The sequence below is a fragment of the Nyctibius grandis genome, chromosome 4 (genome assembly GCF_013368605.1).
Source record: "Nyctibius grandis isolate bNycGra1 chromosome 4, bNycGra1.pri, whole genome shotgun sequence".
In the NCBI taxonomy this organism is placed as follows: domain Eukaryota; kingdom Metazoa; phylum Chordata; class Aves; order Nyctibiiformes; family Nyctibiidae; genus Nyctibius; species Nyctibius grandis.
In genome coordinates this window covers 87,785,982-87,915,526 of record NC_090661.1, presented here as the reverse complement: position 1 = coordinate 87,915,526, position 129,545 = coordinate 87,785,982, and the positions used below count along the sequence as shown (strand labels likewise).

General features: G+C 38.6%; 2 protein-coding genes across 2 annotated transcripts; one reads left to right on the top strand and one right to left on the bottom strand.

The window, feature by feature from the left end:
* The first annotated feature begins 8,969 nt into the window (after positions 1–8,969).
* Positions 8,970–113,960, top strand: BLNK (B cell linker). The gene is made up of 25 exons (XM_068399392.1): positions 8,970–9,071; positions 13,804–13,866; positions 39,914–39,960; positions 80,636–80,701; positions 86,431–86,487; positions 88,502–88,551; positions 89,518–89,558; positions 90,458–90,614; positions 92,715–92,884; positions 93,398–93,479; positions 94,242–94,322; positions 95,767–95,792; positions 96,345–96,373; positions 96,694–96,780; positions 97,561–97,603; positions 100,561–100,588; positions 100,885–100,957; positions 101,569–101,599; positions 102,645–102,687; positions 103,474–103,552; positions 104,004–104,035; positions 107,250–107,329; positions 110,918–111,001; positions 112,000–112,155; positions 113,500–113,960. Exons 1-25 carry the CDS (start codon positions 8,997–8,999, stop codon positions 113,617–113,619), a joined length of 1,800 nt encoding a protein of 599 aa, XP_068255493.1. The 5' UTR covers positions 8,970–8,996; the 3' UTR covers positions 113,620–113,960.
* Positions 113,961–119,444: 5,484 nt separating this feature from the next.
* ZNF518A (zinc finger protein 518A) lies at positions 119,445–128,781 on the bottom strand. Its single transcript, XM_068399934.1, is given in 5 exon segments — positions 119,445–121,285; positions 121,288–121,810; positions 121,813–125,112; positions 127,578–127,699; positions 128,702–128,781. Coding segments are annotated over 3 exon segments (4,653 nt in total). The 5' UTR covers positions 124,999–125,112; positions 127,578–127,699; positions 128,702–128,781; the 3' UTR covers positions 119,445–120,341.
* Positions 128,782–129,545: the final 764 nt, after the last annotated feature.

Below are 129,545 nucleotides of genomic sequence, written 5' to 3'. Positions count from 1 at the left end.
CACTATATCATAATACTACACTACAGTGCTATAATACTATGCTGTAGTACTATACTATAGTACTATACTATATAGTTTATATGCACTATATATACTATATATTATGTATACACTATACATGTTGATACTGTAACAATAGTACACTAATACTTCACTATTGTTTTGATACTTCTCTCTAAGTTCCCCAGCTCAGGAAGAGCACGGGAGGAATGCAATCCTTCTCTGAACCTGTATGTTAAGCAGGAAGAAATTCCTCTTCAAAACAGAAGCAACTCTTGTTTTCTATGACGTACCTTACATTTCTTGTTAACAATGCATCCTAACAACAAATACTTCAGTTAGAACTACAAAATCTGTTGTGACTGAAGTTTTTCTGGTGCAAGCCTCTATCAATTCAGTGAACTCAAGTAATACTAGTTCACTGTGGAAATCGACATAACTGCTGCTTGGTAGCTGAATGTAATGAAATATCAAAGGCTGTTCCAAAGGTTACAAGAGCTGTAAGGAGTAAAGTGGAAGCGCAGGGCACATGGGGAATGGAGAAGTATCTCTGTGCCTAAACCTCGAAGAAATGAATGGTATTCATAACACTTGAAATAAATGCACATCTTTGTGTATTTTTATTTAAATCTAGCCCTCTTTTGGAAGTCATACTGAGGCAGATTTCTTAGAAACATCATTTGCAGTTTTCTCTAAATACAATTAGCTGGAATTGGCTGTTCGTTGCTATGACAGAGAACTCTGGACCTGGGAAGCAGATGCAGCAGAAAACCCCGACCACTCCAGTTCTTATACTAACTTCATGGCAATCTTCAGCACTTACAGGGCCAACCTTTTGTTGAGATCTTCCACTGTAAAATACCATGCTGTCATGCATTAGTATGCCCACTGAGTTGAAGTACTAATTTAACATTTTTCCATTTATCTCATATCAAGAGTCATGTTCATGGTGAAAGACCCTCTACACATGTCAATGTACAAGCCTCGAAGAAATCAACAGTGTTTAACTAAAAATTCATTGTACTAACAAAATCTATCAGAAGAACATAAACAAAATAATTTAAAATAAGAAGAAGTTGCAGCTTTTCAAATTAAAGCTGCCTAGGAATGTTATTTAAATTATAAGGCAAGACACTAAAATAATATTGTTTTTCTGTATTGAAATTTACTCACTAGATTTTAATGCATAAGTGTTGCCAGACAGAAATCTGTACATGTTTTCCTGTATTTTATCAGAATAGTCAGCACAGATGAATTTCAAAGAAAGAGAGGTTCTATAAAGAAACGATATAAAGTGTAAGTGCAAACTATACAACCCATCATATGAATCTACAGCAACAGACAGCAAGTTCTGCCAAGGTGTTCAAAAGAATAAAAATCAAAAAAGTGGCTCAGTTAAACTGCAAAGAATACTGAGTACTTGCGAAGGACGTCACAACCAAGCATTACAGCATCAATTCCAACCTTCAAAAAAAATCAAAGAGAATTTCTAATGAACAACATCACTTTTGTAGCAGGTTGGGTTTTTATTACTGTTATATTTTATTGTACTAGTTAAAAACACGAGTTTTTTAAAATATAAAGTAAACTAGTTGCAAAATTCAGGTTACAAACAAACATGTGTAAGTACATTTTTAATACATGGTTAGATGTGGGAAAAATTCTCTAGCATAATGACTGAATCTGTTGCTAGATTCAAATAGAAGGTCAAACTAACAATCAAAAGCCATATAGAAAGATTTTCGAAGGCTGAGTGATAACACAAAGAGCAACTGTCCTCCAAACAATGGTTTTTATGCCAGGTATCCAGCCTCTATAACAAAACAAGCAAACAAAACAACCTACCATTTGGCAATAATTAAAATTCAGCTGAAATGACATGCCCCAGAAATGGGTTGAAGAACAAGTGAAATAAAGAGGATGTATTTATGCAGCAAACTGGATATAGTGGAAGTGATTTAAAGGTGACAGGTTTCAAATCAGTGTACAACCACAGTCTCCTTGGTATAGCAATGGTGCTAACCATTCTTAGCAAGGTTTTTTGGGTCTGGGGTTTGTTTTTTTGCGGTTTTTGTTCTCGTCCATTTAAGGCTTCTTTGGGTCTGGGTCTTTTGTGTTCACAAGAAGGAAATGCATTTTAAGAATTACTGTTTAGGGCTACACAGAGAGACACTTCAATTAAGTAATGCGAATAGATGTTTTTCATTCCTTACCATGAACAGTTAAATATTTTTCATTAACATAGTCTAGATGCCAGAATCCTCCAATAAATTTTATGTGGACTTGTGAGATAACTGCTCAAAGAAGTTCTACAGATCATTGCTCTCTATTACAACTTAAAACAAACAGTGCACAAAAATAATGAATATAACATGCAGTTAGTAGAACTGGAAAGATACTGTTTAGTGAAAAAAAAACAAACAAACAAACAAAAAAAACCCCACGAAAAAACAGAAGAACCGACATCTACAAAACTCACATGCTCATTTTATAACATGAAAGCTTTCATAACATTTGGGAAATCATTGATATATTAAGGCTTCCTATGAAGGAAAACATCATGACAGAAAATAAGGAGATTTGCAAAGATCCATGAAGTATTTAGGCAGACAGAGTTCCATTTGGCCTCTGAAAAACTCCCTGACTTATCTAAATCATAAAAAATAATCTCCATCAGTCACAAAGGGAACCCAAGACTCTTGAACTACATTTTCATGCCTCATATAATTGGCTGGCATAGTAGGAAAAAAAAAATGCAACTACATCTCAAAAAACAATAGTGCATGTTGTCACTGTTGGTGTATATGTTGTCATATGGAAGTAGTTATAGCTCCTAATCTCCATTTCTCCTGCAAAACCAGGAAAATTTTGTTGAGTCTGCCACATTCGGAGTTACAATCAAGCTCTGAGATAGGTCACAGCATTACAAAAGTTCTTATGAATTTGGCATTACAGTTTTATTATTGTAAGAAGACACATCAGTTTTAAGCAATACAGCATTACTGCATAAAAATAAGTGATTTTGAATACATTATTGTTGCATGATTTTTAGAATTTCAACAAGAACTTCCAAAAAACAAATGTTGAAAACCAAAAAGCAATTTAATGAGAAAGGCACATGCCAGAATTCAAATAAGCTAAACTGTCTTAAATACACAATTGCTTTCTGCAGAAACATTTTTGTAAGAAAGTCCTTCTCTTAGTACTTACCTGTGGCACCGTCGGAAAAGCCTGTCACACTTCCCTCCCTCACAGGTTCATCCAAAGCCCACTCAAGTCACTGTGGCTCCTGAAATATTAGTAAGAGAAAAACAGGGGAAATTACAGATCCACATCTTAGTGGGAAAAAGAGAAAAAAGAACAAATATGAGAGAAAACTGAAGTATTTAATTAGCCTTCACAGAAAAGATTGTGACCATATGCTTAATTTTGATAGCAGCCACAGCAGGATCGGATTAATTATTACCGAATTAAGGTGGATTAGAAACGTAAATAAGAATGCCATAATGAAATTCTCAATACAGATTATGTAAAGAACTAGCCAAAGCATTATCCTTGAACTCTGGAGTGCTATGAATTCAGCACATAATGTAGGTCAGTAAAATGACAGTAGCTAAAGAAGGGCAAACATCCACCCTTTAAGATGAGAGGGGAAGTAGGACAGGGAACGACAGAACAGTTAGCCCAACTTTAATTCTCACAAATATACTAAAGCAAATGTTGGGCCTCAACATACTTAAAACTGTTTATTTAATACTGCAGTAAAAACCAACTTGTCAGGAACAAACTGTGTCAAATCAGTCTTGTTTGCTTCCTTGATATGATAGTTACCCAGTAGATAAGGGGCGCAAAGTACATATTATCACTAAGGCTTTTGATGTGGTCCCATATAAAAGTCATCACACGCAAGCTAGAGAAAAGTAATGAAAGTACCGTATTGTAGTAAAGTACTACAGTATTTTAAGTGCTCATCGGACTTACGTCTGCGAATCCCTTTCAAACTCAGTGGGTATTTCAAGTAGGGTCCCATAGGAATTTGTTCTGGCCTAAATTGTATTCAGTATTTTGTTAATGACATGGATGTTCAACAACCAGCACAGTTCTAAAGCCCATCTGGATACCACTGAGACAGAAGCAGTTACCACAGTATAAAGAACAGTATACTCTGACAAGTTTGGCCACCTGTTTTTCAATTAAGATGGAGCCAAATCGAAGAGAGTGCTGAGAACAAAAGGACTAAACAAGCCAATTATTACTTATGAAGAAATGCTAAGGAAACTGCATTTGCTTCCTCAGGAAAGAGAGGAGGTCCAGGTTCAGCCCATCTGGTGCTTAGACAGCAATTATTCTTACCAGTGGGCACTTTATCTTGCACTCTCCAGCAGTATAGCACAGACTTATTAGAGTTCTTCCTCCTGCTGTGCCACCCAAGGACGTGGTGAATCTGATGCTATCCCAAGAACTCACAGTTAGAAAAAGGAGTTAACAAATTGATTTTCAAGACTGAGTCAATTTGCTTTAGTTGTATTTGATCCTGCCTCTCTGCTAAAGCCCTGCCTAGATCTCCCGAGGTCCCCTCCAGACCCTATGACTTCTGTTGATTCTGTTATTTTTATTTCCTGTTAAATAAAAAAAGACAAAACCAATTAGCAAAATTGAATCAAACTTCCAGAGAGACAGCTGCAAGTAAGCCTTCATTTTCCAATGTTCTCTGTGAACTTATTCAGACTATGACACTATTCCAGCTTTTTACTTTAAGAAAGTTTTTCTCCCACCCACCATGAATGCCAAGCCTGTCAATCACACTAACAACAACAAAATACATATGGGACAGTTTAAGGAGGAAGAGCAGACATGAGAAACTGCTTCTTTAACTTATTTGGAATCAACTCCAACATGTGTGCCTGGGAGAAGAAAAATGAATATATGGTAAGTCGTGTTCCTTTCATTATTTTTGTATAAAATGGGAAAAAAAAAAATCAGTGACAATGGCCATATTTTACATACAGTAATACTTCATTGAGCTATTTTGATCAAGTATATTTTCCCAAGAGCAGTATGCCAGTGTTATATCTAGTAAAATAAGTTGCATGCAGCTGCTACTGGTTTTGGCAAAGCAGAACTTGACTTAAAGTTTTGAAATAATTTAACACATTTAGTGTTTATGTTCATGAAAACATATAGTTGTGTTTAGTAAGAAATGCCAGTGGTATGATCTAGGAATCAGTTTTTATACTGTTTATTAACAATTTCTATGAAATTGCAAATTGAGAACTTACTTTATGAAACTCCAAGGAGCTGTGCTGTAAAAACATGCCTCTTACGTGGCTTGCACATTCCAGATTGTAGGAAAAAAATTCATTCAAATATATACTGTAGCGATGTGTTAACTCTGCTTTATGTACATGTTATGTATGACAATGACTTTCTGTTTAAAGGTCAGATTATCTGGTGTATAAGATGTACACATTAACTAAGGTTCCTCTGAAATTTAGTAGTTCTCAAGTACTAGATGTCAATTTTGCTAAGGGGTCCAGAAAAATGAAATTTCTTAGTATACAGAATCAGATTTCCACCTTTTTTTGAGGAGTTAAATTATAAACAGTACAAATGAAAAGTGTTCATGTCTCCAGTTAGATACAAGTTTAAAATAACAGATTACATTCTGCACATGTACCCAAGCACCTTTTTAAGTCTGACAGTGTTCATGCCAGATCAAGAGGCTCCAGTGAATATCCAGTAGCAAGTGAGTATGAGCTGCCCAGGGCTAGCGCTCGTTTTCATTCAAGTCTCTACAATCTGCTTGAAAGTTACGTGTAGGCACCTGGCCGTTTTGAAAGAAACAGCATCTGTGCCCATCTTTACCTGGAAGCCTCAATATTCCGCTCAAAGATCCCCCCACTGCAGCCCACACAGCCAATCTGTGTTCAAGTGCATATATTTACTTGGATTGCCATGAAAGGTGGTATACTGCCTAGGGTAACTAGGAGTATGAGGGTGTTCAGTAGAATTGGTAACCAAATCTGGGGTCCTCCTAGCCAACAATTCTTGAAATAATCCCCTTGAGGGTAGTGGAAAGCAAGTGGAAGTGCATGATAATATTCTCCATTTTTGCTGCACACACTGGAGGAAAAAAAACTACAGCATTGATCAAGCCAACATCAATATCAGCATCAAGAGGTTAGCTGCAGGATCCCAGACGAGCCTCCTCATGTCCCTGTTTTTTATTTTTTTGTTGTTGTTGTCATAATTTTTAATCTAAAACAGAAATGGCAAAATATTTCTTGCAAACTACAGTCCCTGTGGTTCAACCACCTCTTCTACAGCCCCTTTGGGAACACAAAGGTGAACATGACCTTCCCAAATAGATCTCTGTCTCATTCAGTGGAGAGGGGTGAACTGCGTAAACATTGGCCTCTTGAGAGTACTCTCCTGAAAACCCAGAATCCAAATTAAGGCAATGTCAACACAAGCAACGACAGGAGAATTAGCCAAAAGTTAGTGTTGGGGGAGAGCAATCAGAGAGAAGCCAGGTGGGAGAAGAGGGAGAACTGGGCACAGCAAGGTGGGCGAGCTGGCAGGGCAGAGCTTCAGCTCACACAGCAGACTACCACACATGTAGGAACATAACAGCGGAGGGCAGCAGGCAACAAGGAGCTGCTCCTTGCATGCCAGTATTTCTGAAAATGCTGGTGACCTGCTGGGCCACGGTGAGAAGAGGAGCAGGTACTGCTGGCAGAATTGCAGAATCCTTAAAACACTATTTTTAATCTGCCTTTGAGATGTTCTGAAGTAGAACTTCTTACACCTACTCAGTAACCAAACAGCCTGTACTGCAGAAATAACACCATTGTTGTGCTTCACTTTATTCACATTTCACACCTGATGCCATCTGTTACTTTGTTTCCCCTAAGCAACCATTAAACCTGTAACTCACAGATACCTCCCACCAAGCTGCGTCACACCTCCACCATACATGAAGACCCTACTACTGACACAATTAGTCCTGCACTCAAACTGGGCAAGGAAAATTTCTTAGGGAATACACACACCTCTCTTCTGTTCCTGCACACACTGGGAGAGAGCATCAGTCCCTCTTGCCACCCAGGGAGATGTTGCCCCCCTTGGAACAACTCACAGCCAAAACACAATGAAATTCAACACAACTTTTCTTATAGTGTACACAGGCAGGCACTTGGAGATTATTTGGAGGAGGCAAAGTTTAAGTTGCAAAGGCTTCTATCTCAATTCTGCATTTCTGAAATTCCAGGAGCTGAGTCTTGCCAGATTCAACATTCTGCAAAGTCATAAGATAGTAAAGAGCTAAGAGTATTCACTGGCAACAACCGACCTGTCAGTCAATCTAACAGCAAAAATACACACAGGAAAATTTGAAGGAGGATAGCAGATGAGACATTTCAACTTAGCTGAAATCCGTTTTAATCTTTGAACGTGTGCCCCAAATCCATTTTGCACTGGGAAATAAAACAGGAAGAGTAATTGGAAAGCAGAATATAACATTCCTTGGTCTCTGGGCTTTTATGGAAACTTTCATATTTCTCCTGTTGTGGTGACTCAGAACTGCTGAGTAAAATAATTTGGGTTTGTTTCAGCAGCTGCAGCTGCATCTTTGCAATTTTATTGCCTATTCTACAAAGCAATGGCTCTGAAACTTTTCCCCTTGCTCCATTTTAGACTCTGCACCCTGCCCCCTTCTCCAGTTTAAGAATTGCATGTGCCACTCCTTTCAAACTGGAAGTGTATTCTGTGTTAGAGGTGAAGAGGCAGAGAAGGACTGTGAGAAGGGCAGGGATGCAGCTCAGACAGCTGGACAGGGACAGGGGTGGGAAGGGGCAGAATTGCCCATCTTGAGCCTCCTCGGCTCTGCTCCCTCTCGACTCCATCTGAGCCCCTGACTCCACTAAACATCTGTGTGCCTCCTCCTGCAGCCCAGAAGTGATTCCTGGCTGTGCCTGCCCAGTCCATTGCACATCTCCCTCCTTAAAGGATAACAGTCATGGCTCCAAATTTGGGAATCATTGGTGTAGCATACCTGCTACATATGCATGCAGCATATGTAGAAACCATACCCAGACCAGTAAGTCCCCGAGTTCAAAATGGTTGGAGACTGGGTGAACACTATTGAAGTCTTACATGCTTGCCCTGTTTCTGTGCGGTTTCCTAGGTAGCTCACTTCTGACCACAGTCAGAAAAGAAGATGCTGGGCTGGATGAGCTTATGGCCTGGCTCAGTACAAGCATTTTATGTTAGTCCTACCTTTTGAAAAAATAATGTAGCACTGGAATGAATTTGTTGACAATTTGTTCTTCAGCAGTAATGATAGGGAAAAAAAAACCACAAACAAAACCAAAACACACCCCAAAACTTTAGATCATACATTGCCTTAGAGTAACTGAGTAATTTGTTTAAGCCCAAAAGTATGATGCTCAGACTTGGCATAATGAATGAGATTATATGATGTGACAATACGGAACTAAAAGTTCTGCAGCTGAGCTCTATTTTTTCTGTCAGCACAACATGTCAAAAACCACAAGCAACTAAAATGCAATCTGAAGGCAGATCCAAGCAATTGGATCAAGGAGTTCAAGGTAAGCAAGAGGCAACTATCACTAAATGTTTTTGTAATAGATACAAAAAATAGTTTCCATATTTAAACCTCTAAGATGTTGATAACTCAGAAATATTTTCTACACTGATTTTCAGCAGAATTTGTTTAACTGATTTCAGTAATGACAGATATTTGCATATGTTGATATAATAACTTACAGTTTCCTCATACTGGAAAGAGTCACTCGTAGAAGAATACTGGTACTTCCTAAAACAGCCTGGACAGGCGTTCACTTTAAGTGAGCAAACAGGAAAAAAGTTGCAAAAAGGACTTCCTCCTAGGATTTCTACAGTAGCTCAGTAAAAACTAGTGAAGAAACTGTTCAGTGTTACTCATATAGATCAAGCCTTTCTCACTGGATAGCAACATGGCCACAAAACTACCATCTCAAGAGGAATTTGAGAAATGGACAGCTTTTCAAGTTGCAGATCTCCTAAGACAGGTATTGAATGTATATATAACATTTTAGACAGTCCAGTCTCTATTCAGCTAGCAGAAACTTACTGGATGTATCTTTGAAAAGCAGATATCTTATCCTAAATCTAGCACAGATATGCAGATACTGAAAATAGATTAGTCAGCAGTTCTCACCCCCAAGAACTTATTAATATTACGTGAGTTTCTTGGTGCTCTCCTTTTTTTTAATAGAAATTTAGTTCATGGTAGAAGCTGCTAGCTAAGATCTCCTATGTGGCAAATCATATAAAAATGTTTGCTCACAGGGATATTTCTTATAATAGAAAAGGTATTTCATGCCCCAGTTTATTTCCTGATGGGAAGAAATAACCATTTCACTGAAAGTGGGTCTAGATTTTATATTTGAATACTGCTTTAAAATTTACAGTTTGTCAATAAGAATCTACTGTTCATAATTTCTTCTCAATGCATATATACCCACAGTAGTTGCTAGATGTTGCTTAAGTTTAAGGTAATTGAGTTTGGGGTTTTTTTTTAATCATTTCTTTGTCTGCTTGTACCTTTCCTAGTTCTGCAATGTCCTTTCTAGTATATGTAAAATAACCTGAGTTGCACAAAATATTCTAAGCTTGTCTTCAGTCATCCTTTCACTTACTTGAATAATCTCCTCCAAGTTATACAAAATATATCCTCCATGATAGGTCCTTTTTTTGATATCAGATTTTTCCGTCTAACTTACTGAATACCAAGACTCAGGTTTTAGATTTCTATCTTTAACTTACACAATAAGTCCATTCACTGCATTCTGATATATAAACTCATTTTACATTTCCTTATGGTTTTTTAATGCAAGTTGCTCTATATAATTTTATATATAGGATTTTTCTGTCTTGTGTTCATCCTACTTCTAACTGTAGAAGCACCAATCTTTTCCAGTACCTGCTTTACACCAACAGTGAGAATTTATTGTCTTTAAGGTTTCTTAACCTTTTCAACTGAAGGAGCATACAATCTCTTTCAAGGAAAATAATACAGTGTTTTGAAGTGTTTCTACAAGAGTTCCATTTTCAGCCATGTAAAAAGTAGGCCAAAGTTTAAAATGTTCATTTTTTTATTATTATTTTTCCATTTTGCCTTGTGTATAAATACATACGCTCATACATGTACAATTAAAAAAAAAAACAACAGTTTTACAATGCAGATGTATCGCAGGCAGACAACGCATTGTCCCCACGTTGAGAAAGCTAACCTGTTCCATGGAATTAATTCATACCATAATGATAATGTATCATCTAAACTGTGAACTTATTACTGTGAAGAGCTACTCAGAGGATTAATTAGCTCAAAGCCTTTCAGCTTAAAGGAAAACAGGCTAATTAATAGAAGATATAATGATTTTAAAGTACCCTGCAATTCTACTGCAGAATACAAGACAGAAAATTAATAACAATTGCTCAACAACTCGGGGACTTCCAGGAAAATTTCTGCAGGCACACCAGAACTACTGGCTTCATACTTGTTAAGAGAGATTCTCTCAACCTTATAAAAAGCTGGTAATGCCAATGCTTACACTCACATCACTGATTAAAGCAGCTAAGTGATCTAATTGCTATGGTATAACCAACATTAAGCGCTTGGCCATTCTGCATATCAAAGACTACACTGGGGAGCAGCAGCCTGTGCCCGCCTTGTACAGAGCTGTTCAGCTCCCACTACCAGCGCTCCAGAGACCCTGACCACCACATACTACCATCCTTTCCACAGTCAGCCAACACGCCGGAGGCTGTGCTAGAACCCTGCCAGAGACTGGGCATACACATACATAAACCCTAAAATAATGCTGTTAAGGTTGCAGAAACAAGCACTCAATGTTAAAAGTGCCAGAAGTGGGATTACCTCTATAACCTGAATTTGCCCCTTTTTACATGCACATTATGAGAGTTTGTAATTGCTTCTTCGTGTGCTACTTTTTCCATTCGCAAAAACCTGCCTCTTTCAATGCAGAGAAACCTGTATGTTTTGTGCGCTCCTCTGGGCCGTTACAGAAATTGTATGGTGCACAAGGCCAGGGTTTGCTCAAAAAGAGAGAATGAATTCATGGTAATGTTGATTCAATTCTGCCTTGAAATATCCGATTTTGTCACTGCCCCAGCTCAGCATTTTTACCTGAAGCCATGCAAGTCACCCAGAAAATACATGACATTTCCTGAGTGCTTCCAGACTCTGATTTGCAGAAATGGTGAGAGGTGAAAGTTACAACCATGATAGCAGCTCTGCTCAGAAGGCAAAAATCCCAAAATATTGAATATTCAAATATACAGGTATATCTCGCAGATCCTAAACAGTTGTAGCTAGGCATCCAAAACCACTGATATTGCATGAGTTTTATTTCTTGTGCACCTCAACTCCTCTTACTAATAGAGTTTTCATCTCACAGGGTGGTCTTAGAAAAAGCAGTTAAGTAATGAATCACTTGGATAATTTTAAAGAGAGTACTGTAGAACAGCTCAGAACAAAAAAAAAAAAAAAAAATCATTCTGGGTTCAGAGAAGGTTTGGTTAATGTTCAGGACAGGTGCACAAGATAGCAGATGAGCAGTGAGCACCAAACAGAACATAATATATCAAACAGCAGTTCAGGAAAGTCACATCAGCTTTTATGTGCTGTGACTGAGACTGGGTCTTCTAGAAGAGGTATACTGAGGTTGGTGCCATTATATATATGTACAAGGCGCATGTATACATGTAAAGTGCAATTTTAGCATTTCCTTAACTTTAACAGTCTTAATGATGTTTCCAAAACAGATTTTTGCATGTCATAAGTACAGAAATTATTAACTAGCCATTCTGCAAAGCATTTCCAGGCTCATGAAAGGCATTTTGTATAAAATCAATAACCTCACTACTAAAAAATAATTAACCCTATTGATTTTGTTTTTTTCCTAATAAATAAGTGAAGATAATAATGGAAACCTGTTAGCCATGTGCATGTACTTCCCTGTTATCTTGCATCTATGCTATGATTGCAACAACACAGAGATATTCCATGTTGCGTTCACAGTTTATCTACTTGGTCTCCATTTGCCATGTAGCCTAGTAGTCCATGTAGTCCCTCTCCTCAGTGCTGATCTTAATGCTATGGAGTTAATGTATTTGTAAGAAAACAAAAGGTTCAGTGGTCATCAGTAAACACCAGTAGTGAGATATCTGCTTGTCTGACAAGCTAACCATGTAAAAAGATCAGATTTTCCCTTACATAAGAGTTACATGCTTGATTAATAGCATAAGACAAAGCACAAAAGCAACCCATCAGAGCCAACAACTGGAGATAGAGCCAATGACTAGAGATAGACAGGCAAAAGCCAAGAGCAGAAAGTGCACATTACCTTGATTCTTTGCCTTTCCACCAACATCAGTGCAACTGATGGCAAATTAACACATCCCACAGCCAACCATTGGTCCAACACCCACAGCAACCCTCTCCTTTGAATTGTGATCTATTCTGTATTGCAAACAAGCAGCACTCTCCCAATCATAGTATAAAAGAACAATTTATAGACTCAAGCATATTGGCTTATAGGGAAAAAAAAATGTCTGAATATGAAATTTTCATATCAAAAAAGTAGATAAAATACACATTGAATGTTTTTAAGCGTGTTCAGTTTTAAGTATTTCAAAAATAAGAATTACATTAGAAAAGCCACATAAATATTTCTACAAGAATAATGTATTTTCACTAATACTTCTCTGTTAGTGTCTGAGTTGGTTATTACTGCTACAGAAATTTATAGCTAAGCATTACAAATACTAAAACTCATTTCAGGAGTGGTACATCCTTAAAGAAAAGATTTCCAATTTTTTTCCCCACTTTCCATGCATAACAGTGTCATTTCTTCAAAAAGACAGGCTAAACCATCTAACACATAGTGAGATTTTTAGTACATCTTCATCCCTGCTCCATTCCTTACTACTTTTTAATAAAGAAAATCCAACATGTCCACTTTTTTTCCAAACTACTATTTAGTTTCTGTCAAAGAGATACTACCTCTGGACATTCCTGTTCCATTTTAATTTATAAACACCAACTTTCTTAAAAAACACCACCACCACAACCACATTACAGAAAAGAAATCCTGTGTCTGAACCTGCATTCTTTCCAGCAATGCCTCTCTACCATGGGAACTGCAAGACACACACCAAACATCTGCTGCTGAAGCCAAGCAGCAGCCAGTGTGTACAGAGGGGAGATAAACAAGCATGTAACAACAGAGCTTTCTCTTATATAGCCTTCATTTTCCAGCAGTCAGTGATATAACCATTTCCTGAGGTGATTGCATGGCTACTGATGGACTTTTGTCACAAGCTACCTTTAACCTGTTTTTAATGCTGGCCTCCTCTTACCCCATAGCAATTAAAGTTCCACAGTGTATTTCTGTTGGGCTCCTTGCTCCATTTATGCTACATTTGCTGCTTCATAATTTCATCTTGTCTACTCCATTCACGATTTGATCAGCCCTTATTCCCTGTAACCTTTCTTCCTAAGAAAGAGGTAATACTGTGTCTTCTCTCTTATGTGGAAGTCACTACCTGTTTCTAAGCATTACTGTTATTCTATCCAATATTCTTTTTCTAATTATCCATGTCAAATAGCACAAAGATTTCCACAACCCCAAGTATTTGAGCATGAAAATATTAATTAGTTGTTTACAAATGTCAAGTTTCATACTATTGTAATAATTCTATTTTTTCTCACCTCAGTTTGGAATGCCTGAATCTGCTGTGGTTGTAGAAAATCTGGGTATGAATGGATCTCATTTCTTGGTAAGCAAATATTTCATAAGAGCTATCATTCAAGCGTATTTCAGCGTGGGGCTTGTATTCCTTACAGTGCTAGGAAATAATCTGACATTGTCCTTCTTCATACACACTTCATCAGTTGCTCTGATTTCCGATTTTAGTTGGTTGATTTACATCTCTGACTCGAGGAATCCCACTGCACAACATCCCAGCCAGCCCTTTTCCCCCTCCAGAGAAAGTGCAGACATGTAGAATCAGCCACTAGCACATGCCTATGGCCGGGAATATCTCATGAAATATGACTTAGAGGGGTTTGGGGCTTTTTTAATTATAAAGCCATTGTTTATGAAAAAGCTTTTTCATAAAACTTGCATGATTAAGAACATTGACTAGTACAGAATTCTACATGAATTTTACAATAAAAGTTTACAGATACCAGGAACAATGTCTGAAAAAATCTGATAACTACCTTTGTTGACCTTTGTAGAATTTTTTACATAAGTGTGTGGTTAATTCACTGCAATTAATTTGAAGAGGGGAACAGAATAACTCCTTGAACTGGGATGATTCCTCTACCGCTAATTCCATTTGTATAGCTATTGAACTAAAAGACCTTTAAGATCTATTTTAAAGGTAAAATAATTGTTATAATGTATTTACGCACTGTAGAGAAATTATGTTTGCTTGGCACTTCATTGCTCAACAAAACTGTTTCCTGGATGCATCAGGAGTTATATCTGCTCTTTATGTTAACAAGGGCTTCAATCCTGCAAAGTGATCCATTAGACCACAGCTGCTCAGGTGCATGCAGGTTCACTTTGTTTAAAACTGCATGGCCACAAAGTAAAATTAGGGTTTACTAACAATTCATGCTAGTATAGTAGGGCTAACGAAACGGTCAAATACAGGCTGATTCCTGTCCCATTCATGCATTATAAATTCAATCACTAAAGGTGCTGTAATCTCCATTGCTGGATGACAGGGCGTGAAGTTAAAGCTAAGGGTGAATGTGTTGGCTTCTTGTGCCTGCTGCAAGTAAAGCTGTACAGCAGCAGTGGAAAAGGATATGAGAAATATTTTCAGACATCAGTGGTAAACTAATCAAAACACAAGTGAAAAAAGCAAGGGGAACAATGGATAGTATTTGGTGATGGTCTGCAATACAAAAGCAGTATGATTAAAAACGAAAGCATTTGCTAGTATGTTCTCCAAATTATGTATTCTCTTTAGCACATCTTTAAAGATTATTTTGCACTGCAGAAAACATGGCAGTATATGTGTGATACAATGAGCAACATCCATTTTTGATGGCATTGTAGAGAAAATGAGACAAGTCTCACACACTGGTAGTAACCTTTCTACAGCTTTCATGTGTTCTTTAACTGAATTGTTCAGTAGCATTGTCAACATGATAAATCTGTAATAAGGCATGCTTGAAACAGAATTAATTATGACAATACTAAAAAAATAATGAATCAAGAACCTACATTTTGCTATCATTAATAGCAATATTTGAGTAACTACAATATGTTGTTCTCCTATGTACAAGCCAATATGCGTATTAACTTGTAAGAAATTAAATCAATAGTCCACTTCTTTTATTCCAAGCTCCGAGCCAAGCATACAAGAAATCTATACTATTCTAGGAATGAAAAGTTCCTTCTCTATTACAAGGTGCCTGATTTAGAAAGCACATCCTTATTAGATCCCACATTAACAATGTATGATGGAGTAACCAGATGGCTAAGGTACCACACTTCCACTCGGAAAATCTGAGTCTCTGTCTACACCACTTAAAGCATGATTCCCTAACTGGATTTATTGGTTTGTGTAGAGGTGTCTGGAAATCCAGAATTCCAAAATCCTGAATCTCTTATTGGGTCTGTTTATTACCTTTGGCAAGAACCTTAGGTTTTGCACCTCAGTTTATCATTCAGTTACAAAGAGCATATAATTTACTTCACCACAATCTGCAAAGTCTTAACAGAAGTTCAGTATCACCTTTGGACACTGAGTTAAAAGTCACTAGAGAAAAGCTGGCCATCTATCACTAGACAGCAGTGAACAAAAAAACAACAACAAAACCCATCAAACAGAAAACACTTGAACAAGCCTGATGCCATCTACTAAACAGGAGTGGCAGGTTCACCATCACATATTAATAATTTTTAAAAAGCAAATACAAGTTTGCCACTATATGCATGTGCATATAGACACTATGCACATGTGTAGATCTCATGATGTATGTGCAGCATTTCTGTGTGTCTATCTGATGTTAGATGAATATTTAGATACAGATCAGGTTTTGCTATGAGATCTGTTCAGTATCACTGGAGAGAAAATTCCTTCTAGTCTGGCAGATAAAGAAGAAAGCAACTCTCTGGGGTGTCTTCCATGAGAATTTAGTGAACTTTCCCCCACCACACATTCAGAGAGGCACAATTTTCTCGTTTACTTTTGCACGGTCTGAAAAACTGTCTTCCATCCATGAGTGCTGCTGCAGAAAGCACGTAAGAGTGCCTGTGAGGGCTGAGAGGACAGCCTGAGCAGAGCCAACTCAATGCCTACCAGCAGCCCTTCACAATTGTCAAACAAGCCCTTCTCACTGTAAAACTCTTCCAACCTGCCCCAAAACCTCTGCCATGGCACTGACACCCTAAGCATATGCAGCACATGCTTTTTGTATTAGTGAGATATGCCAAAATTCAGAGAGGCAATGCCACTCTGGGGCAGGCAGCGTGTTGGCCTGCTGGTGAGAACCGCTGGAAGGTAGCTTTCCTGGAAAGCAACACCTGCAGCCAGCATGCTGCACATTTATCACAGGATGTAACCACCAACACACCAGATGTGCCTGTTTCCTGTGTGGTTTCAGCGAGGACACTCATTTTTTTCATTTTTCCAAAGAAAAATGTTGTCAGAAGTTGGGGAAATGCTGCAGAAAGTAATTATCCTAAAGCTCACCACTTCACACAAAACCTCTTAGGGGGCCTTTCTGCATAACATGTCCTTCATGTCAAATGCAAATTACATTTTATTTGAAAGTGAATCAGATGGATTTATCAATACTAAGGTCTTTTGAAGTTTAAAATGTTCAAAGTCAAGTCATGCAGGCACTGTAGCCACATAATCTGTGATAAGTTGGCCACAACACCTTAAATCAATTTTGGCTGGTTTCAGAACAGAAAGAGAGCAATCAACATTTATATGGTCCTTTCTTTGACTATTTCTTGTCTTTGAGTGGCTAAAAGACAACCACTTTTATAGCAATATTATATTTTGTCTTATAAACATACTGAGTATCAAACTGATCTTTTATAGGAAACAAAATTACATGCATTTCATAAAAATTTAGAAGTAATAGCTCTTCCTTTACACTTCTGCAGAGTCTAAAAATGCAAAAGGGTGGTATATTAGATCTGAGTTGTACTGTGCAGTTTCATTTTTTATCAATAGTACTATACTTGTGATAGTTATTCAATATGCAGTTCACATCTGAATGATGCTAATTTAGTCCTAATGTGCAAATCAGCATTTAGCCACAGCTGCGCTGCACAGAGCATATTATATTCTCTCTTGCTTTTTGATGTTTGAACTTGCTACACTATGCTCTGCTTTTCAGTTCTCTCTAAGAGTAGGTTGCTTGTTTGATGTTTTTTTAAAATTCTCTTTTGAATTCCCAGTGACAGATTGAAAAAGATATTTAAAAAACAGTGAATTTTGAATTGAACTTCAGAACTGAAAAAAGGCAGACTTTCTTATTGGATTTGTATATAGAAAATTTACTAAAAGAAACCTCAAACACAGCAAAATGGTCAGACATTGATTCTAAACAACTGTTGTGTATTTCTCCTCTTTCTTGCTCTTTCAAAATGTGGTTTGAATCACATGGCTGCAATATGAGTGCCTTGGAGAAGACCAGACCCATTTTCTTCATCAATACACTATTGGGTATTTTTGAGTAATATTTAAAGAATGGAATCTCTGTCTTCCTGTGGGAGATTCGTGCCTCCCTGCCAGTGCACAACACTGCCAGAGCTTGCCAGGTTCATCTCACCGAGGCTGTCCTTTGACATCCTTTATGTCGGCACTGCTACTGAGAAAAAGCAGCTATCATCTCACTTGGATGCTCCTCCCCATCCCCGCAACGCAGAAGCAGCAGATAGGGAAGGACAAGAACCACATCTGCTTCCTCTAGTGAACACAACGATCGAACACACCACACCTAGAGCTTCTCTGTTGCTATGTGAATGCTGTAGAGTCCCACAAGACCTAAATCACTTCCCCACTTTGCAGCTAAGAGTGTTTCCCATTGCTGTGAGTGGTATTTTAGCAGCATGGGTGAGGGGAATAGGTGGAAGGATAGATGAAAAAAAACTGAAAATTGGTTTTGGCTGCTTGGATATCTGGTAGGAAAGAGCTAACCAGCATCAGGTTCTGTCCAATAGGATCTGACATCCATCCCTGTATACCTAGTTTTACAAATAAAATTTGGACCATGAATGCCTTGAGTTTCCAGAGAAACAAAAAAAAAAAAAAAAAATGTTTTCTAGGTCCTAAATAAACAACAGAAGTTAGAAACTTAAACAGGAATAAGCAGCTTACTATTCTTCATAACCTAATTCCTCTGGAAAAGGGCCAAAATACTCTTGCAGTATTTTCCCCAGGTATCAAGCAAGCATGGAAATCTTGCATATGGGTGAGGTTCAGAGAAACATGGTGCAAGCTGCAGGTACTGTTGAGTCACACTCTCGGGCTGGCTATTGACAGCTAAATGCCACAATTCCATAGCCAGGGTTTAATAGCGTACCACTTATCTCAGAAAGCCATGAAAAAAAGCTTTTTCACAATCACACAAAACCTCCATACTAACATTTTGGGGTATCCAAGTGTTTTGTGTGAGTAGAAGTGATGCATTGTTTGCCCTGCCTTTGGCAAGCACACAAGATCCTTATGACAAAAAACAATTGTTCACCGCAGAAATGTGATGTTACAAAAATACCTATTTTCAGCTGCAAAACATGATTAGGCCATGTAACTGCATTAATTTAATTGCCTTTTTGCACAATTTCTATTCCTCTGACATTCCTTTCTCCTATTCACATTTATCTACCGTCCAACACACAACACCTCTCATTTCCTCAATACACTTTGCAGGGGCTGAGCCCCTCTTTGCCGCCTCCTCTTTACACTTCCTTGCCTTAGGTGCCCTCCAACACCTAGTGCTTTGCTTCTGCTTGGCTTTTAGCCAGGGTCCCCTTTCCCTTTTCTCCTCAATTAGGTCCTATTGTTCATGAAAGGAAATTTCTCCTTCTGACATTTCTCATTGATTTGCAGTCCTACAGGCTTTCCTCATTTCCATCCTTCCAAGCTGTAGAGGTTCCCCATCAGAGGCAGCTGAGCTGGCTCAGATACAAAAGGTATTTTTTCAGAAACACCTTCATTTCCAGGTATTTCTACAGGCTCTGGGCTCACTTTCTCAATGAAGACTCTAGATAGTGGTAGGAGCCAGGCACCTTAAGAGCTTGAACTCTTTTGTGCAAAGACAAGTGACCTTAGCATCTATGCCGATAGAAGGTGCTTTACAGACATTGAAAACACTGTTAAAATAAAGCTGTTTAAAATGGAAGTTTCACAGGGCAGGTGGAAACTGAAAATAGTTTCTCCTCAGGGGAGACAAATGCAAAGTATTAAAACAGAGGGCAGAAAATGTAACAAAGAGCAGAGAAGTGCAATCTTTGCCCTCTACCAGTTCTTGCAAAGCAATGCAGGGGGGCTGCCAGCTAAGGGACAGTCAGTAACAGCTTCCTAGGTCACCCTGAACATCATCAGCCATCAAGTATGGAATGGTTTGGCTCTGTTTCTTACCAAGTAGGAAACTGTTTCTAAAAGCAGTCACAGGTACTTACAGTCATTTCAAAAACAAGAAAATGATAAGAACACACCATAGAAAGGAGGAAAATGTTGCTAAACATATAAAGTAACTAGAATCAAAGAGTGACCTTAAAGAGACCACAGCTAAAAGGGAAATATTTTACAGCCTAGCTCATCTGCTGCTTATCAATCATCTTCAATTAAGTAGTAAGGTACAAGGGCATTACATATTCATGCATCTTCAACAAAGCATAAGGCATCTGTAAATTAAAAGCAAAATTTGCATATTTATCCTTATTCTTCAAAAAAACCCAAAAGATAAATATGAAGATAGGTTACTGAATGTAGATAGTTTCTGAAATCTAGGGAACCATGAAGTTATGCATCATTATCTGACACATAAGAACACAAGTGATTTTATATATCAATATATTAATTTCAAAATACATTAATATCAGTAAAGAAAACACTCAAAAGAAAATATTAGACTAAGATACAAAGTCCAACATCATTATCACCAGATTCCCATGAATGTTAGCTTAGAAACAGGATTTGTATACAATCATTTTGAATTATTTCCCTGCTAAGTATTTTCAAATATCTCAAAAGAAATTTAATAAAACTGTCTAATGCTATGATCTAGAAATGTAATCCTGCAGTAAGAAATCCCAAGCCAGCACAAAAGTATTCATTGCAGGAGTGGCCCCTTAATTTTTTCTGTGACAGAACAGCATTTCTATTCATATTCCAAATCCTGCTGCCAGAAATGATTTGAACATAAATGTGTTTGGTTTATGCAGTACCTGCAAATGATGCGAAGTGCTTGTCTGCTTTCCAGTCTTTAAGCTCAGGCACACAACAATCCAACTAAATTACAAATGTCAAATTAGTCATAACTACATTAAATATGGATTAAAGGAATATATTTCGATGCAGAATTCTTTGTTCTTAAAGTTTACTGATAATTTTAAATGTTATTAAAAATTTCCTTCAAGATTTGTGGACCTTTCAAACTCAAGGAACATGAAAAAATGTGAGAGGTTGTGGAAATTTTATGCCATTGTGTCACAGTTTCCAACATGGACTTTGTAAGCCTTGAGCTGAAAAATAGGAAAACTCCACACAGTCTCAGGCTTTCCAATTTTGTACTTCCTCCTGTTTCTGCTTTGTTCAAACATCCCAGTTATATAAATGCACTCCCTCTGAGGTCATTTTAGGAAATTGTCTTTAGATACGATCTGTGATTTGAAGAATCTTCATTTTGGGTGCTTTTGTACTCTTTCCTTCCTGAAAAATCAGGAGCTTTTACAATGTGTGCAAGTTGGAACTTCACAACACGAATGTCTAAAATCATTAGTCATTTTTAAAAATCTAGCCAGAAATGATAACCACTCTCCCATTGTTAAATACCAGCTGCTAACCATTTCAGAAATCTTCTAAAGTCCCTAAAACGCCACAATTTAGTCCTTCTGCTTTCATATTAGCTGTTTCCAATGCAGGGCTATAAATTCCTAATTCTCCACTCTTTATTTTATCCTTGAAGAGGCAGGTGAATATGGGAAACTGATACTAAAATGCCAAGTTCGTTTCATCATTGTTTATCTTCTGTACAGCACTGATCTTACAAGAAAAAAACAAAAAGGACACAAAAATCAGCAGCAGGAAAAGACATATTGTAAGTTATATAAAGATTATTTAATGAAGTAATTGTAAGTTTTGGTGAGCCAGTCCCACAGGAATTCAGCAAAATATCTCAAGCAGGAAAGATAGCAGGTTTTCTCTTCTCCCAATGCATACTTTTCTTATTAAAATAACATATACATATATATGCATACGTAAGAGTGGACCAAATTTGTCATTACATGCTGATAGCTGCAGCTCCGGCAATGCAAAGCTACCATACTAGACAATTACAGACAGTTTTGCCTATGTTTGTCAGAATGTCACTCAAGACACACAGCAGTTGGAAAGCATTAGCCAACTGTGGCTGGTAGAAGCATTTGAGGAAGTTATACTTCATGCTTTTTACTAACAAAGAATGAAACTGGAACAATCAGTGAGAATTTCCCAGAGATACAGATTTAGACAAAGCCACCTGCATAAGATCGGTACTCTACCTTTCTGGCAGAGTGGAAGAAAATAAAGCTCAGGAATGCAAGCTTTGCAGGAGCACTTGGCTTTTAAAAATTAAAACCCTGTTTTCACAGAAGGATGAGAAAGACTTGAACTAACTGGTGGGAACACTAATCAATTTGCAAGTAGCATTTCCTTCTGTAAATATCATTTCCTATGAACCAAAATGACCGAAAGAGGTTAGAGAACTAAAAACTTAAACTCTTTCACTCCCACTGTACATCCACAGCAGTTATGTGTACAAGCCATTTTACCAACAACAGAGCCTACGCTGGTTCTGTGAAAGGGTGTGTTACACTAAAAATTGCAGGTAAAAGAGATACGAAAGCAAAGCTGAAAATTAATCAGGAGGTAACAGTGTGTCCACAGGAAGGGAAAGCCAAAGCCCATTTGATTTTGCTGCTCTCACATCTATATGACATCTCATATACGTCTTTAATACAATGAGGGAAACAGTAAAGAATTTATGTTCATTTTTGGGTCCAATTTCTTTCTCGGGAATCTTTTTTATTATCAGAAATTTTAATTTATAAGAAAATTTACTCTTACAACATCAATTTATAATAGCCATAGAGTTACCCTAGGTAGTATCTTTTTTTAAGAGTAAAAAGAAATACTGGAAAACTAGTAATCATGTAACAGAAATACAGCAGTGAGGACAATAGGTTATAGATGTCTGGACCTCACTGACCAAGCTGAACTCTTAACTCTATCATTCCTTAACATTACAATGAAAAGAAATTGACAATAAATTCGAAGTAGACGCAATCTCAGTCTAATGAAACCAAGAGTTCCCAAGGATAAAGCACTCACACTAATTTAACTGTCTTGTTAATGAGGGGGACCATAGTGCTCTTAGCCTGGAAGATATTTCTGAAGGTTTCTGGGAAAATACCTTTTTCTGCAGCAAAGACTAAAACCAGCTGAATAGTATTGATTCTCATGAGAAAGCATGAACATGGTTAAAAATCAATTTTGTAAAGGAGTTTTTCTAAGAAAGGGACAACTCTTAGGGCTCTGTTGATTTGGAAAGGTGAATACATACAATTCCACTGAAAACAAGGAAATCCTGCGAGACCCAGACAATATAGTAGGGAAAAAGTGCTCCTTGGGAACAGGGCAGGGAGAGTCTGAAGATTTAAGTTGTTTATTTCCACTGGGTTCAGGAAGGGAGGACTTAATTTTCTGTGTAAATACAGGATTGCACTAAATAATACAGCTGGCTTTAGCATAAGTTTCTATTCCAAACAGAGGGAACCTGGAAAGGCCCCAAATATTGACATGCTACTTGGGCCAGTGGGTGATGCTAGTGCCAAAATGAGATAAATTTCCAAGGAGATACATTTTGAGCTGCTATTCCTGATGAATCAAAGCAGAACTGATCGGAGTCCTGATTACAGAAATGAAAGATGACTAGAAATAATTATTTAAAAATAAATAAAAGTAACTTTAATTTCCCAAAAGAGCAGAGAAAGAAGTACACTTTTTTTGAAACAACTTCTAAACCTGTCTGGACACTGCTACTATAAGGCTGCTAAATGTAAAGTGACATGAACTAAAGCAAAAAAGAACATTGTTAGTCCCAACAAGACATCCACAGGGGTGTTACATGAGGATGATTACACCAGGACAGTTCTGACAGTAAATTTTTTATGTAGACACGCTTGTAGCCTAAGAGCTAGATATAACCCACAATAACCTGAGCATATTTTGCTAATGCTGACTGAGCTGTTATGGCTGTATTAAAAGGCTTCACACAGCTAAAAATGAAAATCCATGAAGTCTGCAATGCAGATTTATATAAACAAGAAACACAGAGACAGATAAAGACCAAGTAACCAAGTGTCAGGGCGTTTCCGTTAGTAAAATGAAGCCATCCTGTTCTCTTTTACATGATGCCATCTGCTCTGAATAAGCATGATGCTGAGGGCAGGGGGAGAGCAAACAAAACAGGAACAGCAAACCTGTAGATTGCTACAAATGTACTGACTGCTAAATTTCAATGTAGTATTGTCTTTAATTTAAAATGATCAGCAGATGGCTCGCACAACCTGTCAGTAATCAACATACTGTTAAGAGCAACAAAAGCTCGCAGCCATTCCTAGAATGGCTCAGAGGACACTATTAAATATTTATCAGTTTTTCCATATCTAAAAATTCATGGAATTTGCCCACGTTAAAAAAAAACAACAAACAAACAAACATGCAAATGCAATTGCAGAGATATTTCATTAGTGAGTTCCCCCAGTGCCAATTCTGTGCATAAGCACAGACTTTACCATTAGGGAATCTGGCTTGAAGTTTGGGTTGCATTGCTGGAAAACCACACCACACACTGGCACTCAGAAAGAGGCGTGCTGGAAAGAAATTAGAATTCCCAGTGGTCCCACAAAACCAGTGCTTAGAAGAATAAGAATTTCAATCATTTAATGTATTTTAGGCCTCTGGAATACTGAAGGGTAAAATCTGTCCAAAATTCACATTAGTGTGGCAAATGCAGAAGCACAGCTTCTACTGGTAGGGTACTTGGTGTCCTCTAGGTACTGTTACCTACAGTATTAGTAAACAAATAAGCACAAAATTCCTATGAAAGCTATTTTGTTAATTAATATTTTTAAGACCTCCTATAGAATGCTTTTATTCAGTTTCTGTGCTTTTCTTTTTATTTTCTCCACTGTTCATGTGTAGATGGGGTTTTTTTTTTGCTTAACAGTTTAACTGTTTTGCCCCTTGCTACTTGAATGCAATCTACATTTTTAAAAGCTGTTATTGTCTGCATCTATTGCAACATGGTCCTTGAAAAGTGTAAGACTGAGAACTAATGAAATCTTACAAATGCCCTGGATTGATTTGTCACAGTATGACCCTGACAGAATAAAAACTTGATTTTCCATTAAACATCCCAGTATCCTAAAACAACATCTGATCAGCATAATATGAGTAGGCAGAGTGCTTAACCATCTGAATGTAGGATAAGATAGAAACAAATAACTATACAGGTTGTACAATTTTTTTGTTATAAAAAATACAGACACTAGATTACAAATGTGTATTTGATATTTATGGCTGACAACCTATTTCACTCACTCAGAACTGCCAAAGGAAAATGCTGACATTTGCCCTGAATCCCTAGTTTCCTGTGAAGGGGGAAACACAACACTTCATTTGTGCATTAGATTGTCTGGGTCCTGTAGTATATAAAAAGTAGATTAGATAAATGTCTATATGTGCCAGCATCATGTTGTAAGTGAAGGAGACTCTTCACTGGAACAAACAGAAAAACCTCAAAAACTCATCTTCTTACCCAAATGCTTTTGATTCAGGTGGTTCACAGAGTATCTGAAATGCAACTGTACAAACACAGCACTGAATTTTAAAGAGCCAATAGGAAGAAAAGCAAATAAAATCTGTAAGAATGAGGGTATCATCCCCAAAGCCTGGGGTTATATTTGGTCATAGCACATACACTTTCCCAACAGAAAGTCCTCTACCAACAAAATTTCAGTCTTTTTTAGAACTGTACCATGCATTATTTATGGTGTTATCATTTCTTTCTTTTCCCTGTCCAATTAAGTATTCTTGAACTTTACACTGTAGCACTACATTTTCTGTTGGGTCTTGAAGGATTTTTGTGACTCTGCTCATGAATAAATTCAGGAACATAAGAAACTGAGAAACTCAACAATTAGGTTATAGGAGATTTTTTTTAATGTTTTCCTATGTTTTTCATCATAACACAAGCCACCACATTGGTTCCAAACAAGGGAAATATCCATTTGGGCAGCACAGATGAAATGGGTACAATCTGACATTTGCAGACAATAGCTGGATTTCCACAATGTAACATGAGATATGGTTCCAAGGCCAAGAATTTCTTGAATATGATTTTGCTTTTGTTGAGCTTCAGTTTGAAGTAACTCATATTCATGAAATCTTGGATATGAATTTTAAACAGCTAAAGCCAAATAGAGCCACTTTTGTCATGCTAAATGGTACCCAGATCCACAGACACTCCCCATAAGCATGGCCATCAGTCAGAAGGTCAACAACTATCCCAACATCCATCATTTGAACATGTGCGTGCTCACGTACACATTTGAACGAGCTGCAGATTCACTCTCTCACATAAAGATAATAGTGGGAAGCAGTATTCATTTTACAAATGCGTTTAGAACACGAAATGCCAGGGTCTTTTACTTGGCAGGTGATGCAATACAAGAAAATGAGGAAAAACAAGTAATACTTTTAAGTACTTTAGAAGGCATCTGATCATACTATGCAGGTATATTACATGGCTGAGTAACTACAGTCACATGAAAAACCTGTAGTTAGAAAGTACTAAAGGAAAAGAAAATTAACTTTTATTACTTAATGCTTTATTTTTCTGAAGTAGAAATACAATACTTTTGTTTAGGTTTATGGGGGAGGTGCCCACCATTATAGGTTATTTCATTAGTTTATAAGGAGAAATTTCTAAATGGACTTTGCTTTTTAAGTCTGCATGTCTGAAATTTAAAACCTGTTCTTACCTCCCCTCCCATACTGAGAAAAATAAGTGAAGACAAAATATAGATTTAGCAACAACACCCATTCTGTGGCCATCTTAATTTATTAAGGAGATAGTTTTTTACATTTTTAAATTTTAATTGCACCAGAAATAGCTACAAGTAGTTGTATGATATAATTGAAGTGATATGCTCATTGCTAGTAGCTTTAGTCACTGAAGTGAACATGGAAAGCCCTGCTGAAAGATAGTACTTACAATATTTATTGAAATATGAAGGAAACTTATGTAATCAAAATTGACTGGTTTTATCCAATTAAGTTATTTTATTTTGCCTGTGGTCGCTTACAAAAGGACTGGATTCGCATAGATATGGAACTCATTACAAACCTTTTAACACAGTGGTGGATTAACTTCTAATATACATGCAAAGTTTGTCAACATTTAATATTTAATTAATTGACCCATATCAAAATTCAAATGTTTGGGTTTTTTTTCCTGTTCTTTTCCTGTTTTACAAGTGTATGTGCCCAGGCATAAGGATGGCTGTTATGTAAGAGATGATAATTGTCCATTGTTGCCTCTTGACTTTCACAAATCTATCAAATCATTTAGGGAGCAGCATATGATTTTTATATTAGTGCTCGATGTACATTCAATTTCTAGTTTGCTTCTGTAGACAATAGTACAGTCACTCTGCAGTATAAATTGGTTTAACACCTTGATTAAAAGACTAAATTGCACATAAGTAAAAATGGAAATATTCACTGCAAGTTAAATTTCTGTATTAGTCAACGATTGGAGGGGGAGAAAGGGAGAGAAAAAGTCAACCAACAGTGACATTTTCCTAAAAGGAAACTGCTCCCACACACAAGACAACTGGGCTCAGGAGACTAATTTTAAATTAACGTTTTAGTCTCTTTTGTGCTAGCATAAATATCACTGGCTTTCAGATACCATTATAATGACAGAATAATATTAGAACTGGTTGCAAATATGTGTATTGTATCCCTGGAATGAGCTTATTTTTGAAGCCATGTGAATCTGCAGAAATTACTAGGATGTGAAAGGATATTTGCATGCACAGTTTTGACCTCTTCTCTTGCTCTTTGTCCATTAATGTATCTATCTCAGCTGGTTTGTCTTTTAGCATTCCAAAACTTTCAGTAGCTTTCAAAGCTCAACTTTTCTCAGAGAAAACATGCTGCTTTTCCTTTCTTCTCCGACTCTAAACTCTGCACAAGCTTGCTAATAGATTTAAAGATATACTGCTCCAAAATGGTCAGATGGTACCGGACTGAAATTCAAATGTTATTGTTTCATGAACTGCCAGGAAAGGAAACAGTGTCTGTATCTCAGTGGAAATTTGGGATTTCTTGTAAGCATTTAATCTTGGTTGTCAACATGTTCGGTCATTGACTTGTAAAGCCTTGAAACAGAGATATATTTATTTTTAGACATTTTAAATTTATATCCTACTAATTCTTTCTCTGCAAGAACCACACTTACTAACTACTGCAATTTAAATTTTAAAAATTGGTGGAAACAGGGGTTTTTCTAAAAGAGATTCATGTATGCTTATGTATAGTAGAACAGTAATTCCGATGACATTTGCCGTCATTTTTATAACCCACTTTTTAATTGCCTTGTTCACAAATAAGTCAGTTCACTTCAAGAAAGAGCCAAAAGGAAGTCTGTTTCATATCTATTCCTGAACAGTGTCTAATGCTATAAAAATCAATGCAGAACATACCAAGAGCAGGATTGTACAGTCTGAATAATTAGAACCTTTGAGAGCTTCAGATGTAGATAGGGACTTCACTGGCTAACATCAAGTGTCAAAGAGAAAAGAATGATATTTACGTTTTTGAAGATTCATAGCGCTGAGAGGGAAGTGAATGAGATACACACTCTGTGCCCCAGAACCTTGAATAAGTACTCAGATCCAGCATGAAATCCAAATAAATAAATGTTTGTGTATAAAGACCAAGCAGCAATACAGAAGTAGAAAACACAGAAATACTATATCGTTTATGTACCGATATTCTGCAGAGAAATATATATGCACACGAACACTGGCAACTTTGTTTAACCTAATATTGTCTATCCAAAACTAGATCTCCTTTTTCCTAGTGAAATGCAACTAATAGTTTAACATGTACTAGACAGACATACATCACTTGACAAATGGGTCATTATACTGTTAAGCTTCCATATAAGAACAAAGGAGATTAGCAATTTTCAAAGCACCTTTTCCTTTGCTACTTTCTAACTGGCATTATCTGTTCAGCTCATGATAGCCATACTAAAGGGAAATCAAACCTCTCCAATTAAATTACTCTTTACCTTTGTAGCTGTCCCCACAACAATCTATCATCCAGAAGCATCATTAGCATCAGACACGCTGCACTGACAGAAGACATGGTTTATTGCATTGGACCAGAAAATATTTTAATTAAACCATTTAAGCATACTAACAAATCTAATGGCATCCCAGAAAGGCAGGGGATGTTGAGGTATGGGAGAGAGTATTATATTTACAGGCTGTCTTTCAAATTTCCAAATTGGAGAAAATAAAGCAGATGTTTAAATCAAATATCAATATCTTTGATGTTTAAATCAAATATCAAATAGCTTTGTAGCCAAGTACTTACCAAGAAAATTTCTAAACTATTTGTGTCACTGGTAAGCATTGATTAATACTGTACTAGTCTTTGGTTTTGCCCCTTAAAAAGGTGGATCTCATGACTTGGGGCTGTGCCCTGGCCATAAATCACTAAGCAGCACTCTGCACAGTGTCACAGAGCAGGAAAGAGGTCACCACTCTATGCTATACATGTCTTCTATCCCGTCTTAGAAGTCCTCATCCACACTCACCATACTGAGACCCAACCCAGATGAGGTTCGTGCTTTGAATAAAGACACCTACCGACATAAACAAATACAAGTGCCTTTCTCCAGTGGCAGAAATAGCTTCTGTTTGAGCCAGTGCCACATGCTGCATACAGTATTGGCAGTTGGTCTCTTCAACACATAACAGTCATGAAGGCCAAGTTCTTACAACAACTTAAATCTAGCATGTATGCTTTACAGTAAGGGATCTTCATCGTATTGAATACTGTGATTATTAAAATGAAGCTAAACTGTAGAACTAAAGCACTACCTCAAGAATATAAACCAGTATCAAAGAAGGTACAGCAAACCTACCCCACTATCCAGGGGGTATTTTCAAAGTTACGTAGCTCAGCAGATTTCTGGGTGAGCGTATAAAATTGTTACTTCAATGTAAAAGTGTAAGGAGCTTATTGTGGTTTGTTTCCAAACAGAAGGTGGCCAGCCATAGAAACGTTTGGAGCCGCCAGGCATGTACAGAGTCACATCTGGTTTCTGATTCAGCAAGGGCATTTATTCTTATCATTAAGATTAGCTACTTCTAGTTCCCCTGATGAAATTTAATGTGCTTACAATTATGCGTATGATCTTTCTTAATCTCTCAAAAATACTCTCACATATAGGTTTTGCTTTTAAGACTGCTGTTGCAATTTTAAGATTGCTGACCACTTCTGCCATAGTATTTGCTCTAAGAAGCAAGAGGATTCTCACACCCCTTCTGTACAGCCTTTTCAGGCTCAGCTATTTCCCAGCACTTCTTGTTATAATTACTGTTTTTGTCCAGATGTAGGAAAGTGGAAGGCAGCTGCTTCTGCAGGCAGTGTCAGCAGGGAGCCCTTCTGCACAGTTCCCAGGCCCTTGGCCAGCAGGGGAGAGCTGAAGGCCCAAAGTCTCCCACTTTGTGGGATTCTCCAAGATTGATCCCCTTGCTCCCAACAGCCTGAGACACCTGCGGAGTCTCCCGATGCAATTTTTTGTCCTGTATAGCAGCATTTAAGTAGGATTATGGCTTAACTTTCCCCAAGTAGCAAGAGTCCTTGCCAGTCTCACCTATTAGTGACCTGAGAATTGATTTCTCCTGTGTTATTTCCTGTTGTCATTTTCAGCCTCCCTCACAAGAGCAGGATGGGAACTCTTAATACCCAGAAAACAGACAGAACTTTTGTTTTTCAATGGAGTGCACAAAGCGCCTTCCACTGAGACAGCCTCTGCCATCATTCCAACGCTAGCTGCGTTTTAACAAACACCCCCCCAGAAATAGGATACGAGGCAATTAATATAAAACTTGCTCAGGTTATCTAGGGGCAAGAGACTCTGTCAGAGGTAGGGAGGATCCTGGAAGAGCCCCCCTACTCCCACCTCAGCAAGAGCCTGGTACACAGACCATGGTGGAGAGGTCTGCTCACTTAAGGATATACTAGGTAGAAAAAAGAGATTGTTTAGGTAGGAAAAGATGAAATAGAAAGCAATTGCATGTAACCGCATGGCCAATGGAGAATCTTGTTTTCACAACAGTGTTGTTTTAATAAGCTAGATGCAGAGGGGCACACTTGACTCAAATCACCTGCACGCAGTGATAGGAAGGGGACTCATGTAGCTGGAAGCAGCAGCTGGCCTCACACATGGTTCAGCCCTGTCAAAGGGCAAGATTATTAAAAGAAGCTGACAGTGTATATCCTGTTAGATGTCACTATTAAACTGTGTCCCAAACTGGTCAACAGGCTAGTGCATTCCCACCTTGGTCTGAGACCTGGGGAAAGGTCAATTCCTAAAGCACCAGTTCTGCTTCCAGCAGAGCCCCATGCTGAGGACATTTCTGCAGCATGTCCTGTTTCTTGGAGATGTCAGGTCACTGGTATCTTGACTACAGACTAGAAATATTTTCCAGGCCATTAATTCTTAGATGTGGCCAAAAATGGAACTTCCAACACTTCAATATTTCCTTTTATTCTGAATCAGAATGAATAGTTGCAAGTTTCCCCATAAAAGCAAAATTAAAATGTTTTGGAACCACTAAAGCAGTATTATTGACATGCCTCATTTGGGCCTTTCACCTTATATTAAAAACATCAAAATAAATGGATTCAACTTTGCCTAAGTTTTTCTACGTTCTTAATCATCAATGAGGTGAAAGGAATCCTGCAAAACAATGTTTTAATTGATGAAGCATTTTTAGAGATAAATGGCTCTGCTAGAAGACTTGCAGCTGGCTCTTCTGAATTCTCTTTTCTCAAAAAAAAAAAAAAAAAAAAACAGACCTCCTAATCTTGCAGCCCACATCAGCCTGCATCAGCAGCAGGCTCTACTGGCTTTTGCTAAGGCTAAATTTCTAGTGGTCGCAGTTGTTATTTCTGTATGTGGTGACTTACTTCCTTTTTCAAACACTAAAACCCATTTTAATTTGCTTAAGCATATAGCAGTGCATTACTATAAAGATATGGGAAGTGGTTTTATTTTCTGTGTTCCAGTAAGTGTCCTTTCAATAAGGACATGCAAATATAGAGCTCAGCCCACAGAGCATTACACTGTCAGTGAGGAAGACAGCATAATTTTTGAAAGAACATTGGAATCCTCTAATCTCTCCATCAGGTCAGCCTAAGACCAATGGGGACACCCATGTTCTAGGAAAAATAACATGAACTTTCCCATTGCATGCACCAAAAAGACAGATTTATGTTGCAGATCAAGTTTTACTGTCTTAGACTAAGGCTATTTCTGCAGCCAGCTTTCAGGGAGAGGACCATTCATTCAGCATGTGAGATTGAATAAGATAGGTTCAAAAAAAGTCTTGGATAGCCAAGTGTGAGCAAGCAGCTCCTGGGGTACAGAATGGGCTGGAAACCCTAAATCATAAACAAATAAATCACAGGCAAACCCACTCATAGCATAAATGAAAACAAAGGATCAACTAGTTTAATCTTTCACTGGAGCCCTTTCAAAGCAAAAATGGTTAACCTTAAGTGTACGTACTTCAGGTACTATAGCAAAAGACAGTTTCCTCAAAATAATGTAAACCACAGGGATTCACTGAGCTACTGTCACAGGAAAATATCTTTCTGTCAAAGAAAAAACAAGTTCCTAACATCTCAACAGTTAAATAAATGTGGCAGGGTATACAGTACAGACTTCTCAGCCTTGGAGTTCTGGCAAAACCATACAGTAGCTCAATACATACTAAACCTAATCAAATCATTAATAAAAAAAACTCTTGGTTTTGACCTGAAGTGATAGAGCAGCAACACTACAAACATCTCCATCAACGGTGCTAAAGTAATCCTGATTGTCCTAAAAAATGTAAAATACTCTACTGTTCCTTCCAGCATGATAGACTTCTAAACCTCAAACTCCCAAAACATGTTGAACACGGCTCTTAGTAACAAAACATTAGATGAGCAGTCTTGTTTAACTAAAACCGTGCCTGAGGACAAAATAGCAGCAGCACTTCCTGATGGCTGACAAATCCACAGTGGACCAAGAAACCCATCCCCAACAGTCCTATTTACACCAAGCATTTCCTGAATATATTCCCTTGCTACTGACACTGTTACCAACACAACTTCATTTGTACTACGTGAGGTCTTATATAAGCCAAATGCAGATATGGCTGCTGTAAAATCTTAGAGCTATCATGTGTATCAACAATTCTGGTGCCACTAGCATGACTTACCCTAATGCTTTCACTACTTTGGAAAAGCATCAGTGTCCAAACAGCAGGGAGAAGCCCCAGTGAGTGCAGGCAAAGCCAGAGTGACTCTGCACATAGCAACTGGCCTCATGTCATTGCATCCACTCCCATGCTCAGACCTGAAAGGTCAAAAGTATATTAGAACTGTTAAGCACCTGCACTGGATTACCAGCTCAGTATAGATAAGACTGCATCACCCAGCTCTGGCTGGCATGACTGTTAACAAATAATCTTGTCCTTACAGAGCAGCTCTGCAACAAACAGGATTGCTGCTCATCTCTGCTTTCACATTAAAGCAGTAGGCTCGCCTGTCTGAAATGACAGCAGCTGTTTCTTATACCACTTCTATACTGTGACTTTAGTTTCATTGCAGAATATCAACATTTCTGTTCAACAAATACGATTCACCATGTTTTGAAAGTAACAGAGATGGGATGATAGAGGCAGCATAGCATGATTCACCTCAGCCTTGAAACTGCGTGGAGCTCTGTTTCACTAGAATTATGCTACCAGCATTCTTTACCTCTGAGATATTTGCAACAGCTACAATGAACTGAGAAGATTGTAAAATAAACATTTACAGCCAAAAATTAACCAATATAGTTTGACAATTCTTGCCACAAACTGCCTACCCCGAAAAAATAATTTTTTTATTATTGTTGCCCACTTCTAATTACACTTTCACTAAAGCACATTTACTTTCCTTCTTCCTTCAGATTTCTCTCTGTCTTTACCCAGTCTTCTGTTGTTGATCTCTTTCATTTTATTTTCTGGAAGATAGGAAAATTTAAAAGCAGCGTTCAAATCTATGTTCATTAAACTACATCCTTTGACTATAGATATGGCACTCCTAAGCCATATTTTTAAAGAGTTTTTAAAATAATTAGTATTTCATTTTTGCATAACTTTGCTCTTTTTTTCCTCTTTATTAGTAATTTATCCATTATGTATGTAATAGCACTGGAGGCAAAGGTAAATCAAAGCCTCATTGGGGTGGGTATCACACAGAGTTTTAACAAGGTTTTTTTCTTCAAAGACACTATAATCTGAATAAGCTAGACAAAATGTAGAAGAAAGCAGAAAAATATATTTTAAATGCTATTTGAATAAAATTATGAATGAGAAATGAAGATATCAACTATGACTCAGCAAAACACTTAAGCACAGATCCCAGCAAATACACCCTCTTGTCTTCGATAAAAATGATTTAAGCACATGCTTATATGTTCTATGGATTCAGACCCCACACATCTTGCCTGAATTCATATGAGATCTGAGCCTTGGCCACAAAGCCCCGCTTCCCGTCCCAGAGAAGCTTACACTTGTGAGTAATGCCACACCTGACACATGCATTAAAGCTCTAAAGCCTGACTTTTCCTATTTATCATAACAGGTCTAAAATCTCACTATTTCCTCAGTGACCCTGCTGAGATTCTTTAACCCTTATCCCTCAGCTTTTTGGATGTTGTCTTTCTTTAGTCCGCACCCAGGGCTAAATAACCAGTTGTTCTATCACCCAGTGTCCCCTCCCCAGCTGAGAAAGGGAATTGGGAAAAGGATGGAGACTCATGGGTTGAAACTTAAACAAATTTAATAAAATAAGAAAGACAATATCAATACTCATACAAAAGTCAAAGAGTTATACTCAGCTCATAGAGTGGTAGCAAGTTCCTCCAGGGATCACAAACATTGAGAAGAAAGGGAAAATAGAGCAAAGAGACCCAGATCCCTACCAAGCTTTCCCATTTATAGCTAACATGACATTAGTGTTACAGAATATACCTGTGGGCCAGCCTGGATCAGCTGCCCTGGATTTAACTGCTAATGGCCTTGATCACCACACCACAGCTGGCCACAAACTGAAACAAAATGTAACAGAAAAGTGATTCTATAAATTTTATCACTGCAAAACCAGGACAGATGGGAATATTTTAATCCTAATGCCCCTTCCAACTTTTTCTTCTCTAATGAAACTGTTCTTCAGGATGACACTTCTGTAGTAGGAGTCCACGCATTCATAAAGATGAAGAGACATCACCACCTTGCTTCACATAAGTGAGATATTACTCAAAGGAGCAAGATTTAATTTGAACGGCTCTGTAACATGAACAGGATTTGAATTAGGCTGAAGTACAGGGAACTGCAATTTCACTATGTAATATAGTTACAACCTGTTCATCCGCTATGCAAACTGGTCTCACTATAAAGCCTCTGCACACAAAGTGCTCTTGCTACCACTAGGTGTCAGTTTTACACACTTTAAAATTGATAAATACCTTAAAAATAGTAATTCTGCATTCACAAGAGAATCATATTTCTTTATTCTGCCATTCTTTCTGAATTGACCTTTAATTTTAAGGATTCCACATTTTATTTACTTTCCTCTCTTCTGCTTTTCTCCCCCTGTGGCACACAGTTCTCCTTTATCTAAGAAGACCTAAAAGATTTCCACTATGCATTTATTCCATGATTTACTTAGTCTGAGACACTCTTGACAGTTTTTGCCAGATATCCCTGGCAAAAGTCTATAGCTCAGATTGTATTTCTAGAGGATAATACTGAGATCTTATTCTTCTTCCATAAGGATATTTTTATATTCCATAAGGACATTTTTACTAAGAAATGCCATATCTTCTCTGACTAATTACAGACAGTCTACTATGCCAGTTAATAGAGGATAACATTAACATGTATTATTACAATTCTATGATTTTTCAGATTTTTGCTCATATTGACTGCCTAAATGTAGATCATTTTTATTTACACTCTAACAGTTCTGTCTGTCAGAAATGAAAATTGTAGCTGTAGATTCCTCCTACTCCTGGCTTCTTGCAGGTCTTTTTGTCAATACCAAACAGATTCCATAAACATAAACAGGTCCTAACATAAAGAAGTTTATCATAGTGAATACAGATCTTTTGTAATATATTATGCATTTACTTTGCAATAACATGAAATTGCTTTACATCAAATAAATCTGAGTCTTTACTTCCCCCTAAAAAAACTGAAGAAAATCAGGAGGAAGTCAAATTCATTATACCATATCATATTCAAATATGTATATATAAAGTTATATTTTTATATATATACACACACACACAAAAAAAAAGCAACAAACTCATTTCACAATAAACCTCTCCAAACTGGTCCATGCTCAGAACTGGCAGCGTTACAGAATGTAACTCAGCATTACTGTAAGGTAATGACAAGACTGTCACCTTACACACAGCTTTACTCCTCAGACATTGACAGCTTACCAAGCAACACAATATGGTTGTTTATCATAAAGTCAAGGGAATCCCCTCATCCTCATTCACATCAAAATTTGACCTTTTCAGACTCCTACTGATCCTTCAGAGCTCTCCTGGATTGTTCAGATATTATTTGCACCTGCAGCCATAACCATCTTATACAGGTCCTTACCTACAAGGAGGGGTTGAAAAGTAAGGAAGGGGAAAGAGATGTGCTTATATGAACTTCAAAATACAGTTGAAAAGACTGTATCATACAATCAACTATATCAACAACCTTCTTCAAAGACATCTAAAAAATGTTTTTGAGGCAATAACTCTATTAAAATATCCCTTAGCACAGCCTCAGCTAGGAACTATGAAAGCATGACAAAAAATCTCCAAAGCAAGCCTGAAGACCAAAACATACCAGGTCCCATGACTTCTGACAGCCATGTTTGTGACTTGGAAGCCTTCCTTAGAGACATGCTAAACCTGGGGCAGGTGAAGGTGCCATATATGCTACAGACTGTGTTACAATGGTTTATCCCATGCAAGAGCCCCATTTCCTTTACCTTCCTACCACACTTACTCAGTTTCCTCAATCCAGGACTCTATTTGCATGCTAACTACCCCTTACCCATCTACCAGTCATCCTCTACATGTCCCCAAGCCTGTAAAATGCTGTAAGTCGCACCCAGCCAAAGCATATAAGCCACACACACATGTGCTGACCATTTGCAAAGCACATGCACAGAACCAGAGCACCTCAGACATGCCAGTTCACTGTGCATGCACTGCACAGTCCATGTGCATGAGTCTGTCTAAACTTTTCCAGACAAAAACGCATAAACCTACTTACAGATCTGCAGCTCCAGATTGTACAGAAATTTAGCTTCTCTTTGCTTTTGACGTAAGGCTTCCTCTTCCTCAGCACCCACGCTGACAAGCAGCTATAGCAGGATAGGCTCCGATCCAAGATACACCTCTGCAAGTAAAGGAGCGAGAGATACACCTCAAACATTTGCACCCTTGCAGTGTTTCTCCCCTTCCATGATCCTATCTGCAGAACAAAGCTGGCTTGATTTGCAAGCTATGAGTTTTGGTTAGTCTTAGCTACTGAGAAAGTTGATGTCAGGTGAATGAAGGAGCCAGTAGAAAAGAGGAAATCAATAGCGGGTTTGAAGAAAACATAATTTTTACATGCTTTCTAAATTGCACTCTAACATGAAACTGTAAATACAAAAGACCCAAACACTCCAATGTGTCCCTTTAGTTCCTCATTGTATATCTGGCAAACTCATGTCCCTCCAGGAAAGAAGCGACTTTATCACACATGTTCATTTGCAATATATTCCATTCACGCCAGTATGAATCACTAACAATGCATATCATCAGCAACAACAGGAGCAATGGATGATTAAAACCTGGAAGAATTAGTCATCTTCTTACAGAAGCTACCATGTAATTTCAAAAATGTTGAGTTTGCAAGATATTTTTGTACTCTTTCCTAAGACCAGAAGTTTGTTGCTAAAATGCAGCAGCAGTTCTGAGTGGCAATCAATGGTGCAATTTACTGGGGCTGGGGGGGAGGACCACCAACACAAACATAAAAAATAAGAAAAGATAGGTTTCAGATGGACCCATAGACACCAGTCTCCTCAAACTTCAGGGAGGCTCATAGCTTAATCCCCTTATTGAAGACTGTCACAGGAAAAAAAAAAGACTCAAGTTAAACCCCTCTATATAAAACATTCACCAGTATAGGAAGTGCTTAGATCCATGGCTTGCTCCTCTGTCAAGCTCAATTGCTAGTTTAAAAAGTGCTTGATCTGACCATACATGCAGCACTTGTCTGTGCAGAAAGACCTGCCTACAGCAGAGTGCTGCTTAAGCAGCAGATTACAGCAAACATCAGCTTGAAGGGCAGTGAGAATTACACAAGTTATTTGGCTGCAATCACCAAGCCATTATACCTCAGCAATCTTAATACACTCAGGAAAAGGTTTAAATAGTCTCTTTTGCAAAGAAGGAGTGAATAAAAATCAAATCCTTACAAGAAAAAGCATAGCTGCTTCCTCCTCTTATTTAGAAGGTGCAACAACAGAGGAGGAACTGGCCCTAATATTGCTGGTCATTGATCTGCAGAGGCAATTTGGTGAGTCATTACAGCTGACGAAGGCTCAATGAGCCCACATGGGCCTGTCTGCCAATCAGACAGCTCAATATAGTTTTAAATTTCCTCAGGAATTTGGTGATTTCTAGATCTGCTAGATCATCTGCTAATTACCATACGCACTACATGTAGATATACAGCTGCTCTTTGTTACAGTTATAATTACAGGCTAAGTATTAAATGTTGGGGGTTCTCTAGTGTCTGAAATGGCGTATTTTCACAACAAATATATCAAAGAACTTAAAGAAATGCAGAGATTCACTTGAATTTAAATAGAGACTGAGGAAATATGTTTTCTCTGAGATCTTACATGTTCTCCACTTGATCTCCTTGTCTCATACACTGGTTATTAGTGTCTCATTTTGTATGCCTGATAAAAACTCCTCTATCACGCTGATAGGACAGTGAGAGAAAAGGCAAAACAGTTTGGAATGGGACTGATGGCTGGGGAAGTTATTCAGAAAAACAGATAGAGCTGGGCAAACATAAATCATATTACAATAAACTCAGCATCACTGAAGTCACTGAAAAGTATGCATTTCAGAAATTTCGCTTCCATTATAGGTGTGCCTAGGAAGTCTCAGGAAACAAGCAAATTCATTTCCTCTTCCTGACACAGAAATAGGAGGAGAGTTAGAATTGCATCTATTAAATGGACGTCTTTTCAGCCTGACCTATCCCCTGTTGAATCTATGCTGAGAAAGAGGGCGTTTTGGCATTAGCAGGTTTCTCGACTGAAACCGTACAATCACACACTTGGTCTGGGTACAAACCAGAGATTTGACTGGAAATTTTGCACTAAAGGAAAATCCATAGACAAAAAAAGGTTTAATTTAGACTAGCTTAAAACTCTGACTTAAGAAGTTCGCCTGCAAGCTGCGCACTGGCTTGAATATCAGAAGTACTTCTGCTGCTTTAGTGCGGTGCACGGACTTGTTGGCACGTGGAGGTGAAAGGTATAGGAAGCTACACAAACTATTTAAATTATTCGGCTAAACTGTTTCCAGTACCCGAATTAGCTTGCGCAGCACTAGAATGGGCACTGTACGTGCCAAGGTGGCACACTAAAAATTCTATTTCTTTTCATCCCCAGTTTTTCATGGGTTAAGGAGTCATGCAGAAGTCTAGCACAAGAACAGACCAAACTGGGAGCTAATAGTCTCCCAACCATTGTTGAAGTAATCTTCCACTCAGCTACTATTACACTAATCTGCGGATTTCAGTAAAAAACCCCAAAGATATTCTGTGGTGGAGCTGGAAAGAGATCATATAAAATGGCTTGCTTATCGCTTTTTGAATGATTCATTAACCAGCATAATTTCATCTGCCACATGCTCGGTTAAATTCCAGTTTAACAATGTAGTGTGCACTACCAGCTTTCCAGAAATGTTACAACAGGCCAGTAATAGAAAGTTAAGCATTAACCAAGATGAGACAGCCATGTAGCTACAAAACTAAAAACTATTTTTTAGGTCTTTGCTTAGTTCACTATTAAAAACGTCATGCAATACACTTAATTGATTGCTCTTGATTAAACTGATCTTTATTTAAAATACAAAACCTGTTTTCTTTCTTTTCAGAATGTATCAGATTATGAGCTGAGCCGATTCAAAATAATGCACCAGCCGTAAGTTTCTCATTATTTTCTGCTTCCCCATTAAATGACTAATACTGTGTTGTACTCTGACAGTTTCTCTGTTAATAAATAAAGAAAAATGAGAATTGAAACCTCCTGTTCATGTGAAGGGCATCAACTGATGGGAGTGGAACTTCCTCAGGATTAAAACCCTGGAAGGTTTACAAGATCTGTGGTTCAGATCAGTTGACAAGAAAGTCTCTTCTGCACCAGCTGCTGGGTGATATTCTTCCTCAGAACAGAGAGGGACAACCTTAACATTAGGAAAAGTACAAGTTCAACTTTTTCCAGAATACAAAAGCTCTTTACTTGTGTAGTGTATGAGGCCAAATTCTCGGAATTGGTTCATCTGCTGCTTAGGGATCAATTTAAGTGATTAGATTAACAAAGTGCTATGTTGAAAATAATTTAAATAGAGTACAGAATAAGCAAATACAGGTATAACAGTTAGGAAATGCCTTCATGTAATTTGTGACAAATCAAGTTCATTTCGAAGGATATCCTTAATGTTCAAGTATATCATTTCTCTTGTATTACTGCACAAAAATAATATTAGGGAGTTTTCTCTATGAGCCAATGAAACCAAGAAGAGTTCATTTTAATATGGAGTGAGTTGCTGTCCTTCACCTAATGGTTGTTATGATTCCATGTACGGTTTTTTTTTCCCTGGCTGGGAAAACATTATATCTGTTTACAAAACCAGAATTGTTTTTCAAACCCCACTCTGTTGGTAAGAAACTGGAGGAACTTGCAGGCATTTTTACCCACTAAAATCCTATTGCTATTGATAAGAATTTGATGAGAGCATCAGTTAATTTTCTGCTGGGTTTGTTTTAATAATTAACCAGATGAGTAAGGAAAATATCAAAGGACTTTCTTGCAAAGCAATTAAGTCTAATGGGACATCATTTCGAGAGAAAACATAGAGAACATGAATATAAAGTTAACCAAGAGTATGATCTCTGTTTCTGTGATATACATGAATCTGATCTACTACAATATCGGGTCAAATAGAAATCTACTGAACTGAGACCAAGAGTTGCACTTCTACTGATGTGGGCATTAAAGCTTTGGATTCTCAAATTGTAAATTGGAATAACAAAGGTGTTTTGTAATACAAATTCAAGCATAAAACAAAAGGCCAGAGCAGATCAAGTCCAAAGTAATAAAACTCCTGAAATGCACAGTGTGGATGTCAGGACCCTAGCATCAACTTTCACTCTAAAATCTATTGCTCTTACATCTTACTACTTGCTATTGCAAAAATTGCCTGAGTTTCTGGCACTCAAATAGTTTGCATGTTTCAACTGAGAAAGGTCTACATTGATCCACCTAAGCCAGGTGAACAGGTCTGTTCAAGCCTGTTCATACAGCAGGGGATCCCCAATGGAACAAAACACTAACAATAGCTAAACAGAAAGATAGTCATTGCCAGACAAGGTGAGAACAAAATCCTGTGTTTCTCATGGCAGCAGCCAGTGCTTCAGGTCTCTGCCTGTTATGAAAGTTTCTTCGTGGGGCTTCACTAGACAGAAGCTAGGTCCCCTGACGTGCCACCTTCAAAAGCTCTGTGCCTTTCACATTCTAGTTCTCACTAGTGTAACACTTGGTGTTCTTCTTTTCCATAAGAAAGATTTTGAGTCTAGAAGGCTATAAATGCTCTGTGAACTAAAACACACAGTTATTCTACATCCTGCTGGGAAATCCCATCACAGGTGTACCAGGAGTAATCTGCAGCCATGCATGGGTATGCTTCCCTAACTTCTGAACCAAACACCTCCACTAACTCAATGGAAGGCTCTTTCCCCTCTAGCCAATACTACAGCTGTTCCCTAAGGGAGAAAAGATAACAGGGGAAAAAAAGAAAAAATGTTTTCTCTGGGAAGAGTTTACCATAGTAATTACGGTTTGATACCCTGAAATAAACTTTTTTTTCCACTACACTTTTCATGAAGACTCTTATTATATTCTGTTAATTCAATTAGCATTGGCTTTGACAGCCTAACAACAGCCTGATGTAAACTAGTTCTCATCAACACTTAAAACCCACAGGTCTACACAGATTGCATCTGAGCAGCTACTTAATATAGTAGTGAAATTATCAAGGTGCAATCTCTACTAGTGTCCTATCCTATCCATGAAATGCAATAATGAAAGATTCCTTCCACGCTTGCCAAAACAATAACAAAAGAGAGGTGCTGCTTTCAAACACGGGACAGCAGAGTACTGAGGCACTAGTCTAAACCTGCTCTGGAGCTTGCTGCCAGGGTTGGGCAACACACTGCTCTCACAGGTTTCTATGTTTTCAAAAGTCCTGACATCATGTTGAAATCTTGAGCTTTGCTTAAAACCCTTCCTCCTGCAGAAGCACTGCTGTATTTTTCACTCCACACAGCAGACTCAGATGATACACTCTCACACTGAAAGCCTGGGTCACCCAAAACACTGAACAAGCTTGCTCTCAAGAACAGCAGTACAACAGACTTTCCAGATACTTGCCACCAGAGAAGTCTCAAACATCCCACTGGCTACGGTCATGGGCTCATTTATTCGGTGTTAAAATTTATGCCAGGAAGAACACTATCTAGAATATCATACTACACTCAGGAGCACTCTTTAAGAGACAGCAGATATAAAAATCCACTTCATACCACAGATATTTCAGAATACTGGAACTTAAGTGCTTTCCAGACATGCTGTCTTGCTATCTTTACTTCACATTTTAATAAGCAGTGAAAATAAGATTGGTATTTATAACTGTATTCAGCAAAACTGGCATACAAGCTATAACTCAATGATACACATCCATAATTTGAAAGCTTATCTTGAGAAAGAAATGTAATTATAACTCAATCACCTCTGTAGGTAGTCCAAGACTTACAGTATCAGATGTTTATGCAGAAGTTGTTTCACAATGCTTTCAGCTTACTCAAGTTTCACTTTCCCAGGGACTGTGAAATTAAAAGGCCTTCTTTATAGCTAATGTGATTAGAAATTCATCCCAAACCAAACTCAAAATAAATTTTGCTCTCAACTTGTGAGCTCTGGGGACTGTTTTCCAAAATTGGGACTGAAATCTTTCATCATAAAATCAGTGCTCTCTATTACATGTGCAAATTCAGAAGCTTCTTGTGGCTGTGTCAATTGCTAGGTAAATGAGAAATCTTCACCTGCAAATCAGGTATGAGATGTCAAGTCTTGAGTTTACCATTTGTATATAGCAACAAGCAGTTATGGAAGATCCTGGATTATAAGTGAGCTGTGATAAGGAACACATAATTACAAGCTTTGTTTAATTATGGTGCAGGCAGCATTTGAATTCCTTTTCTTGAAATAAACATCTACCAATTTTTCACTGATGTGAAAAACGTTACTAGTTTATTTTACCAGGAATTTATAGTATATGCAGAAAAATTTGCTATTCATAAATCAAGGAAGTGTTTTGTAGTCAAGGCTGATTTCTAGATTACTTTCTAACATCTATTTTTCATTTGTTCATAATTTTTAATAACTCTACACTTCATCCTTGCTGTCCAAGCAAAGAAGATATCTTTTCCTGAGACATATAAATAAATTCTCAATTGTAAGAGATGTTACGTATCAGGAAAGTACCTTTGTAATGCTGAGATCTTCCACTTGAAATGCCTGCACTTGCATAATTCAAACTGCAAGAACCAGAAACATTACACATTAACTCCTTTTTTGTCCTCCCTGTTCCACCTACCTTTTTTCTTTTATTTCTTCATTAAGGAAGGCAAACAACCTCATGTGGAAAATTCACTTTTCAGCTTTTTCACAGCTACCAGCATTTAAATCCATGGACAAGTTCTCCATACACCAGGTGCAAAGGCCTGGATCCCCTCTTAGCCCCTTCATAGCCGGGTCAGGAGAGAGTTCATAAGCCAAAATCTTTTGGTCTGATGGTGTCCAATAATCACTAAACCTGGATTTGATAAGTGTGGATTTGAGACCTCGCTTTGCCACAGACTCCCTAAATAAATTCAGCCAAATTATTTTAGCATTCCCTGCTTCCTTTCCCACCTGCAGAGTGGAAATAATAGCATTTCCCTGTCTCACAGGGGTGCAATAATGGAAAAGCATCAGGAATTGTGATGTCCTTACTTAAAACAGTAAGGAAATCCGCACAACTGCACTGCAGGTGAAAGCTGTGAGGTGCCTCCCAAGGTCCCATTCACCAGCTGTGATGCCACAGGGCCACGGGAGTTACATGCACTGGGGACCTCTGAACGTTGTGGGGATTTCTAACCAAGCAGTGGCCTACACCGCTGCCGCTGCAGCAGCCAGGCAGACCTCTGTGCTCTCAGCGGCCACCCAGGCTTGTGGGCAACCAAAGAGGACAACGGTTCAAAGGGCAAACAAGCCTCCTCTGGCAAAATTAATTCTAGTCTACCCTTGACAGAGATTTACACAGATCTTTTCTCAACGATTTAGTCAGGTGCTTCAGTGCATTTTTAACTCATTGTCCATGCTTCTAGCCAGAATCATTGTCTCAAACACTTGCATGCATAATGCATTTTCTTATGTTACATTTTTACTTCTCTTTAAAAAGACAAGAAAATTGAAGGCATAAACATTAAGACAATAGTTAAAATTAAGAATAAAGCAAAAGAGAACTCAAGAAATAAAATAGTAGACTTCTAACAGACTAAAATGACATTAAAATTTCACATGTAGAGGATTTGCTAATCCTGTTTGGAGGGGGGGGATTACATAGGCATTATTATTAAATTTATTCTTAGTTAATAAATGTAGGGTGTGCAACATGATACTTTCAGTTTCACTTTGAAATATTTTGATTTCTTGCTCCTATATTTTTATTTCTGTGGATTACTTTGCATAACCAAAGACAAATCCTAATAAAAATACCAATAAAATCAATGAGATTTCTATGAGAATTAGACTGATTCCTTAAGAAAGAATAAAGGCTAAGAGTTTTTGCTGTCTCTTTAAGCAAGATGCAGCAGTACAGAAATCTTGTGACATTCTGCATTTGGACTTTTCCCATTCCAGAGAAAGCTCCGAGCTAAAAAAGCAAAGGTGGTAGATGACTTCTATCCCAATACTTAGTAAGCAGGAAAGGTTTTCCCCTCTCCTTGGGATACACCCTAATGGATTTTTAATTATCCTATGTCCTTTAAATACCAGTGCTGACTCAGGTTGAATGTTTTATGTCTAAATATATAGATTTAGTTCCTTGCTTTCCTTAGTTTTTGATGTAACTTAAATGCCACTTTAAAAATCTCCACTTATTCCCCAAACTGCAAAAGGCCAGGGCTGCAAATTCAGAAGATATCTCTTCATATAGTGACCTCCCAATAAAAATGATACCTAAAAGAGACCGAAAGAGGTTTCCAGTATGTAACCACTCTAATGTTACAGAAGTATACTACAGGGCACTTCCTTGGTAGCATATAAACTCCAAAGGAAAAAAAAATGTATCTGAATTTGACTTTCTATCACATTTTTATATATTATTTACTCATTTTTAGCATAGAAAGGCTATGACAAGAGTCTACTCAAGCATCAAATATTTACAGAGGCAGCCATTGCCTGCTGATGAGAATTAATTCTGGATATTCTGCTGTTCACAGGAGGATCTAGGAAATATTTGCTCAGCAAAGCAACACCATCTTGCCTCCTTTTACAGCAGCAGAGAATATTACACTCCTGAAGCAGAAAGGGGGCAACAGACACTTGCATTACAGCAGTTTCTCTTCCATCCTGCCATGAGCAACCGAGACTTTTGCAATGACACTAGTTACTTGAGAAGGAAGAAAGACGCCTTCACAGCTCAGGAGCATGTTGTGTTTCATGCTTTTCTAAGAAGGTCACTTCTGCTCTTGTGACTAGACTGTTCACCGTGCTATCTTGAATCTAAAGCCAGGCAAAACTGGTGCTCTGAAATAATTAAGTGTTTTGCCAAAACTTAACAACGAAAGAATGGAAAGATCACAGCGTTAAAAGCCTTGTAGCACCACCATAGACCTCATGGATTTGAACCTGAGATCACAGTTTAATCATAGCACCTTCCCCATCTCAGCTCCCCAGTTCATGTAAAGAGAAGTACCTAGTCAGGGGAACACAGACAGACCGACACATTCCAATCCTGTGAATCTATAACTGCGCATTTTTCTTAGTACTAAGGAAATCCAATCCAATCTTCCAACCATGCTTTACCACATTTTTGAGACTTGCCAAAAAATTTGTGATAGTCTGTCTTGCCAAAACACACTGTCCAATATTTAAGTCCAATAACATTTGATACTTCTCCACAGATCACCAGTGAGTTTGTATTTTATGTATTGTTTTATATTGAAAATAATGTATAAAGAAAATTATACAAGGGAGAAACTATTTCTGTACTTCACATTCTCCTACTGCAACCACACAGAAGATATTTTCAAACAAACTATCTTCTTTCCAAGCTGGACACAGAGATGCAAGCTGGAATTACGTTAATGGCATTCTAGGTGGGATGAAAACCAAACCCAACGTAGAAGCCATTCTAGCTAGCAAAGTGTTCAGCTGAAGAGCAATGTATATCACCTTATGTTCAGTCCTCTGCTGTATGGCTTTTAGATCACGCATGACTCGTTGTCAGCCCCCCATCTGCTCATAGATCATGTTTAAGACACACTCAGTGATGCAGTACTTAGGTAACAGCGTTACCTGTCTTGCAGCACCCCTTAAAATTTTAAATGAAGGATATTTTAAGGAAACACAATGTCTAAAAAGCCCCTACTTCGGTGGCCTTTCTCACTAAACAATTTCTTCAACTGCAGTTGTATAAAGATACTAAATAAAGTTGACAGGAAACAACCATGATTATAAGCCTTTGTTACCAAAAATACAGATGTAGCTAGAAACTACATTTCGCAGAGCTTATAGAGAGAAACAGACACCTGTATACAAGAATCATTGGAAGTCACAAAAGACTGTAAATAAAACAGCAATTCAATCTTTGCAAAGTATACTATAAATAGTAGCAATACAGTTCCCTCAAAAGTTGTAAATATACAAAAATATACAAAATATACAAGTTTGTATTTTCTGATCAAGTTCCAGTATTGAGATATTTGCTGGGATCTTATTACTCTCCAAATAGCAATGGCAGTTGTTGAGATGTTACCATGCTGCAGTATCGCAGCTGTGGTTAAAGGGGAAACTAACTTGGCAATGTTTTAGTTCTTATGGTTCAGTGGACTATATCCCTGCTCCTGGGCTGAGTAGAAAGAATATACAACAAAAGGCTTTCTTCATGTACATACTACTGTTAGACTTGTTAGACTGAATTATCACTATTGCAATGATGAGGAATGCCTCAGGGTTACAGATATATTGTCAGAGTTGGAGGGTTTTTTCCATTTTAATGAAAATTACATCCAGAAACTCCAATGAAATAAATTAATTTTGTCCTTTTTTTCCCGTCCATTCCTATTGAAAATAATCCCATTCTCAAACAGTTGAAATACCAGTTGGTATTATCTGGAGGTCACCAAAGAACTGATAGGATATGAAGATGTCAGAGAAAATCCCACTTTTTCTTCCCAACACACTTGATGCCTGTGATGCAAACCAGTTTCAAGTTGTCTGAGTATCCTCCATGACACGTTTATCCTCCCTATCCCAGTTAGAAAAATACAAAGGTGCAGAGGTTGCAGTCTTAGCTGGCTTATGTCTGTATAGATAACATGCAAGTCAGTGCAAGCCTAGAACTGTCCCCAGAGGCTCCTCCCCTTCTTCAGCCCCATGATTTTCCATTACTCCCTGTTCTGGAGCCTGTTTAGGACAACTCCTAAATTAGAAAATTTTAGAATTAGTCAGTTTTGCCCAGTCTCCTTTTATGGTACCCTACCATGCTCAGCCATCTACGAAATGCCATTTTGGGGGAGTTAACAGTATAATTATAGAAGTGTTTCCTTGATACTGGAAACACTATGCTCATTTTTAGGGACGTTAAGCAAGCTAAACCACAGACTCTTTTTGATACCAGTGTGACATACTAGCACTAAATAATACTAGATGTCTATTAACAGTCTTTGAAGAGCAAGAGTGGATCAGCCTCTGAGAAAAAAGCATATGCTGGTCCAGCTGTAGGGAGAGCCAGGTCTGTAACAGTCAGCTTAATCTCACTAAGTTTTAGTGAAAGTAGAAACATTTATCTTTGTCAGTACTCTAGACCAGCCTAAATAGCAATAGAATATCAGTCGTGGAGTAACTCAAGTTGGGTACCAAAAATCAAAGAAACAAGTGAGAGGTCACCTTCTTAAGATACAGACCCAAACGACCTGCTTATGTTTGTACACAAAGCCAGAAGCAGAATTAGAAATGGAAGCTGTTGCCCAAATACCAAACTGGTTCTTCACCATCATCATATGTCTGGACAGGATCTTCTTCCCCCACCCTGTCAGTTGATGTGCTTGCCTTTTCTCTATTACATGCCCATACTCAGACCACAGAGAAGAGGTTGTTGTAGTTTCAATTCCCTGGTTTTTCTTCCCTTTTAGAAAATCATATTTGGTAGTCAGAAAGTGCTGCACCTGGGATTCAAAACTCAGAAGAAAATAACTTCTGGCTCATTCAAGCAATGAAGTGTGAAGGACTATTAATTTATAACCTCATTTTAGCAGAATTCCACATGTGCCCCAGCTCAAGTACACACTGGGCAGAAAACAGAGCAGATGTCTTGGCTCATTTTGCTCCAAGTCTCCAAACTCGAGTCCACTCAGTTTTTGAAAGAAATACCATATTTAATTTACAGCATGTTATCAACACATATTTATGCTTTCTGCAGGACAGACATTTCATTCTTCTCACTTCAGACTAGCCTCTGTGAAAAAGAGTGAAAATATAACCTCTTTTTGCTTTCGTATAAGCATGCAGAGCTTCATTCATTAGTTCATATGTTTGTGCTGTGATGGCAGGTGGTCTATGGAGTATTTCTAAGATAATGAAGTGAAGTATTAAACCCTTTCATTCAGACTTTCTTGAATTCAGAAATGAGAAGAACAGGTAAATGGTTGAGATGAGATACTAAGCCATGAAAACTGCAGTGCTTAAAAATGGGGTCAGCTAGACAAGCAAGGTAGAGAAGTTACAAGATGAGATGCAAGGAGAAGTTAAGGGACTGCGGCAGGAGGGCCTGTTGCAGCTGCAAGCCAGACAGTTGGTGCTGCTGCAACCAGTCACTTGAAACAGCTTCAGGCGAGGCCGTTCAGCGCAGCTGGCCTGGCAAAAGATGAAGTGCAGTTGGTAGGAATGCCACAGCAGCCTTTTGTGCAGCAGAATTCAAGACGTGAAACCTAACAGCCTGCACAGCTACAGGTGGCAACCCATAAATTAATAAATTTGCCAAAAATATATATTTCAAAAATTTGCTCCAAACAAACACAGAAATTGCATTCAGCATGCAAATAAATGCCTCTTTACTAGCACCTTCCTCATAAACTCCCTTTCCAAGAGCAACACCAATGTGAGGAACAGAACTACCTTAGTAACACCACAGACACTGACATGATGGTGCTTGTGCATATCTACATGACAGGGGGTATTAACACTCATCAGCACATGATTTAGAGCATCAGAGAGCCTCTCTGGATAGATCACCTGTAACCACCTAAATACAGACAGTATCTTAATGCACATATTTACGAAATTACGATTCAGAGGCAACCTCCATGCTAGCTTTCTCTAATTTTCAGTGCTTCAGAGCACCCGTATCCTTGCAATAGGTGCAGCATAGGGACTGAAGAACTAGCACCAAGCACAGGAGCTGCTCAGCTGCCAGGAGCAAGAAAGCTGCACTACTGGATGCTGCATGTGATCTGAAATGCCTTGTGTCAAGGTGCAGCTCCTCTACATCTTGTTCGAGAGACTGCTCAGTTGTCACCAGCTCTGGCACCATGCTCCACCACACAGCATAAACACACTTTGACTTTATAATCTGATGTTTGTTTACAATTCTTAGAAGTAAAATTCAGATACGCTCTGAATTCTTGAAGAGGTGAGGTGTTTTCAGGCCAGACTATGGCCAATCTCTTGCCATGCTAACAGCAATATATGCAGCTTCCCTGCAGCACGTTACAGTTTAGGACTACTCGGACCACCTCTCGCAGGTTATTTTATCAACCTTCTGGAGGACAGAGGGATGAAAGGACATTTTCCAGAGTGGAGACACAGTTCAGTCTCCCTGACCAAAGCTGTCTTGGTCTGGGCTGAGACTGCTCTTGAAAATTATAAGGAACAGTATTGCCTGCATCTGCATTAAAAAATACTTTATTTTATTCTTCCACAAGCCATGCCTGATTTTTCAGTTTGACAATCTCCTTCTGTTCCTAATAGTCAAGAGTTCTGAGGGGGGAAAAAAAGAGATCTTACATACTTTACAGTTCTTATACTAGTTTTCTTGCTTTCCATTCTCTTTTACCCACTGCCATTGCATATTTTAGGTACTCTCCAATGATATCCTTGACAGAGCATTGAGTCTCAGTTTCTTCTTCGCAATTCTGGCACTTCAGTTTCTCCAGACACCTGCTACCACAGCTCTGTCATTTCTCCTATTTAGTTCCTCACTGCCCAGTTTCATGGCTTTTTATTATTTTACGAAGTTCTCAGAATACAGACAATAACCTAAAAATATCTTACCATTTCAGTTAATTTGCCTTACCATACATTTCATAAAAGTAATCAGATCCTTTTCTAAATCCCTGATGCGGGTGATATAATTAGTTACCTTTATCAGTATGTATCTTCCTTATCTCATTCCTCTGACTTCAAGCAATTATATTCTGAAGAAATACAAGGGAATATAAGGCATAACCATGCTTTTGCTTTAATAAGTAGATAATACAATTCAAGCTCACAGAAGTAAAAGGATTGTTTGTGTTGCTTGAAATGTCAGCACGAACTATCAGCTATATTCCTTTTAGATCACTGATACAAATAATATTTAAGAAATCATTCACAACTAGATGGGTTTTGTCCACACGTAGCCCACAAATAGATAGATCTAAATATACTCTGAAAAAAAGTTCCAAAGTCAAATATTTCCTGTCATTATTTTGTCTTTTTAAAGAAACAGAACGATGATTCCCATGTACAGGTCTTACGGGTATTCTCTGCTCACTGATCTCTTTCCATGGATTTACTGAAAATTACAGATAAAAACAAAATTTCAACAATTTCCGTTTTTAACCAAAAGCAGTACTAAACATGAATGATATACCTCCATCACATTGGTACTTTATTGGTTTTTAGCTTTTAAAAAAAGGGGTTCTAAAAAAACACTGAAAAATAACAAATTTAGCTAATTTCAGATCATAGACCAGAGCCCTTACAGATGTCTTTCCAGCAACACTTCTCTGATATGTTGGCGAATACAGTAGCAGATCCTCTGTTAACCACAATGAATAATGGGAATAAATTCTTCAGGATTAAAGATTGAAACAGTTCAGAACCAGCCTAAATCAAAACCAATATATCAGTATATGTCTATACCTACCATGTACCTTGCGAAGTCCACAGGATGGACATCAGTTTCTGAGAAATACCCACTTTTTCTACAGATTTGAAGTGTTGTTCATTCACAACCAATGCATCAAGAACGTTTTGAAACACAGCCCCATGGCTTATCTCCAGCAGATACCTGGGCAGGCTTAGAATTTATTCTATACCAAGCTCAAAATTTTGCTCTTTTATTATGGCATTTCTTTCTACTTTAATATTCTTGCGTATCAGCTTACTTAAAGTAAAGCAATCCTGGGTCAGATCAAAGGTCTTATTCATATGACATTCGTGACATTAGCCTGCATCAGGTGCCTAAGGGAGAAGACAAGAATGAGCAAATGAGTGTGGGTAGGTGCCTCCATATGCACGCGTATGAACCATACGTCACTCACTGAGCTGGTATAACACCCCAGTGCACCGCGCTGAAACAAATAAATTTACGCTGTGAACTTTAAGGAGGAAGGCTTAAGCTTGAATAAAATCACAACCCTTAAGGAAGAGACACTTTAAAAACCAATAATTTCTCCCTGGAAGACTCTGTTGTATCACTATTGTCTTCCTATTTGCTAACTAAGATTAACATTTTATAGCAAAATCAATACAAATAATATATACCTTGTCAACAGTTTCAAATTACAAATAGTACATAGTAATCTAGTCTTCACTCATCAGTCTGTTTATAAATATATTCCTGACTCAACATTATTGTGGCAATAAGAAACAGGACAATTTCAAATGTATAACATAACCCCAGGCAGATCTCGACAACACAGAGGTTTAAGTACCCAAGACCATGCTGCAGATGTTGGTAAAATCCACTAGTGTCCAGAAATTAAAAATCTCATAAGACTATCATCTATGTATATTATTTGTGAACTACCAGTCAGAAACTTTCTTTAATCCCAAAATATTTTAGACTGTAATTTCCTCAATGCAGTGACCTCCTTCTTGTTCTCTATAATGAAAAGGGATATTTTTTTATGAATGAGACTACTATGTGCTACTGCAATACAATGAATATTCAAATTTATATATGTGCATTTCTTTACATGTAGACTTCTATCAAATTTTCTTTCTTCTTTCACTTCTCCCGAGTTCCCTTTATATTTTAAATTTGAAGGGATGACAGAAAAAGTAGAAACAGTTATTCTGAAACCCGGTGTTTGATACTAAAATGTAGAATTTTTTTCTCCCAATATACTCTGAGAGTAGAAAGATGAAGGCTCTTATGACCACAGACTTATGAAATAACTCTTTTAAATGCTGTACTACAGCAATAAATGCTTCATAATAGGATACATAAAAGATAATAAACCACTCTGATATAGCACGGCACTCCTATTCACCTGCTACAATTTTCTAGTCTTAATGCAATTAGTTACCAACTGTGAAAACATATCTTTGCAACAATTAACAAAATTTGCAGTCGTCTTAGACAACAGAAAAATTTCATGGCTATAGTTAGAAGTCTGAGCAATTTTTCTCCACAGAAGAGAGTATTCCATTAAACTCTATCTCATATCACAGCCATATAGCACCTTTGGTCATAAAATGTTATCTTGTTATTATTTCATATCATAGTTTGTTACTTTTTTGATTAATAAGATAAGAATTCCTTTCTTTAGAAAGTCCCTCATCTCCTTGATCACTTCACTGTCTTTCTTTGAAAGCGGTATTTCAAATTCACTATACTTTTAGGTGAGAAGGACTTTCGGAACTTTTTCTGTTAGGTGACACTTCTGCTTGCAGTATTAGGCAATTCCAGTTATCCAAGAAACAGAAGAGAGCAGTCTTAAGAGATGGAAACACATGAAAACAGAAAAGACTACAGACAAAAGTATTTTTCCTGTTCCTGAGCAGGAACAGGAAAATGCTCAGACAGCAATTATTATGGTCAGTGAAGCAGTGCAAATTACCAAATTGTGCCAGAGAAAAGATGCACCAACCAGTTTCCTTGGCTGTGTGTATTACAGGTCAGTGCACGAAAGAAGTGGTTTAAAAACCATTGGTTTTTCAGCATTTTCCAGGTACTGAAGGCATCATGATATGTATAAACAGTATCAGTGCTATATAAAAATAATCTCTTTTGAAGAGATCCCTTTCATTTTGAAATTTGAAAACTTTGTGCAACCTTTTGTCTGTGTGAGCATACACAGTGATTTTTGTCAGCCAGGACACAAACATATTGAGACCATTCACTACCTATGTCTGAATTCTGACTGATGTTCCATAGGCACACGCAGAAAGGAAGGACACAAAATGCTTCTCCTCCACCATCCTCCTCTGCCCCATGCAAGTCTTGTTCTCAGTGCCAGGGCCAAATAACCCTCTCTGCTAAGCGCTTCCCACCAAGGCCTCTTGGGTACCCTCCAGGGTAAATCCACACCCCAAACAGGAGGGCAGACAGGGAAGCAAACTTGTCCAAGATTTAATCCAGTTGCAGCAAGAGATGTGGAGGAAGGAGAGCAGGATATACAAGCCCTGGAGAAAAGTCAGAAACAAGAGTGGCTTGCTAGCCTGCAAAGAAGCCCATGCCCTTACGCCCTCCCTTCCATTGTCAGGATCGGAGCTAAATTAAAGCTGGCCAGTTACGAGTATCTCCGTTGCAGTCACTCTTAACTGCTGGAAGGGGATAAGATTTGCAGACCAGGCAGCAGTACTGTTCTTCAGAGTCACTATAGCTGTCAGTTGGCTCCAACACAGGTCACTGCCTCCAAGGCAATCTGACCTCAAACACTTTCAGTTTAACATCAAATAACTAGCCTGTCTGAAGAGGTAAATTTTGTGTTTCTGTGCGCATATGGAACAGATGACAGTAAAACTGAAAAGCAGAAGTGCAGCTTTTTACACAATGTGTTTGTCCCCAGAGAAATAAAACACATTTTCTCCGCAGGTGCTAAAACGAGTTTGCTCAGAAGCCCCTTCATGAGAAAATCTTACTAAATTTACTGTTTTCACATCTTTGCCTACCCCGCAGTACATGCCTGTTTCCTCCAGTGAGCCTAAAGACAAATCCAAATCCCGTTCAATTAAATTTAGAATTGAATTTTCAAATGCATCTCCTACTACTATTACTATAAGAATGACTTCTGAATATGCCATTTAGTACCCAAAGTGATATCAGATTAAAGCTTTAAGATTTCTACAGCAGTTGCTAGGAGTCTTCCAAAATTAACACTGTGGCATTGAGCCATTTGACCCACAGTGAGGAGATGAACAGTTCTGAAAATTTAAAAATACTTGGGACAGAAGAGTACCTTCCTCTCATCTGCTCAGACACAACTAAATGCCCACATGTAACTTTTCCTGTACAAGAAGCAGTGTTTTCTAGTTTAAAACAGCTTATATGCATCCTGGAAATGGAAAAAATCCATTCAAATAGACTAGTTCATGAGAGCCTGAGAACGGTGCTTGGAAAAAAGAGACATGTATTATTTTAAACATGAAGCAACAGTGTTTCACCTGTTTATAGCAATCAGTAAGTAGTAAATACAGAGAATGTCATGAGAAATCATGTTCCATAAAGTCATGGTTTCCAAATACCAGCTATGGGACTCTGAACAGTAAGTTAAGTAGGCAGTCTATCAACCAAAATAGAAATCGAGGGGAAACAAAACTATGTCTAAAGTGGCATAGTTTTAAACAATAGAGTTTGAGTGCTCTTTTGGCCTCGTACCAAGTCCCACAAATTTGCATTCAAACCCATACGATCAAGCACAAAACCCTCCTAGGCAGCATGTGACAGTCTACTGCTAACCCTCCGTTTCCCCTCCGCTCTTCATTCCCACAGTGTATTGCTGGCACGTCTTCCTACGGATATTCTGAAAGCAGAAGAGATCAAATATATACAAAACACTTTAAAATAGCAGGCCTTTAAGAAAAACTCAAGCCTGCAACATGGCTACAGATTCCAGTTCAGATTCAGGTGGTAAGAATTCGGGCTGTTTTTCAATTCAGATGAAGGTGGTACCAATTTGGACTATTTCCACTGAACTTCCACAGCCTTGAAAAACAGAACTGTAGCAATCATTTACTGACTTTCATGTGAACACAGATGATCAAGCCAATTTCCTGCTACTGACCAGCTACATTTACATTCACTTTACACTGCTTCCATGGTTGGAGCTCTCGCCTTTAGTGCTATCCCAGTGGCAGCACAAAGTTAGAGCTCAAGCAGTAGACTCAAATCTTAGAGACACCTTTACCTATTAAAAAATACTCTCTTTGAAGCAACTATCGGAGCCTGAGAGAGATTTAAGACAGCACATACATATAGGCAGGGAGAGGTACCTCTGAGCTACGTGAAATACTATGACCTCAAGACAGTAAAATCAAACAGTATTTTGAAGTGAATTTTCAATTATTTTACACATTGCTCAGGAGAGCTTACATTGCTTCTCTTTTGTCAGGACTTCCTAAAGGAAAAGCCACACAAAAGCTCACAAAGCTGTCTTTTAAACAGTAAAATGTGCAACATCTTGTGGTTCCCCCCATTGCCTGGAAACAGGGAGGTCAAAATGGCAAATACACTAGCTACTCGGCAAGACAGGTTGTACATGAAATCCATTTGAAGAATCCTTTCCTATAAAGAACAGTTGTATCCTTGACTCCTCAGTACTTCTAAGAAAAAAATTTGGCACAATCTCTATTAATGTTGGAGACAAAATTTTACTAATTGAGAAGGGGTTAAGAAATGGATTTTCTAGCATGACTGAGAGAAAAAATAAGTCTTATATGGTCATGTTATGAATAAAATTGAAACCTGGTTATCAAACCAATTGCTTACTTCAAATCAGGTTTCTCAGCTGTTTTAGACACATTGAAGGCACTAGACTGTAACTGTGAGCACTAATGTATTCTGTAAAACATAGCTTCCTGTCCTGGTTTCGGCTGGGATAGAATTAATTTTCTTCCTAGTAGCTGGCATTATACTGTGTTTTGGATTTAGGATGAGAATAATGTTGATAACACATCGATGCTTTAGATGTTGCCGAGCAGTGCTTAGACTAAGTCAAGGGCTTTTCAGCTTCTCATACTGCCCTGCCAGCGAGGAGGCTGGGGGTGTGCAAGAAGCTGGGAGGGGACACAGCCAGGACAGATGACCCAAACTGGCCAAAGGGATATTCCATACCATATGACATCATGCTGAACATGCTGAACAATAAAACTGGGGGGAGTTAGCTGGGTAGCAGCAGTGGTTGCTCAGGGCCTGGCTGGTCATCAGTCAGCGGGTGGTGAGCAATTGCATCGTGCATCACTTGTTTTGTATATTCTTTTATCATTATTATTATTTTTCCTTCCTTTTCTGTCCTATTAAACTGTCTTTATCTCAACCCCCAAGTTTTACCTTTTTTTACGATTCTTTCCCCCATCCCACTGGAGCGGCAGTGAGGGAACGGCGGTGTGGTGTTTAGCTGCCTGCCAGGTTAAACCACAACACTTCCTCTTGAAATAGTTATGCATAGTTCATTGAGATCCTTTGATGCAGCACTGTCTCCTCAAAGCATTGAAAATAAAAACAAACATTAAAAAGATTTACTGTAAATTGATGTTTTAAACTAATCTATTTGCAGTTCTTTTTATTCACCTTCTCATTGCTAATCTTTCATGCTACATCATACAGTTTACAATTCTCTGCTTTTTATTTCAACTACGTGAAACCCTAAAAGTTCAGAAATGGCACCTTAGAGCCAAGGCTGTACCTATACACTGGCTTGGACTTTTCACGCTCTCTCCTGCAGCTTGATTGCCTATTTGTCCTGTGTGCCACAGCTCCTGCCTGGGTCACATTCACAGGGTTTCTTTTCACGCAGAGGAGGCTATGGGCAGATGCTGTTGCATCACTGAGCCTCACCCCGATATGCAGTCAGGATGTGGCTTTGGCTGCCAACCCAGATCAGGAACTCAAACAGGCCCCTGGGTTCTCTGGACTAAACAGAGTAATAATCTGTAATCCACATTAAGACAATGGCATGAATGGTCTCCATAAAAAGGTGTTAGCGTCAAAGCTTATGAATTTAAATGGAAGATATGTATAGCTGATATTTTATATAATATTTAACATTGTAATATTAATATTAGTGATATTAGTAGCTTCAGTAGGAATACCTGACAAAGCCAAAATCATCATACAAACCATGTGCTGGAAGGTGTTAAACTAGAGCATTAATTTCAGTGGAAATCAGAAAAAGCAGTCAAAGGAGTCAGAGAGAAACTGTCAGCCACGAAAAACCATCAGTCTTGTCAGTGATAACAGCCAAACTCTGGATTTTGCCTACTCTTTTCTCTATAATGATTGGCTCTGTATGAAGATGCTTGTTCTGATCTAGGAACACCACTTATGAAGAACTAAAATGCTTCACACAAGTCTTCCAATTCCTTGTTTCTGTGCTACAGGAGTTTTCTATCTACTCAGGGAAGCAAAGTCAAACCATAAATGATCTTCACAAGGTAGGATACTCACAGTCTCGGACAGAGTTTGTTCCACCAACTCTGTTTTTAACCATGCCTCAATGACCTCACAGCTCTTAAACAGAAACCAGAACATGCCGCCAGAGTGAGGCAGCATGAACAAGGAATGAGCCGCAGGAAATAAACAGCAGAAAATAGCAGAGGGGGCAAAAAAATTAATTTTCGTTTACGAACACACAAGATAAAGAAGTTGCTTTTAAAAATCTTTTTATTTATGAGCATAAATGGAGAATTACACAGTCATATTGGGAGAGGATCAGAGGGACAAACCCAGACTAAGCCACAACACTTGCAGTGATGAGGCAATGATGTTGCAACAGTGAGTGACACTTAGAAAATCTGTCTAAGCATTTAGAAGGTCTTTTCCAAAATTTCAATGGCATTTTGAGCAACAAAAATAAAAACAAAAAAAAGCATGCATATTCTGTGAACCATCCTGCCGAAGGAATTTACTTGCAAATCCTGCATTACCTGTGTTAAGTAATAGTGCCAGGAATTTATCCTGTATATTTTGTAGCCATACACAGGAAAATAAAGTTACTGGCTATCTACATCATCACAAAAATGGCAGAGTCCATGTGAATACAAGTTCTTAAAACATTAGATAAGAAAATATTATTTAGGTAAAGGGCTCGAATGATGATGCTCCAGAAAAACAGTACTGTGGGAACACCTCTGCAAAAAGCCTCATCCAAGACATGCATATATTCTCCTGGGACACTGTTATGCCCCACACCCCTGGGGCCTGTCTCTCAGCTGGGCAGTGCAGGCTGGTCCAGGCTGCCAGGATATGTCTCAACAGGCAGCAACTCTTGCAGGCTGATGGCCATGCCTCTCCCACTGTCCCCGTTGGCCCTAGATGTGCCAGTGAGCAGGGAGGTGGCACAGGCATCCCTCAAAACAAAGCCCTCTCTGCCAAGAATGGCACTCACAGCTGAGGAGGAGGGTTTCACGTTAACCATCACTATGGTCAAGATGCCACCCACATGGTAAAACAAATCCCAGTTCCTCTTTGGCATTCTCCAAATGAGCATATTAGGTCAAAGAGGGACAGTTGCTGGGGTTACAAGTACAAAAATAGCATGACATTATGTTCGCTGCATGGCTCAAAGCTGCCACCACCTCCAGGCCCTCCCGGGGCTCCTGAAGAGGAAGGCAGGGTGTTTCCTGGAATGGGGGTTACTGAGGCCCTGGCCCCTCCTCCAGCCAGCGTTACTGGAGACACCGTTTTCGGGTGATGAGTAGCGCTGGAGGGATGGAAGAACTGCTGCTGCTCCCCTGCCCCGTCCCTGGTGCCGGTCTGCAGGGCCCTCCTTGCCAGCTGCAAACTGTGGTTTGCTCCTCTCTATATGGACTATACAAGAACCCTCTTGACCACAGACAGGATCAGTCCCAATATGAGGCAGAAGTTTGGACTCTGGAACCACCTGCTGAGCAAAAGAAGAGGCCTAGGGCTGTCTGGAGATGCTTGGGCATGGAGAGGCTCTTTAAGGTTTTTCTCTAGTGGTTGTCTTACCTTGCAGCACCCAACCAAGCTTTCTCAACACCAGGGTAGATTGCCAGATAGACTGATTTGGAGGCAGACCAGAAAGAGCTAAGCAGGCTGTAGTCATTTTCTGGTGAGGCTACACTGTTTAGATCCAGATGTTTTTGATACACGTACACATTTAAAATGGGGACAAGGAGGAATTTCACTGTAAGTAGAAAGGCTTCATTTGACATTTGGGGTAGGGTGGCTTCGTTCTCTTAATTTGAGGACTTAGCCCACACTTGACTCTCCATTGGTTTCCCAGGAACAGCATATTCCAAGATGGTCAGTAGAAACAAGTCTCTCAGATGCCTCAGGTTTAAGATAACTGTGGGATACTGCGTCCTGTATGTGCTTTTTCGGGGAGGAAGGGGCTAATTTATTCTTTGCCCCTGTTCTGCATGAGCAAAGAAAGCCAGCCTAGCCCATATCCTCTGGTGCTAGTGGTCTCTGCTAATTCTACACTGGGACTCTCTTCTTCCCACAAAAAAATCCCAGTGTCAGTATGTCTTCTTGGTAGAAGTGGATATAAAGGGAAGTAAGATATGCCCTGCGTAAGCATTCAGAGGCCCAGGGCTGTGAGGACAAGCATTTACCTCCTTTCCTTGTACTGCTTTCCAGACAGGTGAAAACAAGCCCTGATGGAGCAGCAGGAAAGGCTTTGGGGTTTTTTGGCTACAAACTGCTTGTAGATATTAAAGTGAAGCAGGGCTGTGTATTGCGCCATGTGTATGCATGGAAGAAGCAAGCAGGCTGAGGTATGACCAGTGGACAGGGCCCACGCAGATGCCACAAAATCTCATGCACAAGTCTTGTGAAATGGAGACTTTCTTAGGAGTAACTTCTTGACAGCAGTACCAGTCTAAGCAGTCACACACCGTGCTGCACCCTCACAAATATCTGTGCACTGAAAAAAATCAAGGAACCGATGCAGTTAAAACCTTCTTTTTTGTGACTTTTTGCTGGATCGTTTGTAGCAGACTCCTTCCCCAGTCCGTTTCACTGCACAGCTACATGAACATGTGGGCCAGCAGATCACAGGGATGAGAGATCCTGCATGAGCCGCACTGTCACTGATCCCTGAGCATATGGGACTCGGGGACTGCCTGAGCACAAGGCATCAGCAGCAGCCCCTTCCTGGGAGCAGCGAGGTGACAGCACTGCGAGGACAGGCATGAAAGCCCTCTGCACCAGGCACTGCAGAGCATTGAAACTAAACCTGTGAACTGTCAAGTCAGGAAGAAACAGGCAAAACCAGTACAGCAGCGCAAATGACAGGCTGCCACCAAGGATCTCAAAGGGAAATGGCCTGGGATTTCTGCGACAGTCACACAAGAGGCAGTTGTTGTCTAAGAGAAATCACTGCATGAGCCTACTGAGCAAATCCCATATTCTGACATATGTTTATATACAGCAGGAAGATTATATAAGCAAAAAGTAAAGTGGCACTGCAATGTATTTATACTTACTTCTTCATATTGCCAGAGTGTTAATTTTAACTAATTCAAAATCAATTTAATTTTCAAAATAACTTTCAGGGAATAAACTTGCAAAGGTGTTCAGTTCACAACCAGATACAATGTAGGGTGGAATTCCAGAGATTTGTGTAGCAAACAACATTCAACATTATTATGTTATTCCTTAAATTCCATAAACTTTATAAGATACCCCAAAAAGGGCAATTTGTTCACTATGGGCCCTCCCTAGAGAAATACTGTATGCAAATATCCAGTGATTTCCATGTTGAAAGCTCAGAGACCAAAAACATCAGTCATGCCAAGATCAGAGCAATACTGTTATCAAAGAGGCAAATCTCATGGCAGGCTGTTGCCCCACAGTCATCTGCACTAACCAGGAAAGTCTGTCTTGCCGCTACATTTTTACAAGAAAAACTATACTCAGTACAATCTGGGGAGGAGACACATTCCTGTGAAAATCCAGCCTAAGTGGCATGAGAATCTCCCCAAGAAATAACTTGGAGTGTCCTCAAAACATACAGAATCATAGAATCGTTTTGGCTGGAAAGGACCTTTAAGATCATCAAGTCCAACCGTTAACCTAGATATTGCACTTACCAAAACATATTAACATGATACAGACGTACATTTTTTTAAAAAATAAAGAGTAGGTTTCCTGCCTAGAACAGTCTTAGCTTATAGACTAAGCTGCAGACAGGCCAAAGATACAGAAAGAGAGCGACAAGAGTCATCCTCCAAAGGTGCAGAATTCAAATGAATCAGCACTTCAGGATAAAGGCTGAACCTGATTACATTGCCCCTCAGAAACAACCAGCTGCCTATAAAGTTCATCTTTAAAGAACAAAAAATGGTTGAGCCCAAGACTAAGCAAAAAAATCCCAGGCTCAGAGATACCAGAGCCGTAAAAGAGGGATCAGCTGCCTACATCTTGGGTGGAAACTGCCTCACCCTGTGTCCCTGGAAGGATCAGGGTTTGCTCCTGCCTTAGTTTAAGAAACAGTGTCAGGAAACGTGGGGTTTTTCCCCTGACATTTACAATCAAAAGGCTGGGGATAACAAGGTTATTTTCTCTAGTTTTGCTGGAGAATCTCTGGGAAGCGAAAAGTCCCCACAGCAGCGTGTTGCTACCTGGCACATCTTCACTGGGAAGTGGAGAAGAGTGGGGAGGAGAAGGGAGCCAAGCACCTGCATCAGTCCCCAAAGGCTGCAAAGTCACCTGGGGCTGAACGCTCAGCTGAGGGCAGGTTACCTGGCCCTGGCCCTGGCCCTGGCCCTGCCACAGCCCGCTGAAGCTCACCTAAATCTAACCTGCTGTAAAGCCGGGGGATCTGAACTGCTGGCTCACCTGCCTCCGAGCCCGAGCCAGCGCTTCCCTAAGGCACTCCGAAGGGTCTAAAGGGAGGAGCAGATCAGCGAGGCCTCACGTTTCCATTTCCAAAGGCTCCACCTCAGCTCCGGGTTCCGCAGCCACCTGTGCGCGCCGCCGTACGGGGCGGGGGCGGGCGGCGGGGCCGGGAGGGGCCGGGCCGGCCCGGGCGCCCCGAGCACCGGGTCTCTCCTCTGGTAGCGCCCGCGGGTAGGACGGAGAGAAGCTTCAACAGCCCAGCACGGCAGCGATTTAGCCCAGCGGAGGCTTCACCGGCAGACAAGTTTCCGCCGCGCTCCGAGTCACGGTACCAGGAGGGAGCCGAGCCGAGCCGCGCCCGGCAGGAGGAAGCGGCCGCGCCGGCAGGTGCCGTGTCGGGACGGGCGCAGCGTGTCCCGGCGCAGCGCGGAGCATGGACAAGCTGAACAAGCTGACCGTGCCGGCCGGGGAGAAGCTCAGGTAGGGTCTGGTCCACGCTGGGTCTCGCCTGCGAGTGGGGAGCGGGGCCTGGGGCGGTCACGGAGCTCGGCGGGGTCCGACGGGGAGGGCTGCCAGGGAGCTGCTTTCCGCGCTGGAGTTAGGGGCGATTGGGAGACTCTGAGGCACAAGGAAGCTGGCAGAAGTTTTAGAGTAAAACGAAGTTATTCCTGGTCGGCAGGGCGGTACTGGGAAGTGCGGAAGGTAAATACAGGTCTGGAGTGATCAATCAGACACAGAGATTTCAAAGGAAGATGTGTGTCTGCTTCATCTGGAGTGAAAAGAAGCATATTTTTAAAGTGTCTGTTTTCAAAGCTGTAAGAAAATAGTCTTTGACTCACTAAGGTGTATAAGCCTTATGCAAATTAGAAAAATTTAATTAATTGCTTAATGGTTTAACTAGAGTGTCCTATGAAGATGGCTTTTGCAGTTAAGTTTTGTAATATATCCTAATCTTCGAAAGAACTGGTGGACTAGAGGGAACTGGAAAATGGGAAGTGTTCCTAAGTGAAGGAGAACAATGTTAAATACAGGGTTTGAGAGGAAAAAAGCAGAAGCTGACCATTACTGAAGTATTTTTAGTGTTACTCGACTGGCGTGCTGGTGGAGTTGGCAACTCAAGGCTCTTTCATTGTGACTTTTTTTTCCCTGAATAGTTAAAAGAAGTCCTGTTTCAGATTAAACTAGCATAGAAACGTTTTCTTCCCCTGAAAAATCAGAATGAAATATTGAAAAATATTTTTTCCTAAAATAACTTAAGCACTCAACGTTAATTTATAAAACATTCTCAAGTCTCCCTCTCCCCAGAAGCCTTCATGCAAATTAGAATTATGCCTCATAAAGCTAATTTTGATGGAATGGCATTTCTTGATATCTTCTGTACTGTTGAATTATTGGCGGGGGGTTGTGTGTACTTGAAGAGCTGCAATGACCCTTCCATTCCTTGGCCAGGCACACCTAATAAAAGCTTAGCAGACTGCATCCTACAGCCCAGGCAAGAACTCTGTGAAAGGCCCAATGGACAGGGGAAAGAAGACAGTGAATTTCCCTATTGTCTGCAGTTTGTCACCTTAAAATAGTCTAAAATGATCTAAATGGTGTCAGGTCTTAATATTGGTCTGAACTGGCTATCTCAAGATAATAAGCTGAGTGATACGATGGAAAGCTTGATGCCATTGAGACAGTTACTGGTACATAAAGAAATAAAACATACTCTTCTGTGATAAAATTGTAGCCAGGATGCATCTTCTGCACCTTTGCAAATAATTAAAGCAGGATTACTTTCAAATATAAGGAGGGGATCTTCGGGTGAAGGTTATAATGGTCCACAACTTATTTGTGAACTGATTCAAAAGCCCTAAACCAGAAAGGCAGCCACACACCCCTGCTGCATCTTTCCGCTGGCTGACACTCTTCATCTTGTCTGAAGTTTTAATATTGTTGTAAAATAAGGAAGAGGAGAAGGTAGCTTTGTTTTCCTGTATTATCTTGAAGTATTGAAAACTACTTTTTCTCTCCTCCTCGTGGCCAGTTCACCCTAGTTGTGCAAGGAACGTGGGAACACACTTTCTCAAATGTGTGACTGTTTTCACTACACGCAGTGGAAGTGCATGCATGCTTCGATTTGAGCATGTCGAAATAAATACCTCCTGAGACAGAAACCTGGGTATTTGGCTACATGGTCTTACTACGGTACCAGGATTTTAAAAACTTAAGGCAGAACTTTCCCTGAGTACATATTCATAGTATGAATTTAGGAGAGATGCGTAAATATAGGAAGAGATCAGCATAACATGGCGGCAGCCTTTTCTTCCTTCTTTGAAACAGCCAAATACCCCCTCACGCTATGTGACTTGTTGACTTCCTGATACAGCCTCCTATCTGTATGGAAGACAGAGATGGTTCAGAGTTTGTACTGAATGTTACATGAACTAAATGGTAAGGTTAAAAACCTACATTCCTCCATATGGCAAGATGCAATGCCAAGATATATTCCTACCAAACATAGTTTCAATTGGTGTAATTATAGTTCACATTTTTCTAAAGACAGTTTTCTTAAAATTTCTGCTTTGTAGCAGGAAAAATTAAAGTAGCGCTGCTGTTGAGTCAGTGTCTGAGAGTCGAACTTGTGATTTTTTAAGTGTAGACCTGAAAAACTAGATATTATGTGGTTTTGTTAAGCTCATCTGTTCTCCAGGAGTATATTTGAGCCTACTAGACCTAGCTTTTTGTTGCATTAGCAAGTCTTACATCAGATCTGAATTCTTAACATATTCTATTTGATGTTTACTGCAACAATAAGAACTGTAAGTGTTCTTACGTGCCTCTTTAACTACGATGTTGTGGTATGGACATTGTTTGCAGTTAAGTCACTCAATTAATATCAGTTGGATAGGAATGCTGGAACTTCATGGAATTCCAGTATTATTTTTATATAGTGTTTGTTATAAGGTATGCACAGTATTATACAAGTGTTCCCTCAGACTACATTGTGTGTTCTAATTGTGTCCATGTAGTCAGGAAAAATTAATTCCAAGGCTTGGTTATTTATCATGAGATAAATTAATTTATGTGGTGCATACAAATAATTTGGCACTTTGAATGGTTTTCTAAAGTGTGGAGTGAATACATGAGCAATAACCATGCTGCCATGGCAGGCTCTAGTGTGCCTTGATTTCAGCCTGAACTTCAGAAAAAAAATTGATGCTGCAGACAAATGTATGCATAAATAGATGCACTCATAATCAGGGATGGTGGGTGGCAAAGGTAACAGGAAGTTAGCAACTCAAAAGATACAGCACCAAACTTGCAGACTCTTCTCTTTTGTGGTTCAGCTTCCTTAGACTATGAGCCTATGATTCCTGGTCTTTAAATAATTTCTAGCTGCTATATGTGACTCTGTTATAGCATCTCCTTAGACTTGCTGCATTTTTTTATAATGACCACAAACGTTAATAATGACCCTCTGCTCATAGCTGTCTTTAGCTGTGTATCACAAAGTCCTTTTCAAAGGCATCATTACCATGGCGACTGCAGTGATGGGCAAACCATGGCATAAACCAGAAGTGTACCACATGCTTTCATTTGCCTAAGGTCATGCAGCCAACAACTTCCAGATTGCAAACAGACTTTTCCAAGAGCAGTTTCATGTTCATTTCAGATGACTTCATTAATTAGCAGCAGTTCTTTCCCCCCCCAAAAAACCCCTCAAAATTACTGTCTCCAACCATAACTCCCAAACAAAAAGCAAGTGAAAAAAAGTAACTGACTTTTTTTCTCGGGTTGGACAAGTGTGTCAATATATTTGCAATATTTTGTTTTAACATCCTTTGCTAAATGGGAGGATTTAAGTCCTCATTGTATTAAAATGAAGAGGAGTTTCCTTAAGGCCTGAATGTCTGTTAGTTGTCTATCAAATTTGAAGGTATTTATGGTCTTCACTAATTTTCTACTGATAGAGATAGCTTGACTGTAACTACTAGGTCTTTTCTTTACCAGAGGATTTTCTGGTACCGTTTCCTCTTGGAAGTGTATAAGCAGAAAATTAATTCATTTGGGAGTGAAATGATATTTAATTGTAAACTGATACCTTCTATGTATAGGATGTTGTATCATAGGGAATATTTACTTTTTGAGAAAATGAACAGGAAATATCTGAACATTACTTTTGCACTGTAAGAAAGGATTTACTACAGTAGTTCTAGTAATTCCTATTAATAGTGAATTGTAGCAAACAGACTTAGAAACTTAATCTGTTTTTTCGAGTCAAATTTTAACAGTTTGTCGCATCAATGGACTTGAACAAGACAAAAGAACAAAAATAAACTCAAGCAGGAAAGAAACTCAAGCAGGAGTTTCAAAGTAAGCTAGAGAATGCTCTCCATGACAGAACTGGGCATCAAAGTCCACATCCAACTTTACCTTCTGTTCCCCCTTTTAGTTATATAGACTTTGGAGGAAAGCCTCTGCAAATGCCCAGTTACTTGTACACTGCCCAGTGGTCTAGAGGCCCAAATCACTGTTCCATGTAAGAGATTTTTCCAGACCAACCCCTTCTAGTTGCTCATCGCGCTCTCTTCTTCACAAGTCATGCCCCCCTCGCTGCTTCTCTTCTACCTGCTCCATTGTTCTCCTCTTTCCAGTAGAAGTCTCATGTGCCTCCACCCTCGGGGCCTAAGGGCATAACAGCTGTGAAGGTCTTCTGGGACACCACCCATTGCCACTTCCAGCAGCCTTCTGTCTCAGCTTCCAGTTTCTTCTGACAACTTTCCACTGGGCAGTAACACTTTGTCATGACAGCAGCTTTTGTGGCACACCCACATTCTAGCCCAACAAAATGTAGGCTGAATGTGAAGTCTCATGAAATCAAAGTGCTGACTGTGTGCGGTCTTTAAAGTTGAATTTCACAGGCACGGGGAAAAAGGAGGGCACCAGCTATGTTTGCTGTGCTGGGGAATACAAACAAAAGTTCTTTCTGTAGGATTGTTGGGTCCCGTTTTCCATACAAAGCATGGGACTGTGATTAAATTATGAAGGTGTAAAATCTCTGTGTCCTCTAGCTTTATGTCAGCTTCAACAGTTCACGAATCTCTCTCACCTCTGGACTTTGGAATGGAATGAGATACGAAATGCAAACTTCCCCAAATACCACTGTAAAAATCCCTTCTTTCACCCTCAGTGTGACTTCCCCAGCCAGATCCTCCTGTTGCTTCTCCCATCTATACTTGGCCTGCTTTCTTCCCTTCTCTCCACACAAACATTTAATGATAACAATCCCTGTCAAGTTTATTTTTTTTTCTCACTTATCATCCTTCTTTCCAGCCATGTCATCTTGCCTGGACCAATTGCCAAGCTGCCTTCTTCGTAAAAAAACAAAACAAAACAAAACAAAAACCAAAACATCACCAAAACAAAATAAAAAAAACCCTACTTTTTTTATTAACCTACATCGCCACATAGTAAATTATTCTCATACTGAATATCCTGCCTATGATGCTGTCTATAGGAAAGTGTGTTTAAGTGTGACTGTGATCTACCCATATTTTAAATTAAAATATGGCAATGTGGACAAAATTGTGCGGTGCAATATTGAAACTATGGTGAAGAGCCCTGGTTTAATCTCTGTATGTAGGTAGCAGTGTAAGAGTACAGTCTGTTCACAAGATCAGCTATCACAGAATAGTTTGGGTTGGAAGAGACCTTTAAAGATCATCTAGTCCAGCCCCCCTGCAATGAGCAGCTGTGCTTATATAGTACATATAGTTTCTTTCTACTTATGCTGGCAAAATTGTTCAGTCACTGGCATAGCTTATTCCACCACTGCCTCATATGCACAGTCTTCCAAATAAAATTAGGTCTTCTAGTGACATTGTAGTTTTGCCAAAATAACTGCCCACAGTAGAGGCATTTGACAGCTATAGCAAACACAAATGACTGTCTTAGGCCTGTGACTGTCAGCTATTCAGCGAAAGCTATTAATGTAGATTGGGTCTAAAGATTTGCTTTTTATTTTTTTAAGTCAAATAATAAATGACCAATAGCCAACCAAACAACACAATGAGTTAATTTTCTTGGCCATGGAAAAAAAAATTCCAAAAAACTTGGCATAACCGTTTTTCAGCATTTGTTTAAACTATACCCCACACAGCTGGGCAGAGTGCTAGATATTAAATCATAATATGACATTGCCGATACCCAGTGATATGTTGATCCTAGAACAAAACAGTTTTGTTTTTTACAGAATCATTCAAAACCTACATACTGCATACTACATTATAATGTGATAGATGCTTTCCTTTTGGAAGGCACATATGCCAATCATAAAATGTTGAAAAAAAGCCCTCCACACTGTTATGGCTTGTGTCAGCATATGGAAAACAACACTAGATTATCAGGAGGGGGAATAAAGAGTTTCCACAATGGGAGAAATTGCTATAAATACCTATTTATTTGAAAATAAAGATTGTTTTTACTGGTTCCCTTTCTCACCTTGGAAAACGCCTCTGTTCTACTCTGCTATTTGATTATCTCTCTGTGCTGCCTGATAGTCTTAGGAAGCAAACTTGTAAGTCAACAGTCGAAAAAGTTAGTCAAGAGCAATGGAATCAAGTTTTAGTTCTGCTTGGTGAATTTAGTTTTGGAAAACCATTTAACCTGATCAAAAATCCTGTCTAAGCATATTCAGGGTTGTAACAGGCCAGACAAGGTATAACTGAAACATTTTTAAATATCCTAAGAATTCCATTGGCTTTGCTTTCTGTTTAAAGGATTAGTGAAATCTGGAGTTTGAACATTGTAGGTAGTTCCAGCATTGTGACCAAACCTAGAGGGGGAAAATAAGATTTCAATTATCCGCAGAACAGAAACTGAAAAAATGACAACTTGTAGCGTTGAGATCATTTTACTTAACGTTAACAATGTTACATTAACGGAAATTTTTTATATTTAAAAAATTCCAATATTTCCTTTTAGTTTGTTGGGCCAGTACAATTCAGGATTAAACAGTGCTTCTCCACTATAGCACATTACTGTATGCACAACTGCAACAAGGGAAATTCGTGACCCACTCTATTTGATGTATTTAATGGAAATGCCACAAAACTACTTCTTTCCTAGGTAAGCATATGACTGCAGGAATCAGTTAAAAGTCAGTTTTAGCTATTTTCACTTGTGCAGATGATTTATAACTCCCTGATCATTAGAAAAGAAAGAACGTATCTGCTCACGACATATTTTTTTTCCTCATGTTTTTTAAAATGATTGCTGTGTTAGAGGAGTGATTTTAGTTTTATATAACATCTTTTATAGTCTAAGTACCCTAAAGCATGTTACAATGTGACAGATAAGCAAATATTTCTTTTAGAAAGCAAATATCACTGGGTTTATGTGCTCATCAGACAAGAGAATTGGAAAACTGATGGAAAACAATGGCTGAAAGTGACAGTATTTTCTCATTTGGCTGTAGGGAACCGTCTTAGACTTTTGGTAGACTGTGAAAAGACTTTACACACTGTGTAAATAAGTTTGTTTTGTGGCAGCCATAGTAAAAGACTGAGAGGTAAAAGAAGTTTGGAAATTCTGTTAGCATCTTTATCCTAATCTGTTAGTAAATACATTTTGGACAAGTTCATTTTCCAGACGTAAGTAAAGCCAGACGTACAATGCTATAGGTTTATGACCTCGACATAAATGATAAACTACACAGTAGATACAGTAGAAAGAATTAAAATAATGCATCCTGAGGCAATAATATGAAAAACATGAGCATATATTTTTCAAGCTTAATGCAAGGGCAACTGGGTGAAGTAGCCTATTAATACAAGTGGCTATGCTATAAGGCTAAATGATTCCTTCATGTCTTAAAATATGGATGCTATAGGCATCTGTGCAAGAAGAACAGAGGCAGCTAAGTGCTACAGAAGCTGTAGTTACGTGGCCAATTTAATTTAGCGTAAGTCTGAGCTGCTGCCAAAAGAGCAGGTCCCTTTCTTCCACCCTCCCAATGCCCCTGCTCGCCCTGCCACTCGTCTCCACCCTCACATTGTCACTAGGGTTCCCATGGCCATGTGATGAAGCTGGATCTGATCCTGCTGATACTTGAACTGGCAAAAGAAAAAAGAAGTTAGTCTCTCAGCTGGAAGTTCCATGATTCGTCATAACTGGGTAAGCACCAAGGGCAGAGAAGAGCAGAATTCCCACTTTCAGTGGCAGCCTATGTGGGCTCCATTAGAGCGGCCGTATAACCCTAGGGACTAAATACTTCTCCAAAGTTCTAACAAAATTTGATAGACTTCAATACAAAAAAAACCCAAAACAGATCCATGAGTAGCCTCTGTTGGATGCCTGCCTGTGCCACCCCACATGTATTGTGGATATAATGCTTCCGTAGATGGAGCAAAAACGCTTTCAGCCCAAGTACAGCAGTGTTTGTTAGTCTTCATCACATGTGTCAAAAATGCGTCCATTATTCTGTACCCCTATCGCTTTGATTCTAAACAGGTGGTAAAATCACTTCAGCTAAAGGGAATTTAATGATAAAGGCATTCAGTTTAATAATATAATAATTTAATGCTAAAAACATAAAATACAGCGTATGCAATTTTTGCTATAAGCTTTACATTACTTGAGCAAAAATATGCAGAGGAAATTAGTTGCTACACTTCAGTTGCTAATGGGTAAGAAAAAATTGAAAGTCAAAAAGAAGTTATGCTTTAAAGAGGAAGAAGAGAGAGTTCCCCTCTCCTTCTAACTTGGCCATTCCTGTAGAGAAACTGCCAGAAAGAGGGGAAAAATCTTGTCAGAGAATAGAAAAGGAAGTACTGGGCCATAAAGGTCAGTTTAAAAAAAAACACGCAGAAAGTCCAGCTCTGGGGGTTTTTCCTTTACTCTTATTCATGCTGAGCAAGTATGAACAGAACCAATAAAGCAATAATTTTTTAAGAAAAATTTTAGCTCTACAAAAGGCAATGCAAATTTATAAAAATCCTGAAATTAGTGATTCTCTTAACTTCACATCTACTCAGTGTATCTAGAACCTATAGACATAAAAGCTACTGTCTTGAAACCAATCTTAGTGGCTTGTGAATATTGGGCAGCTTTAAGATATCTGGGGTTATTTTGTCTCTAGGAGTAGGCTAATGGGAGTGTTTAGTTTAATACCATATCTAGAAGCTCTGCTGTTTTATTTGGCTGTCAGAGCACTATTTGGTAGAGCAAATGCAGACCATCACACATATAAATGCACTTTTGGTTTAAGGAAAAGTGTTAAGAGGCTGTTTAGAAAAGACTCTCTTTTCTCTAGTACACACAGCACCTTGCCTTCAAACTATTGAGCCCACAAAGTTTTCCAGCCCATTGAAAAATCACCATTTTCTTGTCCTTCACAGTCTGTGAACTTACTGGATTAAAATCACTACATTAGAAATGTATTTCAGTAGCAATCTTAACTGACACAAAGACACTGATGAAGACTGCATCCAGATCATGAAGTAAATTCATTCATCTTGTGTCAGTGCTTATGTGCCCATGTTAGCAAGACCTTAACACAAACTTAAGTACTCGCCAAACTTTAAGTTAGTTGGAAGTTAGATGTGTGCTTAAACATCTGGCTAAATCTATGTCCTTCAGTAGGTGATCAGAACTAAAATGGCAGATTTTAAATATGTGGAAGAGGTAAAAGAGGAGGAAAACCAGAACTCACTCTGTTGGAGCACCAAATCAAAATTAAGCCTTCATCTTTCTGTGTTCAACTCACTCAGTTTTCTTACTTTTTCATCACTTTCATGTCCTGCATGTGCCTGTAGTAGTCTCTCAGTCTACAGGCCTGCAGGAGTGACAGAAATGTTATCTCACCTTTCAAAAAATGCTTGTAGAATTGTGACTGGAAGTAATGTTACCACTGACAGGTGGTAATTTTCTGGGTCCATACAAAGTCCTGTCTTTATTCACTTCCCTGCAATGACTTTGTTCTTCCTCTTTTTGGTGAAATATAAAACTCACTCTCTTAAATTTCTGTCCTTGCTGTCCTTCACCTACCAGGCTGTAGGGTACTAGTCCTTCAGGGAGGTACAGTGCTCAGTTAGTTTTAACTGGAACTGTGTTTTAGAGTAACCTAATGCATTTAGTTTCCTTCTGCTGCTTGCAAACCTTTCAGAAAAATGGAGTAAGCCTTGTGAACGTAGCTTCTGTGTGGGTTTTTTGGTTTTTAATGCATCAGCTCATATCCAGACAGCTGGTGCATAAAAGGGATCAGTTAACCAAAAAGACTCAGAACAGAGCAGGTCAGTTACAGAACAGAAAAGATCTTTTAACTTTTTGTGTCAAGAAGTGACGTGCAATACTCACTTAGCATATAATAATAGCTAATTATTTTCTGTACTACTTCCAGTATCACTATTACTCAGTTGTGATAAAGAGGAGACCAAGCTGGATAAGAGGGAAGATGTGTCCAAATATGAAATGCCTTCAGCTTTTATTAAGTATTTATATTTAAAAAGATATACTAAAAAGTGTCTGGCCATCACTGCTTTCTGATATTCAAAAACAGCTATGAAACCCCCACAATCAGTAAAGAAACATAACAGAAACCAGGTCTACTACTCTTCTCTGCTAAATAAAAAAGTAATTGCAAAAAATACTGTACAATGTAAACACATGAAATCTTTGGTATGAATATACTATCCATACATACTCAGAACAAGCCTCAGCCTTGATCTAAAATGAGGAAGCAGTTGCACCCAGCAGCTGGTGTCATTGACAGGGCTTTAGTTGTCTCAGCCCCACCGATAAATCTGCATACGTTCTTTCAATGTTCAGAACTGCCAGTCATCTCAAAGTAATTATCCTATTTAATTTCATGTTAGGACTGATTTGTGTCAAAGATGTATTATGCCTTTACATGCTACATATTCATATACTCAGTCTGTGTTAGTACTTGCTAGTAAAAGAGAGATTGAAAGCTGCTTTGTGAAGGTTATGTAGAGGGCATAGGAAGATGAAAAATATAACCAATATTTAGCCTTTCTGTGCTTCTGTATGTACCATGTAAACACACACCTGCTCTAATTATGGGTTTTGCTTTTAGACAAAATAGTGGAAGATTGAAAAGTGAGCAGAATAGGATGTTACTCAGACTTAAAAAAAAATCAACACTCTTGACAAAACTAAACTATTTATAGTCATTTCCTCTTGTGCATCTTGTGAACACAGCAGAAGACCATTCATTGTTCCTGCTTCATCTCAGATAGGTGTCTGTAATTGACTTCTCCCCATAAGCAAGCCTCTTTCAACTTTTCTTCCCAGCTTTGAGATAGCTTTACAGATAAAGATCAAAGGCTCGATGCCTTGAACCGATGGTTTGGTGTCACAGGTTACCACCTCCAGCTCCAACCTTCCTGCTCTTCCATCATGAAAGGCATTGCAGGGGGCGGGCTGCAATAAACCCCCAGAGTGGATGAGGGGCAGTAATCCTCTATCCTAGACCAGCAGCAACTGAAGCAGTTTATCTGATTGCACCTCAGGAATTCAGCTATGTCTTCATGCATTATACACATGCAACAGCCATTGAAAACACCAGCTTCAACCCAGCCAGCTGATGCCAGCCTTCATTTCTTTGCAAGGGAACTCCACTCTCACTGTTGCAGGTAGCAAATGATTTAGGGGTGTGTGCATGTGGAGATCTGAAGCACCTGAAGGAGGCCTAATGAGAGGAATTAGGTTCTTTCTGTGTTTGATAATTTCATTTTCCTTTCTACTGAGCAATTGGAAGGGAGGTGGAAGGGAAGGGAGTTGTTTTATATAATTAATGGGGTTGGTTTAGATGCAGAAAACTGGCAAGTAATACAAAATTACATCTTATGAAGACACTCACCCAGTTCACTGAGATCTGTGTTCTTCCACAAAAACCACGTCAGGAGCACTGTGTTAATGGAAGCCTATTGTAAGAAAGGTGGTACTTTTTTGTTAATTTAGTTTGAGAAGATAGTCCAAGATAAGAGCTTCAAGCTTTTCAAAATCTCAAGTGGTACTTTCACAAATCCCCTTCTAGGTGAGCAGGTTCCCCTGCCCCAGCAAGCAGAAGTCTTCCCCTTTGCCCAGAAACAATAAATTTCTTAATTTGGTCACCTGCACACCTGTTTATAAAACTAAAAGCTAATAGAAACACAAAATAAAGACCAGCTGGGGAGATGGTGGTGGAATAATTGTGCTGTGAGAAGCAGTAAAGGAGGGGGCTGGGCATGCTGTTGCTTCTTCAGTTTCAGGTTTTAATGTGTGTGGGTTTTTTTTAAATAGCAGAGGTAGCTGTAGTAATTTTTCGTTTTCTGCTCTTTAGTTTTTGGGTTTTATCTTCTAATAACTTAGCTTTTATTCTCCAAATTCCATTACACTCTTCCTCACTTTCTGTTTTCTTTTTTGTAGTTCTTTTCTGTAAAACTTTATAGCTGAAGCAGATGGGGGTTTGGGGGGATGTTTTAAAGTCTAAACTTGTACTTACTAAATCTCATTCTAGGTTTCCAATGCTAAGAATTTGAATTTGCCTGAAAAACAAGAAATAACTACTTTTTTTTTGTGATCTGTTATGTTGCCTTTCTCAAGACAAAAATGAGGGCTACACCTACTTGCAGTCTTACTTTAAGTGAACAGAGATAGTAATGATCTGAAAATGTGACTTTCTAGACACACAACTACAGGGTGCCATGTCAGTGAGAAACCATGTAAGAACTGATACTGGAGTGCAAACTGACTGATTCACAGTGTGATTTTCTTTTTTTTTAATTATTATTACTATTTTGAAACCAATTCAACTTTATCAGTTAAAGATCGAACTGACATCAGGAGGAGGAGAAGGAATATTCAGGTCACTTAATATTGAATGTATCAATATTGCTTACAAAGCTGCCCTTGCAAATCTTTTTGAATATATCCTGTTCAAAATCCTGCCCTTTTTTAAATAAAAAAACTGGTCCATGAGTGCAGATGGTGATTTTTCAATAGGCACAACAGATAATTCAGACAGTACTGTAAGCACTAGAATTTTAAGGAGGTATAATTCTAGTCCTCCGGATAAACAGAAATAGACATGTTTGTAATACAGAAAACTTCCTGTGATTCATTTAAAACTGGTTTTTGTTTTGTCACTACTCCCTACTGACGCTGCAGTCAGCCCTGTTTCCAAAAACACTATCAGCACCACTCCCAACAGCAAGCACACACATCTGTGCTCGCAGCCAGATGCGCTGAAGCAACTGTGCCCAGTCTTCCCACCCTGGAGACCAGGTAACAGATTCTTACAGCAGTGGGGCATCACTTGCTATGGGCTGTCCCTCTCCATGTGATGCAGGCAGCTGTACAGCTAAAGTACTGACAACCAGTGTGTGTGCTGAAGGTCCAAAGTACGGGATTCACTGTGTACAAGGAGGTGAACCATGCTGTCCATGCACACAGGAGATCCCCCTCCCTGTTCCCAGGAGCAGGGGGAGGCCATGGCCACTGAGGAGCCATTCATGCCAACTGCTCTGAGCCATAATATACATCATTACATAATATATATTTGTAAATGTCTTCACAGATATACAATACTGATAAATACAATTTCTCAAAAATTAGTCTAAATGGTGGGAGAATTCCTTATTACACAGATCTGTCTGAAATTAAGACAGACTCCTCTTTCTCATGTCTGGGGACTCTGCACCTCATCTCACATCAGAGTTGAAAGCTTATTACACACTTTATTCTTCATGTTATTTATATTTTTCTCTCTCTCTTTTTTTAATACTTGAACTTTGGAAAGCTTTTGTGGGATAACTTGTATGCAGAAGAGCCAAAAGCTTCCAGCTGATGTTTGAGAGTGGGGATGTGTCACAGGCCAGGCCCACCCATCGCCCTTCACTTGACATACATTCCTCATACGCTGAGCTGTGACCGGATCAAAGAGAGGGTGGTTTTGTTTCATTTTGGTTTATCTCAAGGCAGCTCTGCCAGTCCTTGAGCGCAGCTAGGTATTTTGTGACACAGCAAATCCTTCTTTCAGGGTATATTGTATTTGCAATGGTAAACCTTTCTGCCTTCCTTTACATATGTATCACAGCTAGTGATCCCTTTGTCAATACATCTGATAATCCTGTATTGCTGTAGGTCAAAATGGATAAGATATGAAAAGTAGCAACACAGGGCTAAAAAGTGTTATCTTTTATGATTCATTGAACAGTCTTTTTTGTTATTGCCTCCAACATGTAGAATTTCTAACGTATTTGTTAGAAACCTAAAACTTTTTAGAAGCACCTAGAGCCAAGAGTTCCAAACTTCTCATCTGCAGAAGTTTGAAAATCTATTCTGCGTGCAGTGAGTTCCTGATCCAAGGGTCCCATCCAGTCTATACCTCTTACAATTAAACTGGATCTCAAAAATATCTATGTATTGTTGAAAAGTGTTTTCAAAAATTAACAGTGACACAGACTGCACCTTTACCTGCAAGCCTGATTTTACATAAAAAGCTCTCAACCAAGTTGAATGAAGAGTTAGTTGGTGCTTGTAGTTAAGAAACAACTCTTAAGTTTGACCTCTTAATTATCTTTAATTACATGCAATGCAAGGTAAAACTAGCATTACTTATTATTTTTCATTTACAGTATTAGCTGATTGAGGTCCTTGAATGTTTCTAGTATCTGTTCATCCCAAGAGAACAACTAGAGAATAAACATTAGTTGGTAACGAGATCCTGACTCAGACGTGCCGTGAAGAAAAGCTGTAGTTATGTACCTGAAGCAAGGGCTGTCTACATTGGGCCATGGTAGCCTCCATTTCCTAGATACTCTCAGGGCTGCTGCTCTGATAAGTTCCTCCCACAATGAACCTCTTTACTTGGAGTATTGTCTTAAGTAAAGCAAAGCATTTGAGAGCCAGACAAAAAGTATTTGAGAGCTAGTCAGATACGCAGATCCCGGCAAAACATTAAGTGTATAAATGACCTTCTGTGCTTCACTTTCCTCATCGCTCTGGAATGGCCTTCGGGCTTGAGTTTCAGACCCATAAGATTTGGAGAATCCTCTTGCCATAGGCTTTGCTATCTGCCTCTTGTCTTTTCTACTGTCTAAAATCGCAAGTCAGACAGACAGCTCTTTGTAAAACTTGTAAGTTGTAGCCTATTATATCTGCTGGCATGTCAAGAAATCTCAGCCTTTAGCTAACTGGACAGACTGGTTTTTGCAGCTTGTTCAACTTCATGGGTCAAAGAGGATTTCACGTGAACTGGAGATCATCCATGCTTGATGACTTCCTACACTTACCACTGTCCAGTGCACTGGTTATCTGCTTACTTCCACAGGCTTGATACAAGTTAAGTTGTCCAGGGGCAACAAACTTAAGTATTCTTGTAACTCGTACGAGAGCTATGTAACTTTAAAAATTGAAAAAATTCACACAAATATGTATTAGATACTCCCTAATTTACCACAGTTTGTATTTAGAAAATGAAATGGCTCCAGAAAAAGTATGAGGAATAAAAGAGGCAGAGATTTTTAGGAAATTTGATTATGCAAAAATGGGAATGTTTTGATTTCAGTCCATCTGCATGGGAAAAACAACTGATCGCACCAGTAGCGGAACATGCAATTATCTCTAATTTAAATAGATCTCTTTTTTTTTATTAATGGAAATATGTATTAAAATACTTTTTTAAACTATAGCCTTATTCAGTGCACGTGGAACACCTGTGATAGGCTAATCAATGCACCTAAATATGATCAAATGAAAAGCAAACTGTTCTGGGTACTCATAATTTTTGGGGTGGGTTTTATTTGTTTGTGGGTGGGTTTTTTTAGAGACCAAAGTGACAATATAAAATAAAATCAGTCATGTGAAAAATTAAACACCTTTTTTCAAAATAAAGCCATAATTTTGCTATTGTAAAGATATATTAATGTCAGAGATGAGCAATAAGCAATATTCATATCTAAATCTACAGTTAGTTGTTAGGTTTTTTTGTTCAGGTCCTATCTCTAACAAACAATAAATATGGGAAGAAAAATAACTGATGCTTACATGCATTTCCAATTAAAGGCTTTTTGAAAAGGGTACAAACACTTGCAAACAACCATTCTCCCCAAACTAGAACTCAACCATTTAAATCTGCTCTCATTCTTTTCATTCCTCATTACTTTTCATTTATAGACACTGCCAGGTGCCAGCTGGGGCACAAGAAAGAAACAGTAAACTGCAGAAGATGGCTATTTGTGATGTTTCAAGCATAACCAGAAGCTGAATCTATTAGGGGAAAAAAAAACCAAACAAACTACAAACTCCACAGAAAAGCAGAAGTTATTCTGAGATCTTCACCCCAGATTTGCAGATTTTATTATCTAAACTAAGCAGATACATTATCCAAGCTGTTCTCATAGAGGCAGTGCATTGTTGCAGGAAATCTTGAAACATTTTGCTGTGCACCTGTTTCTCACATCTATAAGTATTTTTTTTTTAGTATCAGCAGGTAAAACTATATCTTTTTGCTGTAAATTAATAGTATGAGTTTTGAGCAAACGTTAAAGAGGTGCTTGTGAATTATTTGTCAGTTATTCTCATTATTCTTTTTTTGCTGAGTTGTGAACCTAAAAATAATGGGTTGATTTTTTTTTTTTTTTAAGTGAAATTGGGCAAAGATTTAGGCTCTAGGAATACTCTTTCAGTATCAGACCCATGACCTAGCCTGTCAGAGCAGGGTACTCCATGTTGTTGTATTACAGGGCTGCTGAAAATGTGGAATATCCTTCAATTCCAGCCAACATAATGAAAGGATCAGATTTTTCTGTTCTGTTAATAAACACTGTTAAGACTAAAATTAAGCTTTGTTATTTATTTCAGGATTCCAAAAACTGACAAGCACTCAGTTATAACTGTCCTTTTTAAGCAAGTCTCATAAAGTGAGATTAATTGTGACTAACTAGCACAATTGCTCTAAAATCAGTAGCAGAGTAGGAAGGTCCTTCTCCAGCGTAAGCCTAATACTCTACTGCTGCCTGATGCCTTGACCTTAGACTGCTGACAAATAATTGCATCATGTTAGTGCCATTATTTCCTGATTTTGTTTAGCTAATTCTCATCTAATTCCAATTTCCTTCAAAAAAGTTATTTTAATTTTTAAGAGACAGCTGTAATTACTAATAATGAAGCTGGAAGCTCTATATGTTACTTAACCTTCTGCATATTAAGGTTTTGAGTTTAAAAAAAGCTTTTAAAAAAGGGAAAGAATATTTTGATGTTTGTACTTGTCTTTGTAAGCAAAGCTTCCAAGAGTTTTTTGGTAGCCTGATCGTGCATCAGAGATGAGGTAGGCAAGACTAAAATGTGGAATGTCATAGACATAATGAAGAACAGAAGGCAAAATTTTTCATGCCCTTTTTGAAAAAAAAAAAAAAACCAAAACCACCATCGCTTTCCTTTATTGGTTGCGATAAAATCTTCAGCTCAGGTCTAATAAAAGACGCTGAGTTTAGGTAAACAGGAAGAACATGCACTGTGTGAAGAAATTAATATATATATGCATTCTGTAGAAGTTTCTAGTGTGACCAGACTTCCAACGGGTTTCACCTGGCGTTGACTTGATTTTAGTGGTGTGTTTTTTTAAATGAGAAGCAAGGTTGGATTCTAAATGATACATGGTCAGTGAAAATGAGATATTTAACTTAAATTGCCTTAATTACAAGTAAAATTTTAATGAGGTCAGTGCAGCTGATGAATGAGAACAATCTTTGGTTCCAGATATCAGTCCATGTAACTGGAGTCCTGAGATCATGAGTTTTTACAACTCAGTCGCAGATACTCTAATCGTTTCTCAGATGGCCTGGGCCCAGGAATGTATAATTTTCCCCTCTCCTATTATAACTGCAGACACTGTGGGAATGAGGTAAACTGTCCACTGATAAAATAACTCGTGTAAGGTCAGAAATCAAAAGGCATTCCCATTATAGCTGTGGAGTGTGGTAAAGTTTTGTTCTGAACAAAATGTTAACATTGAAATATTCTAAACTATTAATTTAGGCAATGATGTTCTTTCCTGATGCACTTACTCTTAAACTAATTTTTTAAACTGTACTTAATTGTATTAAGGAGAGGGATAACAAAAATCATGCCAAAGAGCTCTGTTAAAAAAGGGAGGGAAACTTCATATACAAATGATTTAGCACCTAAACAACTTATTGAACATGCATTAAGCATTTTTGATGTGTGAAATATTACTGGAAATGCATTTCCTGTATTTTTCTTAATTTATATAAATGGGTGTTCAACCACATGGTAATTTTAATGCTGGCTTTGTTTAATATCTTACAGGAAGCTTCAAAAGATGGTGCATGACATCAAGAAAAATGAAAGTGGGATAATAAACAAGTTCAAAAAGTAAGTTTGAAATGCCAATCCTAGTTTTATCAGTTTGGTGAAGTTCAGACTGCTAGCATAGTGTATAGTACCTTAGCGATGGGACCGTGTTATTCTAGAGGGATGTACTTCAGCGTATGTAAAGAGCTTCAGTCTAGACTGCGGCATGCAGAATTGTCATCAGTATTAAGAGTATCACAAAGTAGTTGCAGAACTGGCCTCCAACAGGAGGTTGTGTTTGTAGCCCTGAAAAACAGTATTTGGGTAAAATGCATTTTTTCTTACATATTCTTTCGGAATAATCACCGCTGCTTGTTTGAATGTGTGCCTTTCTCCTCAGGCCACTGTTTAGGCTACCTGCAGCAATTAAGTTTTAATTTGAGCTCTACCTTGAATGAACTGGCCAGACATCATAGTTAGAACTCCCATAAAAATGCTAAGAAGTCCTGTGCTTCAGTCCCATAAAACAAACCCCAGCACTACCTAACATCCTTATTCCAGTAAGAAGTGCTAAACAGCATGCATAATGATGTCATGTGCATATCAGTATCATAAAATATTCATGTGTATTTATACATAGAAATTCCAGTAATTCTGAGTCCTTGTCAAATGAATACAGCATTCACTGTCTCCAGTCAAACATCTACTTAAACCAATTAGCTATTTAGCACACTTTTTCTTTTTCTTAATGCAATAGCTCATTTGCATTGAACTTCCATTTGGATGCGATTTTCTCATTCAGATGTCTTTCTTTGCATGGGTCATTAACAATAAAAGTACTAAGTACTTTTAGAAGTTAATTAGTACACAGTATCTGCAGTGTTTCCAGGACAACCATATTAAATTCTATAAATACAGCTCTCGTACATAAAAGGCACATATAAACATTGTTTAAAATTGTTCTTAAAGAGTGACCATAATGGCTTGGATCAAGTAAAAGAAAGAAGTATGGTTTTAACAAGAGCTAATTTTAGGAATACAGGAAGCGGTCAGTAGGCTGGTGGGAGAAGCAGTAGGGCTCTGCCTGGTTTGGCTATGTAAGAGCTCTGGAAAGCGGGGCTGGCTAGAGATCCTGCCCCTGCTGCCAGCCCAGGCAGGGCTGGTGTTTGTGGGGCAGATGCCATCCCTGGCAGAGGAGGGGGATACACTTCTAGGAGCAGCAGCGACCACCTTGCTCACCCGTGCCCCAGGCAGGAGGAGTAACCTGATGTTGCATGCCCTCCTTTTTTGCCTCTTTATCACAGCTGTGTTTCTGGCCACAAACCTTGAGCAGGCTCTGATGGTAACACCTGATACATCACATAGATTCTCGAGATCACTTTTTTCCTTTACTCATCCTCTTTCACTCTAGCACTGCTGCAATTCGCAGTAAACCGGTCATGTGGTACATGTACTTGTTATTTCCACACATGCACAAAAGTAAATTTTCCCTTAAAATTACCCTCTTTCAACTACTTGGATCTTTAAATTAATCTAAGCATGTTTTTGTTTTTAACACTGTGTATGTGAATAGACCACTGTGTTCGGAGATGCATCTGCAAAAAAACTCAGTTTCATCTGGGACCTGCTCACAGGGAAGAGCTTCTAGGCTGTCAGGGCTTTTGGTGGGGTTTTGGAGGGGAGGGGGGTGAGGGAATTGGGTATTTTTGTTGTTGTTTTTTAAAAAAGGATGGCTTCCTACTTCACAGTAGTAGTTTAAGCATAGTTAATGTTAATAATGTTGCAGTGGGTCCAGTTCAAATGCCTCAGAGAGGAAACCAGATGGCAGAAGCAATAGAAGCATCTCAAGTTCATAATTTGAGGCAACAAATTGTCTCCCATAGTTACCTGGACATGAATTCTGCTGTTAATCAGTATTACTCTGACTGTGTGTCCTTCCCTGAGAGTAAGGGGAAGGACAGACAAGGGAAAAATAACAAGAACTAAATGTAGCTGAAGCTGGGAAGGTCAGAGGTGCCATCATTAAATGTCAGATACAAGATTGCTGCTATAACGCTGCAATTCTTTGATTCTCTCAAGATTAAAAAAAAATCCACAAAAAAGAGCAGGCTCATAAAAACTGTCTTAATGTATGACCGCAGCACAAAGCTCACATTTCACCTCCCCCAGCTATAAGAATACAAATTGAGATGTAAAAAAAATCTTGATACTTCTATGGTTCATCTGAGTCATATTAATCTCTTTGCAATTATGAAGATCAGAAACTTTTATTTTTTTAAAAATTGAAGAAAAAATTCTCACATTTGCACATGACTTCAGAACTTGAATCTTGAACTCAGCACATGAGACTTGTTATAAAAGCATGAGTTGGCAACACTGATAAGGATATGTACAAGAGATGCCAAGCTTTGCAGAATTAAAACTGGCTGTATTCCTCTGAATGTGCCCTTTGGGGGCTTTTTGTTTGATTTTAGTAGATGCTTTTTCTAAAAAATGCAGTTATCCAGTTGATCACTTCCTCCATTTCAGTTATAGGATTATTTTATTAAATGTCAATGATCTAAACATGACTGAACAGGAAAAATTGTAAAAAAAGTTGCCTTTATGTAGCACAGATTTGGAATTTGTCTATATGCTGGAAAAAAAACCATCATTTTGGCTCAAATTCAAACCTATTATAAGTAGAAATAATTTTAGAGAAGTCAAATAGTGTACTTGCTTATCCCAAACCTAAAGTTGTCACACACGTTTACTGTAAGCCTCTGCTAGTGAAAATGAAAGAATGATCAAATACTTTTGAAATACATTTGACTTATGACCAGTATTTGTTAAGACACTTTTAAAATCTGGATTGGCTCTTGATTATGCAGAAAAGTAAGAGAAGTTCTTGCATCAGGTGACTTGCTCTCCAATCTCTTTCATCTGCGGAGTGCAGGTGAAGAGGGGTACATCTACCATCCATGTGTGTCTTAAAGATCTGCAGAAAGCAGTCTGAACAGTTGTGATAACAGAAAAAAAAACTACAGATTGTTTCTTCGTTGCTTAAAAGTTCCTATTGTTTATTCCCTATCCTGACTCAGAATTTTCTGACACTAAAAATATTGCCTGCTGCAAGCTACCATTCACCTGCTTGCCCTTAATCACATGCAAAACTGTTTACAATGATGGAGTCCCAGCTGCTGTGCAGATCATGATGTCAAAGATGATTATCTACTCAGGTGTAGAAGCAATAGGTATAGCCAAAGTTGTATAAACAATGAGTGCTGGGGGCCTTTTTCATTCACATCTTTGATACTACAGAACAGGGACGTAAGAGAGAAATCATAGGTTTCACTCTGCAGGATGGCTGCCTATTCTTGAAACACTGTAAAGACGTAGCACTCATCTGTAAATCATAAGCTTTAAGCCTCTAGGCTTTGTTCAGTGGAATCCTAGCTCCATTGAAGTCAATGCTAAAAGTCATCCTGCATACACAGCAAAGTCAGGATTTCACCCTAAAGTTTTGGTATGTGCTGACCTACTGTGTTGAATAAGAAACTAGAAGTTCAGGTTACTCACCTTGTTGCAATATCACATCCTATCAAAACTTCCTTTGCAAAGCCATCAGAAATCGTGCACTTGTAGTTATTTGTCTAACGGCACACAATCCAAATATGTGCATTTCTTGAAATAACGTTTGCAACGTGACCTGAAAAATTGAAAGAAAATGCATCTTCATCACATCTGCTTTAGCCAGCTTTTTAGTTGTGTAAGTTTTTACTTCAGATTTGACTGGTCCATTTTCCTATACCATTTATAACTTAGGCAGTAACTTCAGGCAGAAAAATTGAGTTGTGTCACTAAATGTCTCTTCAACCTGCATAGCTTCAATTAGAAGACATCCATGAGAAAACCCTTGGCAGAGGGAAAAATGGTATTTATGGACTAAACAATGAGAGAAGTACTAAAATCAAGCTGTACCACACTTAGAAAGAGAAACCAGGGAAAAGTATAATACTTAATTTTAACTGTATTCTTAAGAAACATTAATTTCAACATGTAGCTGAATAGAATGTTTTGACTGCCTGGATTTTTGTCTCTATAACAATATTTCACCAAAGGAAAGGTTAACAAATCACAACTGTACGCCATTTCACTGCCACATGCACATTGTAAAGACAATGTGCAAAAGAATAGTAATAACACTTTTAAAAAAAGTTTCAGATTAATTTTTTTGTACAATTGCCAGATACTTCCAAAGCTATAACAAACTGTTCCACTAGGTCATAAGAATACAGCTCAGGGAAGTTTATCTGTCAGCTGGATTGCACCTGTTTAGAACTCTGAAAAAGTTTTCAGCAAAGTTCAATTAATTTATTTTCTAATCACAAGTGTGATGATCTAGTGCACTTAGGACTAATACATACTATAAATATTCAACTCGGTAAAGATGTCAATATAATTTTTGTAAAACCTACTAAATTAAAATGGTTCTTAAGACGGGAGTGGACTTCGTACAGAATTAACAACAGAAAAAGTGAGACTCTTGAAAACAGGAGTTTTTAGGCACATCTTAAATGCTGGGAGAATGAGCAGAAACACTAGTGAGGAAGTGCATCTGTAGGAGAATTAAGTGCTGCACATAAAGGGCTACTACTACATACATTTGGATACTTTTCTGAGTGTGGCCTGTAAAAACAAGAGTTGCTAGAGCAGAAAACCCAGACCTCTGCTGCAGTTTATTTAAAAATTCTCTATTTAGTGCAGGAAAACACAAAAATGTGCTATGAACTCGAAGCATGTGATTTAATATTTGCAATTCCTACAGGACTCTTTACGCGAGAAAATTTAAGCACATGCCTAAATGCTTTGTTGGATCAACCTCAGCATGCTATAGAGGAGAAATCTCAGAATACCTTGGTTTTTAAAATGAAATAGCTTATTCTCCTAAAAGTTATTCTAAATTTCTGTACATTGCATTCTGTTCTTGTGTGAGCAGCATCTAGATCCCATTATGTGAAATGTCTCAAATGCTATCTGGTTATTTGTTGAAGCTAAAATGTATATAGTAAGATGTGTTATGTTGCTTTTAAAACCTGTAAACATACTCTCAAAAATGTACTTGGATTTTATTGAGTCCTTTAGAACCGAAATTTCTCAAGGATATTTCAAAATCTCCAGAAAATTACTTATTTTCTATTAAATATTAGAAAAATACTAATCAAGTAAATGGAAACTTGAATTATTTAATTGTGTTCTATCACAGGTAACACGGAGATACTTCACCACCTGTAACTTAAGTCCAGAGTGGAGTAGCAATAGAATATTTTACTTGGAAATCGCATTTGCTATAATTTTATACAACTCTGTTAAAAGATATGTTCAGAAATAATTCTGTCTTCCACTGAAATATGTATGCTCATTTGGATGGCATTTGATTTGTTCAGTCCTTTCTGAACTTTAGGGGAACAGGATGGAGTCAATTGTCCCTCTGCAGGCATCCTATGTGGATAGTTATGTCAGAATCTCAAATAGCTAGGTAACCACTCCTTGTCAGAGGGGTGATGTCTTTTGAGCTTGCATTGTGGTTTGCACATTGGGTAAAGTTCTGGCTCTTGCAAAGTGAGGTTCCAATTGACTTCAAAAGAGCCTGGATTTCAGTTCTGGCACTCAATAAATCATACCAGTACAGTGAGAATTATTTTTTTAAGTGGATTTGAATTTTAGAATAAATAACATATTTGAAGAGATTCTAGCAAATATAGATGTGGCCATGAACTGTTTCAGCTCTGTGACAGAAACATTAATTCTTTTCTTCTATTGATATTCAGGTTCCAAAATGAACAAGTGGCCTTAATTTGCAAAACTGGGAAAGATACTTGGGATCGGTATGCTATTTCAGAGCTGCACAATGGCATGATAGGCTGCTTAGACACAGACCTCTGTTCTGTGCTTCACATGCTTTCATTATAACATATTTACATTTTCTCTTAGGGCCACTGCCAGGATTTACAGGGCCTGGGACAAACTGTTGAAGTCTTCAGCTTAGCAGCTTGGAAAAGTATAACGTGGCTTAAGCCACATGCTTTACACTGTGACCCAGACAGCCTCTCACTGTTGCCTCAGTTCCACTATTTTCCATGTCTCCACCGTCTCTGAACAACTCATGACAGACATGCTGCAAAGTACATTAATAGGTTTTGGTCTGCCCTCCCTAAGACCTGAGATCTGCCCTGGCAGTGGCCCTGGGTTTTTCTTTCTAACATGCCTCTTCTAACCTGGACAGAAGACAACAGCAGGGCTGTTGAGAATGCTTTTTAATTTACTGTTTGTACACTAAGTTATATTATGCTGCAGGAAGGTAAAGACTTGGAGGAGGCAGCTATCCATCATTAGTGTTGTTAGTAATGAACAAAGCAGGTAAACACTTAAAAAATAACGTGCCTGGATTGGTTTTGGTTTGGTTTTTTGGTTTTGGGGGTTTTTTTTTTTGAGCTTTAGCAATGCCTGCACCATTTATTCATTGATTCATGCATGTGCATTCGTTTTTGTCACTATCTAACAACAGAATTCCAGGAATTCAACTCGGAAGTAGCCAAAACATTTCTCAAAACACACGGGAAAAGTTTGTAAATTAATATGTTAGTGTCAGCATGCCACCACCCTGAGTTACATTGGTACCTGAACAATGACACCTAAGCAGCATGCTCCGGACCTAAATAGAGTCTCAAATTCTTGCAGTAAACCAAAATTTGTAGACATCACTGTTGCTCAGAGATCACAAGAAAACATTTAAAATTCTTCATGGACAATTTTTTTGTAAATAATTTGCTTATTTTTTGCAAATGAATTTGTTAGGACCTGATTGAAGAATGACTGAAGGAATCAGTTCAAAGGTACAAGTCCATGGTGAGCTTCCCTTAATTGCTACAGGGAAGCTGTCAGACAATGTTCGAAAGTCACTTTGAAGAGTCATTTTAATGTACATTGTGTTAATATTTTATATGGCTACCAAAAGGAAAGGTGTTTTTTCTCTTCAGATCCATCAGTCTGCCCTCTGATGTCACACATGCACCATTCGTTTTGACTTTAAACCCAAATTCTTCTCTTTGTTTACAGGGTAATGAAATAATTGATATACCAACTGACTGTAATTCAGTGTCTTCTCTGGACAGCTGCAATTTAGCAAACAGGAGTATGCATATATAAATGTATGAACAGGAGTAAACACACATATATATATTCCTGTTTGCTAAATATGTATATACATGGACATACATATATGTATGTATATGTATAGCCACAAAGATTCTTTCAGTATTTCTGCAAATTATCTTTTGATTCACTTGGTGTTACAAATGCCATTTGTTACCAAAAAAGGGGCATAACACCATAAAATAATAGTAAGCAGAAACAGAATCTGTCCCTGAGAGACCTGCTATACATTAAACTTTAATCAGAAAATAAAGTGCATACAAAATGATAGTTATAAAAATACGACTGGAGAGTGCTGCGCTACTTTCTTATGCCATAGTCTTAGCAAAGTGTGAGCCTGAGCAGATTTTCATCTTCAGATAGATGCACATTTATGTCCGACCCCTATGTTATCTGTTTCTGCATTGGAAATGAAGAGGAGGGTGAGTGGGCAAAGAAGCTGTCTAAGAACATAAAATATGTTCTTAGCAAAAAAAAAAAAAAAATCTCAGATTAGATTCTAATTTCTTATCTGTTTCTAGCTTTTGAAAGCATTCTCCTGCAGCTATTTGCTAAGCATCTATGATGGTAATCTGTATTTCTTCAGCTGCAGGTATCTTTTGTTATCAGCTTTTTTTGTGTCTCACTAATGCTCCCTCTAGTGAATGTTACTTATTAGATCATAAATGTAATAATTATTGTTTACAGGCTTAAAAAAAAACCTCCACCAAGTCTCCCACAGAGGGATTATGCTTCAGGTAAGGCTATATTAATTTAAATTTAAACTGCATGTCTGTGTATATTTGATACCTGTACACCTAACTATTTCAGCTGTACTTTTGCTCATAATTTGTTTTTAATGAGAGAATAATATACCATTATCAACAACTCTGATGGTAACACCTCTGAAATGAGAGGCAAGCAAAACATGGCAAGTTGTCCCAGTATGAAGAAAGAGTAGCAAGTAACTACTCTTTCAAAATCAGTACTTACCAGTGTTCTGCATGTAGGCTGCTCTAAAAATGGAGAATTCACATCCAGTCCTTTCTGCCAGCAATGGTGATGTGAAAGTAAATAGGGAAAAAATTGAACAAATGGATCATCACAGATTCAGAATCTTAATACTATTAATGTGACAATGATGACATCATGAATTATCTTAGAGATAGAACTATATTTGTTTATCATACAGCACTGCCCACAAACTACTTCATGCCCAATTTTACAAGTTAAAAGCTATCTTGTTAAGGAAACAGAGATATGAAAACTGAAGCAAAGAGGACAGAGTTTGGAGTTTATCAGATAATTGTACAAGTGTTTACATCAAACATGAAAATTAGTGTGCTGTCTTGGAGCTTGAAACGAGAAAGTGCAAGGCCCAGAGGTCAGCAATAGATCTGTTGTGTAGAAATTGTTACTCCTTAAAAATCAGATGCATTAGCAGGACACCCGGGGTAAAGTGCATGCTCTGTTGTTCAGACCTTGTGCAGTTTGCCATTTTCTAACGCTTTTCCAACAGCTCTGAAATAATATCCAAAAAAAGCAAGCAGGCATTTAATTTACTAGTCAGTCTAAACCAGATGTGTTGCTCTGAACTGTTTAGGAAATTTTGACCACTCTTTTTTTAACTGAATATGATAGGTTTTTTTTTTTCAATCTATACTTAAGATAAACATTTATATTCACTATTCCATCTTCTTAAATAACTCTAATGTTTCGTTTAGAACATGCAGACAATGAAGAGGACCAATGGTCAGATGATTTTGTAAGTACATATTTTGGGGTAGTAGGAGGTTACTGTAGCAACAAGTTGAGCACAAGCAATAATAATAAAAGTTTGGGTTTGAATCATCTACTTGTGGTTGAACTTAATGCTACTGGAATGTTACCTTATTTGTTACATCAGCATTATTTACAAGTAGCCACTGATTTTTAGCTACCTCAATTTTTTTACATTCAACTTAGAAGTACGCTCAGAAGCACCATCAGTGGTAGCCCTGGATGCTAAGCTTTTTGGATAAGTAAGCACATGACATAAATTTGAGGGCCTTCTCATACTGAACAGTAATTTCGGAAACCAGTAAGATCTTCTATTTGGGGGAGTGAGTGAGGGCGGGAGGGGTGAGGAGGGGAAAGCCACTTATTCCTAAAAATTAAATATTTATGGTAAGATTTTAGAGAACATAAGAATGAACCAAGTCATGGTCATCAGCCATGTGAAGCAATTGCCATAGTGTACAACCATCACCGTGAAGTGACTAGTTTCCTTCTGGAGTTAGCTCCTGAGTACCCTTTCAATAGGAAATAGAGAGGAAGTGACAGGACACATCAGGAGTCACAGTTGGAACCAGGAAGGAACTGTCCTGTGAAGGGAAGCAAGCTGTTGGTCCATAATTTGATGACTGAACTCTGGTGTGAAAAGACTCCTTGAAGATAGCAAGGAGACAGGGAGCAGGAAGCTCCTGGGAGGAGCAGAAGAGGAGGCAGGTGGGAGTACCTATTTGTTTAGGGAGGGAGCACTAAAAGGGAGTGTAATATGGTCCTTTCAAGGATGCATTCTTGTGATTTAGTTAATTGTACTCCTACAAGGATATTTGTGTCATACACTGCCATGAAGCCCTAAGTATGTTATGGGATAAGAAATGGAAAGTTCTGTCTTTCTAGGACAGTGATTATGAAAATCCAGATGACCACTCTGACTCTGAGATGTATGTGGTCCCCAGTGAAGAGAATCCTGATGACAGTTATGAGCCGCCTCCAAGTGAGCAGGAGAAAAAGAAGATTCCCTCCGCATTCCCTATTTCTAGGGGTGAATACGCAGGTAGTTATGGATTAATTGGCTTTGTCAGCTTGATAATTGCTTATTTATCAGTACCAAAAGAGAAGTGGCCTCAAATGGACTGACCTGTGCTTTCCTGAAGAATTTGCTTTTAATTCTGACAATGAGGTCTTCAGCTTTCAGGGGTATGATTTGTTACTACAGCATGAAACAGGTTAGTATTGCTGTTAGCCATGTTTAGAATTTTAGTATAATGTGTCCTAGAGACTTTGACAGACATCTACTAACTACAAAATTCAAGCTAAGGTATAGAAGATGTCACTAACTTGGCTCCAGATCCATCTGCATACTTTAATGCACGAATTTGTATTTATGATTAAGCACATAAGACTAGACAGGTCCCTCCCTCATCTTTTCTATATCTCAAATCTTTATTGCAAAAGCAGTAAAACATAGGACAAAGCAGCCCAAATATTCACTCCATATTGTCCTTCAAGATTGGTACTGAGGATATTAAATATCCTGAAAAACAGGACAGGATCAAGACTTTATTTACATCAGTCCAGCACAAAGGTGTGTTTTCTTCCCGTTTTGATTCTTTTCAACCATGAGCAGATTGCACTGAAGTGGATGGAAGTTACAGAATCACAGAATCAATCAGGTTGGAAGAGACCTCTGGGATCATCGAGTCCAACCATTGCCCTGACACCACCATGTCAACTAGATCATGGCACTAAGTGCCATGTCCAGTCTTTTCTTAAATCCCTCCAGAGATGGTGACTCCACCACCTCCCTGGGTAGCCCATTCCAATGTCTAATGACCCTTTCTGAGAAGAAATTCTTCCTAATGTCCAACCTGAACCTCCCCTGGCAAAGCTTGAGGCTGTGTCCTCTTGTCCTATTGCTAGTTGCCTGGGAGAAGAGGCCGACTCCCACTCCACTACAACCTCCCTTCAGGTAGTTGTAGACTGCAATAAGGTCACCTCTGAGCCTCCTCTTCTCCAGGCTAAACAACCCCAGCTCCCTCAGACGTTCCTCGTAGGTCAGACCCTCCAGACCCTTCACCAGCTTGGTCGCCCTCCTCTGGACTCGCTCCAACACCTCAACATCTTTCTTGAATTGTGGGGCCCAGAACTGGATGCATTATTCAAGGTGCAGCCTCACCAGTGCTGAGTACAGAGGGATGATCACTTCCCTAGACCAGCTGGCTACACTATTCCTAATAGAGGCTAGGATGCCACTGGCCTTCTTGGCCACCTGGGCACACTGCTGGCTCATGTTTAGCCAGCTGTCGATCAGCACCCCCAGGTCTCTTTCCGCCGGGCCGCTTTCTAACCACTCTTCCCCCAGCCTGTAGCGCTGCATGGGGTTGTTGTGGCCAAAGTGTAAGACCCGGCACTTGTTCTTGTTGAACCTCATGCCGTTGGTCTCGGCCCATCTATCTAACCTGTCCAGATCCCTCTGTAGGGCCTTCCTACCCTCCAGCAGATTGACACTCCCACCCAGCTTCGTGTCAGTTAGCTTCAGTTAAATGAAGATTTGGGCCATGGGGAAAAGAAACATTGGCATGATGCCTGCTTTCATTTTTGTATGATACAAGACTGTTACTGGTTATAGAATAATCATCAAAGTGCTAAAATGCCACATACATACTCATAGAATTTTATCAGCACTTTACCTACATGTTCTTTGAAAAGGGGAGGAATTCTTAAAATGACACCGCAGAGGACCTGGCATGTTTTAGTCCCACCCTTTGCACTGTAACAGTTGTTTTTCTCATGTGTCAGATATGTTCTTTCTCACTTCCTATCGCCAAAGTTCATACCAGCACAGGACATACTAACTAATGAACTATACCACCCAGCCACCAACTTTTCCTCCAGGAGTTAAACAGTTGTTCATACAACAGTCAGTGTCTAAGCACTCTCTGCAGCCTGATACAGAGGACTAGGTTGCTACCTTGAGTGATGATACAGGACCAGTTTGCACACAAGTGTCAACATCAGGACCATCATACACTCAGGTCTGCCTTTTGACCTGAGCTGCAGCCACAGTAAAGACTTGTTTGCATACGTAGTAAAGATGTTCCACAGGCTAATGTGTAATTTTTATTAAAATTGTTTTTTTCTTCCATGTTAAAAGACAATCGCACCAATCACCAGCAGCTTCCTCCCATCAACAAACCTCTCCCAAGTACGCCCAGTCCAGCCACGTCCAGACCAAAGAAACCATCCATGCCATCCCTGCCTTTGCCATCTCCTGCTGCAAAACCAAAAGTACCACTGAAGCCTAAGGAGTGTACTGATGATGAGGTAATGTTTATAGATATACTTGTTTTGACAATTTAAATAACTGATGACCCTGCGCCAATCATATGATAGACTACACAGCAATGCCATGGCCTGGTCTCTTTCTTAGCCTCTACGGTACCAGTCATTTTGTACATCACAGGCAGTGACCTGCGAGTACCATGCTGATTCCTAGCGGATATCTGCCTACTTCAAGTATCAAAGAGGCTCTTTAGACCCCAGAATAGTTTCTGATCATCCATAACAGGCTGCAGGCAATGGGGAGAGAGCAACCTCAAAGGCTACCCCCAGGACCAAAGGGAAGGGAGGGCTTTCATCCACCAGTTGAGAACTAGAGTAATTTGGTAAATTGTTTTCAGTCTTGGAGAATCCCATCCACTTAGGATGATAAAAGTCTGAAATAGCACTCACTGTGAAATAGCAACTATTATTAGCTGCTGCTAGGGCTTCAATCCCAACAGCTTCTTGTTATGATGGAGGTTTAACTGGTACATTTTTGTCCTGCATTTCTCACAGGATAATTACATTGTGCCAGTGGACAATGATGACGATAACTATATTGAACCCACAGAAAGCAGCATGTCACTACCTACAAGATGTGAGTTTTAGTCATTTAAGCTAATAATTATTGCCTTGTTAGGAACAGCAGTGGAAAAAATGGATCAAATTAATGTCTGTTTTTAGGGTTCAAAGAGTGGAGGTGCAGCTATTAAAGAGAACACAGCCTGCAAAAAGGCAATTGGCTCCTTTGGCCCATGACAAGGCCAAGGAAAAGTATTTTTAACTTTATTGGAAACCATGTTTAACTCCTGCCTCTCTCACTCAGCTATTTCAAAGTCCAGCCCTTGTACAACCAGGAAGATTTTCATGGTATGTGATCTCCCTCCTCATCCAAGGAAGCCACAGCATTAAAATTCTCTGTTTGCTGAAGTGCCTCAGGAGAAGAACGAGCCTTTTTAGATTTTCAGTGAATAAAGACAGACTTTGATTAATTTTTTTTTACCTCACTATTTGAAGTATATTTAGCTGGAGAGTGAAATTATTACAGTCCAAAGGTGAAAAGTAAACAGAGAAGAGTATGTAGTTCTTCTCTCTGACATTACTGACAGTATCAAATCTATTCAACAAGGCATGAACTCTGAATAATATTTCCCTTTTAAAATGAGAGCTGCTTTCTGCCTCAGTTGATTTGTTCAAGATCACACAAAAAGGCTATCACTTGGACCTACTTAATATTTATTCTTATTATGTAAATGTTGCATTGTTAGTTTTTTAATACATATATATGTCTATATAAAAATGTGTGTATATACACACACATGCACAAGTATGTATGTATATGAATAAAATATGTTTTTAGCTCCTGTGAACAGATTTATGAAGACAACAAAGTCAGCCCCCCCTACTTCTCCAAAGCCTTCGCTTACTTCTGATATACAAGGTATGTAGAGTTCATATCACTGTTAAATAATCTTATTTAGGAATATTAAAGAGGAATATTAAATTACACTTGATGTGTTCACAACACAAACCCTACGACGTACATAAGTAAAACAAAAATACGTCCCCCTTTCGGTTTTTCGATGTTGTAGCAGTTGTTCTGCCTAGCTTGAATAGTAAATCTCTTTTAAGCATGAATAAAACTAGAACAAATCATTTTCCCCAAACCAATTTATTTTTAGTCTTTTGCTGTAGCAGAGGAATGCAAATAGATCAATACAGCAAAAACAATTATAGGACTCTGTATGTTAGTAATCTCATTTCACTGTAGGAATCAAGACTCAATGCTTTAAAACCACATCGAGATTCAACCTTAAAGAAATTCCATATGGGTTGATGTTTTGCATGTCCTGTGATAACAGTGTTCCCATTTAAGTTCTATAAAGAGCAGTTTACTTGGAAAAAGAAAAAAAAGCAGACGCAAATAAGAAGAATCATATTTGCTTTTGTACGTGCAGATATACTTGCTTAATCTTTCTTAGCTGTGCTAACTCCAAGTTGTTTTGCATCCTCGTCATGTCATTAATTGCTTGGAATGTAATCTTTACAGACTGATCACACAGTTCTTTAAAAGTCTTTGCATATTCATTAGCAATGTGTTTAGATTTCGAGTCGTAAACTGCGAAAGCTTCTTTTCTGAATGACTTAAGATTTTGTGAGTTACTTTTCAGACATTTTAAAATGCCCTTTTCGATCTTAGCCTTTCTGTAAATCAGTGTCAAGCAACAACCAGCTCCTGGCAGATGTTACTAAAAAAATAAAACATCTCCCCCTGGTGGGAACTCGGACATTTCTCAGCACAATAAAAGTGATGAAGCCTGACACTAAATTTGTTGAAATATAACTCAATTTTCATTGAAGAAACTGGACATAGATAAGGATGCTGGGGGTTTTGGCGTTTAGTATCTATGAATTAAAATACACCTTTGGGACAGAGCTCAGGGATGGACACTGGCCACACAAGTGAGCCAGCTTGTTATTTATGATTCACCTGATCTGTTCCTTCCTGAGAGTCAAGGAAAGGCTACATGCTACCACAGGTGTGATAACACATCTTTTCCAAACTCTCCCAGGTTTGCACAACACATTCATCTTGCTTTGGGCGGGGGAAGAAAAAATAAAATAAAACCTTGTGGGGTGCAGGGGAAGATTCATTAATACAGTAACTGTTTATCAGACTTCCTGGGACTTTTCCTGAAGTTCTCACTAGAAGACCAGGGGTGTAGCTACCCCAGGGTTTTGGAGACAGAATCAAGCTCTGAGCAACTTCTCAGTTATTTTTCCAGAGGCAGAAGTACAATTGATACAAATTCTGATCAGTTTTTCTGGTAACTTGGTATGTTTTTGCTAACCAAAGAACACATTTTTTCCTCCCTGTCCTACAGAAGTCTATGAGGTTCCTGAAGAAGAGGTAGGCCTTTCTGTAGTTTGACTCACATTGCTCTCAGGCAGGGAACAAATGTGATTGTAAAAAAAGATAATCAGTCTTTCAAAGGGGAAAAATGGGAATGAATCTCTCTCTGCACTTAAAGCTTTCTGACACTTCCTTCACAGAAAAGCTGGCAATCCAATTCAAAAGGTCTGCAGAACAGGGTAAATGGGAAGGGGCTGAAGTTTCACGGTCCTGTGTGATAGTGATCTGGTTTGGAAAGCAGCAGCCTAAGGGAATGCTTTCTAGAAGCAGAACTGCAGCAAAGGAGCAGTGACAGTTCTGACACAGTAATTTTCTTCCCACTTGCTGGTACTGATATGACATACAGGCAAAGCAATGTGCTCAGGGCTTCACAGATTTACTGGTGGTGGCTTCTTGCCTCTACCATTGTAGTGCAGATTACTGGGCAGAGTTCTAATAGAAATCTATATCAAAAATAAGCTATTGCTGTGATAACATAAATATGATCATACAAATATATTTTATGATATCAAAATGTGACCAAATAATTCAGTGCACTTTCACTTACAGGAAAAACCATCACCACCGCCGGTAACCAGGTAATCCATTGCTATGAATGTGTGCGTGTATTATTTAAAACTTGTCAGAAAATATATTTCCTCATCTAGATACTATATGTTTAATAATTCTCTCTCTAGAAGATACACAGATAGCAATTCTCTCCCTTTAGATTGTCTACACAAAAATTGGCATCCAGTTCTGTTACTTTTAATATGTATGTTTGGTTTATTGAAAAGAAATGTCTCTTAAGGGTACTTTTTAGAATTTTGAGGAGGTAAGAGAGGAGAAAGAGAGGTTGCCTTTGTATTCACTGTTGTTAAATATAATTTTCCTTTCTTAATTCATGTTTTATTACTAGGCTCACTAAGCCACTTCCCTCTACGCCTGCTCAGAACACAGAGCACTCCCACATGACTAGAGAGTCACCTAAGCTGGATACTTCCAGGTAAGTAAACAGCAGCTTATCTGAATAGCAAATATTAGTGGAGACAAAATTTTTTCCTCTCTATAATGTAGCCCTCGGACAATAAGCCAGGACACACACATAGCTAGGGATTGTGGGACAAGGTAAGAATTGAAAGTTCTTATTTCCTTGCGAACTTCTGTATTCAAGCCAGTTTGCCAAATGGGTACTATTTTCTTGAATATCCCTTTAGGGATCCAGTGCAGGGGTAAAACATCTCTGTGAGCCAGTTTGAAGTCCTATTACCTATCTCAGCACCCTTGCAAATGAGAGATTTTTGCAGGGGATGGGGCACAAGATTGCTTGTAAAGAAGCTGGACACAGTAAATCCATGATTTATATTCCAAGTCTCCGGAGGAAAAGAGGCAAAGGAAACCTGAGCATGCAGTCTATTTCACTCTTGTGTCCCCAGAAATGTAGGAAGCTGCTTTGTAACCACTGCCTCATCTCTAGGACATCACTTTACAAAATAGGCCATATGCCCCAGGAAGAGCAGGTGGCAATCACAACACTGTGTGTGTTAAGGTATTTGGTGAGGTCCTGTGCATGGTTGCAGGGGACCCGAGGTCCAGGACAGAAGCTCTCCTACAGTAGATCCACACTAAGGGCACAGCATCACCACAACCACTGCAGCAGTGCATAGCTGCAATTAAATCCATTTACTGCAGATCTCCTCCTCTCTAGATCCTGAAATGTGTATCTAAGCCAAGCAATTCAGTAAGTAAATCCTACTCATCTTAACTTATTGTGTATATTTTCCAGAAATATTTTGCCTCTTCCCAGAAATCGTCTTCATCCAAAAGCAGTGAGTAATTAATGTGCCACTATAAAAGAATGTGTTAAACTTAGGCTGTTCTGTGTTTTTCATATATACATAGAGATGGATGGGTGCTTTTTATTATCTGGATTAAACAACAGAAACAGATGACTCAATGTCAGATTGATCTAATATTGTAATTGTGGCTGTTAATCTTTTGGACAAAAGAGATACATTGGACATTTGTATTGATCAAAGAAGAACTTCAGATGTTTTAAGGGATATATGGCTCAGTCCAAAAAAATATTTTTTTTTTGTACTAAAAAAAAAAATACTAGTTGAACCCCAGGAACCTTACTTTCAGTAGCAATGGGCGATTTTGCCCAATCTGAAGCACCTTCCTTGAGCCTCATTCCTTTCAGATGACAAATGATTAATACTTTCTGAAAATTGAATCCTTCTAAAATGTCAGACTGGGTAGTCTGAATAACCAGTATCACTAGAAAATACAGTCCATGAGGGGGTAATTACAAGCTTTGGGTTCCTAAGGCTGTGTTTAAGTCATTCCTCTTCTTCCTCTACTCTTGTCCCCAGTCTGTTCCTTCCACTGTGCTGGAACAAAGGTTTTCTGAAGAGAACTACTTGGAAACTTGTCTAACTGTAGCAAATGGGCAAAAGGAAATGCACTAAAATGTTCTTTTTCAGCCAGATTAGTTCCATAAATTGTTCTGCACTGTAGCTCTACTAACAGTTGTGCTAGCACAAGAGAGGGTGCACATGAGGAGCAAACTACCAAGAAACAGGGTGACAATAACTGCATCAGCATCTGTGCCAAAAGCTATGCACATCAAACTCTGTCCCAGCCCAGTGCTTTGAATTGCCCTTAAGAAATAATCAGTCTACCAATAACTACATAGAGAAATTAGATGCTTAAATTAGCAATTTGGGGTCATGCCATAGCATTAGATGCTACGGTAACATAATAGAGGTGGTATAAGAACATCTTACAGTCTTGCTTTCAATCCTTAAATTTCTAGATATACCAAGTATTTGGCAGGGGGGGTGGGGGGGGAAGCAGCTTGCACACCTCTGCATACAACAGCAGCAACAGCATTTTAGTTTCCCTTCCACCTCATCACAACATTCTTCCAATTTAGATCTGTATCCTGTAAGATGGCGTCTTTGTTTAGCCCACACCCAGAGCTAAACAATAAGCAGTTGTTCTATCACCCAATGTCCCCTCCCCAACCGAGAAAGGGAACTGGGAAAAGGAGGGATACTTGTGGGTTAAAATTTAAACAGATTTAATAAAATAAGGAAACTAATATCAATGCTAATACAAAAGACACAAAATTATACTTATCATAGAGTGGTGGCAAGTTGCTCCAGGGATAGTAATTGTTGAGAAGAGAAGAGAAGAGAAGAGAAGAGAAGAGAAGAGAAGAGAAGAGAAGAGAAGAGAAGAGAAGAGAAGAGAAGAGAAGAGAAGAGAAGAGAAGAGAAGAGAAGAGAAGAGAAGAGAAGAGAAGGAGAAAGAGGGAGGGGAGAAGAGAGCAGAGCAAAAAAAAAAAAAACAAACAAAACCCCATACCCACTAAGCTTTCCCATTTATAGTGAATGTGACGTTAATGTTATAGAATACACCTGTGGGCCAGCCTGGGTCAGCTGCCCTGGTTTTCACTGCTGGTGGCCTTGATCACCACACCACAGCTGGCCACAAACTGAAACAAAATGTAACAGAAAAGTGATTCTATAAATTTTATTCCCATGAAACCAGGACAGATGCTGAACAATTCCTGAGTAGTGCTGAGTCCAGGATTTCTCTTTTATGAAATGTTTTGATTTCTCAGCTTTTCTTGATAACATAAGATTAGGGAAAAAAACCTTCTGAAGGGAGAACATCGGACAGAAATTCCACTCTCTGATCAGCACTATCAAGAATACTCCTGCTTTAGAACATACTCAAGTGCCACACTGCAGCTGAAACCTCTCCATTAATTCATTTTCGGAGCTTACCTCTAAGATGGATATCACCCTAGCTTTGCAGAGAATCAAGAGAGACTATCATTTTGCTGGGGCCACACACTGAGGTAGTTACAGCACCAAGGATGGAGCTCCCAAACACACACTCATCTGTACAATGGGTGTATTCAGCTCCTGAGTACTTGTAGTTACCCAGTTTAGCACAAGAGTCAGCCTAGGAAAGAACTAACCAGTACAGTCCACATTTTGGGGTCTTTGCTTGTTGTATAAGTGGCCAGCCCTTACAGTTTTAAAGAAAAACATGGTAATGAGCATGATGTTTGTCCAGTGCTGTGCCCTTTCCATCCCTGACTATGCCCACTGACAAAGCAAAACAATAACTGAAACATCTGTTAACTGCTCCCATTCAATCCATTCTCAACACTAACCAGCACTGATCATGTTAACAGAACTGTAACCCTTGTTCATCTCAAAGGCCTGGCCTGACGGGGAGAAAAATTTCTCCATTAACCTGGTGGATGGAGATGGACAAATTGATAACTGGTGCCTCTTCGAAAGGTACTTATCATATGAAAGTCTGATTCCCTAAAAGACAAGAAATAGGAGCCAAAAGAAAGTATCTCCAAAAGAAGGTGGGAAAGACAATCTACTCAGTATCCTCTGTTCAGTGGAAAATGTTTTCTTAATAAATTCAAATCTGCTGCAAAATTTCTGCTTTCCAGATCAGAAATGAAACATGAACCAAAAGGTCTTGCTGCAAAATTCAGGGCCAGTTTTCTCAATACTAGAAGCAATCCCACGGTTATTAGAATGTTCAAAATTAGATGTCTGCTAAAATTTTTCAAATGCTGTAATAAAAGCTGACAAAAAGTGTCCTGGATATTATATGCATTTTGTACAAATATTTCTTCAAACATTACTACAGAGTACCAAGACCAGATTATTTATCTGTGCACTTCCCATTTAATAATAATTCCTTTTTAATTGCTTCTCATAAAATCTAACATATTTTTCCATTACAGGACCATGAAGCAAACAATAATGATGAAAGTAAGTATTCTGTACTGAAAACACGGCAATATGAGGGGAATTTGTTGTCAATATGTCACTGGTGACCTTAACATAGCATGTAGTGAAGTGTGTCAGTGTAAATTTTACCTGTAACAGTCAACAGCAAGTAAGAAATGGTACTGAACTGTTTTCTAGTATAATCAGCGGGAAAAAATGTCAAGACAAAAATTAAACCAATGGATATTTTTTACTTAACACTGGAATTCAGGCAGTGGGGAGAACCCTGTTCAGATACAGCTAATACTGCATACTAAATATGTCGTTTGCATCTCTAGATCATAGCTTCAATAACGCACAAGAATCCAGACTTCCCACTGGAGCAGCTCCATCTCCGTTGCCGAGGGGCCTGTGAGTAAAAAATAATAAAACTACTTCTTTGATAGGGATGGGGTTAATGACTACGTGTATCAGGAGCTAACTCCTGTCCTTGCCTATGGCAATCAGAATTCAGGAGTAACTTTTATTTCTGTTCATGAAAGATATCCTGACTAGGTAAAGGCAAGCTATTCTTTTGTTATTTCTGGAGGAATACTGCTTGCATGCTAGTGCCACTGCCCTTCACTGCCTGCCACTGATGGCAGATGCTGGCTGTCACGCTTAATTTAGTCACATACTGCAGCAATAGCATGTGCATGCCTATAAATGCATAAAGTTCTGTTTTTCATTAAAACTCTTCTGCCCCACTCAAGTTGTCATTTTAAGCATTGGACAGAGTGTAGCTTCCTTGCATATCATAAGTACCTTTCCTGAGTATCTATGTTACATCTGATACCCTTATTCTTTTTTTATTCTTTTTTTTTTTTTTCCCTAACACCTATAGCTATCCAATAAGCAGATGCATCCCATCTTGGCCAGAAATATCTTGGGAATCAATGAACCTGATGCTTAGTTGCTAAATGAGTTAATGTATCTATCTGCTAAGTAACCATATTCTTTTTTCTTTTTACTCCAACCTGCAGAAAGAAAACTTCTAATGCAGTAAATTCAGCGGTAAGTTGACTTGTAATTGCATAATCAAATTATAGTTTTACACATGATTTTTAACTTATTGTAAAACTTAATTTTATCATGAGTTTGGGTACAACATAAATGCATAAAAAGAATAGGGGAGAGTTATAAAGAAAGGAAATATTTGTGTGCAGTTATATGAACTAAGCAGCAGTAAGAAAGCTCAAGTAGAGAAATATTTTGATTAAAGGGATGTTTGGATTCAGTACTCTGGGATGTAACAATAAACACGCTGCAAGAACTCAATAAAATGGGAAATAAATGGAAACACAGGCCATTCAGAAGTATTCCCTGAAATATACAGGGCTGCATATGGGGAATAGATTTATTGTAAGAGTGATAGCTCAAGAAAGATGCAGGATTTACAAGAATTTGTCAGAGGTTTTTCAGTAAGTATTTAATCATTAGAAAAATACCCCAAAGCCTCTTGTGGGAGAAAGTGAGAGAACTGGTTGAAATTTTCAAATAAATTAATTTGAAAGATGTTTTGAAACTGACAGTTTATTATCATTGTTTCAAAATGAAGAAAAAAATTGAAACTGGAAGGTTGGGTGAGTTTTTACTGCGAACTAAACTGACAGTTTAACTTTCAGTAAAAAGAAATGTGTTCAGACATTTGTGAGCATAGCTTGACAAAGATGAAAATATTCAAATTTTGATTCACAAGTATTTGGGATGGACTCTTCATTTTTGGACTTGAGATAAGAACAAACCATGTTTCACACCACAAACTTACCGATGGGAATTTTTTTTAAAAAAAAAAAGCACGCATTTCTAGATTTTACTTTTGTCCATCTATTTGTACACACAAACTGGGATTCTTTCCAAATCTACTTTGCTAAATCCCAAGCTTCAAGGTCATACAACTAGAGGCTGTTGACAGAATGGCCACGTCCCTACCTCCTAATCCCTCTGGGATGGTGCCAATTCTAAATGTAAACTAGTTCACAAAAAGTATAAAAAGAGAAACATTTGCTGTACAGGTGACATGAAATCCAATATTTGGTTTCCTTCTGTTTTATTGCAGAAACCATGTTTACCTTCCAGAGAGACCTTAACTGCAAATGAAGGTAAATTACCTCCACTAGCGTGGAAAAAGTTGACATATATCAGAATTTAATTTTCTTTTTATTAAAAACATGAAACAAACACCACATTCAGTTTATTCTAGGTTTTTGAGGAGGGTTTGGTTTTAGCAGTTTCAAACTGGATCTGGCCAGCCTTAGTTGCACTGAATATCATTGTTCTCTAAAAGCAGTCCCAGTAAAACTATTGAGGTTACTGGCAGGGTAACGTACTACATAATGGAGCAGCAATGTGCCATGTAGTCCTCAAAGTGGAGAAAGGGGGAAGGGAGGCGAAGAGCGAGTGCATCATTCTGAACTCAGCAAGAACCACCTCACACGGAGCCAACTCCTGGCAAGAGCCAGTCCCTTGCACAGGCAGAAAATGTGTCTCGCCTCTGTGCAAGGCAGCAGCTTCTCCCGGCAAAAACTCAGCAGGAGCTGCTGTCTAATACAAGGGTAAGATGCAGCCAGCCAGCCGCACGTCCTTTGGGTGAGCTCTTGTAGGCAGCCTGCCCCAGCGTCCTCCCCCCAAGTCACACGGCTCATCTCTAGGAAGGCAAGTCTCCCACTGAGCTCCTGCAGGCATTCACAGCGCAGCTATTTGCCTAGAAATTTGGTGGTATGTCACTAGTCAATAAAGAAAGCAGCAGGATGGCAATCTGCCATGTAAGGAAAAACCCCAGAAGTTATAATAAAAGAAACCCTCCTTCAACTACTGGGACTCTTTTATCTGGGACAATATATTTCTGAAGAAATCTTGACTCTACAATTTGTTTTCCCAAACTACAGAAAAACCTAAAGCAGCAGAACGACGACGAGGTTCCAGCCAAGAGCTTCCGCTTCCACCTCTTCCAAGTGGTGCCCAAAAGTAAAATCCCTTTTCATCATCTTTTGAATATTTCAATGCACCAGTTCCTACTGCTGTCTGAACACAGCTGTGAGAAGTTCAAAGGGGAGCACTGTTTTCTCTGTAGCTTTCTGTTGCTTTTTGAAAGTCATGTTTCTTGAAGCTTCATAGTAGCAAAAAATGAAACATAGCAAATACATCCAAATACTGTATCCACCACTAAAAAGCATGGGAGGATATAATCTCTAATTAGGTGATGGAGACGTAAACCAGATGTTTAAATTCCTAATTGTCAGTGCTAGTGGGATATGATTTTTTTTAAATACCTATATCTGGCCCTTATTTTTCAATGGAAAAATGGGTGAGATGGAACACGTTCTACCACTGCATGCTTCAAATACACAATTTTAGTATTTTCAGAACTGGGTAGATCTCCTCAGACCTTTCTGTAATCTCTTGATATTTATTTCAGGCCTTTAATCCAAAAGTCCTCAATTCTGCCAAGTAAGTATAATTCATATTTTGAATTAAAATGTGATTAACTTGTAATTTCAAATTAATCTTTGAATTAAGATTATTTCAAGATGCCATGCATGTTCATTAGTTTGGAATTAATATTTGTCTCTGTAATGCATACAGAGAGGAGATCAAGTAGCCAAGGGCGTAGCTCAGCTAGTAAAATTAAGGGAGTATGTCAGGATTATTGTATAAATCAACAGAAATAGGGTGCTTCATTCCCATTTGTGACTACTGGCAATTTCTAGTAAAGGCAGTTTGGGTCAATTCCCATCATAATAAAGATTCCGTCAATCTTCCTTGCCACAGAAGAACCCTAAATATGACATTTCTGGGCTGTTCCAGGCTTCTGTTGTCTGGAAGCCAGACACATTATTATTGCATTCAGCAATTTATTCTTTCTCTACAGTGGAAAAAAAAAGAAAGTATTTTTATAATGGCAAAGACTAAAGCTCTTCTGTAGGCAATACTTTCAAAGAGAGACTTTGTTTCAGTTCACAGTTAAAAACAAATTAGGTAATATGTATATGAACCCTCTTTGCACAGAAGTGTAAATTAGATCTAACATTTTTCTGGTCTCTTGTTAGCAGACACTTGTCTGACCTTCCTAGAAGCCCTTTTCTGCACATATTTCAGTCTGAACGTATCTTTCACACTGTAAATGGATGATGAGAATTGCACATAGAAATCTGCATGTGGTATAGCTTAAACTTATATGCTGTTATTAGTACTTCTCTCTATTTCCTGGAAATGTTTGCTTGATGTATGTTGCAGTTATCTCTCCTATGCTGTGGAAGTGTAATAATGGTTTGTATTCATCCAATAGACTGATGCTGTCAAGTTTGTCTGCTCCCGTCGCACAACTGATGTGCTTCAAATTGTAGAATAAATTCTTACTGATCCCTAAATTGTAACTATTCTTTGAGGTCATCTGGTGCTAAATGATGCTCTGATTAGTAAACTTTCTTTAACACACTCTTATTCTGTGCCAGGTCCAATAACAACTTAATCACAGTCACTAATGTCCCTTCAGCATAAGCTGCCATCTCTTCCTTGTCACCATACAAGCCTAGCGCTAACTTTCATCTTCTTCATAAAAAGTACTAATTTCCCATATGGCACAGTATCAAACGCTCTACTGAAGTCCAGAGTAAGTACAGTACCATACTGCCTCTTTGTAGAACTCTGTTATTTTATGAAAGAGCTGTAACATTTTATCTACTGGGGTAAATTTCAGATTTTCTCTTGCTAGTTGTACCTTTACCTCCAAATCTTAGTGTTCTTTCCTTCAGATTCTCTCCTAGGGCCTTGTGTTCTGTGGAGTCAGACAAAAAGGCCTGTAGTTGCTCAGGTCAATTTTTCCACTTTTAAGTATAGCAATTATGTTTGGTATTCTTTAATCATATGGTACCACCCTGACTTGAAATTTATTTAAAATAATTGTTACCAGCCCTGTAATTTCATGTGCAAGTTTTTGTAATTTCCAGGATAAAGATTATCTGGCCCCACCAGTTCAATTGTACTCAGCTATTTTGAGTTTTCCTTCCAATTTGGTTGTGGAAATTTCCATTTCTGTATCAGAACTACTGTTGGTTTAGTACCTAAATTATCTTTAAAATCAATAAAATTCTTACTGCAGGCAGCCCCGTTTCTCTTTCCTTTTTACACAGCTAAGGAGTCTCTTATTTTCATTTCCTTTTTTAAAGTCTAATTCAGCCTGACTTCTGGCAATTCTTACTTTATTCATACAATGTACTTTTTAGCTGTAGCTTTTGCTGCTGGTCAGTCAAAATTTGACAGAAAAAAACCCTAAATTCTTAATATTGAATAGCCTTCTTCAGGTGGTTATTCAGTCATTGAGAGATGGAACTGCTCCTTAAAATGTTTCCACTGTACTTGGAATGGAGCTTCCAGACAGTTGCATCTTTACTGCAAAAGAAGTTCTAAACCTGCTTCACGCAGATATCTTTGAGCTCTCCAGTCCCATTGAAATTTTTAATTCTAAGTCACTGTATGACCTCCTCTATAACATTTTTATCTCTTTTTGAAACCAAAATCTAAATCAGAATTATATTAGTGAAAATTTGATAAAGCAGTCTGCAAAGCATCGTGTCCAGGAATAGGTGAGTGCTAACAATCCCAGTAGCATTTTTTTCCCCAATAAGTAAAACAAACAGGAAATAAAACCTCCCATAATACCCTCAACCTCCCATACACTCAACCTCCCATAATACACTCAACTTTCTACAATCATCTTCTCTAATATAATGATAGTGATCTGTACCCAACTCTGATCACAAGTACCTATAGCAGACACCTATACTATCTTTGACCAAGATTCTGTTTTACCAGAAAACAATTATCTATACTTATTTCCCATACATCTATCATATCATTACTATGCAACACTACTCAGCCATTTCCATTGGAACGGGCTGCCTAGGGAGGTGGTGGAGTCACCATCTCTGGATGTGTTTAAGAAAAGACTGAACATGGCACTTAGTGCCATGGTCTAGTTGACATGGTGGTGTCAGGGCAATGGTTGAACTCGATGATCCCAGAGGTCTCTTCCAATCTGATTGATTCTGTGATTCTGTGTAATTTCTTAAACTCTTCAATATCTGTATTTCAGGCCTGATAGCCATTTTCTACTCCGCTTTGTTATTACAATTATAATTAAACTTCATAATCTTTCCTACTAGTTCTGCTTCTCTGTTTAGCTGCCCAGACTTCTTGCACGCATATACAAACATTTCAGTTGGACTAAATCAGTGAAAAAAATAATCTCTGAGCTACATTTGTTTTCCTGACTCCCTCACCTATATGACTACTTCTCCCACTGGACTGAGTGCTTTTTGCATTGTGTTCCTGCATTTTTTTTATCTATTGCTACATTGATTAACTTTGGTGGTGGTAGGTTTTTTCCTTGCATTTTAAGTCTAGCTCTGGCTGTTAACCAAGTTGTTAACCAAACTACTATTAACCAAACTGTTTCTCTCTTTATAAGCAAGGCTCCTCTTTTGAGCAGGCAAGTGTCCCAGGCACTTATATAGGGCCCATCCATTCGCAGTAGATAGCTTCCCTGAGTGATACCAAAGGTCAAGCATTTCCAGATCTTCCAAAGTCCTTGAACAAATCTATTTCTTACAGTATAACAAACATACTTTGACAACTTATGCATTTTGTTCTTTCTCTTTTCTAGAAGTGCCAGAAGCTGCAAACCGTTCTCTGGGTACATTCCCTCACAGCAGCATTTCATCTATTTCAAGTACTGCAGACCAGGTATAACATTAGCTAAATGCACATTACAGAAATCTTCTTATCTTTTACTTTAAAGTAGTATTTCCACCCCTACCACCTTTCTAAATAAAAATCATACTTCTTTTGTGGAGGGCATCCATGTCCCCTTTTGCAGTGAAGATTTTCTGTAGCACAAATAATGTTAGCTTTCATACAAAAAAATGCTTAGAACACATAGCATAGGAGAGCTTTAACAAACTGTAGAAAAATATGTAAATAGCATTATACCAAACCTTGGTACTCTACCAGTTTCTTTAAAGAAAACCCAAAAAAGCTTCTTAGTTTCAGGTCTTCCTGACTCCCCAGTTCGTAATACTTCAACATCATTTGAAACAAGGAAATCTGTGGTGAGGTACTTAAGTCTAGTCTTTGATATAGAGGGCTAAGAGTTTTTAATTGCCTATTTTTTTCTAACTGATCATTGTACGTACTGTGTCCTGAAAAAAAAAAATGTGCACCAAGCAGATACAACGAAACCATGTGCAGCTATTAGCATTAGCCTGCAATGATATGATGTGCTAAGAAATCCCAGAAATCCGTAGGAGGAAACAGGGATGCTCTGCTGACTGGCCCAACACAGCAGGATGCATAGGGCAGAATCACTTTTGTGAATATTGCCGTATTTATTGCAGTTTGGGGTGTCAGCAAAGTTTTAAGAAGCAAGAAGAAAGTCACTGCTACCCCTCTCAGAGGATGCTGTGATGCCTCTCCCTACATGTTTTTAGTCTCTCCCAACCCCTGCTCCTTTCTGTTCCTTTAAACAGACCTCTTCTCATTAGTTAATGCTGTCAGTTTTACGACCAATTCTTTTTTCTGTGTTTGGTTGCAACATTAAGCTTTGAATAATTTAAGCAAATGCAAAGTTATTTTCATTTCAGTGCTATTCCCCTTACTCTCATTTTGGATGAAGGGAGACTACAAAGTGCAGGAAGTCACTCTTATTAGCCTAGTAGTCACAAACAAGGTAAAAATAGTTCTGTTGTGGGCAAAACAAAGTGTCTATTATACAGAGCCAATAACATTAAATGTTCTAAAGCCTGACATGACAAAGATAATACAACAGTGAAGAACACAAAGGACTTGAAGTTCTGGAAAAATTTTAACAGTATGTCATACTGGATATTTATTATAAAAATTGCTTTCAAATAAACAATCCAGCAGACACTAAATAAACAGTTTCTAGCAATTACATTTGCAGATTTTATGTAACAGCCATGGGCAAAACCACAGCTTAATAAAACATCCATTTTAAAAAAAAAAATTTAACTGTTAGTGTTGTTTTCCCACCAATTATGTACAGTGGTATCATTTGCTGTAGCATCCTGCACAACACAGGTGCTCGCAGACATGATTCATGCCTGTAAGATTCATTATTTGTTTGATTCCCATCCAAACTTTAGCAGCAGCCCTCTGCTTCCAGATTACAAGCCACAGATAGTGCTAGAAGGTCTGAGGGCAGGTGATTCCCTGTTCTGTTAAACAAAGATTGGTTTACTGGACTCATTCTCTAAGTGGCTGAGTACTTTGCATACTTGCAATTCCTCTCATCCTGTCTTTTTCCAATGAATAATGTGACTGGAGAAACACATCAAAGAACTTTGGAGGTAAAGTTGTATGTTATGGCCTGAGCCAATCTAACAATTTAGCACAATGCCCCTAAAATGGAGGCTCTGCTCTCTCCTCACTGTCAACTCCCCGCCCAGCCACAGGCTTCTCTGGTGTTCCTCTGATCCTGCAGTGGGCTGAGCCAACTCATTAAACTGACAGAAAAACAACCTGGCAGTCAAACAGAAAACAAGACAAAACAAAAAAGGTAACACATTTTTTTCTGTGAGATTACTAAAGTGAATTATCTCACCGTGGGATCAGATGAGCAACAAAATGAGCACAAGGGAGGAGCCAAGACATTCCCTTTTTGGCAGCGATAAGCCAGCTAGACAAGCTCAGCCTTAATGTGCAACTTCATCTTTAATCCGTTTTGTACAGAGATGACAAAGCTTGTGTGAAAATGCATTTTATCATTAAGCTTGTTACTATAAAGTTGGAGCAAAACTGTTCAAATGACCAGGAAGGTTAATACCCAGTAGTATTCATTAGGAAATACTCTCAGCGCTATTTCTATAGGCTCTCCACTCACTGGAGTTAGCTTTTGCATCAACCTCCTCAGCAAGAGCTCCCTTTTTATGATTCCTGGTTTTATAACCTGCTAGATAATCTTCTAGCTATTGAAGTCTGATAATGCATAGGTCTTATGTTGCTTCTAATCCTTCATCTTGTCCTTCCCTTGAGTATAATTTCTTTTCATGCTTCTCTAAAATCCCCCATACCTTTCCCCTGAACTCTACTCTTGTTCCCAAATGTACACTCAATCCTGCATCATCTGACTACCCAGTTTTCTACCACCTCTCTTACTCAAATTATAATCTCGTACCACTCACTCCCAACTGCCATCACCTCCTCACATCTTTTTATCTTTGCACTTCCTTTGCTATGAGAGCTTTTATCTTCTAAAACAGAATCCAGGTATCTCTAGGGTGCCAGTCTTTCTACCTCGTATCTTCAGGTCAGCACCTGTACCCCCATCCATGAAGTCCTTTGTCCCATGCTTTCCACTGGAAGAACAGGTTAAATTCCTTTACTGTATAGAACACTGCCAAGCATTTAACAGAATGGAGAGAAGAAGGATGATCTTGGTGAGGTGTTCACAGGGGATAACATACAGAAATGAGGCACCCAAGAGATACGTTATAAAATACAAGCTGCTCTTCTATTCTGTCACAGATGTAATCCTTCTCCACAGTAAACATGGTTTTATGCCTTTTATGTAAGAGCACACTTACATCCTTCAAATGTAAGTATATATTCAGACTCAATCCAACAGAGAACCAGAACTGAATCTATCTCTCATGTCTCAGGTAAAAGCACTGGGGGCTGAACTGCTGTATTAGTAGAGGAAAGACATTAATTATTCTTGTTTTGTAGGACTCCATCCATTTGTCCTTATTTAATAAGAACGAAAAGAGCAAAAGATGCACTTATCCAGTCTCCATGCTATCCAGACGGAAGCAATCACAATCATGTTCACCAATAGCGTTAAGTAGGTGGGAAACTTCATTCCCAAAGCTTAGATGCCTGCCAAGTCTGGACATTTCATTGGCTAGCCCACAGCTGAGCAGCATTTGAATTGTTAATGGTCAGTTTATTCCTCAACAGTTCCTGGATACTCTGTTTAAATTCTACTAGAATAGCTTCCTGCTTTAAAAATACCAAACTATCCTCCAGTTGAACCTGACTGCTTTCCTCAGGGCATCTTTGTCTATTCTGGCATATATCAGCCTTCTATCACACATGTGTTACCACTGTTTTGACACACTAGTTTTTCTTTGTCCTGCCTCTATCCAGCAAAAACAGAGAGTTCCTGGCAAAGAATTTTCTAAATTCTGTGTTTTCTAAAGTGTTCTGCATTTGAGTTCTTCACAGCTGTCATTATTTAGTAGTAACTCCCCTACAGGCCACATTCTTTATTATCATTATTATTTTACAGGTGAAACACTGTTTCTCTCTTTCTAGGATGCTGGTGTTCATAGTAAAGCATGGTATGCTGCTACCTGTGATAGGAAAACAGCAGAAGATGCATTGTACCAGTCAAACAAGGTAGGTCACTTTTAAAGAATGTCTATTTTATGAAAAAACTTTCAAAAAAAAAAATCAAAAGACAACCAGAAATATTCTAAGATCAGTTGTATTCTGAAAGGTCAGAATACTGTGCACGTGAACACTGTCAAACATTAAATTATTGTGGTGAAACTATTTAACTATGGTTTCCATCCCGAGACAAAGTTGCATTAGTGTAACTCAGACTGGCTGCAGAGAAAGCTGTTACAGACTGGAGAGCTGAGGAAGATAGGATTGCTCACATGCATCCATTAAAATGGAAGGCAAAGCCCTGTGACTTTTAAATGATCTACAACACTGTCCAACAGCTCATGTGAAAACAGCTACTATTTGGAAAGGTTGATGCTGCCATGCATTTTGAAATAGCAACACTATACATTTAGGTTTTTGGAGAATTTGAGTTCTCTCAACTATTCTGTGTACAAAAGCTAGTGTCACAGAAGGGAACAGTAACATGTAGACTTGCACTCTCAGCATTATAGGTACATTTCCACTCTTGCCTAACTCCACAAAGCAGGATAAAGGGGCGATCACCACTGCAGGCTACTGCTACCTAGTGAGCACTGGACTGCAGTGTCAGTAGCTGTAGGTGCTTCTCTTCATCAGAATATGTTTTACAGCTCTGGAGAAACAGTATCTCCACCTCTCACTGCTTTCTTGCCTACCTACTGCCACTGACAGTAACTTCATTTCCTAATAATCTGTGGACCCCAAAAGACTGCTGCCACTGCGTGTTTATTTCTTCCTTCTTTCTCTGGTTGAGAGAGAACAGGCAGCAGCAAAGGTGACTCGTAAATGACACCTTTGTAAGCTATGGTTAGACAGCAGGAATACATGCTACTTCTCATCTCCTGCTGTACAGTTTTTCTAATGGGAGAAAACGGTTTAATGCTAATATAGATTAAAATATTAAGCTAAAAACAAACGAAGTTGTTGGAAAAATAAGTTGAATACACTTTCTACTTTTCTCTCTTTAGGATGGCTCTTTTCTAGTACGAAAGAGTTCTGGACAGGATTCACGGCAACCATACACACTGGTTGTGTTTTACAACAGAAGAGTATACAACATTCCTATACGATTTATTGAATCAACAAGACAATATGCACTGGGCAGAGAAAAAAGTGGTGAAGAGGTGAGATGATGTGGGGCTCTTTTTCCTAACAGTTTTCAGTTATATACCTTTAATAAGCAAGCATTAAGATATACTGGACTATGACCAAAAGGATTTTTCATGTATCAAGATAGAAGTATACCCTATATAACAACTGATCTATCAAGCTAGAGCAACCACTGTAACATCAGCTCCTGCATACTGTGAGTAAGTAAAACCACAGATAAAGTTTAAAACATACTCATAGAACTGTTTTGAAAAGTTATCAGGATCAGAGCTGCAGCTGCTAGACAAATTCTCCAGCTGTTTATAGTCCTCTATTCACCTTCTACCTAAGAGTCTAGTTAAGTTTCCTGGAAAATCGTAAAAGAACAGCCATGCTCAAAAGAAGAGGGGAAAAAAAAAAACAAAAAACAAACCAAAACAAAAAAACTAAAAAAAAACCCACACCACCCAAAAACCTCTATCAAAAATGAGAATGACAGTACTTTTAATCATATTTTCACATAACGAAAATGTTAAACTCTAGAACTAGAGTGCAAAAATCACTGGTTGGCTATTATACCACACAGATAATTACTCTGACAGTGAAACAGAAACTTGGAACCCAAATACCAATAAAAACTGTTATCGCTGCACAGAGGAGGCTTTTCAGGGATGTGAAAGTAGGCTTGCCTTAGCCTAATTATCTGTCTCCCAGGCAACAGTTTTGAGGTTACAGAATAAATAATAGCCTGGAGCTTATCTGGCCTTCAACAAAGGGTCAAAAATGACCTCAGGAGAAAAAGAGAAAGACAGTCCAAAATCTGTATTTGACCAAAGACCAAAAGGAAAAGCAACAGACCTAGCCGATTCTGGATATTAATTTACAGTGACAAACATTAAAATTGCACAACTAAAACAATTCTCACTGATGGCTGTCTGTACCATATTACTCCTGGAGATCACCTTCCCTTTAACTGAGGTGGCTGAACCACAGATGAAGCAGCTTCCAAACTGCCACAGTCTGCAGCCTCGTATATATTAAGGTAAAGTGAAAGCAGTCAGTTTAATATGCCATGTAACAACCTCTGTGGTTCAATTTGTGCAGGTGGCAATCACAAACGGAAAGGAGCATGAGATGAGACAGCTAGCGGCCATAATATCTTCCATTGTCCAAATTTAATCTGTTTATGACTAGAATCAGGACTAAGAGCAGGATCAATGTTCTTACTAAAAGGCAGAGCATCTCACTTGGTAACAGCCATAGCTCCACTCTTGTCAGTGGTGGAAGACGCAAAGAGAAAAAGCTGATGCAGTGATTACTGTCAGTATTAAAGCATTAAAGGAAGCCAGCACTAATTAATTTTTGTTTTCTCTATCCAGCGCTTTGGCAGTGTTGCTGAAATAGTAGAGAATCATCAGCACACCTCTCTGGTTCTAATTGACAGCCAAAACAACACAAAAGATTCGACGAAACTGAAATACATTGTAAGAGTTTCTTAATCAAACCGAACAGCTAAAATGAAGACTTGTTAAATAATTTCTTTCAACATCCCAAAACATGTGGATCAGGTATTAAAAGAAGAAAATCCAAAATGATGGAAAATACTCTTTAAGAGCACCTACTGATGAAAGAGATGCAGTTCATAAAGGTCAGCCCCACGTCACTATCAATCAGAAGAGCACTCATATTTAACACGAGAAGCCAAAGCAGATATACTTTTGTCTGTGATTTCCATCTGTGACAAGATGGGTATTCAAAGTCACATGAAGAACAACTGCATACCACAGCCTGGTCCTTTGACTGCTATTTAAAGATAGCTTTCCTGTAGGACATCATTGTCACTTTAAGGATGAGAATACCCACAGTGATCTACTCTTACCATTTGTTAGGTTTACCACAGTGCACAACCCCAGCAGTTAGAGCTACTCGACCTCATGTACCGCTGTGTACAAGCTGAAAATAGGACTGTACTTCATGTGATTAGTGGCAATAAAGCTGTCTGAATGTTTTAGATTAACGGACATGTGTTGTCCTTTTCCTCAGCTTTACTGTCTCATTAATATTTTTGTTTGTATTTTCAAATGTGCAAATAAAATTTAAAATATTGTGAAGTCAATAGCGTATGGACGCATTGCTGGATTGCATTTCTTAGCATCCTTCCAGCAAGAAAGCATCAATTCACTATTGTTGACACTTTAATGTATGTATTTGTACACGCTCCTTCACAAATTCTGTTGTTACAAAAACTATCACTTTTTACAGCTTTAGCATATAGAGTTGGCTTAATAGCTCTCAAATCTTTTGTCTTCAAATTGCCTGTGGTTGGTGACCCAAGCTCATTGCTTCATTGCTAAACCAACTACCCACTCAATTCTTGCGAAGTTACTATTTACAGACACACAAAACAAAAACCCTTTCTTTTTTCAAGCCTGTTCTGTCACAGTGGTTTACTTATTGTATTATTGTGAACAAAGTAATTTCCACAATGAACAAAGTAATTTCCACAGAGGTTAAAGTGATGAAAACTAAATTGATGAATGTATAAATTGCACCAATGAAAAACTTTTAGGAACAGTTAATTAGGTCTAGAGGTGTTTTGATTTCACTGGACCTGAAAACTCATCCATTATATTTTCCAAAACTGACACTCTATACACACCTGCTTTGTTCTTTTTCTTCCAGATTAGGCAGTGTTCTCTAGGTATTTAAGGCAAGACTGAGCCAAGACTTGCAAAGTCTCAGCAAGTCACTTAGAGCTTTGTAGCTGTATTCTGCAACTACTTCCTTGTGGTTTTGATCAATTACTTCTACAAGTAATGCACCTGTCTTCTGGAAAGAACGGCTTACTAATATGACAAAGATGTGCAGCACATGGCTACCTACCTTGCTGTGTCTGTTTCTTCCCTCTTCAACATAGATAATACCCCAGATGTGAAGTAAACAAGAAACTGGCAAGTAAAAAACAATGTATACAGACTTTACACAAGCCTGCCTATGACTGACTTCACAATACTACAAAAATGCTATATTTAGTATATTGTTCAGTTGCTATTAATTATTATACTAATACTACGCTTAGTACTAGTGTAATCTTTAGAGCATTAAGATTGCCAAGTCAAGGCCTCAAAATTAACAAGAGTTACTGGTCTCTGCAAGCTTAATTTACTCCTTCTGTATGTATACTCTCATATTATTCAGTTACATGAAACATCACTTTAGAAGGTTACTATTTCAAGCAATACTCACCACGGAAAATACTCTGTGAAAAAGCAGCCATTCAATATTTAGCTCTTTGCATTCACGTGGAGTCCTTGCCTTATTCACTCATGTACTGCACAGTATTTAAACTTAGTTCTTAACAGAACTGCTTCTTGTTAACCTTTATATGTTGCTCCTCACAAAAGTGTCTAGGTTCTTCAAACATTTCTTTCTGAGTTAAATGTGTAGTATTATCACCATCATTCTAGAACTGGGGAAGAAAAAGGTACAAAAAAGTGAAACTCAAGTGTAGCTACAGGCTTCCATGTGAAAGACTAAGTATCAGTTTTTTACGGTAATTAGCAATACTGAGCCCTTTCCATACTCAAAGCACTGCTGCTCCTGCCCCTCAGCTGAAGTGCTCAGTATTACATGTAACTTTGTGGCTGATCTACAAATAAAAAATATGCTCTAGATAGATAAACATTCAATTATTTTCATCCCCAAACCCTTCTTTCCTTTTTAGCCGTGTTCTACATCATTACAGGGGTACCCTTCGACAACAAGATGAGGCAGGGATTTGATAGGCAATACCACCTTCCACAAAAGAATCCATTCATCCTGAGATGTGAACACCCTAGGCACAAAAGGCGGCTCGGGGGAGAAGAAAAAAAAAAAACCACAAACAAAACCCCCAGTATGTGATCACCTATTTTACTATACTCAAGAGTTTTATACAGGAAGCAGACTAGTTACTCGGCTTTCCACACGCAAGCTAGATCTTTTATAGCTTGGGCACACTCTGGTGTAGACATGTTTTGAAACAATTTTAGCTGGAGAAGAGAAAGCTTTGAGCAAGGGGAAATACAAGCTTGCATTTTGCAAGGATATAAAATAAATTAGCACTCAGGATGGAGCACACTATGTTAAAAATCCTGATACTATTGATTCAGCAGCCAATACAGAATCTAGGAAATGGCAACTTGGTGCAATCCTATACCTGAAACTTTATCTTACAACTGTTGCAGTGCCAGCAGCTGCTGCTAGTTAATGCTGTCAAGTGTTTCCACCAGGTAGCAGGTATGTCAAGTCTGACCTCTGACACAGCAACACACCTCTCCCCCTATATTTCTTTGATATTGTCAGCTAATTTCTCTTCCATATAATTGTTGTTAACTGAATAGCTAGGAAAAAAAAAAAAGGACCTAAAACTAGAACTAAAAAATTGGCTTTAAAGCAATTTTTTTGTCTGGGAACTCAGGGCAAAGTATTGTATTTACTAACGTACAAAGGAGCAGAAGTGTTGTCTGCCTACCTGATACAGAAAGGAGAGTACAATGAGTATTGCCAATCATTCCTGACAATGTTGTTCCGTGAAAGGAGTAAGAACTTGCATTCTCAAAAATCCAAGTGTTCAGACATGCAAGTTACAAAACTACATTCCTCCTCCAATCTAAACCACCAGCAGCAGGCAGAGATTCTTAGGAAGTGTGGTAAAAAAAACATGTCTCACATGACAACAGCCCTGGAACAAATATTGAACACAAGTTTTTTGTTAAAACATTGGAATTACTGAGGAAGAGAAACCATGACTTACTGATGAATACACATCTTGCAAAGAATACACAACGGGATAGATTTTAGGCCTCTTTCAGGCCACTTTACACAAACACATGAATGCTGTAGAAATAAGGCTTAGGCCAAGTATATATTTACAAAACATTTTCTCAGAGGAAAAACACTTGCTGACCCTGCACTTGCACCTATTTCCGTATGTCCCAAAACACTATAACCAAGTTAAGGTTTTCTTTTCTTGCTATATGTGCAATGCTACAAGCTATCTTAAAATGTTATAGTTGCAAAGTCAAGCATTCAAAATCAAGACGCTCTTCAAGTTACTTGTGCAACCTTAATTTGTCACATCAGATATAACCATTACAATACAAGCATTAAATATATGACCATCGACTATTTTTCCATGTGGTTTTATACATTTCACTTGGTTCACACAATACTTCGGGATAAATGGTAGCTGTGTAATGAAAGACTGTTGTTTGTAGGATATTTGTAAGACACCTTTCCCATTTACTGAAGATGGTGAGAAATGCGCAAACATTGCAGGAGTCGGCCAGTAACAAGGTAGCCTCATATTGTTAAAGCAGTTGAACATTTCATTGAAGAACTGTATATTGTCCCTGCACTTTCTACTGCACTGTGATACTGCTGGTCAGATTGCTTAAGCCAAACTTTCTCCTGGCGATCATTAATTGTGATCTTAATTTCGTGGAAGCGTCACTTGAGATTCCTTGAAATCTGGTCTGCAGAAGTGACAAACTCTCAGGACCTCAAACAAAGGATTATGGAAAAGCTTGTAAGAAAAAAAGAATTATATATTCAGAACAGTACTTGAGCAATGTGCACTAAATAATACAAGGACATAATTAAGGGTGGGGAAACAAAATATTAAATCACTGCTCAAGAGGGAGCAACAATTCTCTGCACTGAATGAGATGGATGTACATGGATAAAGTGACACATGACAATGAATTAAGACCGTATAAAGCAACCTTATTTCAACATTTCCTAGCTTTACAATGTTCTTTTTCACAGTATTGTTTAAGATTACCCAATTCAAAGGAAAACAATCTGGAGGCAAAAAAATTGCAATGACAATTGTCACTCTCATGATTCATCAATATAGAGAAAACCCCCTAACTCTACAGCAGAAGTTCCACCTCAGTGCTAAGTAACTGTCAACAAAAATTGGTCATCCTTAGTGAACTTGCACCGAGTAGGTTTCAGCAACAAACTGCACATATATTTCTGCAAAAGTAGGCAACGGCAACATCCAGAATTTAGGGGTTCAATTTCAGCGTTTATAGGAGAGCAAGCTGAGGCAGCTAACAGATCCTTCCAGTCAAAAAAGCTTAACACATTTTTGTCCTTTCCTAACGCTGTTTCTTTCTAACGCACTTCCTCACCACTACACTATAGTCTTCTTCAAAGCCCGTAGCCAAATTCATGACAGAGCTCAAGCCCATTGTGCAGCACAAAATGATTCAATTTTGATACAGGACACACACCAACTGTATATTAATGCACCCAAACTATGCTGCCTTGACTGTCTCTGGTACTTCAGTTGACTCCCATACATAACTTGCTAGCTAAGAGACTACTGTGCATCTTCCTGCCAACAGACACATCAGGAAAAAAAACACCATATCTAGCTGCTGAAGTAATTTTTTTTAATCATTGTCATTATAACACTTTTTAAAACATAAGTCAAATTCTGTTACCAGTGACATCCCTGTGACATCCCTAAAAGACAGTTCTAATTGTTTCATTGGTAGCAAGTCAATCTTCACTTTCACCTTATGGAAACAATCACAGAGGACTATCCCTGGACTTGCACACAATTTAAAACCTCAGAGATGTAAATGCCCCAGTCCTCTCCAAGTCCAGTATTCAATTTTGACATTTTTTCCATCAATACTTTGGGAAGCTGATTTACACACCTAAGATGTAATCTTCCAGTACTTGGGCAAAAGGTGGCATATGGTATGGGCACTTCCACTGAAGACTGGATTATTAAGATTATTAATAAACCTCCAGGTTTATTAAGAATCTGGAGGACAAAGCCTCTAAACATAATAATTACTGTGGATGATGCAGACCTTCATTTGGGTACTCTCAGTCACTATGGATACGATAAGGTCTTTTTTTTTACATATCCTCACATAAACATTAAGAAGTGTGAAGCATATTCTCCCTTCATCGTTATCCCTAAACCGGAAGTAGGAAGCAAGCAGGCCCCTAGGAATATCACCCTGCTGGCCAGTAAAATGAAAGAGGAATAACTCAAGCCTTGGTTTTGCCAAACCCCTGGTACCCTAAAAGGCAGTTCATCTTAATAAGCAATAGTAGAAAATACTACTTAGTCATTATGGGAACAAATTACATCCACCTGGAATAAAACTACAATGCAGCTAGAGGCCCGAAACGGTGCTTTGCACTTCACCATATCCTGGCCTTCCTACAGGGTCTGTGGCAGACATAGTATAAAACAAAATACAAATATTTTCTATAAATGCTCACAGTCATATTTTGTAAACCCAAGTTATAGCAAATTTAATCATGACAGAGTCAATACAGATTAGGAATGTTCACCATTCTTAAACACCATATACATTATGAATATATATACCGTATATTTGCAACCAATTCCATTCTCAGGCTCACTGTATTAACACAATTGTAACATGTTTTATTAATTTATATGAAAAATACTTCACTAAGAAAGTAGACAAACTGCACAGAAATAGTACAAGTGTCATGTGCATAGCAATATAGCTTAAAGCATTCACATATGGCTTTGTTTAAATGAAACTATTGGGGAAGTGGCCCTATATGGACCTATGGTTACACAGTTGACATAATGTAAACTGCTTCACATCTTTTAGGCACTTTCTAACAATAGTGTTCAATCCCTGAAAAACAAAATCAAGAACTAATAAGTGAAAATAACAAAAATCCCAGGATAACAGCTGTGTGTACTTGAAAAAATTTTAAAAATTGGGTTTAGTAGTGCATGCACAGAACTGCAAAATAGAGGGGGAGGGCAATTTCTGTGCAAGAATTATACCAAATAACTGAAAAGTATAAAAATATTTACATGTTTAGGGGTTTTTTAAATATGTACAGAACAAAAGCCCTGAAGACTCATTCTATAGAATAAAAATATAGGACATGATAGTAGTAACAAAAAATAATATATATTTTTATGGAATTGTATTTGCAATTAGTTACAAGTTATCTAAACCACATAGCTCCTTGATCTATCTCAAAGCTTGATGGCAATAGAGAATCTGCTCTTCCTTTTAAAATACAAGCATTTTGTATCATTTTTAAACTTCAGTTACAATACTGAAATACAAAACGACTTGTGTATCCTAATTCAATTGATTCTTTTTTAAAAAAACTGTAATGTATGATATTTAAGTTTTATTTTCTTCACAGGTTATCATTACATTAATGAATTCCAATCTCGAGTAGCCTCCATCAGATGCCTCTGTCCATGCCCTACCCAATTATCCTGATTGTCAAATATTCTACCACAAAACCAGCAGCTGAACTTAGCTTTCAAGGTATTATCAGAGGTAGTTTTCACAATCTGGTAATTGTTTTTGCTAGTCTTTTTCAGTGTCAATTTTAAGACAAATCTTTCTTTTACAGGGCTAATAGGTTTTATGGTCCTGTGCCTCTTTTGAGAAAGATCATCAGTAGTTACGTCCAAAGGATTGCAGAAGGCTGGCTGCAGAAGCGCTTCAATAGTTCTTCTTGACAATGAAACCTTAAGAACATGTCCCTTAAATTTAGCAATAGTTTTCATTACATTTACAACTTCTGGAACATCTACATCAGGATGGTTAAGCACAACAACTGGTTGATTTCTCCGAGGGCACTTCACAAGCTGTTTCGAATTAAAAGGAAGTAATTTCAAAGTCCTCACAGTTTCTTTTGATGCCCTTGGTTTGTAAGGGCCACCTGATTCCCTAACAACTTCAGCTTGTTTCTTTTCCTTACACTTTCTGTGCAACATTACTTTCTTTCTTGGAGGTTCTGGGCAATTATCCTTACTTTTCCGTTTGAAATTCTTGTTTCTTTGCACACCTGCAGTTTCTGAACTTTTAGACCCAGTTTGTTTTAAACGAGGCTTTACTTTTGCAGTTCTGTTTCCAGTGCTCCATGTGGACTTCTGACTACCAGAATTATTCCTGCTGTTAGCAGTTATTACTTGTGTACTCTCAACAGAACCTTTCTGCAACCATGTCCCTGCAGACTCAGTAGAATAAACAGGTTCTACAGGAGGAACACAACATGCTGGATTAGAGCTTGCCAAAGAGGCATTTGCTGGCATTAACCTACCTGGTAAGATTAAGGCATGATTAGAAGTAAGATTAGTTTGTTCTGTGCTAGTGCAGGAGTAAGGGACTGCAAGTTATCCAACTGTAGTGAGGGCACTGAGTTGCTTACTGACTGAGTGGTATCAGCCAGTGTATCTGAAGTAGAAGTCTTAATCTTCAGCAAAAGCTTTTGTTGCATGGCTCCAGTTTTCTTTGGTTGACAATTCTGATAACGAGCATTATCCTGAAAAACACTATGATTATGAACTACAGGCTTGTTTGGTGTTGTACATTTCAGAAAAACTGCCTGCTGTCCATCAGGCAAAAGTGCATAAACATGTTGTTTCTGTTTAATTTCCTGTTGGTTTACTGACTCCAAGGAACCAAAGACAGCATCCTGATTCTCTGATAACACCTTCACAGAAGAAATTCCTTTCACAGATGACTCCGATGAGTTTGTAATTACTACAGGTCCTTTGAATGGCATGCTATTCAATGAGTCATTTGCTGTACTACATGCTCTCCTATTACAGGAACTTCTTATACTTGTGAAACTATCATTTTTCCCCTCCACTTTTGAAGCTTGGTATGGTTATTTTTACCATATTCTCTGGATGCAACTCTCCCTAAAACCTGAGAACTATCACTAGGGACATTTGCAACTGTTCCAATTGCCCCACTAAAAGTCAAAATCATTCCAGGTCCTTTATTTAAAATAAAGGATGCGGGTACACCTTTAGTCACATGCCCATCTGACGAACTGGTTGACAGAAGAGATTTTCCTGAAACCACCTTTAGTCTGGACTGATTAGCAAGGTGCAAAGGAACAAAAAATCCTGATGTCGGGGACTGAACTAAAAGGGCTTTCTTCTGTTCCTGAAGAACTGGTGAAAAGCTACTAGGATTTTGGGTTGTAGACAGTACATTATCTTTTACTAACTGCCGTGTTATGATTGCATCTGTGTGAGTTTTTAGCAATGTACCAACACCTGGAGTTCTGGATAGTTTATCCATTCCCTGTGAATCAAATGATGTCCTGGGTGTCTGTCTTTCTCTCCCACAATGTGTACCTTCATTTGTGCTACATCTTGTGTTCAACTCTCTCTTATATAAATGAAAGCCTACACTAGCAGGAGGCCTCTGAAAACTACATGCAGTTGCCGAGCTTTTTAAATGTGTGAAGGCTTTATTCCCTGTCTCATGACCAGAAAGCAGCTTGTCAGAATGAAGTTTTACGCAGTTATTTGACTTGCTGTGGGATTCTTGCTGAGTAGTTGCTTTCACATTTAACACGTCTTGCAGTAACTGCTTTATTTCAGGCGATAAATAATTAGCTGCCTGTTCACTCTGTAGTGAGAAAACAGATGTGATTTTAGGCATTAAGACCGAGTTAACACAATCAGAATCATTTTCTTGGAATTTCTCAGCTATGTTCTCAAAGCCTTGATGTATGTTAGCATCCAAATACTGCTGGCCATTATGCTGGTCCTCCATAAAACACCCGCTGTCAACAACACATTTAGATTGGCTTTTAGAAGAGACAGAATTATTCTTAGTGTTTGGGTGTCCATAAGTTTTATTAATATTTGATTGGGCTGATACAACTTGCTCTGGTTTTAAGCCTGTCATCGACTCTGAATATGAAGATGCAGATTCAGTTCTTCTACTGTTTTGAAAAGAAACTGGTTTGCTAGATAAAAATTCTTTATATCTGTCATCTGTTGACATCCAAATGCTACATGGATCATCTGAAGTGTCCATTTTGGAATAGTTATGAAAAGACAGCAACCCTTCATTAGAAGAATCCACTGAAGTTGAATAATAGAGATTATTAGTTCCATTACTATTATTCAGGCCACCATTTTGTATTTTCAGTTCAGGAAAGAAGGGCATTTTTGTAGGGTCATAGTGAAGTGTATTTTTAATAGTGGGTGATAATACCTGAGGATGACTTGGAGGACTATAGCTTCCCCATGAGATAGTACTTCCAGTTCCAACCTTTGTCACCTCTTCACATGGAGGGACAGTTGAGCCCAACTTCATTGGCAAGTAATCCAAACTTTTTCCTACAGCTACATTAGAAGGTGCTACAGTTTGAGAAACACTCCTATCACACAATAAGGAGTTATTTTGTTTTTCCACTTTTGTTTTTCCTGAATGAGGAGCAGAGCAAGAAAATGGAGGGGAGGTTAATGGGTGAACAGAATTGTTCTTTAAGGTTGACTGATCAGTTACATGTGGTATAGCACCTGAAGACAAGCCACAGGGATCAGCAGTCTGTAGTAAAGGAGTTGTAGAACCATCTTTAATAGAATCAGCTTTCTGACTCAACAAATGTAAGTTTTGCTTATTTGTAGGTAATAATTTTATAACAATATGTTGTTTTCCATCTACCATTTTAAATCCCATAAATTTAGCACTGTAATTTGCTGGAACAGCTATTTTATTGTTTCTGACCATCAATACCGTTGGCCCATGAACAACACTTTTCAATAATCCCAGGCCGTAACTTGTTCCATCATCTGTTTTATTGTATTGTGCAGTAGTAGCAGAGAGCATTCCACCAGTGAAATTATGCTTTTCTGCATATGTAATTTGATCTTTCTCTTCATTTGCTCCCACATCTCTCATACACTGGTTCAGCTCCTCAGATTTTGTTTGGATTTTACTCACACTTCTTAGCACTTGTGCATTTTCTTCTCCAGTTGTGTCACTTCCACTGGTTATTTTTTTCCGTCTCCAGAGTGCTTTTTTCGATGCTCCCATTTTACACCTTGTTAACACAAGCTTCAGTCCTTCTGGAGTCTTCACTATTCTTTTTTCACATTTATCCTTTTCCAGTTTTTCTTTTGCGTATAAGTGGTCTCTATGCAAAGCTATGATGTGTTTTAAAAGATAATCTTTCCGTGGAGTGCTGTAACTGCAGTACTGACACCCAAAAGGAAACATACTGGTATGAACAAGATGATGTTGCTGGAACTCCTCTTTTGTAAAGCTTACGTGATGGCATTTTCCACACTTATATGGAATGTCATTATGTCTGTGAATGTGCTGAACAAACGTGCCCACATCCTGTGTAGAAAACCCACATTTTTCACATTGAAAGTGACCATTTACACAATGCTTTGATGTGAAGTGTTTTGTCAAATCCAACAAAGTGTACATATGCTCATCATTACAGAGCTCACATTTTACTAAAGTGCTACGATGGGTGCGTCTATGCTGTTTAAATGACTGAAAGTCATTAGCCGAGAAGTTACACATCTCACAAGGATATAAAGGCAACTCGCCGTAGTGTAACAGCTGAAAATGTTTTTGTAGATCGTTTGGGCTGTATCTAATGTTATCCTTGCACTTCGTACAACTGAAATTCAGTATCTTTGCTGTAGTTTTCAATCCTTCTTCAAATTGCACTTCTGGTTTATTTTGCAAGTGGCTTCCCTCTGAACAGTTGGGATTGCTTCCGTTTATTTTCTCTAGACTTAAGGACTTCCTTGCAGTTTGCTGTTTACTCTGAAAGAGTTCTCTAAATCTATCAACTTCATGTTTCATTAATACTTCATTTGGAATGTTCACCTTGGGTAAATCAATTTTCACATTTTTTAGTTCATAAGAGAGACTGACATCTAAAATTGCTGGTTGAGTCATCATACTTAAAGGATCATTCTCCAGTGCTTCTTCCAAAGTAGTAGCTATAGAAAAATTCTTCGCAGCATTGTGTTTTAACAAATGGATTTCCTTTTTATCAGGAAAAACGTGTTCCTTTTCAGATGGCATGATTTTAGGTTTTCCTCTTAAGTGAATTCTTGAGACTAGCCTTAGTTCCTGCAGCAAGAGAGACTGCTGCACCGAGTTATTCTCAAGGTTCTAGAACTTCCCCATTTCATTCTCCTGAAATCAGAAAACAAACAAAAACAAACATTACATTTAAAACTAATGTAATTAGAACACTCCTTACAATTCATTAATAAATACATGCCAATCGTGGAAGTTGTTGATTTTTGTAATAGCATTTGAGAGAAAAAAGGATGAGGCAAAAAAATGAGGCATTACACTGTAACCTTTTTTCTTTGTGTGTGTTTGGGGTTTTTGTTTGGTTGGTTGTTGTTTGGGTTTTTTTCCCAAAAAAAATACATAAATCTTGAAAAATAAGCTTTAAAGGACAATATCTACTGAAAGATGAAAACATTGACATTTTATGCCATCAAATTTTGTTTTTCTCTCACTAGGACAGTTCGTAAGCATGAGAAATCCCAAGAGCCACTTTTTAAAAATGAAGCTAGCATTTATTACTTATTCAAGATTTCAGGCTAATATAAACACAGTACCTCCTCTGTGACACGGATCACTAACTGAACCAAGCTGAAGTACTAAGAACAAGTCAAATTCAGCAGGAGTTGATATTTTTGTTACTGAAGTCTGTTACTTTATTAGTAGCTAACTATTGTGCTTAAAAAGAAAAGAAAATTTAAACAAAATCAAAAACTAATAAAAGATCTACTTCACTAATAGAGACATTACCTTTATCAACACCAAAAAAAACTCACCTACAATGAATTTTTTGCTTGCCTACCTTTAGTATCACACAAGTCTGAAGTAGTCCACAGATAAAAGTTAACTTTGGTTTCTCACCATATATTCCTGGGTATAGGTTAATCTTTTCAGAACAAGAGTATGACTGACAACAGTACTCCTCTAGGGATTAAGAGTCTCAAATAGGTATGGTCAGCATCATTGTCTTGCTACAGACTTAATGTCAGTGTTTCCATAACAGGTTGCACTGACAATTTATAGCAGCTCAAGTCTATGCTCGAACAACACTCCCACATGTCAACATAAAATCGGCAGAAATGGAATAGCAGTGAAAATCATTTGGATTTTGAAAAGTGAAACTGAAAAGGAACAAGAACTGTTTCTTCACTAGTATATAATACTTTTTACAAAAATCTTTTTCCATAACAGAAGTCATAGCGTCACTTTCGTGTTTACTAGCAAAAGTCAGTAAAGCCTTGGCTGAAATCTGATCAGCAGCTCTCTCTCCACTATTCCCCTGCACACCCTGAAGCAACACAGACTTGGAACTCATCAGATCATCCTATTTATTCACATTCAAACTGAAAGAATGATCACATCCTCTCCCTCATTGTGATGAAGTGCAAGAGCTTCTTCTAGAGCTCCAGGCCACCATAAGCATCCCCACTAAGTCCTGTGAGAAGGAAGTACCTAACATTAAACATGTAAATACCTGACAAAGAAAATGGAGACTGAAAAATTTTCAAGGCCGTGTTCATGTATCACGTAGCAAAAAAGCAAAATACTTTTTTTTTTTAGCATATGCTTTATTGCATTCCTTCAGAAAAAGATATTAGCATTTCTGCACAATTCTTGAAAATAATATGCAAAACAGACTTTGACATTTTACACAGACTCCAATATCAAATAAATTCAATTAATTGTGTTCTTCAGCTATGAGACCTGCAAGATTTCAACTATGCATTTGACATTCAAAAAACCAAAAAAAAAAAAACCAACAAACCACAGACAGATACACACACACTGCCTCCTTGGGAGTCTTTCCAAACTAAAACACTTTAGGTACAGGATTTTTTTTTTTTTTTTTTTTTTTTTTAAACTCAATGATACGTTTCCCATCTTCCACACAGGAGATTAATACATGGGATATTACTCGACTTTGAGCCTTCAGAAGAGAACAGCTCAACTATGCTTACACTCCATTTTCACCAGGAGAGTACTGTATTGTAATGCTTTCTCTTGTCAATAGTAAAGCCCTTATTTGAACAGGAGCAAGCTGAACTGCCACATAAAGGATAAGTAACTAAAAACTACTTGAACTTGTTTGCTGAAGAACTTTTTTAATACACAGATGCAACACATTAAGATTACAGGTTGCATGATGCAATACATCATCCTGATGGCAGCTGCCTATCATTCAGATTAAAATGTTATACTGTCAAATACTGAAACCTGAAATATGTGTGCAATTAACACTATAAAAATGAAAAGTGGATGCAGTATGCTGCAGAGAACAAACCTCAGGCTTTTAACATCAGGCCAATGTGGTCCTCAATTGGGCAACATTTCACTAACTGGATAAAACATTTATGTTTGGCAGAGTCTCAGTTGTGTATATTCAAATCTGATTTGAGATCTCCTTTAACTAATTAACCACACAAATTACAATTTAACTTTGTTATTATTGGGTAGCATGCAACTACCAACAAGCACCTGCAGCACAATAAATAAAAATACTTACTAGAAACAACCAACTCGTAAAAAAAAAAAAAAAATCACAGGGATCTTTAAATGTACATTACCAAAGAAGAAGTCAGACTTACACATTAAGAAGACTTGACTTCAATTCTTCAACACCCTCTTTAACATTTTTCCACACCCATAGAAGAGGTAAATACATAAGACTCAGAAAAGGCCACACTCAGGAGGAATACTGACAAAAGGTCTGGAAACAAAAGGAAAGATATTTTTAAAGGCGTAAATACAAGTATAACTGAAAGAATAAGCCAAAAAAGTACAAATCCTTCACAATTTTACATTATCTGCATTTTAATACATCGAAGACAGAAAAACTGTAGATACGTACTATGTTCTCTCCCAAAGAACACCATCAAATACAATACAAATTCTAAATTAATGAGTGGGATTAAAAATCACTAGCAAACTCCTCTTAACGAGGCCTATTTTAACCTCAGCTTTATCACTACTTCTCAAGCATTCCTAACTGGTAAGCATAAACATATGGTAACTTAAAAACAAGACATAAAGCAGTAACTGGTACCTCAGTCCATCAAATTTTAACTTGAACTCAAAAGAAACTTGTATTTTCTTAAGTAAAAATTGTAATAAATTCTACAGCAAAGACCTAATTATAATTTTCTAGAAAGTTTTGCAAAAGCCCGGGGGGGAAGAGGGTGCAATATTACATCCACAATATCTGAAACAATATCAAGCAGATATAATGAATACAAACCCTGAAAATACATAAGCATGCACCAAAGTTAACTCTCATGAAAAAAAAAGCCACTAATCACAAGCATAAGTAACCACTTGAAGCTCTAAACCTCAATTTTCTTCTGCCAAAAATGCTCCAATATGTCAGTATTTTGTTTAAAAAAAGTACACATGCAGAAAAAAAAGGTTTTAGCTATATACTTTAATCTAGTGAGAAATGACAGACAGAAGTAAGACACAACTAACTTAGTTACCTTTTACAGTTTTTTCGTTTAGAATTAAAAAAAAAAATAGAAATCCAAAATACATTTCTAGACAGGTACTATTTTCAAGACTTCTGTAAAAATTGTTCACACATTTAAATTTCACTAATATAAAAAAACACAAAACTACTCCAAAGCATTTTCCATGCTTGGTGCCACCCTACATGTGTTTGCAAATTCAGAGTAGTGCCTTCCCCTCTACAAAGATCTGGACACACGGAGGAACTTACAGAACTAGATCTTCAGGAACGCACAGAGCTAGAGCGAGCTTCTGGCGGTCAGATACCATCTGACACCGCAAAACGCTGCTTTTGTAAAAATAAAACAAAACTAAACTACCAGATCACTCTCAAAGCTCACAGACGCAGGCGCCCATACCACACAGCAAACTTGCCATTTACGAAAACAGCAGCTCAACGCCCCGGCGATGCCCGGGCACCGCCACCGAACCTGCGAACCGCCGCGTTCTCAGCCCGCACCTGCGATGCCGGGGGACGCTCCCCGTCTCCCCCTCGAGCCCGCCGGCCCCGCCGTCAACGAGCAGCGGTGCCACAGGGCGCTGCCGGGGCTTGCCGAGGGGCAGGACCAGGGCGCGGGCTGTCCCCCCGACCCCGGGACAAAACACGAAGCGGTGGGTGACGCCGGCCCGGCGGGGGTCGAGGGAACCCCCGGGGCTGCCACCGCCTCAGGGCCACGCCACGGGCTCCACCCGGCCTCGGCGGCACCCCCGGGCGCTCCCCAAAAGTGGGATAAGGGAGAGTGAGGAGCTCCCGTCCCCAGCTCCTCCTTGGGAGCCACCAGGCTCCTGGGGAGGCCCCGGTGGGCAGCGCTGCCCCCGCCCCACCGGGCCGCCCGCCGCGGGGCGCCCACACGGCCCCAGCGGGCGCTGCGCTGCCCGCGACGCCTCGCCTGGCTCTGCGTAGCCCGGCGGAAGGATACGACGCCCGAAGCGGCAGCCATGAGGCATTCTCCCCCGCTCGCCACCTCGGCCGGGCGCTGCCCGCGGTCCCCGGCCGCCCCGTCGTCAACCCCGGCCGCCCCGCGAACTTCCCGGGGGCGGGGGGCGCGGGACTA

Bases quoted from the DNA above. Each gene is read 5' to 3' on its own strand.
- BLNK (XM_068399392.1), top strand. From the start codon at position 8,997: ATGGCCACAAAACTACCATCTCAAGAGGAATTTGAGAAATGGACAGCT. The intron at 89,559-90,457 runs GTAAGTACATAT...CTGTCTTTCTAG, and splicing joins ACCAATGGTCAGATGATTTT to GACAGTGATTATGAAAATCC. The intron at 101,600-102,644 runs GTAAGTTGACTT...GTTTTATTGCAG, and splicing joins CTAATGCAGTAAATTCAGCG to AAACCATGTTTACCTTCCAG.